The sequence below is a fragment of the Nelumbo nucifera genome, chromosome 6 (genome assembly GCF_055504915.1).
Source record: "Nelumbo nucifera cultivar China Antique chromosome 6, China Antique-T2T, whole genome shotgun sequence".
NCBI classification, from domain to species: Eukaryota; Viridiplantae; Streptophyta; class Magnoliopsida; order Proteales; family Nelumbonaceae; genus Nelumbo; species Nelumbo nucifera.
In genome coordinates, this window is record NC_142654.1 from 61,126,779 (window position 1) to 61,270,957 (window position 144,179).

Genomic DNA, 144,179 nt, shown 5'->3' on the forward strand with positions numbered 1-144,179 from the left:
TCACGAATTATTTTTGTTTTTGATAAATCATCACGAATTATTTTGAAATTTTTGAACACTGCCAAAAGCGAGAACAAAAAACAAAGTTTGGATAATGGAAAGCCCCACGGCTACAAGAAACTACCGTACTGGTCACGTAGAAGATCTGGTTAAGGCTGCAATGGGCCATACCAACCTCATATTACCCTAACTGATCTAATCTTATTATATTGCACTCGGATCTGCTGTTGGCCCAGCTACGTTACCAATCACCATGGTTTTTAAAACTGGATGGTTCACGGTTGGATCGGAAAAACCAGGAATCGGTTAGGTGATCGGTTCTATTTTCTCAAAAACTGAATTTTTCCTTAAAACCGTTAGTTTTAGTCAGTAAACCACTGAACCGGGCAGTTAATTATTCGAATCGTTTGAACGATTTTGATCATTTTTTATTTTTTTGAATTTTTTTATTTTCTTGTCAGAATGAGCCGAGCATTTAATTCGAACAGTTAGACCATTCGACCCGATAACCGGCCCCCTGACAGATTCGTTTTAAAAACCATGCCAATCACGATTGAACACACTGTGTTTCCATTTGGGTCTGGGTCTGTATTCGTATCGTCTCTTATCAGTCGAAGGAATCCAATTAAAAATAGGATTGCTTCTAAGCTTTTCTTGACTCGGCGGGCAGGTCCCTACCTCGCTTGGCACTTTACTTTGTAGCCTCCGAAATAACAATCAATTCGACACATAGATGGCACCAAGAAAAAATGGGTGTGATCAAAACAAAACTAATGCACTAGATTTCATCAGAATTCTAAAGTTAAATGTATTTAAACGAAAAAAATAATAGGATAGATGATCTCTTGGAAAGTCTTCGTATTGTACCCAACTTTTAATGTGGGGCCAAGGTACTCCCGCTTTGTATAAATCCTCTTTTTTATATATAAAAAAAGGAGTTGTTTATTCATTTCAGACCAAGGTGTGAACTGGGCCTGAGTGTTGTCTTAAAAGGTGCTTGGGTCAGCTGGGCTTATATTTAAAACTTTAAGCTTTTTTATCTTTCAGGCTGGATATACACATTCGTATATTATATATGAATATATACATAAATTGTATCTCACATCAACTTCGGCAAAGGAGGTGACCTTGGCTTAAATAGGAGAATGGTCACGAGTCACTAGCTAGCGAAGGCTCCAGATGAGGGGGGTGATCTCTATTTTACGGTGGATGGTTTATGTGTGTCTATGTGACTGGTGCATGTGTATGCATGAAAATATGATATTTATCTATGTTTGTATGTTGGATATGCATATGTGGCAGTGTGCATGTGATGTATCTGTATGTATACAGACATCTTTATTTATGTCCATATGTATGTTCCAGATGTGAGATTGCATGTGCATATATATGTGTCTGTGTGCATGTATTCCACTGAGGGTGTGGGAAGTGCCTAAGTGGTGTTGTTTGTTAATAGCGGATAAGGACTCGTGGGAAGAGGGCAGTGGCAAATGAAGATTGTGACTCCAGGCCTCTAGTAACTGTAGTTGCTTCCTAATAATATGATGCACAAGATCTTGAGGTGTTAGGTACTAGTTTGATTTTCTGATGGGGTAGAAAACAAAATGGATGTTTAGTTTTAATTAGCGGTGGAAATGAATCGAGCCTTTTATGAGTTATTCGAGTTTGATTTGATTTAAATCGAGTTTTGAGTTGACTTTAATTCTAATATATAGACTCATTTTTTAATTGATGTGAACTTGAGCCTAATATAACTCAGTTCGTAAGATGGTAAGACTTACGAGTTTAATTAAGCCTATATATTAAATATAAAAAATAATATATAAATAAAAAATAAAAAATATTATATATATAATATTTATAGTTTTTATATCTATAATAATAGCTAGTTTTTATAATTCTTAATTTTTTATATATAAAATAAAAATATTATATATATATATATATTTAATTTTATAGGAAGTTTGGCTCACAATTGAGCTTAAGCCAAGTCGGTCTCAAGCTTACAAGCTTTTGAGTCGAGCTGAATTCGAGTTCAACTCTCTAGCTTGAACCGAAATCGAGCCTCTTTTTTTGTTTGGAATTATTGTTGCCAAGTAGGATGTTATTTGGAACAACAACTTTTTCTGTTTGGTACCAATGTTTTAGGAAACATTTTCAGCACTGGTACCCATTATTCAGTGCCACTTCACATCCCTATTAGCTGCAACGAGCTGCAGTTCCAGAAAATGCCAAATTCGGCGTTGCTCCAAGCCATGCCTTCCCGATTTCTAAAACATGACTTGAAACACCATTTTTTATGGAAAAACAATTCCAAACGAACACCCATTTCTTGAAACACCATTTTTTTTGATGTGGCACTGTTTTCTAGAACAAACAGACGCCTGATAAAACCAAATACCATCAAAATCATTGGTGAACACACCTGATTCCCTGAAGCCACCTTATTTATTCTGACTTGACTAATCTTTCCATTTGTTCATTTGTTCTGAATTCTGATTGTTTAATTAGTTTATTATAAGGGCGCTATGTAACTGCAAGATATTGTTCATTTGTTCTGATATTGTTCATTTGCATTATGTAACTGCAAGATATTGGATTTATATAAGGGCGTTAACCCGTTTGGCCCAACACGAACCTGAGTCAGACTAGACCAATTCATATTGATGAGTCATTTAATTTGCATCAATTTAAGTATTAAAACTTTCTAGAATAATAACTCAAAGGCAAGATATACAAATGTTGAAATATGGGAACACTCCAGAATATGAAGGTCCAAACACTATAAATAGGACTCCAGAATATGGAGATCCAATTAACAATCCACCCATTAAACCTATTATGAGAGGAGAAACCTACATTTTCTCCCCCCTCCTCCATGAGATCGACTTCAGTCAATGCAAGGTCCGTTTGAACACCGTTCAAACAGTTTTTACAGCCTTGCATTGGAAATATCTCCATGCCTATGTACTTTAATTTCATGGGAGATATTCCCAATGCAAGGCCATAAAGGATGTTCGAACGGGCCTTGCACTTGCTGAAGCCGAGTTCCTCCATTCCTCTCTCTCTCTCTTTGAGTCCCTTAAAGCCACTAACATTAGAACTATCGACCTCTGCACCACCGTTCTCTTTCAGATTTTCAAAGTTAGACCACCACCATCGCCTTATCAGATATAGTTGGCTAACAGTAACCAAGGTTCAAAATATCGATGTGTATTGGCCAATATATTGTATCAGGAGCTTCCCGAAATGTTCCTACACAGGGTGTGTCGGGGTTTTGACCAGTTCAGAGGGTGGATGGACCTTAAACCGGCCCCTCTAAATCGGATTTGAAAAAACTAAAAAAACTTAAAAAAAAACCACCGATACTACCCGATATGCCTCTACCGACGTATTGGGCGTATCGATATTTTGAACCTTTACAGTAACAATTAGAGTTGGCAATTGGGTTGGGTGGGTCGGTTTTGGGTTGGGTCAAGGTACTTCGGGTTGATTTGGGTCAAGTTGAATTTCTGGTTGGGTTGTGAAGTGCTAGACCCTAACCCTAAATGTTCGGGTTAGGGTTGACCCATGGGTCAATTCGAGTCATCCCAAAAAATAATTGAAATTTAAAAAAATAAAGAAAAATTATATGAAAAACGTCAAAATTAAAATAATTAACCTTAAAATTTCAAATATAAAATGAAAAATTTAAACATTTAACAATTTAAAGAGTGAATAATAAAAAGTAAAGACTAAATAGAAAAAATTAAAGAGTGGAAACTTCTAACAATGCATAAATAATCCCAATTAGACTTGACAATCGGGTCAGTGGGTTGACCCATGACCCAACCCAACCCAACCCAGTTTTTTAGAGTTGGGTCATTTTCGCACTTGGGTAGCTAAATACGAGACCCTAACCCCATTTTTTCGGGTTGGGTTGGGTTGAGTTCGCGGATTGAGTCAACTTTTTGCCAAGTCTAATAACAATAATGGATAAGTGATTTTCACATTTTCTTGCTCAAATGTTTGTCTCTTCATCTATTCTATATACATAAAATATGGTTGTCTATACAGCTTATTATCTTCTCCTCATATTACTTCCCAGCCGGCCCATCCCCTTTAGAATTTTGTGGTTTTATTGAATTCTTGATAGAAAAGAACAAAAAACCAAACATACGCCTATTTAGTTCAGTTCCTTTTTATTAGGAAACTGAATGTAATCAGTTCCCTTTAGAAAGTCTAGAATATTAGCATCTTTTTGACACCACCCTATAAGGTTGTTGACATGTCGGGTTGGGTTGGTTTATTGATGTTTTTTCAATCGATCTGATCTGGTTGGTTTACCTAGAAATGAAACCAAAACCGACCCAGTACTAAGTAAAACCGACTTGGTCAATTTAGGTCGGTTTTGTGAATGATTCTCTCGGTGTGAACGGTAAAGGATTCAAGTCTAAGAAGCGAAGGCTGAATGCCTGGAAATTAAAAATGATTTGATGGATTAAAGCTGAAATTTTATATATAATATGTATATTTTGGAAATAAAGCTGAAATATATATCTGAAATATATTTTATATATCCAAGTCGGTTCGGTTTCGGTTTTCACTTATTTTTTTTGTAACCCAAAACCGATTGATGCTGAAGAAAAACCGGCCAACTTGGTTTGGATAAGACCAGTTTGGTCGGTTTGGGTCTTGTTATGAATAACCCTACCAGCCTGTGCATTACATGGGTCTCTTCAAATATTTCATATTTAATTTGAGGGAAAATTACTTAAACCTCATTTATATTTTTTGATAAATATTTATACCTCCACTAAAATTTGAACCTTGTGCAAAAGCTTCCTCTTATGTTTTAAACATATATGCAAATGCACTCTTTTCAATGGTGGCACTAAAATTATGTCTACAAGGTCAAAATTTTGAACCTTGTATGGCTATGCCCCTATGTGAATCATGATGAATGTACATATTAAAGAGTTTATTTGTTTGTTTGATTTTTTTTTGGGTAAAAGATGAATTTATTCCTTGAAAATCACACCATAAAAACTTATGGGGCTCAAAGTAGGGCTGGCAATCTTGACACCAATCCATTTGACCCACCCACCTTGAAACCCACCCATACCCACCCAATCTATTCGTGGGTCAATATGGGTCAAGCAACCCATTAGGTTCAGTAGAAAAAAGATAGGGCGGGTTGGGTCGAGGGTACCCATTAGGGTTAAGATGGGTTGGGTCGGGTCAAGATGGATTGGGTCACTCTATTTATACTCGCCAAATCTCAAAAAATGAAAGTTGTAGAGATTCGAACCCAGGCCTTATAGATTGGTAACATCTTATAACACTTCAAAAACACTATGCTACATTTCATTTTGAAAATAAAAGTGAAATAAAATAAATTTATGTAACTTTCGTGTTCACATGCAATATTATACAAAAGCAATTCTATAAAGTAATTTTATGAAAGTGACTTATGAAAGCACTTTTACATAAATACTTTTACATGAAAGTACTTTTATAAAAGTACTTTTACAAAAGCACTTGATGAAAGTACTTTTATGAAAGCATAAAAGCACTTTTATAAAAAATACTTTTATGTAAGCACTTTTATAAAAGTACTTTCATGAAAGCACTTTTATGAATGCATAGAGCATAGCACTTTTATAGAAGTACTTTTGTAGAAGTACTTTCATAAAAGTACTTTTGCAAAAGAGATTTTATAGAAGTTATGCATTATTTTGCATTTTCTGTAATTTTTCTGTTATTTTCTGCATTTTTTGTATATTTTTTTCATTTTTGGTATTTTTCTACATTTTCTAAAATTTTCTGGTATTTTTCTGCATTTTCTACAATTTTTTGGTGTTTTTCCCATATTTTTTGCATTTTTGATGTTTTTCATGCATTTCCTACAATTTTCTGTTTTTTTTTGCACATTTTCTGATTTTTTCTGCAAAAGTTCTGAATTTTCTAAATTTGTTTAGTAATTTTCATAATTTTTGTATTTTTCTACAATTTTTTGGTTTTTTTTGCATTTTCTGTAATTTTTCTTCAATTTTTTGCATTTATCTAAATTTTTGCATTTTTGGGTATATGGGTTGATTTGACTCGTTTTTATCACATGATAGTCTTGAGAGAGATTATTCTCTCAAATTTTATTATTTTGCATATATGGGCCATCCTGACCCATTTTTGTATCTATAAGTGAGAATAGGTGGGTTAATATGGGTGAGGGTGGTTAAAAGTCAATATGGATAGGTCAAGTGGATGGGTTAGGGTTAGAGTTAGGGTGGGTTATGACCCTTTTTAGTATGATTGATGATGGGTCATGGTGGGTTAATATGGGTGGATTGATCTTCAACCCTTACCCAACCCAACCCAACCCACCTGATGAAGGGAAATTTGGCCCGACCTCGCAATCGCCCGACACGTGGCAAAGGCAAGCAACTCGGGACAGTAGAGCGCCCGAAGCGAACATCGGAAGCAAGTCCAAGCTCACTACCGAGCCCGAACTCCAGACCGCTCTACTGAGTCCGAGCTCCCTACTGAGAGTCCGAGCTTCCTGTTAGACGGAACCCTCCCCGCGGACCGCATCGCAGCCAAGAGGGTGCAGCGCCAGGCAGCCAAATACGTCATGATAGACGAATGGTTGTACCGACGATCCTACACGCTCCCCTATCTGCGATGCTTGCGCCTAGCCGAAGCCGAGTTGGTACTCCGCGACATCCATGAAGGCTTGTGCGGCGGACACCTGGGGGGTAGAGCCCTCGCCCAAAAGGCACTTCGACAAGGATACTACTGGCCAACGATGAAGACAGAGGCAATCGAGCTCGTCAGAAAATGCGACAAGTGTCAGAAGCATACTAGCATCCACCATCAGCCCGCTGCCGATCTCAAATACCTCACCTGCCCATGGCCCTTCGCCCAATGGGGGATCGACCTCCTGGGGCCATTCCCACCAGTGACAGGCGGGAGAAAATTCCTAGTGGTGGCAGTAGATTATTTCACAAAGTGGATAGAAGCCGAACCCCTAGCAATAGTTACAGCCTGAAACATACAAAACTTCTTTTGGAAGAACATTGTATGTCGCTTCGGGCTACCTCGGGTACTGATCTCCGACAACGGCAAACAGTTCGAAGATATTAAGTTCCAAGAATGGTGCCGAAGTATGGGAATTAGTCAGAACTTCACATCGGTCGCACACCCACAGGCAAATGGCCAAACAGAAGTAATGAACAGAGCCATCCTCCGCGGACTGAAAGCGCGATTGGACCGAGCCAAAGGTTTGTGGGCAGACGAACTACCAAGTGTTCTATGGGCACACCGAACCACGGAAAAAACCGCCACAGGTGAGACCCCCTTTAACCTCACCTACGACACCGAAGCAGTGATCCCGGCGGAAATCGAAGTGCCTACATTGCGACTAGAAGCGTACGACGAACAAACAAACGAGGGCGAGTTACGCACCAACCTCGACCTACTGGACGAAGTGAGAGACCTCGCGCACATCCGAACTGCGGCCTACCAACAAAAGGTAGCTAGGTATTATAACGCGCGAGTAAAAAAGAGGAACTTCTGCGTCGGTGACCTGGTTCTCCGTAAGGTCATGATGCCTGAACCCGGCATAGGGAAACTTGGACCAAACTGGGAAGAACCCTACAGAGTAAAGAAAGCACTCGGTGGGGGAGCATACGAGCTCGGAACCCTAGAAGGAAAACAAGTACCCCGAGCATGGAACGTTGTCAACTTAAGAAGGTACTACCTATAGACCACCAAGGCCAATACCCCGAAGCCATTTCATGTCAGAAAACGAACTGAAGGACCGAAATGGTCAGTTCGGCAAAAAACGTAGCTCGAAGACAGGACAACCAGTACATGAACAAAAAGCCATTTCATTTCAGAATAGATGTGTACATTCGAAAAAAAAAAAAACAAAAAGTCATTTTATTTCACAAGCCAGGGGCCACTTCATCATTATCAGAAGCCACTTCGACAACACCCGAAGGACCTGCCTCCCCCTCAGAGTCCGGTTCAGCATCCACAGCATTAGCCATCTCTTGAGTAATGCGCGAAGTGGATATGGCGCTGGTATCGAGGTCGGGGTACGTATTCCGGATCATCCACCGGCTTAGCTTGAAACCCCTCCTGTAGGAGTCCACCATCAGATCATCGAAATCCGGCGAAGCAATATAATCACTGACAGCTTTCTTCTTCGCGTCTTCGATGCCTTGAGAGAAGATCTGAGTCCTCTCCCTGATATCCTCCTGAAGATACTCGACATGGTGCTCCAGGTCCAGCTTTAATTCCGCCATGTGTTTCACCACCACTCCCATGGCCTCGGCATCTCTCTGAGACCTCGCCTGCCTAGACCGCGCGAGGCGAGCAGCAGCCTCAGCAGCACGAGCATTCTCCTCGGCAGTTCGAGCAGCCTCCTCGGCAGCTCACGCCTGCCTCGAGCATCTCTCCACCTGGTTCGCCAAGGCGTGAATGGAAGAGTTCACCTATCAAAGGAAAACGGGATCAAAGGAACGAATAGAAGAATGAAAGCCGAACTCTAAAGACGGGAGCACTTACCACCATGGCATGAGTAACAGCACGGCAGGCCACTTGGTGCAGAGGGAGCTCGGTCCACGCCGCAACTTCCTCGGGAAACATCGCCTCCTTACTCCGTTGGAGAGCATGAATAGGCGACAGCACGCTCCTGAAGTCCCCCGGGGCCTCCGAGCCCGACGGTCCAGCTCGCGTATGGGCAGACTCGGAGTAAGCGGGAGCCCCCGTGTGTGTGGTTTCGGCATAAGGAGCCCCCGCCGGCTCCTGCATAGGAGGAACCATCTCGGGCTCCTTTGCCGGATAATCCAGCACCTCGGGCTCCGCACCCTGGGATGGCTCGGCGCGAGCTCGCTTAGCCACCCGTTTTCTCCTCTTCATGCCCTGGAACAAGTGCCCACCTCGGGTCCCTCGAGAGTCCATCGTACCTGCGAAAAGGAGTTCGGCATCAGTAAGACGTAAAAGAAGAGCAAGACAGGATTACTAGGGAAAGAACCTACCCGAACTCAGGTCCGCAGCAATAAGCTTGGCCTCCGTCAGATACCGTTGACAAGTGTGACGTTGGAATCGGGAGCGGCCATCCCCCAGCCGGTCTGAAACGGCCACCCCAGCGCACTACGCACCCCGAAATAGTCCTGCTTCCACGCCGGGACCTTATTAGGGAGTCCGTGTAAGAGATTGAAGCCCGGGCGAGGGGACAGGTAGTACGCCCGCCTACGCCTAGGAAGGGGACCCGCTTGTTTTTTCAGCATTAAAATAGAGGAGAAAATCTCTAGATCCAAAGGAAAGTTCTCGTCACAAAATAAGGAGATCGTCCCCACTAAATTTCTAATAGAGTTCGGCTGAAGCTGGCCGACTGTCACACCGAAGTGGTTTAGAACCTCGACGAGAAGAGGATGAAAGGGCAGTCGCAGCCCCGCAGCAAGCTGTTCCCGGAAAATCACGATCTCATTAGGACCGTGTTCCCAAGGGAAGCTGCCCGTAGGGATGAAGTAACCGTGCTCCCCGGGCAAGTCGTAGTAGTCTATGAGGGATTGAAGTTCCTCAGGCGTCATAGTCGAAGGGCCGAACTGATCTACAACCCGGCCACGACGGGAGGTGGACGCCGACCTACCCGAAGCACCTCGGGCTGCAGGCCCGACCCCTTCCTCAGGACCTACATCGGGCTCACTTGAACTACCGGGGGACGCAAACTGGTTCGTAGAACCTACATCAGACCCGCTTGAACAGTCTGAACCCTCCGAACTAGACATCGGGAAACGGAACGGGATTCCAAAAGCACTCACCCGGGAAGAAGACTGAAGCAGACCACGAAAACTCGAACAAGCAAGGAACCTAGGACGCGAGCTGAAAAGCCTGGACGCGAACTGAAACTTAGGCGCGAGCTCAAGATGTACAACAGTAGCAAGGACGGGGGCCCCCCTCCCCCCCGCGTGCTATTTATATCCATAGCGGCCGGAAAGCGACGGCCCAGATCGAAGCCAATCCAACGGCCCACAGCCGCGCTAAACCGCACGTCTCCCGAGACCAATCAGCGCACGTCTTTTCGAAACTGACGGAGCGTCGCGCACGTCTTGTCAGAGGACGGATGTCAGCACGCACCTTCTCGAAACTGACGGGGTGTCAGCGCACGTCTCCTCGCAATAAAAGCGTCTGCAGCCCAACTCTCGAACGACTGCCGTCACGTCTCCCAAACGCGCGCTCTTTTTTGAAAGTCAAATTAAATCGAGCGCCCTCAGCACGGACCAAAACCCTCCTGCTACCTTACGAACTCCCCGCGCCAAGACAGGACCCTTGTCGCAGGGAGTGGGGGGCAATTGATGAAGGGAAATTTGGCCCGACCTCGCAATCGCCCGACACGTGGCAAAGGCAAGCAACTCGGGACAGTAGAGCGCCCGAAGCGAACATCGGAAGTAAGTCCAAGCTCACTACCGAGCCCGAACTCCAGACCGCTCTACTGAGTCCGAGCTCCCTACTGAGAGTCCGAGCTCCCTGTTAAGGGTCCGAGCTCCCTAAATAAGAACCCGAGCTCCCTATTGGGAACCCGAGTTCCCTACTGAGTCCGAGCTCCCTATTAAGAGCAAGCTCCCTACTGGGAGTCCGAGCTCCCTGTTAAGAGCGAGCTCCCTACTGAGAACCCGAGCTCCCTGCAAGGAGCACGAACTATTCTAGGCCCCAAGCCTCACAAAGCTGACCCGAGCTGGCCCATGGCAGCTCGGGACACTCCAAACCGAACTCAAGACACCTCGCTCGCCACTCCAACACTTCGCTTCCGAAACACCAGGCTGGCCAAATGTACCCGACACCAAGGACGTCCCTATCCAAGGGTGACGCACCCGACTGATTTGGGATCTGACACCTGACAGCCGCACTTCAAACGGCTTCCTGCTACCGCCACCTGCAACCGTCGTCACTAGCCGCAGAGACGGCTCCGACAAAGGGAGCAGTGGCGGTTCTGTCCGGCTAGAGGAAATGACATCCGAACTGGCAGGGGTTCAGAAGTAATCATGCCCGATCTGACGGAAGCTTGGAAGTGAGTGCGCGAGGTGGTTATAAAAGGCTCCTACCCCCCAGGAATGAGGTATGCTAACTTTGCGCTATCTGGTTCTCCCCGGAGCTTCTCTTCTCCTTCCGTTTTAGGCCCCTGTTACTCAGTTCAGAGGCAAGATCGTTGACAGCTAAGACCGGCCAGATTATGCATCATCACCACCCATTTGCCACCCCTAGCTCAAAGGTGTTACATGAATAGACTAAAATCAAGAAGTATTTGTTCTCTCCTCATATTACTTGGATATGGTGTTTTAATTGATTAAACATGGATGGGGCCAACGGGTGGGGGACCATTAGACCTACTCACAGGTTGGGCTTTGGGCTCAATTTTAAACTGTTTCGGGATTGGGCTTTGTAGTGGACCCATTCAAAATTGGGCAAAATCTAAGCATGAACTCGGCCCATAAATAGGTTTAACAACCATTAGGGGAGGAGGAGGAGCAAATAAATGGTCCCCCCTAGCTCCACCCCTGCTCATAAAACCAGTTATTGGGTCTGATTTGATTAGATCAGATTATAATTGGCATCTACTGATCTACACTTACCCTATGATAATAGCAAATTGGAACTTCTGTTTTGATAGTATCACGGTATCACCTTAATAAGAATACCCAGTAAATATTAAACTCTTTATATAGTGATAAATATGTTTTTTCAACAGAAAGTTGTGTATGGGCAAATTATTGATTCTCCTACTTTTCAAATTTGTCACTCTTACAAACATTGATAGAAGGGGGATTCTAACAGACTAACACAATTCAAGGGAGTAGGTGGGTGGTGATCACTGATCAGTAGGGGCTTTACAAAATAAAATATAAAAAAAAAATTATGAGGGGTGGATTATATTCTTCACTAAAATTTATCCTTTTAGACATAGAATATAACAAATATTACAAGAAACGAGAATTTTATATATCATTAACTATAATCATTTGGGTCTTTATTCATTTGTAATAGCAAGATACAGTCCCAAACGAATTAATCAGAACACAAACCATTGAACTAGAATTGACATAATCCATTTGGTCAATACGATTCTATTGGGTAGTCCTGATCCATTGACGATTTTATTCTGATTAAGGGTTCAATTGGGAGGATTGAACTGAAAATTAAATTTCAGCTAAGTTGATTCAGCAAAAAAGTTGAACTGAACGAATTGGGGTCTGTTCCTCATAGGGCATGTCTTATACCGACCTCATAGTTACATCTCACCCTGAATTAGAAACATTCCTAATAACTGATAAATACAAGTATAGAAGATGTTCCTGATGGTTAGAACATGCTATAAGGTCGGTGTGAGGTACAAATACAGACTCGAACTGAACAGTTCTTCAAAGCTGAAACATTGGTTTAGCTGCTTTTACTGCGTTGCTTTGGAGAAGTCTCTAAAAGAAGCTTCAGCAAAAAACTATATTTCTGGCTTTTAGATTGTCACTGTTGGCTTTTAATTTGAGGCTTTCACCAAACATGGTTTATGGGCCACCTCGCAAAGCCAGGAGCCGCTGTGTAAAATGCCTCCCAGTCGGGCACCCATTGTATGTGGTTATGGGTGTGGTTTGTAATTTCAGCCTTCAGGGACCGAATGTGACAGTGATACCATTACCAGAAAAGAAACCTGTGGGGCGGAGATGTGAACTCGTGCAAATTAATGAATATAAAAAGAATCCGACCTGCCGGATTCGAACCAGCGACCTAAGGATATCTGTTGAACCAACTACAGTCCTCCGCTCTACCAACTGAGCTAAGGTCGGATTTTGATGGTAGGTCGTTATATAATTATATTTTAACTATATATCCCCATCTTGTATTGTTTTGCAACATATCGTGAGTGCGTAGACACCACTGACCAGTTGGGGCCTTAGGGATGCAACTTGGGTTGGATCGAGCCAATATTTTACATTGTTTCAGTCCAGATTCTTTGGTCCGGATCCATTCAAAAATTGACAAAAGCCAACATAAATCTAGATTAAATTTATTACCTTTACAAACAAATTTTCCATAGTGTCAATTCTCATCTCTCTCACAAACCAAACACAGCATAAGAGAAAATTGAAAGAAGCTAATGTCCACCTAATCAAACCATGCTACATCAAAGTCAAAAGTAGAGAGCTCTTAAGAATGCATATACAAATACAACAACCCCCCAAAAGAAAAAAAAAAAATCATCTAATGCATATACAAATGCAGACAATGTGACATAAATTAACTTCTTAGCCACCTAATAAAAAAGAATTAATGGGTGTGTGAACCGGTCCAAGTTGAACATAATTAGGCCTGTAAACGGATCGAAATAGAATCAGGCTAGATTCAAATTCGATTTGATATCCATCTTTGGGTTCGAATTCGATTTCGATTATCAAATTGAACATCCGATTCGATTCCAATTCGACTGAAAAATCTGAAATTTTTAGCATAGCAACCATTCTCTAATACTATAATCAAATTACCTTGGGAAAAGAAGCAGGGGATGGCAATAGGCATGGGCTCCTAGTGGTAGTCGTGGGTTGTAGCACAAGAAGGTGATGCTGACGATTCACACTGAGACTGGGAAGATGATCAGTCCCGACAACAATCGTGGGTTGCAAAACGATGACAGAGAAAAGAAGATGATGATTCTCGGTCTCATTGTCAGAGAGAGAGAGAGAGAGAGAGGTGGCGAGATGAGCGATAATGGTGATGAAGGGCGATGACCGGTGGGTAAGAAGGTTCAGGTTCGAATGAAATGAAAGAGTTCGATGAGATTTTCGAACTCATTAGTCATTATTCGTTATTTTTTATTTTCTTTTTTTAATCTTTATATTATATAATATATATATATATATAATCGGTTCGAATATTTATCAGATCAGATCAATGCATATCTGTGCCGAATCTCGAATTCGAATTCGGATTTTCGAATACCGTTTACAGCCCTAAACATAATTGAATCCAATTACGAATTACCACCAAAACTCAATTAAACCCACAATAGAATTCCAAGTGCCGCAGCGAGGAATGCCCACGCCCTCGCCTTTGCCGGAGTATGAACTCCGTTGGCCGTGGGCGGTGGGGGGGTAGAAACAGAAGCCTTTGTGGCGTTTCCTTCCCTCACAACAATACCAAACTTCATCCCTCCCAGGCAATGCCCAGAAATGTTGCAAATAAACCAGTAATTCCCTGCTTGGGTGAGTTTCACTTGATCCATCCCGCTGTTATACGTGGCCAACACTCCACTGCTTGCATCGCAGGATCTGTACGTCTCTTCCACCACCTCCACCACATTATGTTGCCCCTTTACGTAATTAAAAGCTGTAAGAAATTAACAGAGAATATTAATATCAGTGATCATCTATCTCTAACATGGAATTAATGGTTGAAACTTGAAAGGAATATTAAGTAGTAGGCTAACCAAGAACATCTCCGACGCTGAAGTTGTATTTCTGTGACCAAGAAAGATAATTTACCCCCGTATTCCACTCTTCTTCATCACCAACTGTGTATGTCGTCGATACAACTTTTTCCGCAGAGAAGAGATTGACTAAAAGGATCATCCAAAAGCTGTAACATGTGAGCAGATGGATTCCTGTCATGGCTGCTCGGAATGATTGATGAGAAGAAGAGAAGATTTGTTGATGAAGCTCCTCAGTCTGTATTCTGTCTAAAAATAAAAGACCATCTATGACTTGCTTTTGTACCAGCAGGGCTGGTTGGTAGGTATTATTTTATTGTTTGTTTGAATGAGCCAAGGATAAGTTTCTCGGTTTCTCCTCACTCAAGTTTCCAACTACTCCAATGTCTGACCCGTTGAATATTATGATATTTTTACTCATTTAGACCTTTTCAAAGATGAGTTGTACTTGTGATGAACACAAATTCCTCGAACTGGGGAAGGTAAATCCTATCAGACCACATAGGCCTAGTCCATAAGTGTAGAAATGGGGTTACTTCACATTATTCGATCAGTGTAATTGATAGGTCGAGATGGTTTGAAAAGCTCTCCTCGGCAAGCTATGGAGACTGCAAAAGTTAATTAAAAAGAAATAAATATAAATCCGTCCAACCAATTTGAGCTGGAGCAAGGTATAATGGTTCCTGTAGTCTTCAGAGGATAAGATTGGTAAGGCATGAATTAATGGTACTGATGCATCATTCTATCACTTTTTCTCCCAGCCTTTTGAGGGAAGCCAAGTCAAAAGAAAGAAATAATAAAATTTGGGGAAATCAATTTAATTAAGGTTTTGTTTGGAAAGAGTATAAATACAAATATGTACATTACCAATATATATAAAATATAAGGTTTTGCATTCTACAAATTTGTATTTATACCCTTTTCAAATTGAGCCTAAGGAATGTGGAGAGGTTAAAGAATTTGTCAAAAAATATAGGAGAGGTTTAAGCAATGATTCAAAAATCAACCTGGAATTGGAATTGCTTTGGCCACCGATTTTTGGGTCAACGATTTGGTCATCCCGTTTGAATGAATGACCCATTCCAATTTAAAAAATAAAATAAAAAAAACATCTAAAATTATTATTTGAATTGAACGAATCAATGGTTCGACCGCCTAAGTCAGCGGGTCATTGATCAAGTCAATAATGTTTTACCAAAAAATAGGTAAAGGGTGAAACGGAACCAATCGCCTAAATGGTTCCAGGCCAAACAATCTGGCCATCCGGGTAAACAAGGTAATCTGAAGAATACCTTGTAAATTATCAAAGAAAAACAGTTCTAGCCTTAGGGAATAGGGATACTGATGTACTCCAGTCTCCAGACAAATATGATTGGAGACAGGATTGGCCCATATATTTAACGGCCCAAAAGTTTGGCCTTGGGTTGTGCAGTGGCCCAATGAAAGCCTTTTTCTATACTCTTGTTCACATTTCGCCAACCTTTCTCTAATCTCCATCAATGAAAGTCTTGGCTCTTTGGGTTTCATCATTGACACAGTTAAAGATGTCGACTTTTGTATCCGGCCAAGACCCAAAACATTGCAGCAAAGCACGCCCTAGGTTCCAGCCTAGAACTCTTGGGGCCCGTCTGCTTTGAAATGATGATGTATTCAATTTTTTTCCTCACATCCACATCACAGCCTTTGCAGCTGCACATCAGGAACACCTCTGTATCTATATGATTTTATTCATAGGAGATGGGAGATGTTTCCAATGCACAACTGTAAGGGCTGTGAGGACCAATTTTGCTAGGAGGAAAATGATTTCCAGATTAATTATTGAGAGAAGTTGAAGGGTAGCCTTTCAAATAGGGCTGGTAAATTTGACCCCAATCCATTTGACCCACCCACCTGATAACCCACTCATACCCATCCAATTCAACAGTGGGTCAAGATGGGTCAAATGACCCATGAGGTTAAGGGTGACCCTTAACCCTCTCTTTAGGAAAATTAGGTTATTCTCCTCCTGAAACTTTCTCTCTCTCTCTCGCTTCACTTAGATCTACCGTAGGTAGATGCCATACTGCCCCTTTCTCCCTCTCTCGCTTCATTTTCAGATCTTTGGTAGGTGGATGTTGTACCACTCCTTTGTCGTGCTCGGATCTACCGTAGGTGGATGTCGCACCGCCCCTTTCTCGCTCAGATCACCGTAGTACCACCACTCTCCCTCTCTCTTGCTTCATTTTCAGATCTTTGGTAGGTGGATGCTGCACCACTCCTCTGTCGCGCTCAGATCTTGAAGCTCGCCGCCACACCACCACCCTCTCTCTCTCTGTCACTTAAATAGATTAACTTTTTAAAAATATTATCAAATAAGGATAAAAATACTATTCATCCCCTACCTCCTTCGAACGAACAACCAGCGGCGGCGCACCCTTACCTCCGGCCCAATTTTCTCTCTCTTCCACTCTCTCTTCTTCCTTTTATCTCTCATTCTTCTTCTTCTTCTTTGAAATCTTCCTCTATTTTCGGTCACCGTTGCAACTCTTGGCAGTGGTGATCTCACCATCCCTCTCCTTTTCTTCGTCGTCCTTTGGTCCACTTTTGTCCGCTCTCTCTCTCTCTCTCTCTCTCTTTTATTCCCTTTCTACTCCTTTCTTTCCGTTTTAGACAGCGCTGCTTTGCAGCGGCGGATCTGAAACCAGAAGCGGCGGCGTTTCCCTCCTTTCACCGATAACTGAGAAACCTTATCTTTCTCTTTATGGTTTTCCTCCTATTCTCTCCCACCTACAACTCTTCTTACCTGTCTCCATCGTCTCTCTGTCTTACCTTAGGCCCAAGTTGAACGTCATTCTTCGCCCTCCATTTGTGACCGAACAGAGCGACGACGACGGCGGAAGCCGGATTCTAGCGCATTGTTTACTTTTCTTTCTCATCTTAGCACCGAACAGAGACGGTGGATGAACTACCACCAGAGCAGCGGCAGATTTGAACCTTGTTCCTTCAACGCTGCTTTCCTGTTCATCTCTGAGCGAATCATCGTAGTTAATTCGTCTTGCTTCCAGTTGACCTCTGTCAGCATTCGTAGAACCCATTACTGTTGGAAGGTAAGTAACTCGTGACTAAAACTGTTTGAAACCCACTCTGTCCTGTCGATCATATTCAGTCAGGCCTACATCAAAATCCAGATAACTTGTTCTAATTCTTTTTTATTGTTCTTAGATTTTCTCATTTTTGTTCGATGATTTTTTGATTAATAAACTATAAGAAGAAGATGATGAATAGTAACTTTGCCCCTTTGTTATATTATTTTAAAAAAGTCTACTTATTTTTTAAATTTTATTAAATTTATTATTTTTATTGATATTAGGATCCAAAAGTTGCCCTTATATGCTATAATCAGTTTGAAATATTTATAATGTCTTGTAAATTCTTGCAACTTGAAATGTAAATCCCATTAAGGGTGCTACAAATTTATGCAAAAATATTTTTGTAAATTTGTATCTCTGAAATATTTTTTTTTTAAATTTGCTTCATTATTCAGTGGATGCATTGTCCAGTTTTGCTTGATTTTTTTTGAAAAATTTTATCATTTTATTAGTTTGTCTGCAATTTTTTACTTTTTTGCTATAATATATAATTTTTGAATTTTATCATTTTATGTATTTTTGCAATTTCTGCTTTTATCCCATCTTTATATTTATCTGATTTTTTTGTTTTTTTTCAATTTTCTTGTATTTTTTCTTTTTAGTGTTTTGCTATAATTCCCATTATTTTTTATAATTCGTTTTTTTTTTCATTTTCTATTTTCTACAATCTATATATTTTCTGTATTTTTTGTTATTTATTTGCAATTTCTTTGTTTCTCTATAATTTTTGGTGTTTTCTACAAATTTTATTTTCTGATTTTTTTATTTTATGCAATTTCTTTAGTTTATATAACTTAGATTTTCTTTTTGTTTTTGAAATTTTTATTATGTTTGCAATTCTATAATTTTTTATTTTTTTGCAATTTCTTTGTATTTATGTATTTTATATATGAAAATATTTTTTGAACTTGTTTTCCTTTTTATGTTTTTTAGTTAAAACATATATGTGTATATTTTACATTTATATATAATTCTATTCACATTTTTACATTTTTTGAATTTTCTTACAACTTTCCTATATTTTCTGCAATTTTCAATGTTTTTTACATGAAATATTTTTTACATTTTTTGTATTGTTACAAATTTTTATTGTTTATTTATTTGAAAAAATTGAAACTTTTTATTTTTCAATTGAAATATATAGCTCTATATGTTTATGCAATTAAAACAGAGAAAAATTAAAAGGTTAAGGTTTTGTTTTGAATTAGTGGGTCAAATGGATGGGTTAGGGTGGGTAAGGGTTAGAGTGGGTTGTGACCCACTTTGACCCACTAATATGGGTGGGAGATGGATTAATGGGTCAATATGTGTGGGTTAGTACTCAACCCTCACCCAACCTAACCCAACCCACCCATTTGCCACCTCTACTTTCAAACGACTGGCTGACTATTGATTTGCACTCTCTGGATTTTCCACCAAAGGTAATAGTGTGTCTGCATGTGTAGGGCCTACTGGGAAATCCAAAGCTATTGCATTTCAGCCCACCAAAGAAGGACTTAAAGTCAAACAACTATTGTGCTGGTGGATGCCCCAAGACAAAGTTGTGGAATTAATAGGATGCAAAAGAAATTTCTATGGACAAAAGGGAAAAAAACCAGTAGTCCTCCTAGTAAAGTGGAAAGTTAAGAGGGTGTTTGGTTTCGTTTACGTTTATGGGTGGTTGTTTATTTGTGCTTTTTCACTTTAAACGTTTATTTATACTTTTTCACTTTAAACGATTTTTACTTTAAACATTTCTTGTTTTTGTTGTTTCGTTGGGTTTCACTTTAAACGTTTTTTATTCTCCACCTCAAATTAATACCCATTAAAGTGTGGCAATCAACATTTGGTTTCAAGAAACGCTAGGGTGTTGGGGAAACAAGAATTTGGCATTCCCCAAATGCCCCATGCACAAAAATCAAAATATTTCAGCTTTTTACCATTTATCTGATAAACGGTGAAACCAAACAGTTGTTTCATTTTGCTTCATATGCAATAAATGCCAATGGAATCAAACACATACTAAGTTGGATGGTCATAACAGAAGCCACAAATTACTATATGTAATGAGGAATGAGAATTTGTGGGAATTTTTTATGAAAGAAAGAGCATCTTGAGCATGGAGACTTGTTAAAAGAAGAATTGTGTAGAGAGTGGGAAACAGGAAAATGATAAGCTTATGGAAGGCTGTGGGTGGATGACAAATCCCTAGAAAATGAAGGTGTCGTTTGACAAGTCTCTTTTGAAAGATCTTCTAGAAGTTTTGGCAGCCATAAGACATAGTGGGCTTTTACATAAAGATCTTGGCATCCCATAGACCGTTTGGTTGGAGGCGTGTCTTCCCACGCGAAGACAAGATGAAAAAAAGCCAAAAAGCTTCAATTGGAGCTTCTTGAATTCAGCCCAAGATAGGTTTCTTGCATCTTTTTGGGATGCAATCTTTTGGCGGCTAAAACTTTTCCCAACCAAATGGGAGAAGACCAAAATGTGGGGTCAAGCTTCTAAATAGCCAAAAATCCCGCATGGAAAGATGCACCAAATGGGGCCAAGTGAATGTGGAATTAGCCTAGTGCATAGACCTGAAAGTCGAAGATGCTATTGACCAAAGAATAAAAGAGTAGGATCTAAAAGGGCAACCTAGTGCACGAGGGTCCTGTCAATACGAGGTCTGGGGAGAGATAAACATATGTAACATTAGCCCTGCACATACAAGAAGGATGTTTCCAAATAAAAGGCTGGGATATATACAAATAACATTTAAAACTTAATACCAAATCATATTTGGAACAAAATTAAAGTTGTAGCTTATACCATCAAAAGACAAGGATGATAACTTTGGTGTGGTGGGTGGATTCAAAAAGAAAATTTTCATTAAAATAAGCCTATAATTTGATGGCAACCATGGAGGGTGACAAGCGTGGAGAATTGGATGATGGTGAGAAATTCCCTAAGAAAATTGTTTGTAAGGAATAAAAGCATAAATATGGACATAGAATGCCCTTTTGCAGTGAGATGGCAACTCAAATATGTACAGTATCCTGAACCTAACCACTCATGAGGATAAAAGTATATATAGAAGAGTCGCGGGTTAGGGATTTAGGGGAATTCAGATATGCTTCTCACAAGATGCCTCTCACCAACCTCACAACACTTGCAGGCCACACATCAAGAACATCTCTATACTTGTAAGTTGTCATTCGTTGGGAAATATTCCCAGTGCATGACTATAGTGTGTTGTGAGGTTTATGTGAGGTGTGCTCTATGAAGAGCAAATCCAATTTCGACTTATGGTTGGTGAGTCAAGTGAAATAACATGCATCCAGCATCTCATGGATTGTGGCTATCTTAGATAATTAAGGTTGTGTTTGGTACCTTTGTCACTTCTACTTGCAATGTTTTAGGTATGCCAATACAACGTAAGATGAATTGGAGCCATGGTAGTGCAGACATGGGACTTAACCCAATTTCCACTCAAAGATGATAGGATTCCATCATCGGGATGATAAGATGGAGAGTGCATACCTGGGGATGTGGAGTTATTGCCCATACTACTGCTAGGTGAAGGCGGCATTTTAGATTATGGAATTGTTGGAACTGAGACAATTTCCATGGGGTCTGACTCGATTGACTTACCTCCTTAATGGACTTTATTTCACTAAGTTCCAATGCAAGGGTGGGTACTTATTTCAACCCAAGATCCTCCTCGGACTTGTTTTAGGGGTTCATGAATGCTCTCTTCTAACCTCTATCATTTTGTTTTAGCCATAAATTTTGCCTCCCAATCATTTGATGACTCATCCTCCTCAATGTCTATGAAAAATCTCTAAAAGCACCAATAGGAATCTTCATCCAACTTGTAAGGGTTTTAAGTTACAAAAATGGGTAGTGCCCCTTCAACATTCAGATTAATATGATGAGTCATGCAGAAAACCCAGTTCTTTTCTTCATTAACATATAAGCATCCTTGTCAAAAGAGGTTTGTCATCTGCATTGGATCAACTCCAATCCATTCTTCATCATCTAGTGTTGGGTCATACATTAGTGATTGCTAGAAGTTTGGGCTAACCCAACCACTTGAAAGGAAAGGAGTGATATATGCTTCCTCATTTCCCTAACCTTTTGGACTCGATACCTCTATGGAAATGGCTCAATTTAAAGGCCAGGCAATGTATTCATTTGATGTCCAACTTTGACTAGTTAAAAAAGTTTGTGGTCCTTAGTCGTCAACAATCAAGCTACATCAAGCGGTGTTTCATCATTTAGTTTATGGAATAGATTGGTTAGACCGAGGAGGTTAGAATCATCAAGTTGAAAGCAATCATGGACTATTTCAGTTAACTCCAGGAATAGGCTTAGGAAGTCCCCGTATGCAAACTCAACCAATTGGATTTCACACTTATAATGGTCAAATGTTTTTTCCTATAGTCTCTCATCTTCCCACCCTGTGGCTATGCTCATTGGGTCTACCTTAGGGGACAGGAAGGTTAACTAGTTTTTCCTTTGCCTTAATTAAGTAGTCATTTAGGTCTAAGGTGTAGGGTGTCATTGACATGGATCCCTTAACCGAGCCACCTTCAACTCAATTTGCATTGGTTTGTGCCCTAGCCCAAATCTTCTATTAGGTTGTGGTATTGAGATCAGTTCAATAATGTCTTGTTGTCCTTTGCCTAGTCCTGGCCTTGTTACATACCCCATATATCTCAATATTCGTACTACTATGATGTTAGAGGACCCCTAGTAAAAGGGTAATGTTCTCATCCTTAAGATTTTTGAATTGTACTCTCTCAACAGTGGCAGATCGCTTTGTCGTGGCATGGATTCCGAAGTATAATTCTAGACCTCCAAGGATGCTAATAATGTCGTCACCATGGTGGAACTTAACCCTTTGATGGAGGGATGATGATACTACCCCAACCGAATGCAACCCTTTGCAAGTGCATCGATAACCACAAATGTGACCTAGAAATGAATCGACCCTATGGTAAGGTTGATGGTAACCCTCCCTTATACTTTTGTTTCATGACTATCAAAGGTTTTGACTATAACCCCAGAAGGATGAAGACCATATTCTAGACTTAAGTATTGAGCAGTCCAAAGTGGGCAAACATTTAATCTTGCCTCATTGTCTAACAAGCATAGGGGACCCTTTGGTTCATGCAGTCAACAATTATGTTGAGAGCTTTTGTATGGTTAACTCCTTCCTTGGCAAGTCTTGGTCTTTGAGGGTGATGGCATAGGTTTGACCTAAACTTGCAATGGTATGAGCCAAGTCTTGAGGGCTTATGTCATTTATGACATATGCTTGGCTAAGCAGGTCCATCACTGTCTTTCTATGGCCAAGAAAGGTTGTCAATAATCCCCAAATTGAAATTCTAGCTGGGGTTCTCTTTAGCTGCTTAACCACATCTTCGTTTAGCCTACCTGATTTGGCCTTGACTTTTGTTCTGCTCATGATCTTGTTAACCATTTCTTATGTTGGTGTTGATGGTTTTGACTGTAATGCTGCTGAGGGTACTGATGGTGCTGATGATTCTACTGGTTATACTACTGGTGGCACTATTGGAGGTATCATGGATGTTGAGGCTTCACTTGCACTTTATCTATCCATGTGTTGTGATTCTAAATGAGGGGGTTTAAAATTCCTACCACCTCTAGTCATATGTGTCACCTCAGCTAGTCCTTTTTTTTGATAATTATCACCTCAGCTAGTCCTTCTTATGGGTCCTAAGTTGATTGGCTCTTTTGTCCCTTTTTGGAGGATGTATTCTAATGGCATAGAATAGATAATTCTTGGGCCCCTATTTTGTTGTCCTACCTTGATTATGTCCTTTAATGATACTAGACGACTACCTTTTTGTTAACATTTCTGACTTTGTTGATTCACTCGGACTACTCCTTCGAGATTCATAGGATGGGATAGGTGTTTCATTGATTCCTCTAGAGAATTCTTGTAGTCATAAGGGACTGTATAATACTCTGGTGGTCTAAATAAATCTTGCATGCACTCATCAATCCTAGCCTATTTGTTAGGCTTAGGCTCTATAGGAAATATGGGTCCAAGTCCAACTTCTTTATCTTTTGTATCTCCAACCAGCTTGTCAAACGTGGTTGGTCCCAGAACACAGAAGAGGGTTTCATTGACTACTAGGAGGACCATATTCACATTCTCTTCTAGTTGGATCTTGTTGATGAATTTTTTACAGTCAAAGGTTGGTCCAACTTATTGATGAAATGTAGCCACGTTTCTTGATTCCATTGGTTTCTTTCCCTTCTTCTTGATTGGTCCAATTAATGATGTGGTATCTAACTCCTCTGATGATGTTAAGACCATTGGTATGAAATTTATTGGTTGGATTGGTATGATAAAACTTTGTTGGATCAATGGTTGGACCATATCTTGGCTTGCAAAGTGCCAGCCTAATGCCTAGGTAATGAATTCGTAGTGATATTCGGATGTTGTTGATTGCTTGAACTTGGGATAGTGATCTGTGTCTTGTCTATGAAGTCTTATATGGAATTATTTAGTGCATGACAATTATTAGTCTAGTGACCTGGTCCTTGGTAAAATTCACAAATAGCATTTTTATTAAACCAAGATGGTAAAGGGTCCAAAGGTGGCCTGGTTGCTAAGGGAGTCAAAAAGCCCATTTTAAGTAGGCCTAGGAGTAGTTGGCTCATGGGTCTACCCAAATCAGTATATTCTTTGTCTAGTCTCCGAGGGTACTAACTCTTGTACTACCCTGGTTGATTGTTCTAGGCATGTTGAGTCTATTCTAGTTTACTCTCATAAACTTATGCTTTTCTTAAATTATTCATTGTTGGTTAAGGCTTGTAGCCGGTTGACCTCTGGCTTGGAAGATCCAGCCCCCCGTGTGGGTTTCTTACTACTGGTGGGTGCATTATCGATCTTGTTTGTAGAGGAAATAAGTGGGATTATTGTACCGATTGCTAATGAGCCTTCGATTTTATAACTAACAAAGACTAATGCATGGTACATAGGAAGATGGGTTAGCGTGAATCTACTTGAATATTTTGTATTGAGACTTTTCAAAACCATAGCAATCTGGTCTTCTTCACTTGGCCTTTTTAGCACTTGAGTTGCCTGGGCCCTTCACCTAGAAATAAATTTGGTAAATGATTCATTAAGTAGATTTGTCCAAGTGCTAATTGTGCTCGGATCTATATCCATTAGCCAGGTAAGAGCTAGTCTAGTTAGGCTTTGAAAGCATTTGGACTAGTGGCTCATTAGTCAAGCCCATTGGTCTTAGAGTTTGTACATACATCTTCACATGGGCTTAGGGACAACCTGTCCCATCATAATAGTCAATTTCAGGCCACTTGAATCCTGGGGTAAGTCTATGGCCTGTGATAAAGTCTAAGTCAGCCAAATCCAAGTGATTACCTTACAACTTGCTAAGGCTCTGTTCTAAGTAGGCCAACCTTTGGTTCATCATACTTTGGGATGGAGATATTGCCCCTTATGGCCTTATCCATAGGTTTGTGCTTGGTTCCAAGGGGTAGAGGCTTGCTAAATGAGCCCCTAAGAGCAATCCAACTAGCCCATTTATTTTGAGTTGATGGTATAGGGATGGATGTAGATGGTGTCCATGAGGTGTGAGCTTGTCGTTGGGTCTGGACTATAAGAGCTAGGGTTGTAGGGACCCAAGGATCCCTTATTTGAGAACTTGCCTCTTGCGTTAGCCGCTAATGGGAGAATTGTTGGTTGGGTTTGTTCTTGGGTCAAGGTAGAATAAGAGGGGGCTCAAGATGGTTGGGCTTGGGATGTAGTGGGTCTCATTAGGATGGTAGACATTGGGCCATCTTGCGTTTGTTGACCATGGTGAACATGCACCTGGTTCGATGGATTAGGACCTAGTGATTAGGCTATAGGAGCTAGGGATAGTGTAGGTGGGCCATCGGGTTCAAGTGTTTGCCTATTGGATAATTGGGTTTGGTTTTTTGCCCAAAATTAACTCATTTTAGAATAGAGTTGTTCCATTTGGGTTTGGAATTGTTCTATTTGTTTATGGTGGAGTTACTCCATAACCCTTACCAATTGGGTGAAATCCATCTCTTGACTTTGGGTGGTAGGTAGGGGTAAAAGTCGGACCGGTTGAGTCGGGTTTATGGTCAACCCAGGCCCGACCCTAAAATTTGGGCTTAAGGCCGGAGCCCGAGGTCAAGCCTGATTTTTCCAACCCGAGCCCAACCCACCTTGTAATTTGATGCACTCGGGTTAGGCTCGGGCCCGGGCTGGGCTTGGGTTGGTCAATGAACCCACTCTAAAATTATACATATAAATGTATTTATGCAAATATATATACATATATTTATGTATGTATACATATGTAAATATGTATGCAACATTTTCATATATACATATATATGTATATATATATATATATATATATATATATATATATATAATTGTGTATAATTGGGCTGGGTTCGGGCTACCTAAGGGCTAGGCTCGGGCCCGGTCCGAAAAATAAAAAAGCTTGACTTCTTGGACCCAAGCCTAGCCTGTTTAAAATTCCGGATTGGGCAGTTTCAAGCTCAGGCTAGGCCCGCCCAAGTTGCACCCCTAGTGGTAGGAGTGGTTCCTTCAGTTCCTGAGTTGTAAGCCATAGGTTCTGGCTCAACCACCGTTTACTCTCAGGGATACTAGGGGACGTTGGTGCCACCTCTGTATTAGTTATAAGACTCAAGGTCTCCAGTTCTACTACCTTGGCTAACCTCCTACCAATTCTTTTCCAATGAGTCATGGTGCGACTCTTAAGATGCATATTTAACTAAGAAGGAGAGGAGTACCTGTGTAGGCCCACTATAATCTGGTTCAGTTGCTTTAGCTAGGACAAAACAAAGAAAGAGGAGGCAAATGACAAGTAAATGAAGAAGAAATTCTACGACTTAGGCATGTAGAAGAATGCAATGAAATGCCTTAGTGGCCACCTAGGGGAGATTTCTAGGGCTTTATATGCAATGACTTCAATTTTTTTCTACATACTCCTAATGTGTATAGGGAACCTCAGTTGGGTCAACCTACCCATATACCTCAAGACTTGGCTTGGACACGTTGTTGAGGCCTCACCTCATCAATCCAAAGCCCCTAACCTTATTCAAACGATGCTTGGATATACCTAAGGTAAGAGAGAAGAGTCCTCTTCTTTCTATGACGGTTATCCCTAAGCAATCACACCAAGGACCACCTATAATCGAGTTAGAAGGACAAAATGCACTGCAATATGTGTGGCATGTGTGCAGCACAAGTGAAGCCCAAAAGTTAGAAAATAATCCATAGAACTCAATGTTTCAAGTTTAGTCCTCTTAGGAAGTCCCTGGTGGAGTTGCCATCTATGGCTACTCGACCCGATGGGAAATGGAATGGAGTATAGAGTCACAACCTAAATTTTTGGAAAATGCAAATTTAGGAAAATTCTATATGATTTGTTTTCTTGGTGACTGGTTCCCAAATGGGAATTAGAGATTCTTTGGATTTGGGGACCAAGGTACGGTGTGAAAAGGTATTAGGCACCTCACACGCACCCGGTTAAACTGGCCTCTACTTCACCAATGTCCCAAGAATGATTTTAATAATTTTGGGTTTGAATTATTTTACCGAAATTAACACACTCACTAATTTAACAAGAGAATAATTAAATGCTAAAATTTTAACTATTTAATTCAACAACAAAGCAAAAGATCATTAACTACACAAGGAAAAGTTAACACTAAATAAAGTCATTAACAAAATTAAATGAAGCATGAATTTCTAACAAATTAAATCATTTACACCTAGACATGAAAATAGGAACCGAAGAATCCTATATTTTTAACTATATATGTAAATGAGAGTCATTGAATTCAAAAACTATAAGAAAGACCATTTTATTACTTAAAAAAATACTTGTTGACACTTGTCCTATAAAAAGAGAAACTTCTTTGATTTGATTATGCAAAACATGGAACCGACTAATGTGGAATCAATGAAGTTAGACATACACACAAATTCAAAATGGCTTAGGTGTTCTAGGGAAATGCTAAACTAGCTACGGGGCCTACACCTATCAAACAATGCTACCTTGGGTGCTCAAGTTTTAATGACATCTATTAAATACATCTTACTTGGATGAAATCTGACCACATTAAGGAAAAAGGTGAACAAAAAATATGCAACCAAATGACCAATGCAATAACCAATAACCAATAACCAATAACCAAAACTATTTGGTTTGTGGGATGGGGATGGGAAAAAGGGAGTATTCTAAAAATATTCCCTTTTTTCATATTTCTCGATTTGTGCGTGTCATCTTTGCGCATGGGCCATGTTAGTCTTCTCTGTATCGTTCCAATTTTATTGGATGTCTCCGAAGAGAGATTCCCTTTTCTCATATTTGTTTGGGAAAGAGGGGGATGGGATGAGAAAAAGGTGGGATGTAAGATTCCAAAATCATGGATTTGGGGTCGCACTGTTTTGGTGCGACCTCGGTGGGAAAACTCGAGAAAACTCGAGTTACGATCTCCCTCCTCCCGTAAGGTGGCAGCAACGTCAGAGCACAATCATGCCGGTGTGACCATTCGAAAGTTTAGGTAGTAACATTGCCAATCGTGACCATTCGACATCGACGTCAACATCGCCTCGAGGCCATACAAGTTACAGTGGCAATTGGGAATAAACAAAGAGGTTGAAACGAGAAGAAGAAGAAGAAGAAGAAGAAGAGAGGAGGAAGAGAGTGGGAGAGGTGGGAGATGAAGGGGGTAGTCATCGCTTGACTCGCCTCTGTTCGTCTCGAACGAAGGAGGAAGGTGAACAGTGCCACTAACTCGCCTTTATTTGTCTCGAACGAAGGAGGAAGGTGAACAATACCATTTCGGTTCCCTTTTACACTTTCCCATCCCATCCCATCCCATCCCATCCCAATAAAACCAAACAATGGAAAGTTAAATTTTTACACTTTCCCATCCCATTCCATCCCACCCAAATCTTCCCACAAACCAAACAGAGCCTACAAGAAAAATGGTCTAAGGCAGTGGTCATATTTCCATTAAATCAAAAAGAGATTACATATTTAGTCCCTTGGGAAGGCGTGAAATGCCACCTCACCAAATATGAACCACACAAATAATTGAAACGCAAAAACTAAAGCAAAAGGTGCATGATTACAAATACAGAATTACAGTTGTGCCCAAAATAAAGTTTTCTGAATTGTGCCCTATTTTGCCAAGCTATGAGTAAAAGCATTAGCTGATCTCCTCACCCACTGTACAGTAACTGACATATTCCTTGTCAACCATCTATATTTCTTTAACTCATTCTTATAACCCCTCATGATGTTCTCCAGATTATTTAACCACTCCACCACTACCCTAAAGTCCCATTCTATCAGCAATTTCTCCACACCCAATTCTTTTACAAGGAGGACCCCTTGTATGGTAGCTAGCCTTAAGAGAATTCCCAACACCCAATGAGACAGAATAGAGGAGGATAACCTCTCTAGTCCCATTTCTCAAAACACTTCCCGATTTAGAGGGCCTTGGGTTGCCCTAGATACTCTCATCAGAATTCAACTTCCAAAAACTTCAAGAAGGGGGTGCAAAGTTTATAGAAACCTTTCCTTTGAGGGTGAACAGGTTGCTACTACTAACCAGTTCCTCCATGAATCATTAAAAGAAAATTGGTGAAACAACTTCAGGAGGAGGAGAAGAATAAAAGGTGTCCTTTCTCTTGGTTTAATCTCTTTTGCTGGACCAAATTTATTTTTCCCTTTTCACACTGAAAACCACTCGATTTAGCAATATTATTCTGCCATATCTCTTCTCATTTTCCTACATGAAACTAGTTTTAGGGTTATGGGATTATCTTCTTTTGTGGTCTCCTGATATCATAAGCAAGACTTTAGTTTTATGTAATAAAATAAAACTAGAATGCTACCTAATGAAAGCATATATACCAAAATTAGAATAGAAAAGCACAAACATAAAAGTCTAGGTGAACTCCCCAACCTCTCGAAAGAGCTTTTGGTTTCAAGAATAAGTTATTTAAGCAAACCGAATTATTTCTCATTCCTACTCAAGATAAATTCTTATAATGACTTAATGTTAGATTTCAAATCATGGACTACTCAAATGTTTTACCAAGAAAGATAGTTTTGTTTCATATAGTTTCAAATGCCCTCAACAGTTTAAAAATGAAATTGTCCACAATAATAAAAAGTTGGGTGCTGTAAACTATATTTAATAATATTACACGTGTACTTGCTACAATTTGTTTTTTTTGGCACTGTACATTGTATTTATCCACAAATAGATATTTCAATTTTCCTAATGGAGCACATTGAAGACATGACGAGACAAAACAATGGGCTGCTACTCCTATAAGAAAAAACTGGGTTTCTATATTGGCACTTAAACATGTGCATTTGTCCCAAGAAAAATAACAGAAATGGTCATTGATGTTTGTCAGGAAAACAATTCTATTCTAGACCAGAATACCCATAAAAGATAAGAGAGGTTTAATTTGTAGATTGAAGAAAAGAGTGTTGATGAATTCTTCATCCAGAGTAGGGGCGGAGCTAGAGTTTTTTCTTGACGGGGGCCAAAAGTTAGGAAACATTGATAGGGGGGGGGGGCAAAAGCTAGGAAACATAAGTAAGGGGTCAAATTATCACTGGGAAAATGAGTACTTGGTGTTTCTCTATGTTGCAATATCATCAGGTAGATAGTTTTAAAGAAAATAACTTCCACCCATCATCATGAGAACACCTAGAGCTAAAGGTTTCAAGAATTGGAAGGGGTTTGCACCCATCACAATAACAGTCAAGGGGTACAGCTTCCCATTAAATGGGAATATGGGAATATCAATGATGACAAAGATAATTCAAATGATTGGCCATTTATTTGTTCTATATTTATTTATTTATTTTCATTCTAATTTAATCCTTTTATTTTAATTATTCTTTTTATTGTTTTTTCATTTAATGACTTAGGGCCTGTTTTGCAAGTCTTTTTGAGAAGATCTTCTGGTAGTTCTGACAGTCAAAAGACGCATTGAGCTTTTGACATAAGTCCTGAGAAGCCCGTAGACTGTTTGGTAAGTGTGATTATTCATCGATCCGTTGGAAGACAATATCAACCCAAAAGACCGTTTGGAATTGCTCGAGTATGCACATTACTGATCTGGGATACTTAGTGCATGTTTGACACTTCACCCATCATGGTTGGGTCATAGTGGTCCAAATGATAGTGGATCCGGGTCTTGTGGGTCCCACCTACAATAACAATGTATGGGCCCCACATATACTAAGTACTATCTTGCATTGATTATAAACACCATATGGTTCCTATATGGCTTTAGCATGGGTGGGGTTCACATGTTCTTTATGTGGAATCCACAAAACATTTGTGGGGCCCACTTGAATTAATTTTAATTGGTCCAACTAACAATATGATATTGTATCTCTATGCGGGTGTACCTTACATACACATGTTCATATGGTTCCCGTGCTCAAGTGAAAACTGATAAGGTATTTATCATGATGCAATGTTTGTGAATTGTGATGCTATAATGATATGCTGTTAATGTTTGTGAGTTGTGACTAGAATGTCATAATACTGAAATTTTGTTGATGGCCATAACCAAAACAAATATTTGTGTTCTTTAATTGTCTGTTTATGATCAGGTGACCATAGATGTTGCCAGTCCAGAAGTTGGAGTCATCCTAAAGGTAAATATCATTGGTCATGAATGGTGTCTTGGATGAAAGCTTAGCAATATTCTCTTCGGCTTTTTAATATAAGTCAGGTAATGTAGTGAATGTATTTGATTAATTTCTTTGTTCATTATTAGCAGGTAGTTCTTTACCAAGAACTAGTGATTCTTCAGCAAGAATCAAATGGGATAGTGAGCACAATTTCTAAGTTGTTTTTTCTGGCAAGAAACAATATCAAAATCAAATCTTGATCCAATCCAAGAACTGGAGATCGAATAGGATAGGGTGGCAAGAGCAGGAAGAAAAAGAGCAGAAGACAAGAGTAGTCTAACTGTGTTGTATTCTCTCTGTATTCAGTGAGTGTGATTTGAAGGTTCACCCTGCTCTCTTATTTATAGCCTTAAAGAGAATTTTCTAATCTCATTAGGAGTTTCCTGATCCAAATATTTTATTTGGATCTGGACTCTTTAAGTGATAAAGATAATCCCTTATCTTATTTGCATATAAAGATCAACCTTCCTAATCAAATTAGGAGTTCCTTTGATCCAAAGCTTTATTTGGATCTAGACTCTTTAAGTGGATAAGGATAACCCCTTATCTTATTTGTTGATCCAAATCCCAGATCCGCCCCTATTTAATTAATCTAATTAACCTAGTTTGAAATGGGCTTTTAGGCCCATTAAGCTTTTAGGCTCACTTCCACTTTAATGCTGGCTAGCTTGGCTCTCTTTGTATGGCGTGAGACCCTATCATTGATCTACACATCAGCCACATGGATTCAGTCTAGCATCTGTTATAAGGCCTAGCCGAATTCACTCCTGAATACAGCGAATCCCTAAATCCATCACTTTGGGCTCTTAATGGGCCCAACATTTACACTAAATGGTCATTGGGTCCAACCATCTTATGAAGGCCAAAGGACTATGGACATATGCTAGATTAGCCCATTATGTATGATCCTTAATGGTCTTACACTTAACCTCTCGGTTCATAATGATCAAACACTACTCGACAAGAGAGGACCTCTCCCTCGGCTTTTCGGTATTCCATATTTTGGTGGCTAGATCTTCCGCAAACCAAATGGGAATAGACTGAAAATTAGTTTTTCGGGCTTCTAAACAGACGAAAGACCGTGTGGAAAGATGTGCCAAACGGGCCCTTGTTCTACTCATTTATCACCTATGGGTGTAGAACAATATTGAATTTTTCATCGTCCATTTCATCAAACTTTGGACTTCGTAATCTCTCCTGTTCCTCACTTTGATTTAATGCACGACTAGAATCAGCTCTTTAATTCATTCTTCAAGAGATCTAGAATCATTTAAGTGTGATAGAATGTGGCCCAAGTGGTGGCGAACATGCTGGATTATTGGAACTTTTCTATTATACTTTCATTATTTCAAGAATGCTTCATGTTTCACTTCGTGGACATAAGAACAACCTAGGGGTTCTTTGACTGTAATACCAGTATGGGGGACTCTAGAGACGTGTGGGAAAGACCTTGGACGTGGCTAATGGCTGTGTAAATGTTCATACATGGGTTTCCCCCTATGTTACAATGTATCTAAGTTAGAATATGCCCTTGTGTGTGAGAAAGGAGGGGGTATTTATAGATTTTTAAGGAGGATTCTAGAAGAGAATGGAGGAAAGAGATTTGAGAATAGGGAGATCAATGGATGAGGTTTAAAGGATTTTTGGGGAGAGATTGATTGAGGGAAGGGACTGCCATGACATCTCTAGGAGAGATCCTCCCAATCAATCAAGACAATAAGAAAGATCTAGTCATGTGGGTCCCAAGGTTCAAAGTTATAGAGAAGAAAATTGCAAATGGAGGGTAGGGTTTGAATCGAGTCTACTTTGGATCTCAAGAGGGAAAGGTGAACAATATCAAAATTGGACAATCTTGGTATCATTAGACTTGTAATTTCGAGTTCTATGCATCTACTGGGTTGGATTTTTGATTTCCTATGAGATATTATGGTTCATGAACAAAAATAATCCCAATTAGATGATTGGAATCAGTTCCGAATTTGGGTATTTAGATGAAGGGGTAAATAGTGTTAGATTTGGAATTATGGGCTCTACGTGCCTATGTTGCTTGATTTATAATTTGATGTGAAATAAGGTTCAAGATCAAAATGATCTTGATCATACGATCGAAATCGATTCTAACTTTGAGTCTTAAGATGAAGGGGCAAACGGTGTCAGATTTCAGTGATCTAGGTGTCATCGGATTTGGATTTTTGGGCTCTATGTATCTATGGTGTTGGATTTATGATTTGATGTGAGATAAGGTTCTATATCAAAATGATCCCGATCGGATGATTGGAATCAATTCCAGCTTTTGGTCTTAAGATGAAGGAGTAAATGACATCAAATTTCAATGATTTAGGTGTTTCCAGATTTGGTTTTTTCAGATCTACGTACCTATTGTATTGGATATATGATTTGATGTGAGACAAAGTTCAAAATCGAAACAACTCTAATCAAATGATCGGAATCGGTTTCGATTTCGGGTCTTAAGATAACGGTTAAATAGTAACAGATTTTGGTGATCTAGGTGTTGACGAATTTGGATTTTTTGGGATCTACATACCTATGATGTAGGATTTCTAATTTAACGTGAGTTAAGGTTTGGGATCAAAATGATCCCAATTGGATGATCATAATCGGTTTTGGCTTTGGGTCTTAAGATTAAGGGGTAAACGGTATCAAATTTCAATGATTTGGGTGTCATCGGATTTACCCCTTAATCTTAAAACACATCTTAAGGCTCAATTTCTTTGTCATTACTCTATCTCTTCATAAGTTAAAACCCATTTCTTCCTTTTATGGTGATGGGGATTAGTGGGATTTGAGTATATGGAAAGGACTTAGTAAAGTCAAAATGGGGGCTGTTAGTAAACTCATTTCTCTTTTGAGAATTGTCTTCTTCAACTAGTCTTGCTGAGATAAAAGGATTTGGGTAAACTCTCCTTATGGCTCTTTTTCTTGTGCATCTTTTTTCATTGTCCTCGACTACCTTAATCCTTTCTTGCTAAAGAAGCATGGTGTATTCTAGCATCTTCAAAGGTTAAAGCTTTTTGTTGAGAAGTAGTTATTAATATAATAAATACTTGTGATGTGCTTTAGAAAAAATGTCAAATCGGTGCCGTTCCCAATGATAGCACACTTACTTTTATCTTGTATTTAGGATTTTCCTCTTTCTTTGGATACTAGTGGCTAATCCCTTTTTCTGTATTGACTCAAGAGATTTGGTGTTTAACCTTATGGCCTTACCCAAGAGGGGGTGAATTGGCTATACCATAAAACTTCCTCTCGTAACTCAAAGCCTTCTCAAAAGATTGAAACTAAATATAGTAGAATGAAGGTTAGGGTGTCCACGATTCAATTAACCGAACCATGGGCATTTTTTGCAAACCGAACCGGTACCATTGGTTAACTGGTCTGCTGGTTTCGGTTTTTGACTAGTTCAGTTCTTCGATTTTTTAGTTTTTTATATTTATAATATATATTATATAAATATGTGTATAATATTATATTATAAATAATAAATGATATATAATATATTATAAATATTATAATATATTTATTAAATAGATTATTATAAATATAATATATGTATGCATTTATATATAATGAATATATATTTGTATATAATATATTCAATATGTGACATATTAAAAATATATATAAAATATATATATCGCTCGGTTCGGTTAACCACCAATTTTTTGTAGGTTAATCGAAAACCAAACTAGTCCTTCGATTTTTCAAAAATACCAAACCAAAACCGAACTGATTGGTTTGGTTAACCACATTGTCCGATTTGGTTTTCTCGGTTCGATTCAGTTTTTTGGTTTTTCAGTTTTTAATGGACACCCCTAATGAAGGTTATGTGTGTCCAAGTACTTGATAATGTAGTAATGTAAAATAAATGAACAAGAAACACAAATAATTGCAACAAGTGTAAGTAACAATATATTGCCATAATCAAATGTTAATGAACAATAAATTAAAGAAACTATTGCAAATAGATTTTTTTGTGTTAATGTAATGCACTTAGTGAAGAGTAAATTAGCAAGGTAAATAACTACAAAAACTTAAAAGCAAGAACAAAGTAAAGCATAACTGAAGAACAAGAGACAATGCATATAGATTTTTATAGACAAGCTCCTGAGAGTTTCCACTAAACAGTTGGACTTCTTGAGTGCCAACAAGCCTTTAAAACTAGTAGGACTTCTCAAGTGCCTTGGATAGAGTTTTGAGTGCTACCTAACTTGACAGAACTTACCAAATGTCTCTATCAAACTCTAATTGGTCTTCTAGGTCTCAACCAAACCTCAAATAGTGTTTTAAACCTTACACACCACTTGTTACAATAGATATTGAAATAAGGCACAAATACAAATTAAACACCTCTGAAATAGGTAGATAAAACAAAAAACAAATCAAATTATTCAAGTGCAAGAGATTCAAAATAGTTCAATGAGAAACGTATATGATTGAAGGCTAATCGGTTTTTCTCACTTCTATAACTAATAAAGCTCAAAAATCTCTTTAACAATGAAAGATCTCTTGCAAAACGTGTTCTCATTAAGCTATATACTATATACAACGAAGGTTTTCATTAATTACAAAGAAAAAACATTTTTTTATAGTGGTTAAGAGTAAATGACCATTTTCTGTTTATTAGGAATGCTTATTCTATACTAGGAACAAGATAGAAGGCATGCCAAAGATGGAAATGGCCTTTATGCCTTCTAACAATCTATTTTTTGACAAAGTAGTTAACTAGTACTACTTAGTAGCCAATTATAACACTAAGAGAGGAATCTTTTTCTACTTTGGTCGATTATTTTCTCCAAGTAATAGGCTAGTTCATTTCCAGTGTCTTGACTAAGAAAGGTAGTCAACTATAGCAAAATGGGTAGTTGACTATTGAACAGTGTCTAGGTATTTACATGCTTTAGCTGGCAAGAGTAGTCGACTATAGCCTTTTGGGTAGTCAACTACAGGTTGACACTACCCTTAGCTATAAAGGGCAGTCAAACATTGATAGCTCCAACACTTAGGGGTGAGCATTCGGTTTATTCGATTAAAAATCAAACCGAATAAACCAAAATTTTAAAAACCGAACTAAAAAAATAAAAACCAAATCGAAACCAAAATTTAGAAAAACCGAAATAACCGAAACTGAAATTTTTTGTTCGATTTTCGGTTAAAACCGAATTTTAATAATATATACTTTATTATATATATTATGTATTATATACTATAAAATATATATTATGAAATCGAATTTTAGTATATTATATATTAATATATAAATATATAATATATTATATATTATATATTACATATTATATATTATATATAATAATAAAAAGTTCGGTTAATTCGGTTAACCGAAATTCTAATTCAAAAAACCGAAACCAAAATAACCAAAAACCGAAATAGCCGAACCGATTTAATCGAAATTTTCAGTTCAGTTATTCGGTTTTAACCGAATTATGCTCACCCCTACCAACACTTAGAAACCTAAGAATTTTCAATCTAATGATTTGAAAAACCTTCCTTTGGCTTTCAAATGATATTTTTATTGGAAGGGTTATGATCCATCATATGGATAGACAAACCATGCTAGATGGCTGGGTGAAATTTCAAAAATTTTTTAATCGTTTTGGTAATCGAATTCCTTATGTTTTGAAAAATTGCATTTTTTAGGGTTGGTCTTGCACTGAATCGGGCCAAATTTGAAACCAAACTAAGAGGGATATGTATACTTGATATGGATGCCACAGGCACATATCCCAAGGTGGAAGTTCATGCCCCAATCAGTCCTAAAACCAGCCTCCACTGAAGATGGCACACTGTATTCTTGAAGCCGATTTAGCAACATAGTTTTCTGCAAAACTGATATCCAACTGCTTGAATCGAACTGAGGATGATGAACCTAATATCCCCTGAATTTTTCTTGCAAAAATTAGAGGAAAAACTAATTTATATCAGTCCTAAATAGCTGATGTCGAACTAGGAAAAATTGGGAGACAAAAGGTTGTAGAGAGAACCAGAAATTGCAAAAATATGAAGTTGTCTTGGACTGGTCTGCCCCCTCATCTTTTATAATCTCTTATGGAGCTATCTCCTAATTTAATTACTTGATAATCCAGATTTAAATCAGATCTAGACTCTAATGAGAGATATACCTTATCTTCTTATAAGATTAGGTGCTCCATACCCAGATCCAAACCCAGATTCGCCCCATGTCACATGACTAACAACCTAACTAATCATATTAATTATGGGCCTTAGGCCCATCAGTTATAAGGCTCATGATTCCAGAGTGTTTATTGGCCCACTTAATCCTGATTTGTATGGCGTGGGACCCCACAATGACTTCACATAAGTCCACATGGGTTCGGCCTAAACTCTGTGAAAAGGTTTGGCCAAATTCACTACTAAACGCAGTGAATCCTTGAGCACATCACTATGGGATCAATATGAGCCCAACATTTACGCTTAAATGATCATTGAATTTAGCTATCCTATGAAGATCCAAGGATAATGGACTTAAGTAAGATAAAACCCATCAGGTAATCAACTCTTAATGGTCTCTTACACTTAATCTCTTAGCCCATAATGATTAAACACTACCCGACAGGGAAGAACCTCTCCCTTGGTTGCAAGGTGCAATGTCACACTCTTTACTCGGATGGATCCTGGGAATTAAAACCTTTTGTAAACATTTTTTCATAAAACATTAATATATATATATATATATAATATTATATCAAATAAATATATTTTGCAAAACTAAATCTCAAACACAATTGAAATCCACTGCTATCAGTTCAGATTTCTGTAAGAAAGAGTATAAGCTCTATCATTCACTTTTCCGACAAAGGGGTCGATCTTATTACTATGATCATCCACTCAGACTGTCCTAACATACCCAGGTTCTGACCCTTGATAGATATCACTGATTGACATATTAAAAACAACTCAATCCAACACCTAGTGCAATACCATAATCAAGTCTATGAGTTATGTGTAACTTTCCAGTTTTATCCATCAATATCTAAGGTCCAAGGCATAACCGGAAAATGGTCCGAATTCAATGTTTCATCCAAACACATACTACATGTGCTTCGGGTCTAACGCTAGCAGTTGAGACAAGATGCCACAACTTCTTTGACGGCACATCTGTGTCAACCTTGACAAGATAAACTCTCCAAGTCTATCCAACGGCTAATAACATTTTAAACTAACACAAGTCTCATATGTGTCCAATTTAAGGGGTAATTACACAGAAACATATCAATATCAAAATGAAACAATAATGCACTTTTATTTATTTACAATAAATGCATATCTGTACATCAATCTGATTGGAGATAAGGGCATACACTGTCTAACAATTTTGACATTTTAATTTCAATTTAAAATCTAGGAGAGCATAGGAACCAAAGATAAGAAACATAGACTCATGGGGCTTGATGCTTGTTCTTCTTGAATTGATTTAGCATGTCTTCTTTGGTTACCTTTTTACTAATTTACATCTTGGTTCTTTTCTTTTCTTGGAGATTCTTTCTTCCTTGGAGAGAGAGATAATGATAATGTTCAACTACTCACAAGCAATTCTTCAATTTTCTTCTTGGATCTGTTTCAGATCACCAAACAGGATGGCCAACAATTCCAGACAAATAGGTGAGATCTCTTTTGGGCTACTTTGTAATTGATTTTAGCACACTATTACATATTAATTGAAACATACAATTTTCAATAACAAATTTTTTTGCACTGTCTCTCGTATTTCAGTTTTTGTTCTTTGCTTATTTTAAGAGTTTAAAAAATAATTTAAATAATTTTATTAAATTATGAATCGTCTTCTAGGTCGAATGGTTCTGCCATTGGACCATCTGGGTCAAATGGTTTGACCACCCAAGTAAACGATATTTAGAGAACATTGTTTGTGATTTGTGAAGGCACCCAAACTGTTGTAGCCTAAACTAAAGAAGGGATCGATGACTTTAAATGCCATATGAAGAGAAAGCAAGAAATTCTCATGGTCAATCCTCCCAAGCAATGCAAAGATCAATGGATGAGAAGGCACATGTCTACCATATGGAACAAATGTCAACCAATAGTAATCTAATAATTTTAATATTTTATATATAATTTTCTTAAAGGTAAAAGACTTAAAATAAGATTCAAAGTATCAATATGTAACGGCCCGTATCGATTGATATGTATCATGCCAATGATTAATTGGTACGCCCATCAATAGGTTGTATCGTGTTTGACACTGGTTCAGAGGGTAGCCGGGCCTTAAACTGACCCCTCTGAATCGGTTTCGAAAAAACTAAATAAAACTTAAAAAAAATACCGATACACTAGTAAAGCGTATGGGCCTGTATTGATACTTTGAACCTTAACTTAAACATACCCTGAATTTTCATAAATTGACTTAAAGATACCTTAAATTTTTCAAATTCACTTAAATATAACCCCACTCCCACTGGACTTAAATATATCCTTCCTAATTAAAACGTTAAAAGAAAATCAACATGTGGCATTAGGTGAGTCATAAATTTTTAAAATTCTCGATTTTTCCTTCACTCTGCCAAAGTGCATAATTTTTGCAAATTAAACCTGAATTAGAAGAAAATAGCTGACCCCCAATGTTAGAATGTCACAAGTCCGGCTAGAAAATAGCTGACCCCCAGTATATCTTTTTCGGTACTTTGTAAAAAGTTCGTTGTTTAAACTTTTAAAGAGGGCATAGAACGGCAAGCCCCATGAACGTCAGTGGCTGAAAGTAGAAGATAACCTCTTTCACATCTTAACGAAGTGTAGAAGCGTCTTTCACTCTTTCTGTTTGAACTCTTTAATATAACGGTGGAGGTATGTTAAAATCCAGGGTATGTTTAAGTCAAATTATGAAAACTCAGGGTATGTTTAAGGCTTTTATCCTTTTCTTAAATATTCTATCACAACCATTCAAATTGAAATTCTTTTCATCAAAGGGCTGGAGGACACGATCCACATGGTACATAGTTTGAGCAATCAATCCATAACCCCCGGAAACAACTTTGTTCTCATAGTTTGTCACCTCAAACAATAAACTGCACGAGTATTCATTCGGAAATGATAGCTTGAGGGTTATCCTCCGATTTAACTATAAATGCAATAAACTAAGGTTTTAAAAACTGACCCGGAAACTTCAGGTCAGCGGTTCGACCATCCAGGTCGAACAGTTCATATTAGGAAAGGACAAATAGTATACGAGTCATGAAAAACAGAGAAAGGAGGAATGGAGTGGAGAAGAGTATATTGTCAGCTGAGAAAGAAGAGAAGGAAAGAAAGAAAGGAGAAAGGAAAAAAAAAAAATAGAAAAGAATAGAAAGAAAGAGTGAAGGAGGGAAGAAGAAGGAAGATGAGGAGAATGATTTCGACGCTCACTGGCAACGGCGACGGTGACGGCAATAACATAGCACAGATGACAGATCTCATACGAGTTCTCAGATCTCAGATCTGAGATAGATTTTTCATTTTTTCTCAGATATAGATTTGAGATCTTCTTCTTCTCCTTCTGAGATCTAGATCTGAGATCTGCAACTTTTTCTTCTTCTTCCTGGATATCAGATCTGAGTTCGTGTCTCAGATCTGCAATTTCTCAAACTGCGAACTGCTGTCCGGGTCAAACGAATCGATGGTTTGACTGTCCGGATCAGCGGTTTTCTGACGAAGTCAACAGTTTTTGATCCAAGAGCAGGTCAGGGGTGAAACGGAACCGATTGCTTGAACGGTTTTCGGGCTGAACGGACTGCCTTCCGTGTCAACGGCTGTTCAAAAACATTATTGAGAAGAAAATGATGTTAAACTTTTTTTTAACCCCAAAATTTACTTCAGATCGAGGGACGACCACCTTAAATTTTAATAACCATTATCAAAAACTAAATAAAAGATAACAGGGAAAGACATAGCCCGCCTTGCCCCAAACCAAGAGAAGTACAATTCATCCAATCCCAACACATACAATCAGAAATCCAAACGCAATATAGGAACATTAATATAATCCTGTCGACAAAGAGTAATGAGAGCTTGAAGAAGGTGAGAGACGGCATCTAATATGACCAACCTGTTATCCTCAATACATTTATTGGCAAGATCCCTAACTTCTGACACTTTTCTAGCAGTGCTAACACTTTTGGATGGCATGTTTGTCTTCATTATATATATTATATATACTTCAATTAATCTGGTGTTCAAAATGGTTAAAATAATCCAACAATACTTGAGTCATGTCCAGAAGATAAGCGATCAAGAGCTGAAATAAAAGGTTTACGAGGTAGGTGTACCAAGATCTCTTATGAGAAAATGAAGGTGTTGTCTCAAGTTCAGTACCTGCCATGGCAACATATGGCGCCAAGATATTAACAATACAAGAAGAATCTTCTCTAAAATAGAACTTTGAAGCAATAAATTGATAGATGATAAGTGTTACATATATCAAAAATTACCACTGTTGGTTTGATCAAATTTAAAGTACCCACCAATACCAAAGTTGCTTGGATTTCTCATACTGCATTCGCAAAAGTTCAACAATTTGATGTGATCTATGGGAGGGGGCAATCTAGTCAATTAGTCTACTAACCCTAATTGTTGAATGAAGACAAGGGTACAAGGAAGAATCCATTGACAAAGAAATCATATTTTCATAATTTTTAGTGATTCTAATTTTGGTCAGATTGAGTTTTCTATATCAATTTATTAGTTTCTAGTAAATAGGATTAATTGCCTCAAAAAAGTCGAACTATTAGAAAGATTTTAGAATTTTGAAAAGTTGAAGATGTTTATTACAGTGGCCCTCCACCGGGAGTTAATTTTGGGGTTAAGAAAAAGAAAAGTTGAAAAGTTGAAATGCAATCGTGTCACCTTTCTTTTAACCTATATTGGAGTATTTTTGTATTTTTCTTATCTTTTTATTTGTACTCTGTCACTCTAAGTATAAATACTAACTTAGGTGCCGCCAGCCATTGTACATTTGGAAATAAAACTCTTTTCTTCTCTTTTCTGCTTTCTTTCCCCCTTCTTTCTTTTCTTCCTTTCTTCTTCCTTCTCGATGGACTACATGGTATCAGAGCATTGATCCGGGCTTAGGCTTCTCAGATCGAGTTTTTTCATCTGAAACCTTTACTTTTGACTGGAAGAAGAATCAAAGTCTCATCGTACTGAACTAAGCTCGTATTTCTGTTTCTTTCCTTTTTCTCTCTTGGTCGTTGTAACAAGAGGAGGTTTTGTGGTGCTTTTGGTGGTAGCCGAATGAGATGACCCGCATTCTTTGGTGTTTTCCCTCTCTCTTATGGACTGTGGGTTAGGAGTTTAGTGATGTACACCAGGTAATGCACTGTTAATTCATGTTTCGGTGCGCTATAGCAGTGAATGTTATAGTTTGGAGTTGTAGGGACTAGTACTCTTTGTTGCTATAAGCTGATAGTAATTCGGCTAGGGTTTTTTGACCTCAGTTCTACAGAGTTGGTTTATTAAAGCCTCTCTTTATTTGAAGGTAGCTGAAGTTCTGTTGTTCTCTTTGTTTGAGTGTTGTCCTCTGTCTGGTTGGATTGTTGGACTATTTTTTTAATAATAACAGTGTTGTAGAGGTACAGTGTTTGATGAGTTAGAATCTAGAATATGGATGGCCAAATTTCAAAAATTTTCTAACCTGACTCGGGAACCGATTTCCCGGATATTGAATTTTGAAAATTCTGGATTGATCTTGCACTAAACTAGACCAGATTTGAAACTGGAATTAAAACTAATTATACCTGATACGGAGTCCACAAATCGCAATTCGTAGTAGTAGTTCACACCCAAAATCAGTCCCAAAAACCGGCCTCTAACTGAAGATGGCGGAGTGAAATGAGAAGCCGATTCAGCAACATTGTTTTTTAGCAAAACTACTATCCAACTACCTTGGATCGACTGCAATTTGTGAGCCTAATTTCGCCAACGGTTGCTTGCAAAAACACAGAGGGAAAACTGATAAAAATTAGTTCTTACAATGACTAGGTCATGATACGATTTCTAGGAGAGAAGAGAGAAGAGGAAAGAGCAAGAGAGGAGGAATACAAGTTATGTTCGCCCTCTTCCTCTTAACCCCCTTATGTGGAGCGCTCTCCTAATCTAATTAGAGGATTATCCAAATTTGATTTGGATCTAAACTCTTTTAATAGATAAGCATTATCCACTTAAGAGGATATGTGCTTCATACCCAAAACCATGCCCAGTTTCGACCCTAAGTTGTCATGTGACATCTTAACCAATCTCATTAGTAATGGGCCAAAGGCCCATTTTCTTTAATGGCTCACGTCCCTATGTGTTGCATGGCCACTTTGGGCCTAATATTGTATGGTGTGGGACCCCACAAAGGTCTCACACAAGTCCATGAGGGTTCGGTTCCACCTCTGAAAGAGGTTAGGCCGAATTTAATGCTCAGGGCAATGAACTCCTAAGCCAATCAGCATGGACTAAGTTTAGGTCCAACATTTATACCTAAATGATCATTGGATTCAGCCACCCTATGAAGACCCAATGATAATAGACTTATGTGAGATAAAGCCTATAAGGTAATCAGCCATGTAATGACCTCTTGCACTTAATCTCTCGGCCCATAATCATTAAAGCACTGCCTAAAAGGAAGAACCTCTCCCTTGAATGCAAGATACATTGTTACACTCTCTGCTCGAATTTATCCCGAGATTAAAATCTTTTGCAAACCTTTTTTCAAAAAATAGTAGTTCAATAGTATATAAATATATTTTGCAAAATTAGATTTCAAACACAGACGAAATCCACTACCGACAATTTAGGTTTTCATCCGAGAGAGTGCAAAGCCTGATATTCACTTTGTCTAACAAAGGGGTTGATCCTATCATTATGATTACCCACTCAAGTAATTTCCCAAATTGCCCCAACATACCCAAATATTTTGTTCACCTATCTCCAAGGTCCAGGGCATAACTAGAAATTGGTCCGAGTTCAGTTTTTCTTCCAAACACACACTACCTGTGCTTGGGGTCTAACGCTAGCAGTTGAGAAATCTACCCCAACTATTTGGCAACACACTAGTGTCAGCTTTGTCAGGATAAACTCCCCAAGTCTATCAAATGACTGAGAACATTCTAAACTAACATGAGTCTCATAAGTGTCCAGTTTAAGAGGTAATTCACAAAAAAAATACCATCATTAACATGAAACAATAATGTACTTTATTCATTCGGAAATTTGATTTGAGCTAAGGGCATACACTGTCTAACATACAAAACGCCAATTTTCCAGTCCTGTTTAGGAAATTAGCATCAATACAGTGAGTGTCCATTGAAGATTTAGCATATTCTGACATTACTTCTCCTCAAGGAACTCTGAATGGAGGGATGAACAACATAAATTTCTCGATATGTCCATCACTCGCTTTGATGGACTGAATTACTTAGAACGCCAAAGGTATTAAACTATACGTGAAAGCTAGGGGAAAGGCTGGTTATATATGATAGATGGGATCAAGAGAATAGTATGGTTATCTCATTTGTCTTGGGTTCTATGCTGGCTCATGTAAAGAAAAACTTCATATGGGCTGATACAGCTTGTAAGATTTGGGAATAGGCCAAGGAAACCTTCCCAAAATAGAGCCATTATGCCAATATATACCAACTTCAAGCAGAATTATCTACTTATAAGCAGGTAGACCATAGCTTATCTACCTACTATTCAGCTCTTACCTCTATGTGGAAGCAGATGGACCATTACCAGACCAATGAATGGAAGAATGATGAGGATGCTAAAGATTATAAGAAACTTATCTATCAACAACATGTGTTTGCCTTCTTGTTGGGGCTGAACCCAGTTTATGAACCACTTTGAGTGCAAATTTTGGGAAGTAGTGAGTTTCCCTCTGTACAATAGGTATATGCCTTGGTTCAATCTAATGAGAGTAGAAGAAATTTAATGAATGCTTCTAATAGGGAGCAATTAGTTGCCTGACCTACAAGAGGGGGCAACACTGAAATAAAAAGAGGCACTTAAGAAAAAATGATGACTAGGATAAACTATGGTGTACACACTACCAAAAGTCCAGACACACACAGGAGACTATGGTGTACACACCACTATTACTAGTCAAAGATCAATATCTCCACCACTGATAGATTATGAATCAGTCTACTAAGAGTCAAGTGTGGTTGTGGCATATACGCCTTGGTCATTTGTCTTTTGAGTCCTTGAAAGTTAGGTTTCCTGATCCATTTAAGTTAGTGTTTACATCTGGATTGCAATGTAGAACAAGTTTTTCTTCGAGCAATAAAAGATCCATTTTGCCTTTCCATATTGTGCATTCTAATGTTTGGGGCCCAGTGAACATACCCATTGAGAGCGGATATAAGTACTTTATTAGCTTCATTGATGATTATTCCTAGATATACCCTATACATTCCCAAGAATTGTGAAAACCCTATGCATTCCCAAGAATTGTGAAGGAATTTCATCACATGGTTTTCATTTAGTTTCATGTTGGGATACAAACTTTCTAATCAGATAATGTGAGAGAATATTTTCATTATGATCTAATTGACTTCTTTACATCTCAATGACTTGTTCATCGAAGCTCTTGTGCCAAAATACCACAACAAAATGGTGTTGTAGAAAGAAAGAACCGACATTTTCTTGAAGTTGCCCGTAGTATGATGCTTCATAATGTTCCCAAGCAGTTCTGAGTTTATGTTGTCATGGCTGCGGCTTATGTCATTAATCACATGCCCTCTTGTCTCTTACAATACAAATCTCCACATTAATTCTTGTTTTCTCAATCTCCTTGGTTTTCTATTCTTGTGCATGTGTTTGGTTGTGAATGCTTTGTTCATGATTTGTTACCCAATCAGGGTAAGTTGGAGCCCAAGTCTATCCCGTATATTTTTTTGGGTTACTCGTCCTCAAAAGGGCTACAAATGTTTTAATCTTGTCTATCACAAGTATTTTGTAACAATGGATGTATCCTTTTTTTATTCTAATCCTTTCTTCCCAGCCTCTCCCTAAGGGGAGAATAGGGTGTAGGATGAGAGGCAAGTTCCTCAAGTTCTACTCCCTTTCAATCCTGACTCCACTCTATTTCATGTTTTTCTGAGGCACCGTAAGGGATAACTGAGTTCAAAGGGTGTGGAGCAGCGAGAAATTGTGCATCCAACATCATCTAAATCCTTGGAGGCGGATCTAAGTACCCTTGATGTTACTATTAATAATACTACCGATGACCTTAATGTTCCCACTGCTCATAGAAAGTGTGTTAGATCATGTACTAATAAACATCCTATTGCCCCTTTTTTGTTTTATGAAAACATCTCACCCTCATTCCATACTTTTCTAACTATCATTAATTGTATCTTATTTCCAAAAGTGTTGTAGAAGCATTGTCTATCCCTGAACAGACAAATACAATGGAGGAAATTTGTACTCTACACAAAAACAACACATAGGAGTTGGTGGATCTTCCTAAAGGTGAAGAGCTAGTGGGGAGTAAGTGGGTATTCACAGTGAAACACAAGGCTGATGGGATGGTTGAGAGGTATAAATACAGGTTGGTTGCAAAAGGGTACAAATAGGTAAATGGGGTCAACTATGTAGAAACCTTTGCACCAGTTGCTAAAATGAACTCTATTCGGATCATATTATTCTTGGTTGTTAACTTTGATTGGGATCTTCATCAACTAGACATTAAGAATGCTTTCCTGGATAGGGATCTAGAATAAGTGTATATGATGATTCAGCCCCCTAGGTTTATAGCACAAGGGCATGAAGTTAAAGTTCACAAACTTTCATTTGGTCCTAATCGGGTTTAGCAAATTTCATTTGGCTCTTCAACAAATCGGGTTCAAGAAGTGTCAATTGTGTACGGAACAAGAGAAGATTGTGGTCCTAATTGTGTACGTAGATGACATAGTAATTACAGGGAATTGGGACTCTAAGATTTAGAAAGTGAAAAAGTCACTTGCTATGCAATTTGAAGTTAAGGACCTATGACAACTATGTTATTTCCTTGGAATTTGAAGTTAAGGACCTAGTAAAATGGCATTTTATTTCTCAAAGGAAATATATCCTAGATCTCTTACAAGATACAAGGAAGTTGGGGGCAAAAACTACAAATTCCCCTATTGATGAGAGTCACAAACTTGGTAATTGTGGGAGAACCTATGGCAGATGTCAAGAAATCTCGAAGGTTAGTAGGAAGACTCCCTTACTTGTCAATGACTCAACTAGATATAGCATATGTTATCGGTGTCCTCAGCCAGTTTATGCATGCTCCAAAGACTACCAATTTGGAGGCAACAGAGAGAGCCCTAAAGTATCTAAATAAGTATCTAGGGACTGGTATTTTGTTCAAGAAACATGGTCATATGAAAGTGGAAGTTTACACAGATGCAAATTGGATTGGTGCAATTGATGACAGAAAGTCCACTACACAGTTTCCAAGGCACCAAGGCAAACCTAGGCAACAAGGAAGCGCTAAGTCGCTTGGTTTCCTAGGCTCCTGCCTAGGCGTCACTTAATGTCAAAAAAATTTATAGAACATAAGGGGGATGAACCCCTATGTTCATGATTGGTATAAAAGCAACATAAGGGCAGAGCCCCTATTCTTGTCTTAGAAGAAAGAAAACATAAAATAAAAGCCTCACAAATCATGGAAAAGAAGGGGTGGAACCCCTATTTTAGTTCAAAAAATGATGAAGATGAACCTTTTTTCCAGAAAAAGAAAACGAACGGGTAGACCCTTGTTTTTTGTTCTAGGAGTGTTTTTGTTTCAAAAAAATGAAAAAAGTGTTCTAGTCTGCTGATTTTTTTTTTGTTCCACGAAGAAGTGGAAGAGAAAGGAGGGGCAGAGCCCTTGTTTTTTGCTCTAGAAGAAGAAGAAGACAAAAAGCATATCTTCTTCTATGATCAATTTCCCTTTTTTGTTCAAAGACGTACAACTTGGAACCCTCGAAATCGACTTCAAATATCATACCTCTCGAACTCATCTTCAAATATTATTTATCAGAACCTTTACAAGGTAAGAAATTATTAAAAAAACATATTATCTTATGAAATAAATAAAAATAATGATTCAATGCATCATGTCTATGTTTATATTATAGAGTTAGAATATAAAAAATATTAAATATACAAAAATTACAATATGTTATAGAATAAAAGGACTTATTAAAAAGGTGTGAAAAGGTGTTAGAAATCAGCATAAAAGAGAAAGGAAGGGTTAAACATAATTTACAATATTTACATAATTTAGAGAGAAAACAGTTGAATGAATCTTCTCTTTTCCTAATCCCTTTTCATTAAACATAATTTACAATATTTATTGAGAGGCCCTTAATTGGGCGATTAACTTAAGTAGGCATAACATAAAAAGGCTCATTAGTTAGAGGTCCATTAACAACATAAAAACATAAACAAGTAAACAAATAAAAGCAGCCTATGGGCCATTCGGCCCATTTTCTCTACACTCCCCCTTAAGCTGAGCATAGATGTCAATCATGCCAAGCTTGCCAGTGTCATGTTGAAGTTTGTCCTTGGCGATTCCCTTGGTAAGAATGTCAACTTCAATATATTTAGTCCAATCATGTTGCACCAGATTGTGAGCAATGTTGATGGTAGCCTGATTATCACAATATAGCATTAATGGCTTATCATACTTAACACCGGTTCCTCCATCAAGGATCGAAGCCAAAGTAACTCAGAAACTCCACGAGCCATGGCTCTATACTCGGCCTTAGTAGAAGATCTGGCAAGAACTGATTAATTCTTGCTTCTCCAAGAAACAATATTACCTACCACAATGCTACAATATCTAGAAGTAGACCTCCTATCATCAATGTTTCCTGCCTAGTCAGCGTCTGTGTAAGCCTCCAGTTTCATATGACCATGATTAGAAAATAGAATTCCCTTCCCTAGAGTACTCTTTAAATATCATAAAATCCATTCTGTTGCTGCCATATGAGTGTCCTTGGGAGCATGCATGAATTGACTAATGCAGTTGACAACACATGCAATATTAGGCCAAGTTATGCAAAGATATAGCAGTTTCCCAAGTAACCTTTGAAAGACTCCCTTATCCTTCTACAATTCTCCATTTGAGGCAGAAAGTTTGTGACTCATATCAATAGGAGTAGCCATTGGTCTTGCACCCACCTTGCTTGTTTCAATGAGCAAGTCAAGCACATACTTTCGTTGAGAGATAAAAATTCCATCATTGGACCGAGCCACTTCTATGCCAAGGAAATACCTCAATTCTCCCAGATATTTGATCTCAAACTCTGTATGAAGGAAAGATTTAAGATCATCAATCACTATCACATCAGTACTAGTCACTACTATATCATCAATATAGACTATAAGATATACCACCAAAGAACCTCTCCTCTTCACAAAGAGGGTATGATCGGACTATGTCTGTATATAACCAAAGTTAAGAAGGGCAGCCCTAAACCTTTCAAACCATGCCCTAGGTGATTGTTTAAGTCCATAAAGAGACTTTTTCAGTTTGCACACCTTTCCCTCCATATCTGTGCCATACATCCCTGGGTGGAAGAGACATATAGACCTCCTCATGTACTTCTCCATTCAAGAATGCATTTTTCACATCAAGATGATAGAGTGGCCAATCTGAATGAGCAACCAAAGAAAGTAGAACCTGCACAGGTGTCATTTTTGCAACAGGAGCAAAGGTCTCCAGATGGTCAATCCTATATGATTGTGTAGAGCCTTTTGCAACCAGCCTAGCTTTGTACCTCTCAATGGTGCCATCAGCATGGTATTTGATGGTGTAAATCCACTTATAGCCCACTGGCTCCTTCCCTTTAGGCAAATCAACCACTTCCCATGTGTCATTTTTATGCAGAGCATCCATTTTAGTTCTCATAGCATCCCTCCATTCTAGAACAGTAAGAGCTTTTGATACTGACTTGGGTATAGGGTTAGAAGCAACAAAAGAAAGATAGGCATAATATAAAGGAGAAAGCAGACCATAGGAAAGATGTTTGGAAATGCAATGTGCAATACACTTCCGTTTACCTTTCCTGATAGCAATTGGAACATCAAGATTTGAGAAGGGTGGCTCCAAAGGGACTGTATCAGTACCTGTTGTCTCTTCAGTAATTGGAAGTGGAGGAGGCTCATGTGATGTAGAGGAAACAATCTGCTCGCTTCTAGTTCTTTGTTGCTGGTACCACCTAGGATTAAAGAGAGGACGAGGAGGTAATGGGGGAGGAATAGGAATATTGGAAGGAACATGAGATGATTGTTCCCCCCTTGACTCATTGAGAATAGAAGGCTCAAGAGGAGACTCAACACGGACAAGAAGGGGGAGAGCAAACAACTATGACAAATTCTCCCCCTTTGGACAATGCTTCCCCAGAGAAGAATCATAGAAAGGAGTGGACTCATCAAAGGTAACATCAATTGAAACATAACGAGTTTCAGAGTTTGGATCAAAACAACAATAACCTTTCTGTGTGGAGCAGTGATTTAAAAGGCGCGCCTGAGGTGCACCTAGGCGCACAAGCGAGGCGCATTTTGGGGTGTGTGCCTCGCCTAGGTCCTAGGCACACCTCTTTCAAAAGGCGCGCGCCTGGTGCACCTAGGCATGCACCTGATGCGCCTTATGTTGTTCATTCATTCATTGCAATAAAATATCTTTCTAAAAGGCAATGGAAGTTGTAAAATCATTATTTTCTATGTGAGAAATAAGAATTTCAAACCCTAACATAGACTTGTTCGGGCTTTCCTCGAGGGGTGTGCTTGAAATGCAATTAAGGAAAAAAGGAGATTGTGGATTTTACATGCTTGAAATGCTTTATATGTTTGTTTTTAATTTTAGATAATAGGTTTTTTAAATAATTTATTTTAAAATTTAAGTTTATATTTTTATTAACATTAAGTTTAATATTTTTTACTTTTTTGCAATTTTTTAAATTTTTTGGCATTTTTTTTGGAATTTTCTGACCTTTTTTTTTTTAGGTTTTTTTTTTGTAATTTTGCACATTTCTTAAAAAGGCACGCGCCTCGCCTTGCGCCTTACACCTTAGGTGCAAATTGGCCCTTGTGCTTTTTTTTTGCGCTTTGCGCTTTTAAAACACTGGTGTGGAGGCACAACTAAGGAATATGCACTTGTGGGCTTTTGGTTTAAATTTACGTCTCTGGGCACTTGGAATGTGTACATAACAAGTACAACCAAAACACTAAGGGGAATAGAAAAAAGGTCCTTACCTGGACGAAGGAGGCTAAGAGGAGACTTAAAATCCAACACTTTGGATGGCAAGAAGAACATCCCCCAAAATCTTGTAGGAACATGTGAGGCAAACATGATACTTCTTGCAACTTCAACAATGTGACAGTTTTTCCTCTCAACAGCTTCATTTTGTTTTGGAGGTCGAACACAAGAACTCTGGTGAATAACCCCCAAATCAGTGAGATAACAGGTTAGGTTTTTCTCAAAGTATTATTTTGCATTGTCGGATTTGAATATTTTGATTCTAATATCAAATTGGGTAAGAACAAATTCATGGAACTGCCTCACAAGTTTTGGAACTTCATCTCGGGATTTCATAAAAAATAACCAAGTATATCATAAAAAATCATCATTGAACAAGATAAAATATCTATAGCCTCCCATAGAGGGTAAGTGGTATGGCCCCTACACATCAAAGTGCACAATATGGAATGGAGAAGATGATCTTTTATTACTCAAAGGATAACTATTTTGACAATGTTTTAACAATTCATAGGACTCCGAATGAAGACTGGACAAGTTAATTTCCTTAAACAGTTTTGGGAATAGATGACTCAAAGCAAAAAGGAAAGATGACCCAAACGAAAATGACATAACATGACACAACTAACAGACTCTGAAGAGATAGTCCAAAAGCAGCTTTCCTAGGTTGTCCTTGGCTTTGTTCAAGAGTATCCAACAAGCAATTTCCATTCGCCTCATGGTCACTCCCAATCATTTTTTTAGACTTCAAGTCCTGAAAAACACAATAAGAAGGAAAAAATGTTACACTAGAGTTCAAAGATTTAGTTAGGCTACTCACAGATAGCAAATTAGTATTCAGTTTAGGGACATGAAGAGCAGATGGAAGTGAAAGAGAGTCTATAGCCTTGACGGTTCCCTTGCCAGAGATAGGAGCAAGAGAGCCATCGGCTAGGGTAATCTCATCATGACTAGGAAGAAAAACATAAGAAATAAATAAGATGGTAATCATATGATCAGGAGCACTAGAGTTAATAATCCAAGGGATCCTACAATACCTAAGATAGTTGCATGATTGGCGGTACCCCATATACCTGAATGTGCAAATGCAGAAGTAGTTGAATTTCCCTGAGGGTTGGAGGAAGAGGTTGCACCCTCTAGGTGACTAATCGTCCTCCCATACTTCTCATATTCTGCCTTCATAACTGCTAATTGTTCACTGGCAATCCTCTCATTAGTTAAGTACTTGTCATTATCTGAAACTGTGGCTATGTTGGCACTTCCTGTCTTCACATTATCAGCCTTCTTTTGGAAACAAGGAGGAAGGAACTCTGGATGCAGTTTCCAATACTTATCTTTTGTATGCTTTGGTTTCTTGCAGTACTCACACACAACTCTTTTTTCCTGAACCACCTGAACTTCTTGTAGTCCTCTTCGGTTTCAGCCCCATGTTGGCAAAATGGTCACTTGAACTAGCTCCTTGAACCTGAACCAGCCTCCTGCACTCTTCATAACTCACCATGGCATAGGCCTGAGACAGTGATACATTATCCTTGGCTAAGATATTGTCTGGTGATGTCAAACTCGGGATTCAACCCTGTCAAGAATTCAAAAACCTTGTTTCTCTCAACTAATTTCCTATAAGTTTCAGCATCATTAGTACTTTCCTAGACAACAATTTCCATTAGGTCTATCTCTTGCCAAAGAGATTTCAGCATTGTGAAGTAAACGGCTAAAGGTCTCTCCCCTTGCCTTAAATTATTCACATCACTCCTTAACTTATATGCCCTGGCCACATTAAGTTTTTGAGAATAAGTTTCAGCCACACTATCCCATATTTCCTTAGCTGAATTCATCCATAAATAATGTTGACTGATTTGTAGTTGCATTGAGTTCACTAACCATCCAATGAAGGTATAATTCTCTTGCATCCATTTTTCATAAGATGGATCATCTTCCGGAGGAGCTTTCTTGCTCCCAGAGATATACCCCCACTTGCCTCTACTATAGACATGAATTTTTACTGATTGTGACCATGCCAGATAGTTGGTTTCATCCAGCTTGACTGTGGTCACAGCCAATAGAGAGCCAACAGGAGCTCCCAGAACCTATTCCGATTCGGCCACACACTTGTTTTCAACTCCCAAGATATCCATTTCTTATAACCACTCCAAAAGAACTTCAAATAGCTTCAATTGACAAGCAAGGAAGATAGGAAAAAATAAACACTAAGTATCAACCTCTATGTAGTCGAATCTATCAATTGCATCTTACTTGGAACTCGAGAGAAAACAGAAAAAACCAGCCACTCCTTGTAGACTTTGCAGAACACCAAGAAGCTTGAGTCGATCTTCAAGAGGAAGAACAAGGACCCCTTTAATCACTAAGCGCCACGGTGAAGCTCCATGTGGGGCCCACAAACAGAATTATCTAGTTGATTAGGATTTTGGGCAAAAATACCAGGGACTGTTAGAATGATGACAAAGACAACCTTCTTTTCTCCAAAAAATACAAACAATTGGGCCAAAAAAAAATCTTCAATCACTCATTCGATTTTACTCTCCATACACACTATGTATGGGAAAAAAGAAGAGAAAAAAGAAGAAAGGAGAGCCTGCTTTGATACCAAGAAGAAAAACAATCCTCTGAAAATAAAGGACCGATTAAAAAGGTGTTAGAAATTAGTAGAAAAGAGAAAGGAAGAGGAGAGAAGAAGAAGATGGCGGCAAATAGGGTTTAGAGAGAAAACAGTCGAATGAATCCTCTCTTCCCCTAATCCCTTTTCATTAAACATAATTTACAATATTTACAGAGAGGCCCTTAATTAGGCGATAAACTTAAGTAGGCATAACATAAAAAAGGCCCATTAACAACATAAAAACATAAACAAGTAAACAAATAAAAGAAGCCTATGGCCATTCGACCCATTCTCTCTATAGTTATATATATGGCATTTCGGCGAGGTGAGACCCAAAAAGCGCCTACACGCCTGCCTAGGCATAGCTTTGACAACTATGGTCCACTAGTGGATATTGCACCTTTGTTGGTGGAAAGTTAGTAACTTGGATAAGCAAAAACAAAGTATGGTCCCCCTGAGAAGAACCCTTCTGGAAGAAAGGTGTTGACTCAAAAAAGGTGACATCCATAGTACCATATTGACTCCCAGAGACTGGATCATAGCAACAGTATCCTTTATGATTCTCTGCATAACCAAGGAAAATACACTTCTTTGCCTTCGGATTGAAGTTCGAGCGGTGAGGACTGAGAACATGAGCAAAGCAAACACAACCAAAAACCCTTAGGGGGATGTGGAACATCTCCCCCTCAGGAAAAAGGAGCCTGAATGGGGTGCTGAATCCAAGAACACGAGAAGGCACCTTGTTAATCAGAAAGACTGTTGTTAGAATTGCGTCACCCCAAAACCGAACTGCAACAGTAGATGTGATCATCATGCTCCTCGCAATCTCAACAATGTGTTTGTTCTTCCTTTCTGCTACACCATTTTTCTGCAGACTGTAAGAACAACTACTCTGATGAATTACTCCATACTCTAATAGATACGAAGCAAGGTTCTTCTCAAAATATTCCTTGGCATTGTCTGATCTGAACACTTTCGCTTGTACCCCAAACTGTGTTAGCACCATCTGATGAAACTGACGAACCAAGGACAGTACCTCATCACAGGCTCTCATCAAATAAATCCAAGAATACCGAGAAAAATCATCCACAAATAAAAGAAAATATCGGTAGCCACCCATAGAAGAAACATGGTATAGTCCCCACACATCAGTATGAATAACATCAAAAGCAGATGAACACCTTTTATTACAAGCTTTAAACGAATCTCTACAATGTTTTCCAAGCCGACAACTTTCACACTCTAAGCTAGACAAATTAACAAACTCAAATAGCTTCGGAAACAAGAAACACAAAGAAGAAAAAGACAAATGTCCCAAACGATTATGCCAAAGCATAATCTGACTCACAGACTTTGATTCAAAATCCCTGCTAACATGATGACTTTGATGATGAGGAAGCACATCTAGAAGGTAGATTCCACTCACCTCACGACCATTCCCAATCGTCCTCTTTGAAACCAGATCCTACAAACACAATGGCCAGGAGAAAAAAAAATCACTAAGCAATTCAAGTTCTTAGTTAAACTACTAACAGATAATAAGTTAGTACTCAATCTGGGTACATCGACTGTGGAGACTTTGTCTCTGCTAGAGCAGAGCTGGTAAGAAGAGAAAATAGTGGAACTATGGGTCATATGCTCTAAGGCTCTAGAATCTATAATCCAAGGAGGTCGCTCCTTACCTATAGTAGAAACATAGTTTGCAATGGCATGTGAACTACCTATATGAGCAAAGTAGAATGTCCACCACCAGAACCACTTGTACCTAGCTGTCCACTTGATAATGGATTAGGGCTGATTGTATCTTGTTGATTTAGTAACTGCCAATATCTCTCAAGTTCGGCCCTTACTGTAGTAGCTGCAACGGACTCCAAAGTAGTTGTAGTAGGAGGGCCAGGTAAGCCACCCTTGACTGCCATGTTAACATTTCCCTTCTTGTTTTTGAGTATATTCGGCACAAGGTGCGGGTGAAGTTTCCAACAAGAATCTCTTGTGTGTTTAGGCTTCTTACAGTAATCACAGATCAGGTCCTTATCTTCCTTCCTGATTTCATTGCCACCCTGGTCTCCACTCTGTTTAGATTTCACAGTACTGACCATAACTGACTATTCAAGACCCGAATTCTTCATCATTACATTCCTCCTACTCTCTTCCCCTGATACAAAGGCATATGCCCGAGAGAGTAACACTATTCCTGGAAAGGATATGTTGCCTTGCAATGTCATATTCGAGATTAAGACCAACAAGAAATTCAAAGACTCTATTCTTCTCTAAGAGCTTTTAGTAGGCATCTGCATCCTTAGTAGTTTCCCAAACCACTGTCTCCAGATGGTTTATCTCCTGTCACAGGGTTTTAAGGGCCAAAAAATAAACATCAATAGGTTTATCTCCCTGCCTGGTAGCAATAACCTGTTCTTCAATTGATAGGCCCTAGAAACATTTTCACTTTGTGAGTAGGTTTCTACAACCCCATCCAAAATTTCCTTAGTTGTATTCACCCACAAAAAGTTTTTACTTATATGGGGCAGCATAGAATTGCATAGCCAAGTCATTACCATATAATTTTCCTATACTGACTAGGAGTTGATAGTCTCGAGTTTCACTTGCTCACCAGTAAAATACCCCAACTTCCCACGAGCACCAATGGCCATCTTTGCATATTGTGACCATTCTAAATAGTTGTACCATCTAACATAACTGTAGTGATGGTCCCAGCCCTGAAAAGGTCTACGACACCTCCTCCTCCTTGATCTATTTCACTTCCCCGTTTGTTTTCAACTCCGTAACCATCCATTACTTCCAAAAACAAGTTAGAAAATCACTTTGAAATGAAGGAAAAAGAAATAATTCCCTTCAGGCACCACACACACCCTTCTAGAACCCTAGATGGTCCTCCCACAAAAGATTCCTTTTTTGCGGGAGCGGGAGAAGAGAGAGAAGTAGCCGCTCCCTCCAGAGGCCTGCAAAACAAATGGGACTTGAACTACCCCCTTCAGAAAACTCCAAGGAACCCTAAAAAATTAGGGCACCACTTCCTAGGTCAAAATTGAAGAGTCCTACAAAAACATGACTCTCCCTCTTTCTTTAGTTCTTCCTGAATTTGATAGAAAACCCTAGACCAGCTACAGGGCAAAACAAATCCACCAAAAATCCAAAAATTGGGCTTACCTGAGGTCTTCAATCAACCTCTCATATCACCATGCAGTCAGCCGATCTATGGCTGCATGATAGAGCAACACGAGAAACCTTCAGCCTGCTCTAATACCAAGTAGAAACTGCTGATAACTAATTCAGATGTATGCTTTGTGAAGAAACTGAAAGGTTTCAGCAAGAGAGAAAGAGAGCGAAGAAGAAAAGAGAGTGGGATGTCACCAAAATTTAAATAGTTTGGCACCCAACTCCTCTTGATTTATATACTTAAAATAAAAGAATGAAATATTACAAAAATACCCTTAGTAGGGCAGCTACTTTAAGTAGCTGAACAATCACAACTTAAAATAATATAAACTAATGGGCTTAAGGCCCAATAACTTCTTAACTTAATAACTTAGATAAAATAAAACAAAGCTGGGCCCAATAACTTAAAATCGACCCAAACTCAACAATGTCTAACTTTTCACCATTGGTAGTAACAATGTCTTTATGGTGAGTCTCAGTAGATGGATTTGGTTGATTGAGATAGGCTCCTGTCATATGATTGGTGGCACCTGAATCTATAATCCAAGCATGTGAAGGAGAAGAATAATATTCAAGGAACTTTTCGGATTGGATACCAATAGCTGAAAAAGCAAAGGAAATAGCAGAGGATACCACTTTCCAGATTGGACAATCTAGAATGATGTGACCATATTGCTTGCAATAGGTGCACACATTCTTCTTCTTACAATGAGAGGCAATATGTCCAAAGCCCTTACACTCATAACACTAAGTTTTGGAGAAGTCCTTGGAAGTTGACTTCTTACCTCCATGGGCAACAAAAGCTGTTTCAGCCCCAATTTCAGTCATCTTTCCATCAAATCCAGCTGTAGTGAGAAGCCTAGTCACTTCCCTTAGTAACTCCCCTAAAACAGAATCCAGATTTGAAAGTGTTCCCCTACTCAAAATATTGGACCTGATTATCTCATATTCAGGTCTAAGCCTCATCAAAAACCGAGTTACCTTCCTCTTCTCAAAATGTTTCTGTTGATATTTCATACATTCTACTGAGTCCGAGGGATCAATATGGACGAGTTTGTATTCAACCCACAAATCAAGAAAACCTGAATAGTATTCTTGTATCCTTCTATCTCCTTGACTGTAGGCAAATATCTCTGATTCTATTTGATATTGTCTAGATATATTGGACTGTCCGTTGGGCTACCCAGCCCATGAACAGGTCTAGTTAGAACCAACCAAACTTGTCCTCCTAGCTCGGTTTAACCAACCAGTGGACCAGTAAAGGCTAGACTCCATGCTGAACCCAGAATGAAACTCCTCATCAAGAAGGTCTACATCCACAAGCCACATCAGCTACATCAGCCTAACGGTTCTCCAAATTAGTTATGAGAATAAAGGTCGCTGCAACTTTGAAGGATAGAACCATTTTCCCTGAAATTATTCCCTCTCCCCCTTCTTTCTCAGGACAATTGAGTTGAAGGGAAGGGAAATCCATCATATGGATGGCCGAACCATGCAGGGTGGCTAGGCGAAATTTTGAAAATTTTCTTTCTCCCTTTCGGGAATCCTATTCCCGATTTTAGAAAAATTGCATTTTTCAATGTTTGTTCTTGAAACAAACCGGACCAGATCTGTAACCAAAAGTAAGGGAGAGGTATACCTGATATGGAATCCACAAACATAACTCCCAACGTAGGTGTTCACGCCCAAAGAGGTCACCAAATCCTGCCTCCACTGAAGATGGCGCAGCTTAAGGTGAAGTAGGATCAACAAAGTAGTCCTTCAGCAAGGATCATGCAGGAGATGTGAGCACAACTTCAGATTTGATTTTTCTAGCAAAATTCAGAATCAAGATCAAATCTTGATCAGTCCAAGACTCTAGAGATCGAACAGGGTAGGGCAGCAAGAACAGAGGAAAGAACTGGATTCAACAAAAGTGTTTAACAGAAGGAATTCACCCTCTATTTATAATTTTTCCAGATTAGCTTCCTAATACTATTAGGAAAGGTTTCTTCGATCCAAATCTTTATTTGGATCTAAACTCTTAAGTGGTTAAGACTTATCTTATCCTCTTGCTGATCTAGATCCAGATCTAAACCCAAATTCGCCCATATTTAATTAATCAAATTAACCCAGTTTGAAATGGGCTTTAGGCCCATTAAGTTATTAGGCTCACTTCCCTTTTAATTTGTTGTCTGACTTTGCTCTCTTTGTATGGCGTGGGACCCTAACGTTAATCTCCACAAAAGCCATATGGGTTCAACCTAGCCTCTGTTACAAGGCTTGGTCGAATTCACTGCTTAACACAATGAACCCCTGAGCCCATCAGTATGGGCTCTTAGCAAGCCTAACATTTATACTAAATGGTCCTTGGGTTTAGCCACCTTATGACAGCCCAAGGACTATGGACTTAAGTGAGATTAGCCCATCAGGTCTATAAGCCCTAAATAGTCTTACACTTAACCTCTCAACCCATAATGATTAAATACTACGCAACAAGAGAGGACCTCTCCCTTAGTTGCAAGGTATAGTGTCGCACTCTTTACTCAGGATGGATCTCGAGAATTAAAACATTTTGCAAACATTTTCATAAAACATTATATATATATATATATATATATATTTGCAAATCAAATCTCAAACATGCTTGAAATCCACTACCAGCAGTTTAGGTTTCCATTAGAGAGTGTTGTCCCCGATCATTCACTTTGTCCGACAAAGGGGATGATTCTGCCACTATGATCACCTTCTCAAGTGAATTCTTAGACTGCCCCCAACATACCCAGGTTTTGACCCCCGCTAAGGATCTCACTAATTGGCATATCAAAGACAGCCCAATCCAACACCTAGTGCAATACCATAATCGAGTCTAGGGGTTAGGTGTAACTTTCTAATTTTGCCCATCTATCTCCAAGGTCCAGGGCATAACTAGAAAATGGTTCAGTTCAGAGTTTCAAGCAAACTCACACTACATGTGCTTTGGGTCTCACCCTAGCAGCTGAGACAAGCCACCCCAACCGACTTGGTAGAATAAACTTCCCCAGGTTTATCCAACAACTATGAAGATTCTAAACTAACACGAGTTTCATAAGTGTCCAGTTTAAGGGTATTACACAGAAACACACCAAATATAACATGAATAAATTATGTACTATTATTCATTTACAATAAATGTCAAAAGTACATCAATCTGATTGGAGCTAAGGACATACACTGTCCAACATGAGCTTCCCTCGAAAAAAGCTCCTATATTGGGCAAAAACCCAACAATGCTCAAGGAATAAAATATCGATACAATACACCCTGTATTGGGCATATCGTATCTATATTGATGCACCCAAAAATGCATGGATACACCGACGCATAAATGCATTAAAATGTTTAAACCTTTGGGATGGTAAATTCATCCCTCTAATGCCTTTAAAATGAAAAAAAAGTAAAAAAGATAAAAAAGAAATAGATGAGAATTGGTCATATCGATATGCACCAATACCCAACTTTGGGTATTGGGTATATTGATATTTTAACCCTTGACTGTGATATCCAAATGCCCAAATTGTTTATTCAATAAAGAAGGACACCATTTCTGTTCTTTTCTTTTTATAATAACAGAAAAATTTTTGCATCTTCGTTTAACCAAACTACATTTTAATGTGATTTCACATGGAAATTCTGCTTTTACAAAGATCACAATCCTCCTCTATAACCTAAGACCACATTCATTTGAATAGCTTGTTCAAATGAATTCTAAGGTCAGTCAACTGATTGGTTGATATCTTGGTTGTGGGTGTCACAAGAGAGCAAAGCTTTTTGGGTTCTATTTCTGACTAGTTCTCTTGTATTCTTCTTTTTCAGTTTTCTTCCTCTATTTTTTCTATAGGGCAGGAACCCTCTTATAATTGTAGCACCTTTTCTTTGTAGTATGCTCTCTTCATGGTTGACCAAAGAAATAGTTAAAACACTATGCCACCGTATTCAACAAATAGAACCCAATAGAAAGAATCAGGGAACACAAAAAATGGGAAAAAAACAATGGTTAATTGAAAATTGAAAACTAGCAAGGTTAGCTACCATCTACCGATATATGTTGCAGATATGATCCACAAGCCAACTAATGGTAGTGGGACAAACCTATGTAGCTGATAGAAGAATGTTCTTGGAGATCTGAATCTGATGTCACTCTTTGCTTTACACAACCCCATATTAAGGTATATTTGTCTTTTTACATGGAATTCATAGAGGTGTTTTACTGATCGTTGGTGCCCATGCTTGGACACATTAAAGCAAATGATAAGATTAGCTTCTATTACTTCTACTTAGAGTAAGATTAGGATCTTTTTCTTATAAGTATTTTATTCCTAATGGTACAAATCCAAACACGAGACCAGGGGTGACATGGTATTATTCCCAGATAAGAACACCATATGGGAAGTAGGTCAACTCTCAATTTTCTAGAACTTTGGTGGAGTGTGGAAAGAAGGGGACAGCCATGTTTTTGAAGCCATGAAAAAGTTAGCATTTACTTCTTCCCTATAAACCTTTCCGTTGGACTGCTTACGCTTAAAATTTCCTTAAACTCTGGTCTTTCCAGATGCACTAGGAAATAACAAAGGAGGATGGATTCCAAGAAATCCTACTACTAAGAAAGAACCCTTTCACCAGCCAAGAGTGGATTAGAATCACTGTATCTACGAAAACTGTTACCAACATTTATCACTTTCATTTAGCTTTCTACAAAATTTACATTTTATGAACAATTATATTGATATGAGCCATATGTCCAGATTTGACCTAGATTATACATGCTCAAGAAATTCTTTGACATCTAATTACATGAGCTATTCCAATAACCCTATCCACAACAACAACAAAATTTCATTTTGCACAAGTAGAATCTCTGATTGATAATATTTAAACGATTTAGATAATTGAGAAATAAAGGAAAAGTAAATGCATCAAGGATAGAAGTATCAATCTAACCTCCTTTTGAAGTGTACAGGGAAGACTGCCAATTGATACAAGACTATTAATTTCCTTCAACAACTCTGCATCTTTAAGATTGGACCATGTACATGGAGGCAAAGCCAATAATAGAACAGTTAGAATATCACTGCTAGCCAAATAATATCCATCGCAACTAGTAGCATCATTAGAAGATGTGGTTTTTATCTGGTGTGAGTGTTTAGAAGACAACCATTTAGTAACATGTTTATATAGCTCAGTCTCATGAACTTGACCCAATACCTGGTCCTGAAATCCAAAATCTTGGAGTATTAAAACTTAAGCAAGAATTCTAAAATATGTATGTATGCAAATTATATGCTACAGAAACATGTTTTTCAATAGAAATATTATTAAAGCACTAAACTGCACATTTAATAATATGTATGTAATAATATTATTAAATATTATTACAAATATTGCACCCATGTAAGCAATTTTACAGCCTAAGTTTATAGTGGCGAAGAGATGCAACATTTACAGCTTAAGTGGTTTACACACTAAACTGCTTTTGTGGACCCAGAACCAAGAAACACGTCTATATGTGATACAAAGCATGATAAGAAGAATGCATGGAGACCTTGATAGCAAGTCTTCTCTTCTCTCTGCTCAAAACTGAAGTCCTCTCTTCTCGTCTTCTAAATTCCTCAACCCACTTGATAAACTCCCAAAAGTTGATTGGAAGTGACACAAACGTGACCGAGAGAATTTCCTGAACATCTTTGAAATCCTCCAATTTCAATAGAAAGGGAATATTATCTAATAAATATTTTGCAGTAGCAATCCAAGTTTCATGTATACAACCCTGCAAAGGCTCAAGAACAATCTAACTTTACTTATAATCAACATATCCCGATCCATTTTTCAAAACTTAAAGTTTAACTAATGGAAATAAGAAACAGTTATGTTCAGCTGCAAAAATGATAATATCCTATTAGCTTTAGGAGAAAATATTTACATCAGTGCATCCCAAGCATTTCTGAAAGGAGATTATAGCATTTTTACCGAAACCTAATAAGTTTGGAATGGGTGGTGCCAAGTGACATTATAGACCTATTTTAGGCATTGACAATGGAAATCAGTTGGTTTATTGTCCAAGAAAAGGTTACATTGGATACATAAATATGGACATGATCTGATTTCTACTTGTAGGAACACAGTACAGTAGTTGTTTCTATGTGGTCCAATCTTATATTCATGTTATTGTTCATGTTGTTTACTTTTTTATTTACTATTATTATCTCTTGTTAGGAGGCAAGGGAATATTTGTCTTTGTAACTCTTTATGAGAAAGACATAAATGCTAATGATGAGGTGGCAAGACAACAAAATACAAAGCCCCTCTTCTTCATTCTCTTCTCTCCTTCCTCTTCTCCTCTGCCCTCTTCTCTGATTTCTAATAAGAACACAAACGGACTGTCAACAACTTCATCCAAGTTGGTATCAGAGCAGGACTAGGATAGTTTAAGTTTCCCAAGTTGTCTTGGTCCATCTAACTGCATGAGAACTTCCTAGAGAGTAGAAATGGAAGCTAAATATATATCGCCCGACTCTTGGAGGTTATTGGAGAGTTTTTTGCTGTTGCTCAGGGTATTGTGTGACCTTAGTGATTGCCCAGTAACCAGGAAGACTGAGAGGAATCAAGTGCTAGGTTTGGGTATTAAACCTTGTTAGAGTTGACTAAAGAGGGGCATTTTGGTCTTTTCCCCTGTGTAAGGTGTTAGCTGTATGTCTCCTCATATGCAGGGGCATTTCAGTCTTTGTAACTTTATTTTTGTTATGTTTAAGCATATGGTCGACTGGGTTAGACGAATAGTCTTCTCAATTCGACACTATTCTTCCTCTTCTCCCTGTTCTCTTCTTTTTTTTTCTTTCTCTTTTCTCAGTTCGGCTGAACAGCACAAACATGGTATCAGAGCGCTATTGACAGCAGTCGATTACAGCTTCCTCAACTAACATTTCTCAGTTCTTCTTCCTTTTTTTTTCGTTATTTTTTTTCTGGTGTGAGAAATCTGGGGTAGAAGACTGCGGCACAACCCAGATTCCTGTGGCAACCTCTTTGGAATGAACTTAATGTCTATCATCCCTTGACTCCGGACATCAAAGTTCAGCAGCAACAAAGGGAACAACTAGATGTTACTCGGTTCTTGGTGGGACTGAAAGCAGAATATGAACCTGTCAGAGCACAAATATTGGGAGAGTCTGTTCTCCCTACTCTAGAAGAAGTGTTTGCCCGTCTCCGTAAAATGTCTCTCACCCCCACAGAATGTAACATACCTTCTGGCAGATCAGCACTTGTTGGCACTCAAGGTGGTCCTTATGGGCACAGAGGAGGTGGCCGTATAGTTAAGGGAGGTCGTGGTAGTGGAGGAGGTCATGATTCAGGGGGAGGCCGTGGCAGAGGAAGGGAGAGCACTATTAAAAAATGCACACATTGTGGAAGAGAATGACAGTTAACTTCTACTAAGATTTGCATGGCCCACCATCAACATGGGCTAATCATGCAGGTATTGGTGGTAGTGAAGTCATTCAACCAGTTGATCCAGCATCCTCTACAGTCACAACTACTTCTAGGAAGGAGATGATGAGTATTCCAAGAGTGGAGCATGAGAGATTTCTTCAGGCCACTTCACATCAGAATACTGCCACCATTGCTCATTCAAGTATAGCCTACCTAGCATCTAAACCTTCATTCGGATAATTGACTTTGGAACCTCTGATCACATGACCGGGATTCCATGTGTGTTTTCCTCCCTTTCTCCAACCTCTTCATCAAATAATGTTACCCTTGCCAATGGATCTACTTCCCCCCATCTATGGTGTTGGTAATGTTAACACGGCATCTCTTTCTTTGATTTCTATTTTATACGTTCCCAAGTTTCCTTTCAATCTTATGTCTGTTAAAAAACTAACCAAATTCCTCAATTGTTCTATCACATTTTACCCTTCCTCTTGTGTTTTTCAAGATCTAACGACAGGAAAGAAGATTGGTGGAGGGCATGAAGCTGGCGGATTGTATTATCTTGACGGTGGTGGATCTATTGTTGCACTTCAAACCTCTTTGACTCCTCTTCAGTGGCATTGTAGACTCGGCCATCCATCTCTTAAAGCTCTCAAGCTTCTTGTTCTGTCATTGAATCGTCTATCGTCTTTATAGTGTGCGTCGTGTCAGTATGGGAAACACCATCGGGCTTCCTTCAGTCTTAGAGTTGATAGTCATATGTTGAGTCCTTTTGATTTAGTCTATTCAGATGTTTGGTGTCCAATCAGAATTGAGTCCTACAATGGTTACAAATATTTTGTGATCTTTGTTGATGTCTGTTCAAGAATGACATGGCTTTATTTAATGAAAGACAAAGTGAATTATTTTTCATTTTCCAAAAGTTTCATGTTAAAGTCCGTACACAATTTGGTGTTTCACTTAAAATTCTTCGTTCCGACAATGGCAGAGAGTATTTTCTTTCTTCATTCTAGCAATACTTGGAACAACATGGTATTATTCATCAGACATCTTGTGCTCACACCCCTCAACAAAATGGGGTAGCTGAGAGGAAGAACCGACATCTACTTGAAACAACTCGATCTCTCCTTCATCATATGAATGTTCTTAAACGTTTTTGGAGTGATGCAGTCCTGACTGCTTGTTTTCTCATTAATCGCATGCCCTCATTTATTTTGGATGGTTGTTCTCCGTTCTCTATCTTATTTCCCACTTTGTCTCCATATCCTCTGACTCCCAGGATCTTCAGGTGTGTGTGTGTGTGCTTTGTTCAGAATCTTGGTCCTGGGCTAGACAAGTTGGATCCTCATTCCATTAAATGTATCTTCCTTGGCTACTTTAGGACCTAGAAAGGGTATAAATGCTACAACCCTATTACTCGAAAATCCTTTGTGTGTCCTGATGTTACATTTTTCGAATTGGTGTCATACTTCTCTTCTTCTGATATCCCTTCTCCTGGTTGATAATTCCATCCCGGTGGTTCTCATTATGCCTGAGTCTAGACCTTTCCCAATGTAGGAGAGTACTGAAAGACCACCGGTTCGTCAAGTGTATGCTCATTGACAGAGGCCAGTACCTCCACCGCCTTCTACTGCGGCGGTTGATCCAGCTCCTTCTACAACCAAATTGCCTTTTGATCTTGACCTTCCTATTGCATTGTAGAAAGGTAAACGTAGTTGCACGCTACACCCCATATCCAATTATGTTACTATATCTCACCTTTCTGCTTCCCATCACGAGTTTAATACCCTGTTGTCGTCTGGATCCACACTTAAGGATGTTTTGGAGGCTTTTACCTCGCAAGGGTGGCTAAAAGCTATGGAAGAGGAACTCTCTCCACTTCATCACAATCATACATGGGAACTCACCAATCTTCTCCCAGGTAAGCATGTTGTTGGATGTAAATGGGTGTATTCTGTTAAGTATCTACCAGATAGAAGAGTGGAACGCCTGAAAGCCCGTTTAGTTGCAAAAGGGTACTCTCAACTTTATGGTGTAGACTATGGAGAAACCTTTTCTCTAGTTACAAAGATTGGCTTAGTACGTGTGTTGATTTCCTTAGCTGTAATGCATGATTGGCCTCTCTTTCAGCTTTGATATAATTCAGGTCTGCCTTAGTGTTCGGCCTGACTGAGTTCAGTTATGTAGAAGAAGAAAGAGTGATAAAGAAAGAGAGAAAGAAAGAAAGAGAGAAGAGAGAATTCTGGTTCGAACTGAAAGAGTCAACTTGACTTCTGCCAATCGGCCAGTAAGTATTTATACTATTATTAAAACATAACTGAAAAGACCTATGTGCCCTTACTTAAGTTAAGAGCACATTTTCAACACAACATTACAGATCAGCAACATCAATCAAGGTATAAAGATAGAAATACCCCTACACTAACACTCCCCCTCAAGCTGGTGAGTATATATCATATACTCCCAGCTTGTTACATATGTAGTCCACTCTTCCCCGACTCAAGCCTTTTGTAAATAAGTCAGCCCACTGATTTCCTGTATTAACATGTGTAGTGTCTAGCTCTCCATTCAGCACCTTCTCCCTCACAAAGTGATAGTCAACCTCAATGTGCTTGGTTCTTTCATGAACTGCAGCCTGATTATCACAATAGAGCTTCATTGGAGTGTTAATGTTGTACCCTACTTCCTGTAGAAGGTTCCTTAGCCACACTAATTCAGAAGTGGTATGCGCCATAGCTCTATATTCTGCTTCTGCACTGCTTCTTGCCACAACCGTCGGCTTCTTACTTTTCCATGTCACCAGGTCACCTCCCAGAAACGTGCAATAGCCTGTAGTAGACCGCCTATCAGACATAGAACCGGCCCAATCAGCATCAGAATACCCCTTCTATTTCAAGTTTTCCCCCACTCTTGTATATCAGACCGCGACCCAGGGCCCCTTTTAGATACTTCACAATTCTCAGAACCACATTCCAATGAAGAATCAGAGGTTTTTGCATGAACTGGCTTACCACACTAACTGCAAATGAGATGTCTGGTCTAGTAATGGTTAGGTAGTTCAGTTTGCCCACAAGTCGTCGGTATCTGCCAGGGTCTTCAAACACTTCACCCATATCACTGCTTAGCTTGGTATTTGTGTCCATGGGTGTTTCAGCTGGTTTGGCACCCAACAAGCCTGTTTCTTCCAGCAAATCAAGCACATACTTCCTCTGGCACAAGTTAATCCCATACTTGGATCTCGCTACCTCTATCCCCAATAAGTATTTCAGTTTACCCAGATCCTTTGTCTGAAAGTGATCCTGCAGATAAGTCTTCAGCCTGTCAATACCAATGCTATCATTCCCAGTAATAACAATATCATCTACATACACCACCAACAGTATTTTTCCTCCCGGAGAGTCATGACTAAATACAGAATGGCCAACTTTGCACTGTTTCATGCCAAACTTCTTTACCACCTCACTGAACCTACCAAACCATGCTCGAGGAGACTGTTTAAGCCCATATATAGCCTTCCTTAGTCTGCACACCTTACCATCCTCCCCCTAAGCAACAAACCTTGGAGGTTGCTCCATGTAGACCTCCTCGAGTAAGTCACCATGCAAAAACGCATTCTTGATATCAAGCTGATATAGTGGCCACTCATACATGGCTGCAAGAGAGATCACAACACGAACTAACCCTATCTTAGCAACCGGTGAGAAGATCTCTGTGTAGTCAATGCCATATGTTTGCGAGTACCCTTTTGCAACTAATCGCGCTTTCAGGCGTTCAACACTACCATCAGGTAGATACTTAACCGTATAAACCCACTTACAACCAACAGCTTGCTTCCTAGGAGGAAGAGCAGTGAGGTCCCAAGTATGATTATGATGAAGGGCTGAGAGTTCTTCTTCCATGGCACAGCACCACCCTAGAGAGGCAAGGGCTTCCTGGACATCTTTAGGAACAATAACTGATGATAACAAGGTAACAAACTGGCGATGGGAAGCGGAAAGGTGAGTAAGAGAAACATAATTAGAAATGGGATGAAGGGTGCAAGTACGTTTACCTTTCCGCAAAGCAATGGGTAGATCGATCTCAGATGCTAAGTGGGGGTCTGGTGCCGGATCCGTCGACAGAGATGTAGCCAGAGTAGTAGCTGGTGCACGTGGGCGATGTGTATACACATGACGGATAGGTGGGCGTTCAACAGGTAGTGGCACTGGAGGCAAGGATTTGGTCACGACTGGAACAAAGGGAGGAGGATCGACAATGGGAAGTGGAAAAGGAGGAGGTGATGAGGAGGAAGAAGCATCACCAGACCCCAAAAAGAACAGAGTAGAATCAAAGAAACTGACATCAGCACACACAAAGGACCGTCGAGAACCAGGATGGTAACACCTATACCCTTTCTGGGTCCGAGAATAGCCAAGGAAGATGCACTTGAGAGAACGGGCATCAAACTTGTCGTTCCCGGGACCCAGGTTATGGACAAAACAAAAACACCCAAAAACTCTCGGCGTAAGAGGAAATGGAGACAAAGTGGGAAACAAGACCTGAAACGGAGACTGACCATCAAGGATGAACGTGGGCATTTGATTAATCAGAAAACAAGAGGTAAGCACTGCATCACTCCAAAAAGGTTTGGGAACATGCATGTGATGCATTAGGGATCTTGCTGTTTCAAGGAGATGGCGATTCTTTCTCTCAGCCACCCCGTTTTGTTGTCGGGTGTAGGTACACGAGGTTTGAAGTATAATGCCGTGTTGGTCCAGGTATTCCTGAAATGAGGAGGATAAATATTCGCGGCCATTATCAGAACGAAAAACTTTGATGTGGGTACCAAATTGGTTACGAATTTCAGCATAAAATTTTTGAAAAATGGTAAACAATTCACTTCTTTCTTTCATTAAATAGAGCCACGTCATCCTTGAAAAATCATCCACAAAAATGACAAAATATCTGTATCCATTATATGACATTACTTTATAAGGACCCCAAACATCTAAATGAACTAAAGAAAAAGGACTCGACACACGGTTATCAACCCTAGAACTAAAAGGAACACGATGGTGTTTCCCAAACTGACACGACTCACAATCCAAAACAGAAAGCTGACTCAAGGACGAAACTAAGGACTTCAAGACTTTGAGCGACGAATGACCAAATCGGCAGTGCCACTGGAGAGGAGAAAGAGATGACTGGACAGATGTTGAAGTTCTACCACCACCACCGTCAAGATAATACAGTCCACCTGCATCATGCCATCCACCAATCTTCATCCCCGTCTGGAGATCCTGAAAGACACACATTGAAGGATAAAAGGTAATGGAGCAGTTAAGTGATTTGGTCAACTTACTAACAGACATAAGGTTAAAAGGCAATTTAGGAACATACAGAACTGATGAGAGGGATACAGGATCTAGGTCAACATTACCAACACCACAAATTGAGGATGTGGAACCATTAGCAAGGGTAACAGATTGTGATGTTGAGCAATGAGATAGGAGGAAAACACACCTGGAGTTCCAGTCATGTGATCGGAGGCTCCAGAGTCAATGATCCAGGGATTGGGTGTAGATGCCAGACAAGCCATACCTAAGTGAGCAAAAGTCGCCGTGTTTTGCTATGATTGGATAAACCTCTCATATTCATCACAGGCAACACTCACCATCTCCTTCATAGGACCATCTGTGGATGTAGGAGGCAACTGGTCAGATGAATGATTCTCCTGTCTAAAGCTGGAACTTGAGTCATCGGTCGCGGCATGATTAGCCCAGGTTGAGGGAGGACCATGTAAATCATAACAATAGTTAATGGTATGTCCATCCATACCACAATGAGTGCACTTCCTCGGGCCTGAGCTACGTCCTCTACCACGGGCTCCCCCTGAATCTCTGCTCCTAGTACGACCACCACCATGATTATAAGTAGACCCACCATTGCCACTTCGGCCATATGCAAAACCACTACCAACACCACGGCCAGACTGAGCTCCCCGAGCTCCACCTCTACCACCACGGCCTCTCGATGCAGCAAAGGCAGATCTATCTGAGATATTAGAGTTCTCAGTAGATCCGATAGAAATCCTCCGAAGTCGAACAAATACCTCTTCTAGGGACGGAAGAGCTGATCCCCCTAATATCTGAGCCCGTACTGGTTCATATTCAGACTTTAGTCCCACCAAAAATCTAGTCACATCAAGCTGCTCTCTCTGTTGTTGTTGAATCTTGACATCAGAAGAGGATGATAGACATTCAACTCATTACGTATGTTCCTCATGTTGGCATAGTACTCCTCAAGACTCTGATTGCCCTGTTGCAGATTAAAGTACTCTTGATAAAGCTGATAAACTCTGGTTGTATTGTCCTGCCCCGAATACAATTTCTTCGCATGGTCCCACACATCTTTAGCAGTATCAAGGAACATGAAGTTCACACTAATCCTGGGTTCCATACTGTTCCACAACCATGTGATGATCTGAGCATCCTCTTGCTCCCAGTCTTAATACTCGTGAGAGTCAAAGGAGGGTTTCTCCTCTCTGATGTGTTTTACCTTCTTCTTTGCCTTCAGAAAGACTTCAACGGATTTAGCCCAAGGCACATAATTCTCTCCATTTAACTTAATGGAGGTCATCTGAACATTCAGGTAGTCTGTAGGCACCATCACACTAGGTTTATAATCATTATTGTCTCCCATTATGTTATCACCAATTCTGAATACTTGCTGAATTCTATTATCACTGAGATCTGCACACTCCACACCACTAGGTCACACCTGTCACACTGATTGCAGCACTAATTGTTGCTGGAATGTGTGCTCTTTACACCACAAACCCTAAATCACACCTGTCACACTGATTTCAGCACTTGTTGTTGCTGAAAAGTGTGCTCACACCACAAACCCTACTCCTACAACTACCTGAAATCTCACCACTATATGATCATATCTCTTCCTTCAAAATGCACAAAGAAACCAGCATAAACCCTAGCCCTAACTGGCCGAAACCCTAGCAAATGGTCTGAAACACACCTTCTATTTAATCAGTTGAAAAACAGCCCACTTGATGTGTGGAACTGTTTGAGATTAGATGCAAACCAGAAAAGAGAACAAACAAGAGAAGTAGAGAAGAAAGAGCTGGCGGCAATGAGTGTTAGAGAGTAAGAGGTTCGAACATAACCTCTCTCTAACACTCTAAACATCTTATTAATAAGTTAATCTTTGACAAATTACAGAGAGGCCCTTGAGAGAGCAGGAAAATACAAAAAACAGAATAATACAGAGTATGGGCCCAGAATAAGGCCCACAACAGAGAGAAACATAACATAACATAACATAACATGAACTAACTGTCTATGGGCCATTCGGCCCATCTTCTCTACACTCCCCCTCAAGCTGAGCGTAGATGTTAATCATGCCCAGCTTGCCAGTGTCATGTTGAAGCCTTGCCTTGGAAATGCCCTTGGTGAGAAAATCTGCCAGTTGTCCGTCAGAAGTAATGAATGGAAGACACACTTCACCGGAGGAGACTCTTTCACGAATAAAGTGTCTATCAACCTCAATATGTTTGGTTCTATCATGTTGTACCGGGTTGTGAGCAATGTTGATGGCAGCCTGATTATCACAGTACAACATCATGGGTTTGTCATGATCTACCCCAAGTTCTTCCATTAATGACCTTAACCACAACAATTCCGAGACTCCATGTGCCATGGCTCTATATTCTGCTTCGGCGGAGGATCGAGCCACAACTGTTTGTTTCTTACTCCTCCAAGAGACAACATTACCAGCCACCAGACTGCAATACCCTGAAGTAGATCTTCTATCATCAATATTTCCAGCCCAATCAGCATCCGTATAGGCTTCGAGTTTCAGATGACCATGTTTGGCAAATAGAATTCCTTTTCCTGGAGAGCCTTTCAGATAGCACAAAATCCGTTCTGCTGCTGCCATATGGGTATCTCTAGGAGCATGCATGAACTGGCTAATGCAACTGACAGCATACGCAATATCTGGCCGAGTCATGCACAGGTACAAAAGCTTCCCAAGAAGTCTCTGAAAGACCCCTTTGTCTTCCAACAAAGTTCCATCCGAAGCTGAAAGTTTGTGACTCATATCAAGAGGAGTTGCAGCTGGTCTTGCACCCAATTTTCCAGTTTCAGACAACAAATCAAGGACATATTTCCTCTGGGAAATAAGAATCCCATCCCTGGATCTGGCAACTTCTATGCCAAGGAAATATCTCAACTCCCCCAGATCCTTAATCTCAAATTCTGTACGGAGGAAAGACTTAAGGCCCAGAATGCCTGAGACATCATCACCAGTCACTATAATGTCATCAACATACACAATGAGATACACTGCTAGAGACCCACTTTTCTTCACAAAAAGAGTATGATCTGACTGTGTCTGAACATAGCCGAATTTAACAAGTGCAGCTCTAAATCTCTCAAACCAGGCTCTAGGAGATTGTTTGAGGCCATAAAGAGATTTCTTCAGTTTACATACCTTTCCTTGCATATCTTTCCCATACATTCCTAGAGGAAGACACATGTAGACCTCCTCATGTAAGTCACCATTCAGAAATGCATTCTTTACATCTAACTGATAGAGAGGCCAATCAAAGTGAGCTGCCAGAGATAAAAGAACCCTTACAGATGTCATCTTAGCAACAGGGGCAAAAGTCTCCAGATAGTCAATCCCATATGTCTGTGTGTAGCCCTTTGCAACAAGTCTGGCCTTGTACCTCTCAATAGTCCCATCTGCCCTGTATTTAATGGTAAAAACCCACTTGCATCCAACTAGATCCTTCCCTTCAGGCAAATCCACCATCTCCCAAGTACCATTTTCATGTAGAGCATCCATTTCAGCCTGCATGGCATCTCTCCATGCTGGAATCCCAAGAGCTTCTAAGACAGACCTAGGAATGTGGTTAGAAGCAACTGAAGAGAGGTAGGCACAATATGAAGGGGAAAGTAGGTCATAAGAAAGGTGTTTGGAAATGCAGTGTGCAGTACACTTCCGCTTTCCTTTCCTAACAGCAATGGGGACATCAAGATCTGGGAAGGGGGATTCCAAGGGAGCTGAAGCAGTACCTGGTATCTCATCTGTGATTGGGAGGGTATGAGCCTCATCTGTTGTAAGGGAAACCACTTGCTCATTCCTGGATCTCGGCCTCTGATACACTTTGGGATTATGGGTAGGACGAGGAGGTAAAGAAATAGGAGCACTAGGACAAGAGGAATGGAGTGGCTGATCCTCCTTCGATTCATTTTGTGAGGATACAGATTTGTCAGGAGACTGAACTGGGACAGGAAGGGGAAGAGCAAAAACTTGTGACAGACTCTCCCCCTGTTGACAATGTCCTTCCTGAGGGGAACCATAAAAAGGAGAAGGTTCATCAAAGGTAACATCCATAGAGACATGTCTGGTGCCAGTCTTTGGATCAAAACAACAATAACCCTTTTGTGTGGGGGAGTAACCGAGGAAGATGCATTTGTGGGCTTTTGGTTCAAACTTGTGTCTCTGCACACTTGGAATGTGAACATAACAGGTACAACCAAACACACGAAGAGGAATTGGGAAGAGATCCTTATCTAGATGAAGAAGACTGAAGGGGGATTTAAACCCTAAAACCCTGGATGGCATACGGTTTATGAGATAGGTAGCAGTAAGTACAGCATCACCCCAAAATCTTGTGGGAACATGTGAGGCAAATAAAAGGCTCCTTGCAACTTCAACAATATGTCTATTTTTTCTCTCAGCAACTCCATTTTGTTCAGGGGTTCTAACACAGGAGCTTTGGTGAATAACCCCCATGTCAGAGAGATACAAGGATAGGCTCTTCTCAAAATACTCTTTTGCATTGTCAGATCTGAAAACCTTAATTCTGGTACCAAATTGAGTCAAAATAAGCTCATGAAATTGCCTCACAAGTCTCGGGACTTCATCTCGGGATTTCATTAAGTATATCCAAGTGAATCTAGAAAAGTCATCAATAAACAGGATAAAGTATTTGTAGCCCCCCATAGAGGATAAGTGGTAAGGCCCCCACACATCAGAGTGTACAATATGAAAAAGAAAAGAGGATCTTTTATTGCTCACAGGGTAATTTTTTCTACAATGCTTTGACAACTGACATTACTCACAACTGAGACTGGACACACTGACTCCCTTAAACAGTTTAGGAAGCAAATGACTTAAAGCAGAAAAAGGTAAATGACCCAACCGACAATGACTCAACATAATTTGACTGACAGACTCTGAAGAAGTAGAACCGAAAGCAGCATTCTTGGGATGATCAAAGCATTGGCCAGGTGTGTCGAGCAAGTATATTCCATTCGCTTCATGGCCACTCCCAATCACCTTCCGAGACTTTAGGTCCTGAAACACACAGTGAGAAGGGAAAAAGGTTACACAACAATTCAATGACTTGGTCAAGCTACTTACAGATAACAAGTTGGTATTTAACTTTGGTACATGAAGAGTGGAAGATAAAAGTAAAGAGTCTGTAGGCTTGACAGTTCCCTTGCCAGAAATGGGGGCAAGAGAACCATCAGCTAAGGTGATTTTGTCACGATCAGGAAGCAAATCATATGACACAAACAGAGTGAAAAGGTTGGTCATGTGATCAGAAGCACCTGAGTCAATGATCCAAGGGGTCTTGGGATTACCTGAGGTAGATGCATGGTTAGCAGAAGCCCTTATACCTGAGTGAGCAAATGCAGTGGTGGCTGGACTTCCAGAAGGGTTGGATGATGAAGTTACACCTTCAAGCTGGCTGATCATCCTTCCAAACTTCTCATAATCAGCTTTCATGGCTGCCAATTGTGCACTTGCAGACTCAAACTCTGTATCTGTACTTGTGGCTGTATGTGCACTTCCTGTCTTTCTACTGTCATTCTTCTTCTGGAATCGGATAGGGACAAGACTGGGATGCAATTTCCAGCACTTGTCCTTAGTGTGTTTCGGCTTCTTGCAATATTCACACACTACCTCCTTCTTTCCTGTGCCACTGGGGGCTCCTGTAACCCCTTTGGGTTTGATTCCCATATTTGCAAAATGATCATTGATACTGACCCCTTGAACCTGCACTTGCCTCCTGCTTTCTTCACTGCTGACCAAGGCATATGCTTGAGACAATGAAACATCTTCCTTGGACAAGATGTTTTGCTTTGTAATGTCATATTCAGAATTCAGTCCTGTCAAGAACTCAAAGACCCTATTCCTTTCAACCAATTTCCTATATGTTTCAGCATCCTTAAGGGTATCCCATGTCACGGCCTCTATCAAATCAATCTCTTGCCATATAGATTTTAGGGCTGAGAAGTATGCTGCAAGTGACTTCTCCCCCTGTCTTAGATTCTTCACATCACTTCTTAGTTTGTAAGCTCTGGCAACATTCAACTTCTGGGAGTAAGTTTCTACAACACTATCCCAGATTTCTTTAGCCGAGTTCATCCACAGGTAATGTTGGCTAATCTGTGGCTGCATTGAGTTCACAAGCCACCCAATCACTGTGTAATTCTCCTGCACCCATTTCTCATAAGAGGGATCCTCCTCTGGGGGAGCTTTCTTGCTCCCAGAGATAAACCCCCACTTTCCTCTACTGCAAATATGAATTTTTACGGATTGTGACCAGGCCAAATAATTGGTTCCATCCAGTTTAACTGTAGTTACAGCCAACAAGGAATCAGTTGTAGTTCCCAAATTATGTCCATATTCAGCAGTGCTCTTGTTCTTAATTTCTGAGAAGTCCATTATGTAACAACTTCAATTAGGGTTTCGGCAGGCCCTTAAAAGTGATCTGATTTCAAGGAACTCAGATTGAGTTGAACAATAGCAAACACAACAACACACAAAACTCAGTTCAGAACTGACAGCCGTGAGAACCAAGTTCGGTGGCAGCACTTTCAAAGAGGAGAAACCTTGATTCAGCCTTCAAGAAAAAGTAGTAGGCCTCCAAACAATATGTATTCTTGGTTCCCAACAATAATTTCCCAAGGAGAACAAAGAAAAACAGTCCACAGTACCTAAGAGGACTTTTTACAAACACTATGTATGCAACAGTCAACACTTCACTGTTAACAAGCAGAAATCACTTCAAGAACACTTTGTCTAAGTCCAAGAAGCAGCTGAACTAAAGTAGAGGCTTGTACCACTTAATTTAGATCAGTTTTTAGCAGTTTGGAAGCCCAATAACAGCCGAACTACACTTCCAGAATAACCCAGAAATCAGTCCAGCACCAGTGGGCCGAATGGAGGTGTGCTTTGAATGCTTTAACAGTCCTCCCAAATAACAAAAATAACTCAGCAAAGAACTGAGAAAACAACTTACAGTATCTCTGGTTTGAACTTCAAACCAGGCCGAACACTTTCTCTGAGCTAGCTTCGAAATCTAGCTTCGGAATCCCTTTTCTCTGATTTCAAATCAGGCTGAAAAACTTGCTCTCTGATTCCTCCTGGTCACCGAACCCTTCTCCAAGTGTATAGAAACTTGGGCACCCTCCAATGACCTCCAAGAACCAGGCGGATGACTGTAAACTTCAGCCCTAGAACCTCCTCATGTAGTTGGCTGAACTAGAACCACATGAGGGACACGCCAAGCAATGGCCCGCTCTGATACCAAGTTGAAAAACAGCCCACTTGATGTGTGGAACTGTTTGAGATTAGATGCAAACCAGAAAAGAGAACAAACAAGAGAAGTAGAGAAGAAAGAGCTGGCGGCAATGAGTGTTAGAGAGTAAGAGGTTCGAACATAACCTCTCTCTAACACTCTAAACATCTTATTAATAAGTTAATCTTTGACAAATTACAGAGAGGCCCTTGAGAGAGCAGGAAAATACAAAAAACAGAATAATACAGAGTATGGGCCCAGAATAAGGCCCACAACAGAGAGAAACATAACATAACATAACATAACATGAACTAACTGTCTATGGGCCATTCGGCCCATCTTCTCTACATAATCCATAACAGATATCATGCACTGAAGTCTCTTACCTTATCGCTGAAGTAACACCCATGCGAGCAGGAGAGCAGTCCACACACAACAGCCACACACAGTTCGGCCCTCTATTCTTCCTCTACTAGGAGAGGGCGATCTCAGAAATCACAGCAACCGACCACATACGACCTGACTGGAGGCATAGAGACCCCCCAAGGGAAGAGGGCGATCACTCCTTTTCAGTCCTTTCCCTTATCTCCAAACGAACACAGAAAAAAAGAAAACCCTAGATAGGGTGCACAGAGAATGAACCCTAGGCAAGTAGAAATCTAGGCAGATTTAACCTAGCTCTGATACCATGATATAATTCAGGTCTGCCTTAGAGTTCGGCCTGACTGAGTTCAATTATGTAGAAGAAGAAAGAGTGATAAAGAAAGAGAGAAGAGAGAATTCTGGTTCGAACTGAAAGAGTCAACTTGACTTCTCCCAGTCGGCCAGTAAGTATTTATACTATTATTAAAACATAACTAAAAAGACCTATGTGCCCTTACTTAAGTTAAGAGCACATGTTTCAACACAACATTACAGATCAGCAACATCAATCAAGGTATAAAGACAGAAATACCCCTACGCTAACAAGCTTGATATTAAAAATGCCTTTCTCCATGGTGATTTTCTAGAGGAAGTGTACATGGAGCAACCACTAGGGTTTGTTACTAAGGGGGTGGATGTAAGGTCTATAAACTCAAGAAGGAAATCTATGGGCTCAAACAGTCTCCCCGTGCTTGGTTTGGCAAATTCAGTGAAGTGGTGAAAGAGTTTGGAATGAGACAATGTCAAGTTGACCATTCAGTATTTAGCTATGACTGTGGCCGGGAAGATCTTGCTAGTAGTGTATATGTGGATGACATAGTCATAACTGATAGTGATAGAGTTGGGATTGATAGATTGAAGACATTCCTACAAAATCACTTTTAGACAAAAGATCTTGGGAAGTTGAAGTATTTTCTGGGTATAGAAGTTACTAGATCAAAGGAAGGCATCAACCTTTGTCAGTGGAAATATGTTCTTGACCTGTTGGAAGAAACAAGGTTGCTAGATGCTAAACCAGCTGAAACTCCCATGGAAGTGAATGTGAAGTTGGGAAGTGACACAGGTGAATTATTTGATAATCCTGGAAAGTATAGAAGGCTAGTGGGAAAACTGAATTATCTAACTATCACTAGGCCTGACATCTCTTTTGCTGTCGGTGTAGTAAGCCAGTTTATGCAGAATTCACGGGTGCCTCATTGGGATGCAGTTCTTAGGATTGTGCAGTATTTGAAGGGGGACCCAGGTCGTGGGTTACTATACAAGTCAAAAGGTGATCTTGAAGTAGCTGGATACATCGACGCAGACTAGGCTGGCTCTGTATCGAACAGGAGATCCATTACAGGTTATTACACCTTTCTGGGAGGAAATCTAGTGATATGGAAGAGCAAGAAGCAGACTATTGTAGCAAGGAGTAATGCAGCAACAGAATACAAGGCCATGGCACATACTACATGTAAACTAGTATGGTTGAAGAATCTATTACAGGAAATCAGGATTTCAATAAGCAAACCCATGAAGCTATACTGTGACAACTAGGCTGCAATTTACATCTCATCCACCTAGGATGCATAAAGGAGTTGGGAGGTTTATTATTTATGTTTACAAGTCAAATTATGCTTTGGCATAATCAGTTAGATCATTTATCTTTTGGGTCCCTAAAGAGTTTGTTTCCTAAGTTGTTTGAGTCAATCAAAGTGTCAAGTTTGAGATGTGAGAGTTGTGAATTGGCAAAGCATTGTATATCAAATTATTCATCGAGTAATAAAAGTATTATTCCTTTTGAAATTGTGCATACCAATTTCCTGTTTTTTGTTCATGACTATTCCTGTTTCTCACGGGTTCATCTTATGCGTTCCCGAGATGAGGTCACTACTCTGACCATGCCTTTCATCAGATAGTTTTAACCCAGTTTGGAATAAGAATAAAAGCTTTCAGATCTGATAGCTCCAATGAATATGGAGTTATCCATCGGAGGACTTATCTGCATACCCCTCAACAAAATGCAGTAGGCACATCATAGAGGTCGCTAGAAGTATTATGCTGAACACCAATGTTTCCATATGATTCTAGGCGATGCCATACACACAATTATCTATCTCATCAACAAGGTTCCTTCACGAGTCTTAGACATGAAAATTCCTTTTAACCTATTGTATCCTGACAAAGATAATTCACCATTCCTCTTAAGTCTTTTGGGTGCACTTGCTTTGTTCAAATCCTTAGACCTAATCATTCTAAATTTGATCCTAAGAAAGCTAAGTGTATCTTTCGTGGGTACACGCATTCAAAAGAGGTATTATTGTTATGATCCAATCTCTAGGTCTCACTTTGTGTCTATTGATTTTACTTTCTTTGAGGATGTCCCTTAATACCCTAGGGTTTCAGTATAGATGACAATTTCACCCACCCCTATGGGGCCCTACATTACTTTAGTTAGGGCGGGTTTTTTTACCCTCGCCTCATCTCGTTGCCATTCCTATTTTTCAGCTCAGGAGAAGAGTGGTGAAGAGGGTATCTTTGCTCCAAAAATCCCATTGCATATTCCAGTCACTAAAGGGGAGTGTGCTAAAGGGAATTGTTAGAAGTGTAGAGAGATGAGGGTGTTTCACTGACAGTAGTGGAGGCAAGTTGGTTCCAATCACAAGCAGTTCAGGTCAGTTCAAGTCTCCTCTACAGCACTAGATTCAAGTATTACAGCCCCCTACCACTACCACTGTAAATGGCATACCTACTATCATCACTAAGCCTCAACCTCCCTTAAATGACCTTGACGTTCCTATTGCAATTTGCAAAGGGAAGCGTCATTGCACCTCACCTACTACTCATTGCATCATAGTTCTTTCTTATAACCATATTTCCTCATCATATATGTCCTTTTTAGCTTTTATTGCTACTATACCCAACCCCATAACAGTACAGGAAACCCTAGTAGTGCCTAAGTGAAAGGAAGCAATGAAGGTGGAGATGGATGCTCGCATTGAAAACAATACATGAGAGCTCAAAGATCTGCCAGAAGGAAAAAAAAAAACAATTGGATGTAGATGGGTGATTACAGCAAAGAACAATTGTCAACACAAATTTCTTGTCTAGAAATCCAAAGACAGAAAAATGATGACAAATATCAAATCTTCGATATTTAGTAAATTACGATACAGGTCTCTGAGATTTGATCCCTTTATGAGAAAACCTCTTATTCTTTTCTTTAAAGATTCAATCTGGGGTAGGTCTTGAAAAGCTTATTTTCCGATGAATTTAGAAGTGTGCATGATCCAAGAGTTGATGAAGCTTCCTCCTGAATCAGTGCTTGTAAATCTTGTAGTAGTTGACCTTAGAGGTCTCCTGTAGAGAATCCCTAAGGATTTCTTGAGGTCTTCTATAGAAGGATGTCTCTAGAGCTTTCTTCTTGTTCTCTCAAAGATCTCCTATGAATTGGAAAAAAGTCCTTGTAAATAAGAGCCTTTTTATAGAACTATGTTAAGAGAGTCTTAGTTAGTCCCAACCTTCTTTGGTGTAAGATTCTCTCTCAAAGTTTCAACCAATCACCTTCAACTTGTGGGGCCCATGTGGTTAGGAGATGGCATTATCTCCTTATTTGTAAAGTTAAGGTTGGAGTAGCCATTCTTACTCAATCTTATCTTTTTATCTAGACTTCTGTCTAGATAACTTTGGGAGTTTAAGGACTTTTTTAGTGAGTCCCACTTGGGTCCATTGAATCTAGACTTTGTTTTGTAGAGCTAGGCTCGACCAAGGCCCATTTGGTTTGGACGTGAGTTTCTTGTAAGTTTGGGCTTCCATCTTGGATTTCCAAATTTAGCCCTTTTAAGATTTTGACATGTGGCACAAAACTTTTATGTGCCTACAAATGCCCCCTCAATGTCGTGGTGACAGAGCTCCATATGTTGCCAATGTCCTCAATAAATGTCAATTTCTGCTTTGGATGATTGTTTCATTGAGCCATAGATCTTGCTCAGCTCTTGGGTCTTAATGAGATGTTCGAGAGTTGAAAATCACAAATCTTGTGCTGCATATTAATGCACTTGCCATAGGAAGTTGTGCATGTGGTATTCAAGTTTTGAATATTTTTTTAGTAACTTATCAATTGAACTGCTTCAAGTGTTGAGACTTATAGTGATCAAATGTCCCAGAAAAATGAATCAACCGCTCTCTAGGACTTCCTTTGGTAAGGCATTGTGTTGGTGTGCCTCGTAGTGGCCTAAGACTGCTACAATGTCCATTGTCCCATTCAAGCTGATGACCTGCAGTTGACAATTTATCCTCAATTTTTCCAATGGGTTAATGATTGTTTTGACAATTGTGTTTAGGTAGTTCGAACCAGTATAGAGAAAGGGAGAAAGAAGAAGAAGAAGAAGAAGGAAGAAGAAGAATAGTCGAATCTAATAGATAAACCCTATCAGTCAACCATAATGTGGATTAGCCTCTAATTAGTTGTACAAAGACTAAATTGCCCCCACTTAAGTATGGGACAGAAAGTCTCTATTAAAACTGCCACATAAGCACATAACTTAACAGAAATAAAATGACTAATCTACCCTTATTCGGCTAGCTCTAACACTCTCCATCAAGCTGGAGAATATATGTCATATAATCCTAGCTTGTTACATATATAGTTCACTCTCCCTAAGCTTAAGCCTTTTGTAAACAAATTTGCCCATTGATCAGCTGAGCCAACATGTTCTATGTTTATCTCTCAAGTAGGGACTTTCTCCCTCACAAAGTGGCAATCAATCTCTATGTGCTTTGTTTTCTCATGAAAAACAAGGTTAGATGAGATGTGGAGTGTAGCTGGATTGTCACAGTACAATTTCATAGGTCTGTCCATGGAGAACCCGATTTTGTGTAGGAGATTCCTCAGCCATACTAATTCACATGTAGTGTGTGCCATGGCTCTATATTCAGCTTCAACACTACTCCTTGCCACAACCGTCTGCTTCTTACTCTTCCATGTCACAAGATTTCCTCCAAGAAATGTGCAGTAACCTGTAGTAGATCTTCTATTAGGCATTGAGCCTGCCCAATCTGCATCTATATACCCAATTACCTTAATTCTTCCTCCTGGTTTGTACAATAACTCACAGCTTGGAGCTTCCTTCAGATACCTTAAAATTCTAAGAACTGCATCCTAGTGAGGTACCCGAGGGTTCTGCATAAATTGGCACACTACACTAACTACAAAGGAGATGTCTGGTCTCGTGATAGTCAAATAGTTCAACTTCCCCACTAACCGTCTATATCTTCCAGGATCATCAAATATTTCCCCTGTATCACTGGCTCAACTTAGCATTTGGCTCCATGGGAGTTTCAGCTGGTTTTGCACTTAGCAGTCCTGTTTCATCCAGTCGATCAAGAACATATTTTCTTTGGCACAGGTTTACACCTTGTCTTGATCCGGCAACTTCTATACCCTAGAAATACTTCAACGTCCCAAGGTCTTTTGTTTGAAAATGGTTTTGCATTTAGACCTTTAGTTTATCAATCCCCAATTTGTCACTGCCAGTTATGACAATATCATCCACATAGACCACTAATAAAATCTTTTCGGCTTCTGAATCATAGCTGAACACTGAGTGGTCAACCTAACATTGTTTCATTCCAAAATTCTTCACCACTTCACTAATCTTCCTAAACCAAGCACGAGGCGGTTGTTTCAACCCATAAATTGCCTTTTTCAATCTGCACACCTTACCATCCTCCACCTAAGCAACAAACCCAGGTAGTTGCTCCATATATACCTCCTCCATAAGGTCATCATGAAGGTAGGCATTTTTAATGTCAAGTTGAAACAAGGGCCAATCATACATAACTGCCAAGGAAATTAAGACACGAACAAAGCCAATCTTAGCCACTGGAGAGAAGGTCTCCATATAGTCCACCCCATACAACTGTGAATAACCTTTAGCAACAAGTCTGGCCTTCAGACGCTCAACACTACCATCAGGCAAGTATTTAACAGTATGCACCCATTTACAACCCACAACATGCTTACTAGGAGGAAGAATAGTGAGCTCCCATGTTTGAGTATGTTGAAGGACAGAGAGTTCCTCCTCCATTGCCTGTTGCCACCCAGGTGAGGTAAGAGCCTCCTAGACATTCTTAGGTATAGAAATAGATGACAACAGTGAAACAAACTGGCGATGTGAAGCGGAAAGGCGAGGGACTGAAACAAAGTTGGAAATGGGATGGAGGGTACAACTACGTTTACCTTCCGTAAAGCAATGGAAAGGTCAAGTCCTGAAGGTTCTGGGGCAGGAGCAACAACAGGATCTGCAGACAAGGTAGAAGTTGGAGGAGGAGCCATTGTCTGTCGATGAGTATACACATGCCGGATCGGTGATCGTTCAGTAGGGATCTGCACTAGAGGAGGTGAAGGGCCAGTCCCAACTGGAACACCCGGAACGAGATCACTGACTGGAAGAGGGAGAGGAAGCAAAGGTGAAGACATCGATGCTTCAGGTCCCGAGAAGGGGACAAACTCAAAAAAGGTGACATCAGGGCAAACATAGCACTTCCGAGTAATGGGATTGTAACACTTGTACCCTTTTTGATTCCGAGAGTAGCCAAAAAACTCACACTTAATAGAGCGTGCATCCAGCTTGTCTATCCCAGGACTCAGATTATGAACAAAGCACACACAGCCAAAGATGCGGGTGTTAATAGAAAGGGAGACAAGGTGGGGAACAAAATAGAGAAGGGAGACCGACCATGAAGAATGAAGGAGGGCATCCAATTAATAAGGAAACACACAGTAAGTACAGCATCACTCCAAAATCGTTTAGGAACACTCATATGATGAAGTGTGGAAAAATAATGAGAAAGAGAAGAAGAAATGAAGAGGGAGAGAAGAAGAAATACTTTTGTATTGATAATGTGTTAATAAAACATGTTGAGCATACAACTTAAATAAGAAAAGATAGGAGAGACAAACTCCTAGGATCTCTCTCAATTACTCCTAGAATCTCTCTCAATTAGAGATTGATTAAATGTTTTCCTTAATCCTAGGATATGACTTTCCTAATTTTATTCAAATCTAATCTTTCCTAAATTTATTCAAATCTGTCTAAATTTGCAACAAATCATATCTTTCTTAATTTTCCGCAAATCATATCTTGTCGACACTCCCCCTCAAGTTGGTGCAAAGATATCTATCATGCCCAACTTGCTAACTTGAAGTTCAAATGGCTATCTCAACAAGCCCTTAGTCAAAACATCTGCAACTTGTGTGGTTGGTACAAACGGAGTGCAAATTATTCATTCTTCAAGTTTCTCATTTATAAAGTGTCTGTCAATCTCAACATGTTTAGTCCTATCATGTAGAACCGGATTATGAGCAATGTTGATGCCTTGTTATCACAATACAGTTTCATAGGAAAACTCACTAGTCTCTTAAGATCTGCTAGCACCCTCTTTAGCGAAAAAACCTCACACACTCCTTGAGCCATTGATCTAAATTCAACCTCAGCACTACTTCTAGCAACTACACTTCACTTCTTGCTTCTCCGAGTAACTAAATTGCCCCAAAGAAATGTGCAGTACCCTGAAATTGACCTTCTATCAGTGATTGAGCCTGCCCAATCCGCATTTGTATACACTTCAACCCCTCTCTTCTCATTTTTCATGAAGAAGAGTCCTTTTCCTAGTGTGACTTTTAAATACTTAAGAATTCGATACACAGCTTCAAGATGTTCTTCGTACGGGGAGTGCATAAATTGACTCACCATGCTCATAGTGAAGGCAATGTCAAGACGTGTATGTGACAAGTAAATCAATCTTCCTACCAGCCTTTGGTATCTACCTGCATCTACTGGAACCCCATCTTTAACTTCTCTGAGTTTAGCCTTAACTTCTATCGGAGTGTCTAAAGGTTTGCATCCACTCATTCCAGTTTCTTTCAAGAGGTCTAGAATATATTTTCGTTGCGAAACCACAATGCCCTTCTTTGATCTAGCCACTTCCATTCCAAGAAAGTACCTTAGCTGGCCTAAGTCTTTAATCTCGAATTCCTTGGCTAAGCTCTGCTTTAGTCTGCTCATCTCTTCAATATCATCTCTAGTCAAGATTATGTCATCAACATAGACAATCAGAACCGATACCTTGTCTTCGGTGGATCTTTTTGTGAAAAGAGTATGATTAGATTGTCCTTGACTATATCCTTGACTTTTAACGAACCTTGTGAATCTTTCAAACAAGGCTCTGGGAGACTGCTTAAGTCCATATAGAGACTTTTTTAGCTTGCATACCTTAGTTCCAAACTTCTCAGTGAAACCAGGTGGAGGCTCCATATATACTTCTTCTTCCAAGTCTTCATTCAAAAAGACATTCTTCACATGCAGCCGATTCAGTGGCCAGTCAAGGTTAGCTGCAACAGATAAGAGTACTCAAACTGAATTTAGTTTCGCCACTGGAGAAAAGGTCTCAGAGTGGTCCACTCCAAACGTCTGAGTAAAGCCTTTAGCTACTAGGCGAGCCTTATATCTCTCCAAGGATCCATCTGAGTTGTACTTCAGATTGAACACCCATTTACAACCAACAACTGTCTTTCCATCCGGCAGATCCACTTTCTCCCAAGTAGCATTCTTTTCCAAAGCTCTCATCTCCTCAAAAACAGCTTATTTCCACTCATGAACATTTAGAGCCTCCTGGATACTGTTAGGAATGGAAACACTAGACACTTGTGAAATAAAGGCACAATATGAAGGTGAAATATTTTTGTAAGATATTTTTGGAGAATTAGAATTAGAATTATCATGAATTAGACTTAGAAGATCAAGTTGACTAGAAGAATTAGAATTACCTGGAGGAATATTTTCAAGTATTTTTGGAGAATTATCATGAATTTCATGATCCACCCTCAGATCAGATTCTTGTTGATGCTGCGGAATAGTGCCTCTCCTTTTCAGTGCTAGATGTTCCCTTAAATATACAAGGCCTTTATACTGTTTCGCACACATCTCTGTTGTTTCAACTTTTTTATTTTGAGATGACATCACCGAAGGTTGTTCGTTTTCAATATTTAATTAATTTGTTTCCACTGATTTTGTATTTTCTGCCTTACTTTCTTTCGGTGACTGGTTGTGAGGAACATCATTATGGACAAATTCAAACATTAAATCAGAACCAACTAAAAGACCATCTTCACTAGTATTGCTCTCCCCCTGAAGATGGGAGTGTCTATAGTAGGAGGTTCCTTCAAAGAATGTGACATCCATAGTCACAAACATCCTTTTCAAAAATGGATCAAAGCATTTGTAACCTCTCTGATTAGTGGGATAGCCTACAAAAATACATTTATGTGCTTTTGGATCAAGTTTTGAACGTTTAGGATCATGGTTATGAACAAAGGCCACACTTCCAAAAATTGTTAAGGGAATGTTTGTCACTAGCCGAGAGTTTGGAAAACAGTCAATGAAAACCTGTTTGGGTGTTTTAAAATCCAAAATTCGTGTAGGTAGTCTGTTAATCAAATAAGTGGTTGTTAAAACGGCTTCTCCCCAAAGTTACTTAGGAACCTTAGTTTGAAAACTTAGGGCTCTAGCAACTTCAAGGAGATGTTTGTTTTTCCTTTCAGCCACCCCATTTTGTTGAGGTGTATTATTACACAAACTTTGGTGTACAATTCCTTTCTCAGCAAAAAAATTCCCTAACACATTGTTAAAAAATTCCTTTCCATTATCACTTCGAAAAAGTTTAATCTTAGTCTGAAATTGTGTTTGAACCATGTTATAGAAAGTTTTAAACACAGTTTCAACATTTGATTTCTCTTTTAAAAGGAAAACCCAAGTGACCCTAGTATGATCATCAATAAAAGTAAGGAACCAACGCTTTCCAGAAAGAGTTGTTACTCTAGAAGGACCCCAAACATCACTGTGAATCATGGTAAATGGTTTTGATTTTTTATATGGTTGGGACAGAAAAACAACATGATGATATTTTGCTAATTCACAAGATTCACATTTAAAACACGAATGATTTTTATTCATGAATAACTTGGGAAATAAATGCTTTAAATATTGAAAGCTAGGATGTCCTAACCGATAATGCCATAACAAAACTTCACTGTCACTAGAAACCGAGATAGAGCTGAAACAAGTCTGTCGATCTTGCCTTCCAAAGGTTGATCCTTTATTAAAGAGGTAGAGCCCACCATCCAGTTTAGCACCCCCAATCATCTTCCCCGAGGTTAAATCCTGAAATTCACAACAAGAAGACCAAAAATTAACTCGACAATTATGATCAAGGGTTAGTTTGCTGACAGATAAGAGATTGTATGATAGGCTAGGGACATGTAGAACATCTTTAAGGTTTAGAGAAGAAGAAATAGAGACAGTTCCCTTCCCAGCAACAGTAACAAAGGAACCATCTGCAATTTTAACCTTTTGATTCCCTACACAGGGTGTATATGAAGAGAAGAATTGTGAAGTGTCGGTCATATGATCAGTGGCACCTGAATCTAATATCCAGGAGCCATTAGATTTGGTACAAGCAATGGTTGCAGTGAAAAAATTACCTGACTGGGCTAGAGACCAGGATGGGTTAGAGTTTCTTAACGATTGAGATTGAAACATTTTATATAAGTGCTCTATTTGTTCTTTTGTGAAAGGAAAAGACTCTAAGGATGATTGCTGCCCTGGATCTGAATTGCTTACTTGAAGCGCGCAGACATCTCCCCCTGACTTGTTGTCACTGTCTGATTTTTTCTTCCAACCTGCTGGTTTCCCGTGCAGCTTCCAGCAGGTTTCCCAAGTATGCCATGGCTTTTTACAATGACCACACCAAGGCCTTTGCTTTCCTCCTCGTTTATCTCCGTCTACGTCTGCACCTCGGGCCACAAGAGCGGACCCTTCATTCTCAGTTTTTGTTTCATTAACATTCTTCAACATCTCTTGCCGCCGTGCTTCTTCTCTACGCACTTCTGAAAAAGCTTCCCTTATAGTAGGCAAGGGCTTTCACCCTAAGATACGTCCCCGAACCTCATCAAGTTCTTTATTCAAACCAGCCAAGAAGACAAAGACCCGGCCTCTTTCTATCTTCTTTTTGTACCAAGCACTGTCACTCGAACTTTCCCATTCTTCTTCAAATAAATCCAGCTCCTGCCAAATAGCCATCATCTCATTATATTAAGCAGTTACTTCACGCTTACCTTGCTGCATCTTCCACATTCGGGTATTCAGTTCGAACAGTTGTGAATGATTGTCCAGATCTGAATAGGTTTCCCTAACAGCTTCCCACACATCACGAGCAGTCGGCAGAAACATGAATGGTTTTCCAACCATAGGATCCATAGAGTTGATCAGCCAGGCGATAACCATAGAATTTTCAGAACGCCACTATCTGTACTTTGGATCACCAGTGGCTGGCGGTTTTACTTCGTCATTCAAATAGATGAGTTTCCCTTTGTCGTCGATCACCAACCGCACAGACTGAAACCACTCAAGATAATTCTTTCCATTCAATTTGTGAATGGTAATCTGAAGAGAATTCTCAGAGAGAGAGATGACCGCTGACTGAATACCTCCCTCCAAAGATGTCACACCACTGGTAGCATCCGAAGAGGCTGAACCAGAGCCAACCATGGCGGCCTTAAAATTCATGATCGGACCCTAAAGCTCTGATACCATGTGGAAAAATAAAGAGAAAGAGAAGAAGAAATGAAGAGGAAGAAAAGAAGAAATATTTCTGTATTGATAAAACAGGTTGAGCATACAACTTAAATAAGAAAAGATAGGAGAGACAAAATCCTAGGATCTCTTTCAATTACTCCTAGAATCTCTCTCAATTAGGGATTGATTAAATCTTTCCCTTAATCCTAGGATATGACTTTCTTGACTTTATTCAAATCTAATCTTTCCTAAATTTATTCAAATCTGTAATCAATCAAATCAAATCTGTCTAAATTTGCAATAAATCATATCTTTCTTAATTTTCCGCAAATCATATCTTGTCGACATAAAGAATAGATCGAGCAATTTCAAGGAGATGATGGTTCTTACGTTCAGCCACCCCATTTTGCTGAGGAGTGGAAGCACATGAAGTTTGATGAATGATGCCATGCTATTCTAAATACTGTTGAAGGGAAGTAAGAAAGTATTCACGACCGTTATTTGAACAAAGAACTTTGATTTGAACACCAAATTGTGTACGTATTTTAGCATGGAATTTTTGAAAAATGGAAAATAATTCACTCATTTCTTTAATTAAATAAATCCATGTCATCCTTGAACAATCATCAATAGTGACAAAATACTTGTAACCATTATAAGACTATTTTAATCGGACCCCAAACATTTGAATGAACCAAAGCAAAAGGACTCAACATACAACTATCAATGCTAGGACTGAAGGGAACACGAAGATGTTTCCCATACTGACACAATTCACACTGTAAAGACGACAAATGACTCAAAGACAGAACCAGTATCTTGAGTGCCTTGAGAGATGGATGTCCCAGATTGTAGAGGAGTGAGTGAAGTCTAAAGTGAAACTGACGATCCACCACCATCAAGGTAATACAATCCCCCATCTTGAGATCCTGAAAAACACAAAAGGAAGGGAAAAATGTAATAAAGCAATTAAGAGTCTTAGTTAATTTACTGACAAACATAAGATTGAATGGAAATTAGGTACATATAGAACAAATGATAAAGAAAGAGAAGTCATGTCAACATTACCAACACTACAGATGGGAGAAGATGAACTGTTGGCAAGGGTAACAGTTTGAGATGTGGAAGTTTCAGAGAGGGAAGAGAACACACCTAGAGTCCCGATCATGTGATTAGAGGCTCCAGAGTCAATAATCCAATGAGAGGGTTTGGATGCCAGACAAGCTATACCTGAGTGTGCAAGGTTGGCTATAATATGCTGTGAAGTAGCCTGGAGAAACCTCTCATACTCATCGTGCGGTACACTCACCATCTCCTTTCTAGAAACAGATGTAGATGTGGAAGGTGTTAGATCTGCTTGTTGGTTATCACTAGCATCAACCCCACCAGCTACTGCATGATTAGCCCATGTAAAAGGTGGGAGATCATAACAGAAATTCACCAAATGTCCATCCCTGCCACAATGGGTACACTTCCTATTAGAGTTACTTTTTCCTTTACCATGGCCTCCCCCTGAGTCACAACCACCACCACGGCCAAATATGGAACCACCATGACCTCCTCAGAAGGCAAGTCCTCCCCCTTTAGTACTACGCCCACCTCCTTTAGCTATCACAAATGCTGATTTGTCAGACGATGTGGAATTCTCTATAGATCCCAAAGAAATCCTGCGAAGTCGTGCAAAAACTTCCTCAAGTGTTGGAAGAGTAGAGCCTCCCAATATTTGGGCCCTAACAGGTTTATACTCCGATTTCAACCCCACTAAGAACCTAATGACATCCAGTTGTTCCCTCTATTGTTACTGAACCTTAACATTTGGAGTGAGGGATGATAAACATTGAGTTCATTTCTAAGGTTCTTCATACTGGCATAGTACTCTTCTAGGGTTTTATTCCCTTGCTATAGATCAAAATACTCTTGATACAGCTGATATACCCTTGTAGTATTATCCTGCCCAAAATAAAGCTTCTTGGCATGTTCCCATATGTCCTTAGTTGTATCTAAGAACATAAAGTTGGCACTTATTTTGGGTTCCATACTATTCCATAACCATGTCATGATTTGGGCATCTTCCTGTTCTCAGTCATCAAACCCTGGAGAGTCGGCTGATGGTTTATCTTCCTTCATGTGATTCACTTTCCTCCTTGCCTTGAGGAAAACTTCCACTGACTTGGCCCATGGCACATAATTCTCACCATTAAGTTTAATGGAAGTCATCTGCACACCCAAATAGTCAGAGGAGATCATTACACTCGGTTTCTGATCACTAGAACCATCTCCCGTTGCTGCCATTATGTCCCCCCACTGCTATATCTCTAATGCTGAACTCTCAGTCACCAACCAAATACTACTGTCAAGGCAACACTACAGCACACTGATAACAATCTCACAACTAGTCACAATCAACACTTGATGTAGAGTAACATTCAGGTTAAGAACTGGATGTTTTAACCAAATTCGGCTACCATCCAGATTAGAACATTGATGAAGGCTACTAGGCTGAGGTATTCGGCCACTTCTTTCAGCACAAAAAGAAAAAAAAAAATCTGTTCACACCACTACTGACACCCCAGAACTATTAGGCATCATTACAACAACACAACATTCAAGCAACCACACAAAAAATTCTGTTCACACCACTACTAACTACCCAAAAAGTAGTCACCATGACAGCACTGTAACAACTCGAGCAACCACACACAAACCCTCTTGAAAATGTTCGGTAGAGGGTAATCACCACAAGCACCACCACACGACTAGGGCTGTCACACATGGTGACAGCAGTATTAGGGTGATATCCTAGGGCTTTCAGATTGTGTACGTACCTCAGATTCACAGCCCAAAGAAGAAGAAAAAGGAAAGAGAAAGAACATGAAGTCGCAGCCTTCTTCTCCTTCGTTTATGGCTCTGATACCATGTTTTGATAGCTGTGTTTAGGTAGTTCGAACCAGTAGAGAGTAAGGGAGAAAGAAGAAGAAGAAGAAGAAGGAAGAACAGTTGAATCTGATAGCTAAACCCTATCAGTTGACCATAATGTGGATTAGCCTCTAATTAGTTGTACAAAGACTAAACTGCCCCCACTTAAGTATGGGACAGGAAGTCTCTACTAAAACTGACACATAAGCACATAACTTAACAGAAATAAAATGACTAATCTACCCTTATTCGACTAGCTCTAACAATGACGATAATCAAACGAACAAATCAGCAACTTTTACTTCTTTTTCTTCAAAATCAGCAACTTTTACTTGAACTAGATCATATCCACCATCTGATTATTTGTTCTACTTGACAAGCTTTGAACCATGCACTTCTTCATATATGAAGCAAAAGCCCTCTAGTTTGCATTTTCTAGAATTTTCGTCCATTAATATGCTTTTGCATTGACTGCTGTCATCAAATTTTCCATGGGCAGCAAACGATCAGGACCTTGGACTACCTCATTTTGGTCTTAGACGTCGATAAGTCAGTTCTTCATAGGAGAGTGCCTTACATGGAGTAGAGAGGGTTGAAAAAAAAATAACTTGATTCAACTAGAAATGATCAATGGATTGGGTGATGAAACCCACTTTATTTCCATAGCCACCTTCCTCTTCCAACGTCATTGCGAACCCCCTTCCAGCACCAAGCAGCCTTCTTAAGAAACTTTTTAGTTTGACCACTCCTTTTGATTGAACTTCAAAGCCCGCTACCTGTCTTGATTAGAGTTTAGCAAAATTTTTTGGATGTGCAAGAGTTCAATTTGGCTTAGAAGAGATTCCTGCTCGCACTTGAATTCAAGTCTAGGTGAAAGCTGGCTTCCCTTGAAATTAATTTGAGAGTTGTTGTCACCTACCAAGGCATTCCATCAATTAGAACCCACTACAACATGAACATCATTGTTTCATCTTTCTTTTTAACATCTCCCTTAGGAGTCTCATAGAAGGAAGGCACTCCTAGTACAACATTAACATCTCTTTTTTATCCTTCTATAAATGTATAGCATACTACCATTGTAGGGCTTCACCTTGCTATGTTCGGAGATGTTAAATCTCTGTTGCAGGAAGACTTGCATTGATGTTTGGGGCCTTCATTGATAGTTTGAGAGTTGTTGTCACCTACCAAGGCATTCCATCAATTAGAACCCACTACAACATGAACATCGTTGTTTCATCTTTCTTTTTAACAGCTCCCTTAGGAGTCTCATAGAAGGAAGGCACTCCTAGTACAACATTAACATCTCTTTTCTATCCTTCTATAAATGTATAGCATACTACCATTGTAGGGCTTCACCTTGCTATGTTCGGAACTGTTAAATCTCTGCTGCAGGAAGACTTGCATTGATGTTTGAGGCCTTCATTGATAGTCACCAACCTGATAGTGGTTCCTCTTGCTTGCTGCTAAGGTCAAGTTTGGAGATCAAAGTGGATCTTTCTCATATTCTACAAAGGTTATGGCTCACCTCTTAAGATTGGAGATCAGCCTTCTATACCACTGAAGTAGCTGCATCATCTTTCCTTCTTACAATAGCAATCAAGGCTATAGTTGTGAAATACACTTGCAATAATTCAGAAAATATAATAAAGGAAGAGGAAAGGAAGAAGAAAGAGAGGTTTCAACAGTAGTTTGTGGAAGGAGAAGAAGAGAAGGGAAGAGTTTGATCCTTTCCCCTTAGCCCCCCAAGATGTCTTTTATTCTCTTAATTCTAAACCGAGTACAATTCCCTGGATGCCCTTAATGGGGCAGCCTGCAATAAAGAAATAATTAAAAGAAAATAAAGGAGGCCCATAACTTAAGGAAATAAATCACTAAGGCCCATTCGGCCCATTCTCACTTCACGCCCCCTCAAGCTGAGCATAGATGTCAATCATGCCCAGCTTGCTCACATAATGATGAAGTTTTGCTTTTGGAACTCCCTTAGTCAGAAAATCTGCTAGTTGTTCTTCTAATGCAATGAAAGGAAGGGACACCTCTCCTGAAGCCATTCTCTCCCTATAAAGTGTATGTCTTCCTCAATGTGCTTAGTTCTATCATGCTGAACCGGGTTGTGAGCAATGTTAATAGCAGTTTGGTTATCACAATACAACATCAGTGGCTTGTAACATGAAACACACATTTCACCACGGAGAGACCTAAGCCATAACAACTCAGAAACCCCAAGGGCCATAGACCTATACTCTGCTTCAGATGAAGATCTAGTAACCACTGGCTGCATCTTACTTCTCTAGGAAATAGTATTTCTAGCTACTATAGCACAATAGTCTGATGTGGATCTTCTATCATCTACATCACCTGCCCAATTAGCATTTGTGTATGCTTCTACCTTCATGTGGCTATGTTTAGCAAATAATATACCCTTCCTGGGGTCTCCCTTAGGATAGCATAGTGCCCTTTCTACAACAACCATATATACGTCTCTGGGAGCATGCATGAACTAGCAAATGACACTCACAGCGTATGAAATGTCAAGACAAGTCATACATAGATAAAGAAGTTTCCCAAGTAGTCTCTAAAACACTCCCCTGCAAACTGGAAGCTCTTTATCATTAGTTGAGAGTTTGTGATTCACATCAATAGGGGTGGAGGAAGGTTTAGCGCCAAGTTTTCCAGTATCAATAAGAAGATCCAGCACATACTTCCACGGAAAAATAAAGATACCTTCTTTACACCTAGCAACCTCAATGCCAAGAAAATACTGCAACTCCCCTAAGCCTTTAATCTCAAATTCAGAATTGAGCAACTTCTTGAGAGCATCAACTTCTTTTGTATCACTGCCAATAACCACAATATCAACCACATAAACAATAAGAAATGTAACTAGAGTATTTCTCCTCTTAACAAAGAATGTACGATCCGATTGAGTCTGAGTGTAGCCAAACTTAGCAAGAGCAGCACTGAACCTGTCAAACCAAGCACATGAAGAATGTTTCAAGCCATAAAGTGGCTTCTTCAATATACCTTACCTTGCATCTCCTTACCATATGTATACCAGGATGAAGGGACATATATACCTCTTCAACGAGATCACCATTTAGGAATGCATTCTTAACATCAAACTGGTAAAGAGGCCAATCACAGCTCACTACTAAGGATAAAAGAACTCTCATAAAAGTCATTTTAGCAATTGGAGAGAAAGTCTCAATGTAATCTATTCCATATACCTAGGCATATCACTTAGTAACAAGATGAACCTTATATCTCTTAATTGACCCATTGGCATGATACTTGAAAGTGGAAACCTACTTGCACCCAACAGGTTCCTTCCCAGTTGGCAAGTCAACAATGTCCCAAGTATTAATTTTTTTAAAGCGCTTCTATTTCAATCCTCGTAGCATTCCTCCACGTTGGTTTGGCTAACGCTTCTAACACTAACCTTGGGATGGATTAAGAGGAAATAGAGGCTAGAAAGGAATAGTAGGATGAGGACAACAAGCTATAGGAAAGATGTTTGGAAATGCAATGAGATGTACATTTCCTCTTACCTTTTCTTAAAGCAATGGGTAAGTCAAGGTCTGGAAACGAAGGTGCTAGTGGTAGAGATGTCGGATATGTCCTCTCTTTAGTAATTAGAAGTGCTTAGGACTCAACTGGAGGTGTGGAATCAACCTATTTCGCCTTAGCCTTTGCCGCTGGTACCACCTTTGGAAAATAGGATGAGGGGTAAAAATTGGAGGACTAGTAGTTGGGGGAGAAGTAGGAATGGAAGATCTAAAAGGAGAGGATCCCTTCACGGGAATGGGATAATGTGGAGGGCACACAAGACTCAACTGAAATTGGCAATGGAAGGGATGAAGAAAACAATTCAAGAGATCCCCCCCCCCCGAAAGACGACTATAAAAAGGGACTAACTCTGCAAAGGTGACATCCATGGAAACAAACCAGGTGCCACTAACGGGATCAAAACAACAATACCCTTTTTGTATGGAGGCACAACAAAGGAAGATAAAATTCTGAGTCTTAGGTTCAAATTTATGTCTCTTAGAATTGTGAATGTGGACATAGAAAGTGCAACCAAAGACCCACAGAGAAATGGAGAAAATCTCAACACCAAGAAAGAGGACTCTAAAAGGAGACCTTAACCCAAGACTCAAGAAGGCATACTATTAATAAGATGGGTAGTTGTTAAAACTGCATCACCCTAATACTTCACAAGAAGCTTTTCCTCTCTACTACTCCATTTTGTTGTAGAGTATAGGCATAAGAACTCTAATGGACAACCCCAAATTTCTCAATGTAAGAGGTAAGGTCTTAAAAATATTCCTTAGCACCAAACTGAGTGAGTATATATATTCATGGAACTATTGTACAAGTTTAGGCACTTCAGCACAAGAGTGCATAAGGTAAATCCAGGTATATTGCGAAAAGTCATCAATAAACAGGGTGAAATATCTATATTAAAAGGTATAGCCGATCTTTTATTACTTGAGAGATAAGTGTTTTTACAATGCATTGAGAACTCATAAAACTCACAATGCAAACTTGGCAGACTTATTCCTTTAAATAACTTTGGAAACAATTAACTCAATGAAAAAAAAGACAAATGACCCAAACGACTATGACATAACATAACACGACTAGTGGACTCTGAAACAAGCGTAGTTCTTTGAGATTGTTAAACACTAACTTATGGCCAGAGGCACCAAAGTCAATTATCCAAGGTACTTTATGATTACCTGAGGTAGAAACATGATTTGCAGTGACACGAATACCTAAGTGTGCATATGTAGAGGAAGAACGACCTCTGATGATGTTGTAGCAGTGGAGTCAAAGTGACTGATTATTCGGTCATACTACCCATACTCAGCCCTGGCGACTGCAAGCTGCTCACCCACTGACTTCTCACAACTCTGTAGAAGGTGGCTACATTTACATTTCCACCTTTTCCATTCTCAAACCCTTTTCCACTTTTTTTCTTTCTTGAGTCTGACAAGAATGAGCTCTGGATGCAACTTCCAACAAGTGTCTTTAGTGTGTTTACACTTCTTGCAGTATTCACAGATAACATCTTTCTTCTAGTGTTGACCTTCGACATCATCCCAGCATTGGCATAGTGATCAACCTATGGCTCTACAGACTAAACTTGTCTTCTTCTCACCATAGCATAATCCTGAGACAAAGTCACCTCATCTTTTGCCAAAACATTCTGCCTCACAATATCATACTCCGGGTTGAGTCCGGTGAGGAACTCAAAGGCCCAATTTCTCTCCACAAACTTCCTACGTGTTTTTGCATCCTTTGTACAACCCCAAACAACAATCTCCATTAGATCAATCTCCTACCCAAGAGATTTCAGCATGGAGAAATAGACGGCTAAGGGCTTCTTCCCCTATCTTAGATTATTCACATCATTCTTCAATTTGTAGGCCCTAGCAATGTTAAGTTTTTGGGAAAATGATGTGAATAATGTGTGGTTGTATAGAATTCACTAACCAACCCACTACTATGTAGTTTGACTACATCTACCTTTCATAGGTAGGGTCATCCTCCATCGGTTCCTTCTTGCTCCCAGTGATGTAACCCCATTTCCCATTACTACACACATGGATCTTAATGGACTGAGACCAGGCTAAATAATTGATCCCATCCAACTTCACAGTGGTCACTACCCAAAAAAGATTCTCCATTGACCACCCATGTCCAAACTGAAAATGTGTGGGATATTTGATTTCTCCTCCAATTTGCTCCATTAAGTGAACAAATGCAACCAAAAATCAAATTAGGGCTTTACTAGGCTATATTTGTTATTCCAAGTAAAGAACAACCCTTTGACCTTCCAAAAATAGGGTTTCATCAAGGTTTAAAATTTTGCTATAGGCTGATACATTGGTAGGGGCGTATTGGCTTGTATCAAAGCTCGCCCATCCTTTCTTTCTTTGAAACAGGTTTAGAGGGGTCGGTCTAAGACTAGTCTACCCCGTGAACTAGGCCACACCCCAATACAACCCCTGCAGGGTGTATTGTTAAGCCAACTATATGATACGATACACCTGATACAAGGCATATCGTTCAAAATTTTGAAGCTTGGGTCTCATACGACCCCATAGGATGGGAGGAGAGAAACTTCAAACTACCAAAGGTTCCAAAACTCGGTCCAACCTAGTAACAGGAAGAACAGGGTACCAGCTGTGTGGGTGCCTCCTTTAGAAGACTGAAGCTGAATTTTGATGGTAGCAGCCAAGGAAATCCAGGTCCATCAGGGATAGGTGGGGTGCTGAGAGATAAAGATAGTAATATATTAGCTTTTTTCTCAGGCTCCGTGGGTATAGGAGACTCTATTAGAGCTGAGCTTCTAGCGGCAGTTCAAGGTATTCAAATTGCAGACCAGTTAGGAGTTCAGAATTTGCTTATTGAAGGGGACACCAAAGTCGTTATGGGCTGGTTGAAAAATCCAGCTTCAGTTATTTGGTGCTACAGGGATCTTATGAAGAAAGCTAATTGGTTTTCAAGGAACATGACTGTTAATTATCAGTGGGTGGGTAGAACAGCTAATACCATAGCGGATGGGTTAGCTAAACAAGGGACAGCAAGGGAACATTTATTTTGGGCAGCGCTGTAAACTTTCTTTTCCTAGTTTGAGGTAGTACTTTGTTGTTGTTGTGGAGAGGTACCAGCTCGTGCCTCTCCTTTGGGGAGGCTGTATTGTAATATCATTCTGATTGTCATGAATAAATTCTTATTCCCAAGCACCAGCTTCATAATGTCACTATGACCTGTAACAAGGTTTCTCCAGTTATCTAAGGTTTTTAGGAAAAATCTCTAAGAACCTGCCTTCAGCTTCAACTAAGGATCAAAATCTTCATACAAACTCTCCAAAAACCCTCCTAACTGAGCTGCATAAGTTATTGATTGATCAACAGATCAGTTCTCCATACACACTATGTGGGGGCAAAGAAAGGAGAAAGAGGTTGAAGGTGAAAACCTGCTCTCATACCAAGCTGTGAAATACACCTACAATAATTCAGAAAATACAAAAAAGGTAGAGGAAAGGAAGAAGAAAGAGAGGTTTCAGCAGTACTTTGTGGAAGAAGAGAAGGGAAGGGGCCGATAATGTTATTATGTTTGCTATCCATTCAGCCCATTTTATTCCAAGTATGGGGACTTTTGGCTTGAACCAATGACAGTCCAGGCATTTGATGTTCTCAGAAACTTAGAAACATGTGGTTATTCTAGGGATTTTAATTATTATTACTTTTTTTTAAAGGATGGCGGTCGTCCTAAACTGCTTGATTTCCTAATACATAATAATCATAGTAGATCTGTTAACTCTTTTGAATGGCACTCTGTAGAAATTCATCTGCCCCATCTAGCTACAAATGTTGGTAGCATGATGATAGAATTAAGGAACTATTGATAATTCCAACTTACTTAGAGGAATTTGAAGTTAATGTTGTCAAATTAGGCTTTATGTTGATGTCCCATCATCTCTCCCAATGAGTTCTTGCTTTCTAAAAACTGATGGCTTAATTATATATCTATTGTATCATGTATTTTCACACCCTTTGATGCCAAGACAGGTTTAGACTCTGACTTAATGATTCTCGGGCTTTTGCTATGGTGTAGGTACATCACTCAATCTATTGTTGCTGCTAGTTGGGATCATTTAAAACTTGCTAGAATTGATCATCAAAGTCGAACCATCCAAGGGAGCTTATCATTCGCCACAAAAGGGACACCTTTTTTTTTCATTTGCTGACATACATAGAGCATTACAGAATTCTTGTTTTTAATATGGCTTAATCATGTCTTATCTCCCAGGAAGAGCATAGTTCAGTATTGCCAAGGTGCTCGTGTGGCTATGTCTCCTTCTGAAGAATACCCCTATTTCTCCAAAATTATTTTATCAGAGAAAAGGCAGAATCATGGCTGTGCATATCAGTTCGTGATACGAAGCATGAGGATGAAACCATGGGAACTCATTGCCACTACCATACAGCTTTGTTGGGGGTTGTGCCAAAGCTCGGATGGTTGAGGACTTAAACAAATACCATCTAAAGGACTGGACACCATCAAAGATGGAGATGATTTCTACTACCAATCAAGGTCATACTACCACACTGTCCAAGACCGTGCTCATGACAAAGTCATCCCATCATATCCTCTTTTCTGAGATGTATGTTCTTCATACCTTGGGCCTCCAGATCACAACTGGAAAGACAAATTGGGAAAATAGGTTTCACACATGCGGAGACTTTCGTCCAATTGTTGGCTACTTAGAATGGGCTGAACTTGTCATTGGTCGAAGTTAAGACATTCTAGAAAAGGCAGGCATCTACGACGTTGTCATTGCATCTCTGTTCATGCATGATCACTGCAAGCCTTTTGTGAAGCATGGTGTCCTTCAATGAACTCACTTTTTACTCTTCATGGGGAAATGTCAATATGTTCCAGTTCAAGGAGAATTTTATGACAAGGCGACACCAAGCTTGCAACAAATCCTCGGTCTTGATGCCAACTATAATCATGCCCTACGTTTCAGCTATCATTTCCTTTTGTATGCATACAATTGCATCAGAAATAATGACAATTATGCTACTGAGACACATCGACATCAGGTTAGCATTTCTTCTTGGACGAGTAGGTGATATCGTGGAGACCTAAAGTATGATAATCCTGCCTTAGATCTAGTGCATCTGCTTCAAGGATTTGAGTTTTGGATGGTTTGCCTTCCTATCGCCAATGGACAAAGCAGGAGAACCTTGTATTGATGATCTTGGCGTGGATGGTTATGTAGCAAGGATGATTTGCCTTCCTATCACCAACAAAACCCTTGACGTGTTGCTATGGGGGTCGCAACCAGCACAGGACTTATGATGCATCTACTAGCAAAGAAGTCTTTCAACCATGCAAGGGATCCTCTTGGACTCTGACAATGAAAAAAGTGAGCTCTTTGACAACCCTTCTTGATGACCTAGGCCATATCTTGGACTGTGATGATTTTGAGTACCTTGTTAGCCTTTGTTCATGCTACTTGACTTTAAGGAGAGAGAGCCATTACATAATGGAACCATATAGCCCTCATTGCTTTCCTAGACAGTTTGCATATTGTCAAAATTTGCCAAGGACCCCACGGAAGGAATTCAGGACAGAAACTTTGAAGTAACTAGAATTCTTATGGAAATGCTGACTTTATAGGGATCTCCATGTAAAGCAACAATCACTCAATGGCCTGCTTCAAGCAACAAAGTCCATAAACGCTATGCTACTTGGTGGGCTGGAATTGTTAAAGCACCATTTTGACCACAATCCAAAGGATCTTGCTAACAGCATGGAGTCCATATGTGAGACGATACTTGGTCTTAATCTCCCTATAAAGGCTGACGTGGACGAGGATGTCCCTGAGGACCCTTCTTCCCTTAAGGATTTTAGTGAGAAGGATGTTCCCTATCCAGGCTCTAGACATTTGCCACAAGAAGTTAATGCCCTGTCAATTGAAGCTACTAAAGAAGTTAATGCCCTCTTAAATGAGCCCCCTTTGACTCTCTTACTAAAAGGTTTGGATCATGTTCGAAGCCAACCCATCCTTAAATATGAAGTCTAGCTTGGATTCAACCTTAAGGGTCCTCTCACCACATAGCTCAAATAGACATCCTCCTCTTGTCAGCACCCAATTTTTGCTCAACCCCCTCACCCTACCTCTTCGTGCTTCCTCTATCAAGATTCCAAAACGTGAGGCACAACCCAATCCCTTAAAATGTGCCATATACCCCAAATCTTCTTTTTTTTTAAAACCCTTCACATGTCAAACAACACCAATAAACTTAGAACAACGAAAAACCTTAAGATACCTGATTCAACAAAAACAATTAAATACCTAAATCAGACACAGCCTCTGGATTCAAGGAACTAAGACCTGGTGGCATGTTAATATTCATGACCAAACTCTAAAGATCCATCATACATCGTACCAACTCTCCTTTTGACAGATCATTCAAAATATTATTAAATTCAACAACTAGTACATACAATTTATGTGCTTTCCAACAATATGTGGGTCAGGAAGGGTTAGGTTTAGCCTAATACTGCACCCTACCCATACCTGTACAGGTTGTAGAATCCCAAAACCCGTCCCTGCCCCAAAACTTGTCCTTCAAGAAAAAAAAAACGCCCCATCGGGGAGGGTAAGGCAGATACCCACCATGTAGGGTAGAAATTGTCATCCCTATTTCAAAGACACTAAGATACGATCAACCACCAAATCCCACCTCAAAAGTCCAAAAGATCAATAACAAAGGTTAACAAGATTCCATTTTGATGGCGTTGGATAAACAAAACTAGAACAATCAAGATCAGAAAATTCTCTCCCTGATCTGAACCTTCCACATGATTCATCATCCTAACTCGGCTCACACACCAAATTTCAGCTCAAAATTCTTTTGTTTCACAATCTAATTATCAAAGATTTCAATCTGACATGAACAGTTAAATCAATTAAAAAGTTGCAATCCATGCAACCAAACCCCTCTCTCATTAGGTCCAAAGCCCTCAAAATAAGCTACCTATCCAATATCAGCCATAAACATTTCCTTCTAAAAAAAACAAGATTCTGTTTCAAGCCCTCTTATTGTTTGATGAGCTATAAGCCAAAACCCCAACTTGAGCTAAATCTTCCGATCTATACCTCTAACCAGAAATCCGTCTCTTCAATTAGATTCAAAGCGTTAAAAAATGCCTACTCACCAAATTTCATCCCAAGACTTCGTCATTTAACCCACCATCAAACCAAGATTCCATTTCAATAAATCTCATTGATCAAGACATGTTAGTTGTAGATCACCATTATCTAAGCCTTATTTGACCAATGAAACCCCACCACTTTGTTCAAAACCCAAAAAAACACCAATATATCAAATTCCATGACCTAACTCCTACATTTGACCATTAAACTAAAAAGGTTCCATCTTAAAGCACCAAACTAAATTGATCTATCAACCTCAAATCTCAAACGGGTTAGGACTAATGTTAGCCCTCTACTTAACCCCCCAAAACACCTTCAATAATGAAATTGCACCCAGCAGATTTAAAAACCCACAAACCAAAGATACCCCTACTTAAAACTTAGAAAAGACCAAATGGCATTTATAGTGGATTCAAATTTACATTTTATGCCATTGGGAACCCTAAATTCGAGACCCCTACATTAGGACACTCTAAACTCCCATTGGACGCACAAAACCCATTGAAATTGGTCCCAAATCAAGGAAAAAATGTTGATTGCAAACCATCTTAAAATGAAAATATTTTACTTTTTTCATGAAAATACCCTTCCCCTCTATAAAAAAGACCTAAATCGAGCCCAAAAGAGAAAGAGATTGCCTAGAAGCATACCTAATGCCTGAGAAGTCCTTACTTTCATTTCTTCATAATATATCCTCAAACCTTGAACCCTTGAGCTTCAAATCCATCCGATAGCACTCCCCCATCCCATTGACGCTTTCTGATTTCAGTTGGCACCGAGGGAACAAAACTCCCTCTGCTATTTCACTTGAAACATCTAAGGATAACTGTTAGGAACCATCTGTCAAAGTCAAATTCATTTTTGTCTTTTGTTTCCTAAACGTGTTTCAGTTCATTCAGTGTCAAATTCTAACAGTGCCTGGTTTATTTCATCTCTTGGTTGCTTGAAATTTCAAGAATTTGGGGAATTTGTACTCCCAACTTGGGCTTTGCATTTATATCTGAGCCCAAATTGCTCATAGTTATAGTACAACCCTTTTTCTCTATGGGATTGCATTTCAGACCATGTGAGTCACTAAAAGGTATTGGAGATGGGCAGGTAACAATGGGAGGTCAGCCCAGAGTGCCTTTAATCTTATCCATTGTCCCCGGTTTCATTATAGGGCCTGTGGACCGGGATATATTTTTTAATCTATGACCAACCATATAAGACATAGGTAGGAGGGCTTTCACCTCAAGCTGGACCTCCACTTTGAGACCCCCACAAAACAACTAACTAATGCCTTCTGTGGCCATCCATGAATGCAAGTGGCCAGTCATTCACAAGCAATTTGATATTCCCAAATGGCACTAATTTGTACTAATTTGGACAAGTCTTCATCAGTCTTTGAAGCTTGAAAACCGAAATTGAATGCATAAAGCCCAAGTAAAATCCACCCATGCCACCTAAGATTCAGAATGTTGGTAGTTGGTAACATTGGTACCACATAATTGTAAATTGCTTGACCACCAAGATGAATAGAGGAAATTTCCACTCATTGGTGGCTAGGAATCTCATCGACATTCTTTTTTTTTATAAATAATAGTAGTATGTCAATAAAACAAACATGCACACTACTCACAAGAGGAGCAGCAAACCTTCAGACGAACATTGAAATTACATACAGAGATCCAAAGCAAACATCATCAACGAAAACTCACATGGACCAGGACATCCATACTCAAAATTTTCTCTCCCTACCCCTACTCTTGCTAAAGAGTCTGCCAGCATGTTTACACAGGAATCTCATTGATTTCAAAGTATCATTCTGCTTTAAAAGTCCAAGAAGAGAGTCCTCACCAGAATGCAACAGAAAATCCAACTTGGCCTGTCCATGTCGCTGATTCAGACTTCCGATTACTTCCCTGATTCAATCTATCAGAATAACTGTCCCATGCTCCAGTCTACATGAGTTACTCGCATCTGGTAGCTACCGCAGACAGATTCCTTGATTTCTCAAAGCTCTCCGATCATGTTGTGCAAACCAACTTCAATTTGATCAATCTCACATAGACTGAAGCAGCCCTAGTATTCATCATGGTTCTCAGTTGCAGCATCTCAATAGGAAATCTTTGATACCAATCTATTAGGTACCGCATAACACAGGACTTTGCATTTGCAAAGCAAAGGACTCCAGATTACTCCATGTGGTTAAATCGTGAAGGAGGCTAGGAAAACCATGCAGGTCAGTACTGGTCCTCTCCGAATATGTCTTCACACAAGAGGCACTAGAACCCTACAGACCTTTCCAACTTCCCTGTAAATTGGGGATCTTGTACCCTTGAGGGGGCCTTTTGGAGAAGACATTCCCATCTGAGTATATTCCTCTGCAAACCTTTCCAACAACATATCACCCTTGGCATCTAAACCCAACCTTTAGAACCCTACAGACCATTTCCACCCAATTGCCTTACGGTTCCATTGATTGTTGGTATGTAATTTTTGTTCTTCTAATAGATTCCTGTTTAGAGAAGTTTTGTTGCAATAGAAAATCATCCAACTGACATAGTCAAAACCCTCAAACCACTTTTAAACAACTAACTAGTGGATCAGAAATCCCATAGAAATGTTCTATTGGACTTACCACCAAGAAAATAAAATAATAGCAAAAAAACCCAAAAGGATGTTTCTTTGTATGTGTAATCAGTCCAACAGAGGAAGCACTCGTACCAAGTTATCTGTCCTAGATAAGAGGAGGAAGATGAGAGAACAAATAGATTGGCCAAAAAAAGCGTAGCAGTGCCCACACCTCTATTCTATTAAGAGTGTTTTCAACAAGTGCAATGACCAAATTGCCCCTGCATCCCAAAAATTAGGGATTTACAACCATATCCACTCAAATTTTTGAAATACTGCTCCAATATATAATGCATAGGATAAAAAGTTAGAACAATTTTTAAAGGCAAATGGTTTGTAGGATAATAATAGCATAGTAGAAAAAATCAGAATTTGAAGAACATTTGGGGGACAACTGAAAACGTGTCAGTCACTACATAGAACAAACTATAAAGAAAGGAGAAACAACAGTAGTAATTATATAAAACACAGTTGAACAAAGACATCAAACACTGCATATTAACTTCTAGCAATTAATTAATTTGATAACATTTCAAACTTAGCAGTTAAAATAGTATACTACATCTCAAAAATTAGTCCAAATTCCAAAAGCATAAAATAAATGGAAAGGAAAACAATAGTTCCATCTGGAAAAAAAATACAAATAAAGTTTGATCACAACAAGTTTCCAACCAGAACCAAACCAGGGAATAAAGTAGAGATGGTTCCTTATGGGGCCTTGAAACAAGCATGAACCTGAAAAATGGATTAAATTTTAGATGTATGGTTTGAAATGACAAACGATATACAACTAAGGTATGTGCAAAAGTTGAGTTTCATGGTATATATGTAAAACTCCTCAACTAGAACCTAACTTAAAAACTACCTTCATACATGAATGGATTCTTGAGACACAATTATTGCAAAGAACAACATGAAAAAAAAGTAAATAAATAAAAGATGATACTTTCCCTTCTACGAAAGGAAGGAAAAAGGCTAAAATTCATAGAAATTTGTAAAGTTTCTTTGTGAAAGTAGGCAGAAACAACTGATAGATCTGAAGAATGTTGCAATATATTAGGACACAACCTTTCTTTTTGAAAAGGTAGCTGAAATTTTAAGACATTATTCATGTACAAGAGACGCTACAACAAATGTTGGAAAACCCAATCACTTGCAGTTCTTTTATATTTTCTTCACATGGAAACGTGATATTTTAAGCAAATCTATTATTTGGGTTATTTGGAAAGTACATGCTTATCACTTTTGATTCTTTGGTTAATTGACCCATTATGATCCATTAGACTACAAACAATGGATTTCAAATATTTTATTTAATACCTTTACTTAATAGATGTTAAGAATTTCTTCACTAAAGGTATTAACATCTATTAAGTAATTCATTTGCAAGGAGACAACATTTCTCACCAAGTGATCAAGCAAAATATTGTATTTAAAATAGATGAAACATATTTATGTTCATACCCTCTACGATGCCCAGTTGTTTCAACAATGGTATCCATGGCTTCCCAAAGAAGAGAAAGAGGAACCCAATGAGGAAGATACTTGAAGCGAGCAACATCCATGATAAGTACCATATCACTTCCAGAATGATATCCACCAATTGGTGAAATATGTCCATATCCGGTCTACAGCAAAATAATGAAAATTTCCCAATCATCTGGAAGCTTCAAGATGATTGGGAAATTTGTAGCTTCAATCAGGGACTTATTTGTAGCTTCAATCTATTAGTATATAAGCCAATGAGACAGGCATTTGATCCTACTATTCAAGTTTGATTCACATCCTTTCTTCTTCTTGTTCTTTCTTTCCTTCCTACTTTAAAGCACACACACAGCACTAATACAACACTGATCTATCATCAAACATTAGACAGTGTTATACATCAAAGATCAGTGGAATTTTAAAACCATTACAAAAGCCCAGTCAAGAAGTAAAATATGATGTTAGAACTCCTATCAAACATTAATCAACAAAATAGAAAAAAATTATGAAGGCAATTATAACTTCCAATTTCTCTATCTATAGTATCTAACAGGTCACCATAGCCTGAACCACTATTCTATAAAACAAAATTGAACAAATCAGCAATGGGATTATACTCTTGGCATCTCTATCACACCACGAATATTTGTTGCTTTCAACATGAATGTGTTGGTCTTCCGGGCTAAAATATAGAAGTATGATCTATTGTACAAAATAAAAAATGAAAATGGACACCATCTATCATAAGGAGTTTGAACCAATTTCTTGTGCATGCAAGCAATACCTTGCAATAAGGACCTTATACAAATAAAAATAAAAGTAAAAACAGAGGAAACACACCTTGCAACCAAACCTCATACAAGATCAAAAAATAGGTGGATCCAATTACAGAAAGCAGTACCAACCACCATAGTAGAAACGAATCCAAAAGAGAAAAGAAAGAAAGAAATAGCAATCAAAACTGAAAGTTATGCAAGAAAAACCTCTAATGCCCAGATCTAAAGGCAAGAAGAGTCTTGTTTTTCTAGATCAAGAGTGAAACAGACTCGTTTAAAATATTTCTAGAATCAAAACAAAATAGATACTAGAAAGATTCAATCAAGGAAATAAGTAAAGAAAGATAGAGAAGTGGAAAGATTATCCGCGCTTGCACCCTTTCATTCATTCATTCACTCATATACACAAATATGAATGAATGAATGATATAAAACAACAAATAATAAAACAGAAAAGAAGAAACCAGGAGAATAGAAGGGGAACAATAGAAAGAATGAAAGAATGGGTGTTAGATCAATCTCTCCTTTCCAGCCCTTCTATTGGTATTTATAATTATTCTTAATAACAAGAGAAAAGACATAACTGCCCCTCATTAGGTGCCTGCAAAAAACAATTAAATCAAAAAAAGGAAGGTTTCAGGACTGTTGGTCCAAAGAAGGGATCAGAAACCCTTCAAAAAATAATCCAAAGTCGAACCCAAACAATAGATGTGATAGATAACCCTAGGGCGACACCAAATCTGAAAACCTAGGCTGATTGGATCAGCCAACTGAAGGATAACTATAAAAAATGAAGCTGGTAGTCATCTTTTCCAGGTAGAACAGCAGCTTCTTGGAATGATCGAAACAGCCTCCAGAGAGCTCTCACTCCAGCAACCGAGGATGGAATAAGAAGCCCTTGAAACACCCTTCTAAGACAAAGTGTTAGCGCTATTCAGTCAAAATGAGAAAAGAGAGAAAAGAGAGAAGAAGGGAGAGAAGAAGAAGAAGAAGAAGAAGAAGAAGAAGAATAGTGTCGAACTGAGAAGACAAAGAGTTTAACCCAGTCAACCATATATTTAAATTTGACAAATATGTAGGAGGCATATAACTAACACATTACTTAGATGGAAAAGACTAAAATACCCCTCTTAAGTCGACTCTAGCACTCCCCCTCAAGCTGGAGAGTATATATCATATAATCCTAGCTTGTTACATATATAGCTCACTCTTCTCGAACTCAACCCTTTTGTGAATAGATCTTCCCATTGATCACCTGTTCTCACATGCTCAGTGCTTATCTCACCATTGATGACCTTTTCCCTTACAAAATGGGAATCCCCCTCTATGTATTTAGTTCTCTCGTGAAAAACTTGGTTGGATGAGATGTGAATTGCAGTCTGGTTGTCACAGTATAGCTTCATGGATTTGCTTATCGAGAACTCGATTTCCTGCAATAGATTCTTCAGCCACACTAGTTCACATGTAGTGTGTGCCATGGCCCTATATTCTGCTTCTACACTGCTCCTTGCTACAAAAGTCTACTTCTTGCTCTTCCATGTCACTAGATTTCCTCCAAGAAAGGTGCAATAACCTGTAGTGGATCTTCTGTCTAATACAGAGCCAGCCCAGTTTGCGTCGATATATCCAACTATTTCAAGATCACCTCCCGGCTTGTACAGTATCCCACGACCTAGAGCCCCCTTCAAATACTGCACAATCCTAAGAACTGCATCCTAGTGAGGCACCCAAGGACTCTATATAAATTGACTTACCACACTAACAACAAATGAGACATCAGGCCTAGTAATAGTTAGATAATTCAATTTTCCCACTAGCCTTCTATACCTCCTAGGATTATCAAACAATTCACTAGTGTCACTTCCCAACTTCACATTCAGTTCCATGGGAGTTTCAGCTGGTTTAGCACCTAGTAACATTGTTTCTTCCAACAGGTCAAGAACATATTTCCATTGACAAAGGTTTATGCCTTGCTTTGATCTAGCAACTTTTATACCCAAGAAAAACTTCAACTTCCCAAGATCTTTTGTCTAAAAGTGATCTTGTAGGAATGTCTTCAATCTATCAATCCCAACACTATCACTGACAGTTATGACTATGTCATCCACATACACTACTAGCAAAATCTTCCCAGCCATGAAGTCATAACTAAATACTGAATGGTCAACTTGACATTGTCCCATTCCAAACCAGGTTTTAAAAGCGCAAGGCACAAAAAAGGCGCAAGCGCCATTTTGCGCCTGAGGCGCAAGGCGAGGCACGCGCCTTTTAAATCACTGTTCCAAACTCCTTCACCTCTTCACTAAATTTGCCAAACCAAGCACGAGGAGACTATTTGACCCCATAGATCGCCTTCTTGAGTTTACACACCTTACCATCCACCCCTTGAGCAACAAACCCTGGTAGTTTCTCCATGTACACTTCCTCTAGAAGATCACCATGGAGAAAGGCATTTTTAATATCAAGCTGAAATAAAGGCCAATCATGCATGACAGCTAAGGAAATCAACACACGTACTAACCCAATCTTTGCAACTGGAGAAAAGGTTTCTACATAGTCTACACCATAAAGTTAAGAGTACCCTTTTGCAACTAAACGGGCTTTCAGGCATTCCACTCTCCCATCTGGTAGATACTTAACAGTATACACCCATTTACAACCAACAACATGCTTACCTGGGAGAAGATTGGTGAGTTCCCATGTATGATTGTGATGAAGAGAAAATAGTTCCTCTTCCATAGCTTTTCACCACCCTTGTGAGGTAAGAGCCTCCTGAACATCCTTAGGTGTGGATACAGACGACAACAGGGTAATAAACTTGCGATGGGAAGCAGAAAGGTGAGATACAGTAATATAATTGGATATGGGGTGTAACGTGCAACTACGTTTACCTTTCCGCAATGCAATAGGAAAGTTAAGATTAGAAGGCAATTCGGTTGTGGAAGGAGTTGGATCAGCCACCGGAGTAGAAGGTGGTGGAGGTGCTGGCCTCTGTCGATGAGTATACACTTGACAAATAGGTGGTCTTTCAGTACTCTCCTGCATTGGGGAAGGTGGAGACTTAGGCATAATGGGAACCACTGGAATGGAATTATCAACCAGAAAAGGAAGAGGAACCTTTGTAGGAGAAGAAGAGATATCAAAATCGAAGAAAAATGGCACCGATTTGAAAAATGTAACATCAGGACAAACAATGGATTTCCGAGTAATAGGATTGTGGCATTTATACCCATTTTGTGTCCTAGAGTAGCCAAGGAAGATACATTTAATGGAGCGAGCATCCAACTTGTATAGCCCAAGACCAAGATTCTAAACAAAGCACACACACCCGAAGATCTTGGGAGTCAGGGATATGGGACAAAGTGGGAAATAAGATAGAGAACGGAGAACGTCCATCAAGAATGAACAAGGGCATGTGATTAATGAGAAAACAAGCAGTAAGAACCACATCACTCTAGAAACGTTTAGAAACATTCATATGATGAAGAAGAAACCGAGCCATTTCAAGTAGATGTCGGTTCTTCCTCTCAGCCACCCCATTTTTCCAAGGGGTGTGGGCACAAGATGTCTGATGAATAATACCATGTTATTCCAAGTATTGCTAAAATGAAGAAAGAAAATACTCCCTACCATTGTCAGAACGAAGAATTTTCAGTGAAACACCAACAGTTGCATGATTAGCCCATGTGGATGGTGGGCCATACAAATCATAACAGAAGTTACCTGTGTGTCCTTCTCTCCCACAATGTGTGCATTTCTTAGTAGTGCTCCCCCTTCCTCTACCACGGCCTCCCCTTGAATCATGAAATATCCTACAAAGATGGGCAAACACTTCTTCTAGAGTAGGGAGAGTAGATCCTCCCAATATTTGTGCTCTGGCAGGTTCATACTTTGCTTTCAGTCCCACCAAGAACCGTGTAACATCTAATTGTTCCCTTTGTTGCTGCTGAATTTTGACGTCCGGAGTTAAGGGATGATAGACATTAAGTTCATTCCGAAGATTTTTCATACTGGCATAATATTTTTCAAAACTCTGATTTCCCTGCTGCAAACTGAAGTATTCCTGATAAAGCTAATAAACCCTTGTAGTGTTTGTCTTGTCCATAATAGAGTTTCTTGGCATGTTCCCATATATCCCTTGTTGTATCTAAAAACATGAAGTTAACATTGATTCTAGGCTCCATACTATTCCACAACCACGTCATAATTTGAACATCCTCTTTCTCTCAATCACTAAAACCCGGGGATTCAGCACTAGGTTTCTCCTCCTGTACATGTTTTACTTTCTTCTTAGCCTTCAGAAACACTTCCACCAACTTGGCCCACGGAACATAGTTTTCAACATTGAGTTTGATGGATGTAATCTGCACACTTAAGAAATCAGAGGAGATCATCACACTCGATTTCTGGTCACCACTCACATCACCCATTGATGCCATTTCGACGAAGTCGGTTCTGCCCATCACACACAAAAAAAAAATCAGTTCCAACCACTACACTACTGTTCTTCAACTACCACACCAGCACACTTGTAATTACCATGAACTTACACTAGCAAACATTCGGCCACTTTAAACACCACTGTACTACGAACAGGCAGATTTAAAACCACAGAGAATCCCTCTTGAAGCTACTCATTAGAGGGTTCAGACCACCACGACTGCACCTATTCAACCACTGCAGCTGTCACGCATGGTGACGGCAGTCCACCACGACTGCACCTACTCATTTGCCGCAGTCTTCTACCCCAGATTTCTCACACCAGAAAAAAAAAAACGAAAATAAAAATAAGAAGAAACGAAAGAGAGGAGATCGATAGAAAGTTGTAATTGACTTCTATCAGTGGCGCTCTGATACCATGTTAGCATTATTCAATCGAATTGAGATAAGAGAAAGAAAAGAGAGAAGAAGAGAGAGTGTCGAGACAAAGAGTCTAACCCAGTCGACCATATATTTAAATTTGACAAATAAGTATACAAAGACAGAAATGCCGCTGCATATGTAGGAGGCATATAACTAACACATTAATGGAAAAGACTAAAATACCCCTCTTTAATCGACTCTAACATAAAGAATCAAACTTCTTTCTCTATTGATTGAATCACATGCTCTGGTACCATGTCAACTTGGCGATTCAAACAAGAGAGAAATCAAACATTTCAGGTGTGCCAAGAGAATGACCCCCATCACCAAAGAGCTGAAGAGAAAGAAAACAAAGAAATAAAGAGTATATAAAAAAAACAACAGGAACTATGATAGTACAGTACATCATCAGGACTCTTCACACATCATGCCAACTTGCATAATAACTCAAAAAAACAGACCCTAGACGATCCTTCTGTAAATACATCAGCTAGTTGTCTCCTAAAGGATAAGACAAACAAAGATCACCAAAAAGTCTTTTCATAACAAAGTGTCAATCTATCTCAATATGTTTGTTTCTATTATGCTTTTTCTATGTTGATAGCATTGTGATTGTCACAGTACAACCTCAGAAGACTTGTAACCTCCATTCCTAACTCCTTGAGTAAAATACCAAGCAACAATAGCTCAACCACTCCATGAACCGTGGCACTGTGCTCTACCTCAACTCTTGATCTAGCCAGTATTGTCTATTTCTTACTTCTAGTGACTAGATTCCTATCAACAAAGGTACAATAGCCAATCATAGATCTCCTATATCCTATAGAACTTGCCCAGTCTACATCTGAGTATGCCTTAATCTCAAGCTTCTAAAGTTTCTTGGATAATTTTCTTCAACACATCTTCAAGTATCAAAGGATCACGCATATCTACAGGGAGCCAAATCAAGTTGTCAATGCTCTATTTAGGTTAGGATGTATAACCCAAATATGATAGTTTTTAATTGTCTTGAAGAACTCCCAAGTTGTACTAGAAAAGATTGGGAGACAACAGTATAGGTATTCCTTTTATCTGTTTTCCTTGATGTTAGTTCACACACTTCAAACATTATTCATTTTGCATATACTATGAGCTGAAGCCCTGATGTTTAGATTTTAAGAGGGATAAGGTTTTTATGCCCCACTTAAAGATACTTTTAGAATTAACAATCATGGGCCCGTGCCCTTGAATATTTTCCACTCAGTTTAGGTGATCATGTTATTGTTTTCAGATGCAAAACAAACAGTTCTTATTGAAAGCTTGATTAAGTAAATAGGTTGCAGACTATAGGGGGTGTTTCAGTAAGATGAAAACTATAGGGTAGGTTTAAGTAAATCTGTGAAACTATAGGGATTGTTCTAGTAAATGACCAAAAAAATAGTACAAGGCAACAGGTGATGACATATCATCCAAGAAAAAAGAATCAAAATAGTCACGATCAGAATCCAGCCCCCACTTCCATTTTGAACAAAAAACCAACACCCCTCTCCAGCAAACTTTTTTAGAACCCTCCAAATTCTGAAAGAATCAAAATCACAAGTACAAAATCAACCCTCAAACCAGTCCCATAGACAATTGTGATATAATCATCAATCCCACCCTCATGACCCAAAGCTAATGATCAAAATCAAAAGCAAAAAGTCCACAAAGATCTTCCTCAAAACAACAAAATTCAATGCCCCTCCCAAATCCCTAATTGCACCAACCAAAGCCTTTATCTCTTCTAGACAACCTTCTAAACTCCATCCAACAAGCCCCCTAAAAATTACGCTTTTAATGGTATTCTTTCTCGCAACACCACCTTGACCTCAAACTTCATCATCACAAAATTCATCACCCTTTCTTTTTCTCTAATTCCAAGAATATTTTTTTTGGAAATCAATTTCATTAATATTAGAGAAACAGTACAACCAGAAGTTGTGAAGTAAACAAAGAGGACACAGGTGCCCAAACCCCCCAACAATTACACAAAAGCCCAGAACATTGAGTGTCTTTGTACCCCTTGTTTAGCCAAACTGTTGGCCGATCTTCTAACCCAATTAATTAGAAGCAGCATATCCCTGGAGAGCCTTTTGAATTTCCTAAGGCCATTCTTTAGGTGCCAAGAGACTCCTTCCCCTTTTCTTAACCAGTCCACAACTGTTCTGGAATCACCTTTAATAATTAGCCTTCCCAGGCCCAGTTCCTTGGCCTTCTCAAGCCCAAAAACAGCATCTAAGAATTCTGCAGAAGCCAGAAGCCACATCAGAATGCCCAGCTGGACCTGAGAATAAGGCACAAATATTGCCTTCCTCATCCCTTATAGTTCCTCCAATGCCTGCAGGGCCTGGATTACTCACACTACTCCCGTCAAAGTTCAATTCAAACCAGCCATGGGACGGAGGAGACCAGACCACTGATACCACTTGTCTTCTATAAGAAGCAACTATAATCCCCCATGACCAAAAGAAGTCATCAACCTGAAATTCTGAGAACAAGCTCAAGGTCTTAACCCAATGAGCCACTCAAAGGGTTATTGGCCTCAACCAAAGCTTCCTTAGTTCTTTCCTTTTCCCCGAAAATTCTAGAGTTTCTCTCTTCCCAGACTCCAAACAATTGTTGTCCTTGTACATTTCCACATCAGTCTACCTCTTTTAGTAGCGCACCTGCAAACAGAAGGAGAAAACAGCCCTTCCAAGCTAACAGGAGAGAGCCACCTGCAGCCAAAAAGTGAGGCAAACTGTTCCCAGATAAAGCCAACAAAAGGACATGAGATTAAAAGATGAAGAGAAGTCTCACCATTAACCTTGCACAAGCTGCACCAGTTGGGGGACAAACACCAGTTTGGCCTTTTTCTTTGAAGCTTATCACAAGTACTAATGCAACCATGAAACACTACCCAACAAAAAGCACTCACTCTAGGAGGAATGGGAGGACACCAAATTTTCTTCAGGGAGAAAAATGGGGAAGGGGGGGAGAGGAAGCAACAAGGGAAGTGAAAAAGGATTTACAAGTGAAAGCCCCAATTGAGTTAAGGTTCCAGACCCTATCATCCACACCCCCATCCCCAAGAACCACAGAATTCAACAAGGAGAGCAGATCAGACACAAGGGGAACTTCAGACTCTCTTAAATTTCTAATAAAATCCAAATTCCAGTTAAGATCAGAAGAAGATGGGGATGAACAAAGGAAACCGGCCTGCCTTTAAAAGAGGAAATATCAAAAAAGAGAAGGGAAGACCTCCAATAAAGGGGTTTCCCCGACCCAAATATCCTCCCAAAACCTGATCTTTTGACCTGAGACCAAATCATACCTGATGTGATTGAGGAAGGCAGGAAGACAGTCATGGATGGCTTTCCAAGGAAACACCAAGGAAGTTCTATGAAGACAACCAGCATCCCATCCATTGTTTGACAGCCCATGAATGTGATGAGTTACCGCTCACCTCAGAAGCCCTTTCGAGGGTGGCTTAACCTCCTGAAACAGAAGATGGGGGGGGGGGGGGGGGGGGGGAAGAGAGGGGAAAGGTAGGAAGAAAATGACTGAGAGAGAGATGAAAGGGATATTCATTCACGCCACTTATTACATGAACAGGGCCTTATATAGCTGGCCTACATGTATGCAATCATGGAGAGAATATTTTCTGGTGGCAGTGTAACTAACTCTGGGAGGCCTGCCGCGTGTCATGCTAGCCTCTCTGTCTTCTAGTGAAATGCTGTTTGGTGGTGGCCTGCTCCACTCCTATAGTTGGGTTCGGAGGGTGTGTTTGGGTCCCAACAGAATGCTTGCTACCACTTTGTGCCAAAGTCTATCATTCTCCTTCGGAAGCTCCAAAGCCATTTACTCAATAAAGCCTGATTTTTCAATCTAATGTTCCCAATCCCCAACCCTCCTTCTGCCTTTGACTTTGACACCTTTTCCCACCTGATCATGTGATCTTTCTTTCCTTCCCCAGGTTCCCACAAAATACCTCTCAGGAATTTTTCCAACTTTCTCACAATAACGTGAGGCATCCTAAAAACTGACATAAAATAGATAGGAAGGTTCGCTAAAGTAGACATGATCAGAGTTATCCTCCCTCCTAAAGAAATATAATTTCTCTTCCATCCTACAAGCCTCTTCTCAAACCTTTCCACCACTAGGTTCCAAAAGTTTAATGATCTGGGGTTATCACCAAGTGGGAGCCCTAAGGACTTGATCAGCTAATTGCCTTTCTCACAGCCTAAAAAAGTTGCCATCTCCCCCAACAAATCTTCATGCACATTGGCTCCAACTAAAATACTTTTATTCCAGTTAATCCTCAGATTGGAGGCCCTCTCAAATAGATTCACTACCAGCTTCAAATTCACTCCAATCTGACCATCCCTTCACAGAAAACTAGAATATCATCTGCAAATTGTAAGTGAGTTACTTGAAATCTATTCCCACCAACTGACGAACCCTTGAACAGCTGCATGTTATTAGCTCTAGTGACCAACTTGCTAAGCACCTTGGCTACCAGGGTAAAAAAGAAAGGAGACAATGGATCACCTTGTCTAAGGCCCCTCTAATTCCTTCAAAGAAATCCACCACCAACCCATCGACAAGAATTGAATAATGAGTAGACTGCAAACAACCTCTTATCCATTTGCACCAAAGCTCTCCAAACCCACAGCTACTCAAGATATTGATTAAAAAAACTCCTGGTCCACGAGATCATAAGATTTTCCTTGCGAAATCTTCCTTAACCAGAAAAAGAAGACACAAAATTTTACTTACTTGAACTTCCTCATCAATGACTTCATCCTAAGAGTACAACTCAGGCTGGCCCAACTTATCATTTTACATTACTTCAGGATCGGACATTCAGAAAGGGCCCATTCAAATTTTGACAAGATCCCAACCAGAGCCCGCCCAAGTTGCAAACCTATTTCTTCCAAATCAATTATCTTCTTCTTGATCTCACTTGATCAAGGATTTAATCATCACCACTTTCTTGCTTCTCTGAACCTTGTTCCTCTTGTTCAAATTCTTATCCTACAGGTTCTGAATCTGAAACCTTGACTGTAATGTGTTCGAGAAGTAATGTGGAATCCCATCCCCCATCTTCAACAATTCATTATCCTGCTTAGAGGCGAATTCTCCATCAACCCCCATGTTGTTACTGACTTTTATGGTTTTACCTTCACCCTCTTCCTTTAATTCATCCTCCTTAATTTATTACACGGACCTACTACAAAGAGACCATGAACAAGCTGACCATTATTTGATCCTTTTGATTTTCAGGATTTGAAGGAGTTTTTATTTCAACTCTCATTAACCTCTTCTACCAATACCTTCTTGTTAGTTTAAATTGTTTTTTCAATATAATCAAATTTATAAATGATGAAGAATTAAATTAAAACCAGCCAGGGGGTCTGTTAGAATTTAGAAACCCTATTCTAACATGTACATTTAGTAAGAGAAAAATAAATTAGATAATTTTTAGTTAAAATAAGTATTATGGGAAATTTTTTAGTTTAAATTGTTTTGTTTTATTTATAGATTAAACAATCAATTTTCTTAAATTTTAATAAGTATTATAATTAATTTATAATATTTTTCCTTTTTTTCAGTTTTAATACTTTTTATATGAGGCTTACCCCTCACCAATTTGAGGCACAAAGCAATGAGGTGCATGACTCTCAAAAATAGAAGTAGTAGCCTCTTAGCAGAGGGGTAAGGCACCTGAAGCTAGGTGTTTTAGCTCTGCCTTGCCTTGTGGGTTGTGTGCCTTAACGACACACCTAAACGTCTTTTAAAACCATGACAGAATCATATAAATCTATTAATACTAATACTCCATACGCCAAAAAAGTACTAAATAAAGGTTGACCAAGAACAATGAATAAGAAATGAAGAAAAGATTAATTTTCACACAAGGAATTTAACTAACAAATTTAAAGTTGATTTATAGATCTGATCCCTATCAATACCTTTATCATTGTTAGATTCTTCTTCTTCTTCAAGTATCACCTTGTCATGAATAATAAGAGATAAGAGAGAAGAGAAGATAGAAGAAAAGAGATGAGAATAGAGATCATTGGTTTAGCAATACTACATACCAATTCTGTCTCTTCTAATTAGAGACTTTATATAATATTAAAACATCTATAATTATAAGAACCCCTCATTGTAGCTGATATTACATTCAAGTCCCTGAATACAATTTTTCTTCCCAAAATAATCACATTCCCCATATGCCTTAAACATTGAATACTCCAAGAAGTCGTTTTGACATTGTCATACATTTAATTAGTATATAAATGAGAACTACACAAGTCACCTAAAAAGCCTAGATAGTGGCTTGAAAAGTCATGCCCTATCCATAGTTGTCCATCTGGATACTTAAAAAAAAAGAAAATTGCCTTTCTACATACCCAGAGATTATCCCCACGTAAAAAGATAATGTTAAGAACTAAACAGAATTTATAAAGCAATTGATTTTCCAAATTAGAAAAGGTTATTACCTGCTTGAGATGTGGTCTATAAAATGTAGTAATCACAAGACAATCTTCAGAAGAAGTACATGTCATGACATATTTAAGGAAATCAGTTATAGTGCTTTGGTTAGTCCTGAAAGCTTCAACTTTTGCTCCATTAAAATGAGCCAAACATGCAAGTTTTCCAAGACAAATGCCCTCAGATTTAATCTTTTCCAAAGATTCACAGCAATCTAGCATACATTCATCAAACCATCTCCAAGGACCTGGAAGGAAATACCAAGAGAAAAATGATGCATCCCACAAATGATTAAAAAGTGAAGCATTATTAGGAATGTGATGCCAAAAGTCAATTATGTTGTTTCACAAATTACTTTAACATTGAGAAACAGGGGCCTTAAATTATCTTTTTCTATAAGTGAAAATGAGCTTTATTAATCATTTAAAATCGACAATACAAGTAACCCTTGGGGAGGCATGAGATGCTACCTCCCCCAATATTACAAAAAAGTTCCCAGTTACAATTGAAAACCTTGCAGTGCCACAACCACTGCAGCTCTAAAAAAATCACCAATTCCTACTAGACCTGAGAACAAAGCAATGACATGAACATCTCTCAACACCTGTCCTATTCTAGAGGGGCCTAGGTTGTCTTCACTACTTCCATGAAAATTTAACTTCAGGTAACCTTTAGGAGCCTTAAAGTATCATTCTTATCATTTATCATATGAAAGAGACAAATTCCGTCTAGTGTGGCCTACATGAAACTTGTCTTAGATGTCCAAATTATTATATAATTAGTGGGGACCCATGCGATGCACAGGCTTTGTTAAAAGAATTTGAGGCAAAAGGAGATGGGGGTGCAACTTGGATGGGCCTAACCCAAGCCTGATCCGGCTTAATCGAAGCTTTTGCATAGGTTGGGCTTGACTCTTGAGTTTTCAAACTTCAAGCTAGGCTGGGGCCAAAAAACTCAGGCCTAACCTAAACTTAGGTTGGGGTTGGATTGAGGTATCGAGTAGCCCAAGCCCGACCCTACTCAATTTGAGCCCGTCCAACATTTTATGATACAAATATCTACATATGACCAATCTATTCTACCTGAAAATTGGGCTACAAAAGCTAAACACGTCCAAGCCCAAGCCCAGCTCGAGATGTTGGGTTAAGTTTAGGTTAGGGTTGGGTTGGTAAACTCGGGCATAACCTTGAGTTGGGCCAAACCTGAACTCGAGGTTTGAGACTTAGGTTGGGCTTGGGTTGACCATTAACCTTACCCAACTCACACAACTTGCACCCCAAGAAGGAGAATTGTGACATTCCTAATGGATTAGGGGATTATAAATTAATAATAACTAAGTTTAAAACTAATAATTTTGTTAATTTTTAATTTTATCAACAAATTTGTAGTATCATCTTATTTGTTAAATGAAATTTAAATGGATATCACATTATAAGATTTAATTTTGAAACTAAGATTTTACTTCTTTTTGTTATTTTATTAATAATCATGTTAGTTTCAAGTTAGGTAAAGTAACTAAAAAGTTGATTTTTTATAATTGGTTTAGACCTGTATTAGTATAAGGTCAAATTGGGTTTAAGTTGAGCTAAAGCTACCTAGAGGCTAGTGCCAAGCCCAACACCATAAGTAGAAAAGCTAGGGTTTTTGGCTCAAGCCCAACCCAAGGACTGAAAATAGAAGCTCAATCTATGCAAAAATGCAGATTGGGTCAGTTCAAGGTCAGGTTGGGCTTGCCCAAGTTGCACCCCCTAGTCCCTTGCAATGTAACTACACAGTATTGTACATGTTACATATACAGACTTCATCTCATGCTATAACTGAAATTGACCCAACCTGATTGGCTTTAGAAATTGTTGAACCAAAGCCGAGCGGAAATACTAGAAAACTATCCAACTTGGGTCGAGTTGGGTCAGGTTGGTTGATTTGGTCGGTTTCATCGGTTTGATGAACGACTCCAGCTGAAATTAACTATTATTATTATTACTATTATTATTATTATTATTATTATTATTATTATTATTATTATTATTGTATTGCAAAAAATATTAAATGTAGTATATAAATATAAATAATTGTAATTATTTAAAAAGTTAAAATATAAAACAATTGTCCACTCTTATGTGTTTCTTGTTGAGAGTGTCAGGGTAGTTATGTCCTTTCACGTTCTTTTGTATTTAGGCACCTATTCAAGGGCCCCCTTTGTAATTTTCTTCAATATGTTAAGTGAAAGGATTACAGGGTGTGACCACTAACACACCACAGACTCTCGACAAAACCACTTCTTCCTCTTCTTTTCTTTTTCTTATTTCTGAATACTTTAACTTGGTATCAGAGCATCGTAAGATCAAGGAGAGCATCAGCCGTTGGTCGTCACTCACAGGCAAACCTGTTGACATCAACATGCTACTAGTTGATGTCAGAAGCTCATACAGTCAGCAGCGCCCATGTGTTCCTGATGCCCGTTCATGCACCTCGTTTTTAGGGAATTTTGATATAGCTTTCATGGAGGATTGAAGCTGCTTTATTTTTTTCTTGGATTTTTTTTATCAATAACAGAATTTCATTATATTAATATATAAAAACAATAGTACAACAATCAGAGAGAATTAAAAAGGCTTAACACTCCCAAGAAAGCAACAACAAGCTCACAATACAGCCCAGTACAAATGAACCCTTCCCACACCCTGCTTTTCCAAAGCATCTGCAAAGGCATTTGCTGTTCTTTTCACCCACTGAAGTTGTATTTCCATCCCCTAGTTAGCCATTTGATTTCCTTTCTTTCATTAGTGAACTTCCAAAGGCCACTTCCCCTCTGCATCCAGCTCAACACCAACTTTGAGTCCCCTTCAATAATTAATTTTTGTATATTCAGTTCCTTGCTCTTTCTAATACCTTCCAATACAGCATAGATCTCAGCTCTCAGAGAATCCCCAACCCCAATGGAGACTTAATACAATGCCAATACTTTCCCCTCCTCATCTCTGAAGACACCTCCTACACCTGAAGGGCCTAGGTTACCTTCACTACTTCCATCAAAATTTAGCTTTATATAGCCATTGTTAGGTGCTAACCACACAGGAGAAACCATAGGCCAAGCCCAAGCAGAATTAGCCACTTCCACCCAGCTATTCAACAACATATCAGTATACACATCATCAAAAAGTTTAACAGATTTTAGCCAATCACCCTAACTGTTATGGCTTCAATAATTCCTTCTTTGCTTCTTTCCTTTTCGGAGAAAATTCTGGAAGTCCTTTCCTCCCATGAAAGTCCATCATGTAGCAGCCCTCACACATCTCCACATAATCCTTCCCCTTCTTTTAGGCCATCTAAAGAATGAGGAGCTAAAAAGATTTTGGATGTTTGATGGGGGGTCCACCTACAACCAAAAAGAGAAAGAAACCATTCCCAAATAGAAGTAAAAGGGCAAGAAATTAACGAGTGGTAGGAGCATTCACCATTGGCCTTACATAGAATGCATCAACTCGAAGACAAGCACCAATAAGGCCTTTTCCTTTGGAGTAAGTCACATGTGTTACATCTTCCCAAGATAGCTTCCCAACAGAAAGCTCCAATCCTTGGAGGAATCAGCGCTCACCCCAAACTTCCTTAACCGAAAAGGGCTCACCCCACCTTATTTAAGGTTTGAATCAAATTCAGCACACTTTCAGTTTCTGAATCCCTTAAGCCTTTCCTAAGCCCCAAATCTCAATCAAATCCAAAATTGGACTGAGAAGGAACCAGAAACCTAGATACAACCATGCCTTTATACCAAGAAAGTGAAAAAAGGGAAGGAAATTGTTCTTTCAATGATAACTCACCCACCCAAATCTCTTCCCAAAATTTGACCCTATTCCCAGAGCAAAGGTCATACCTGATGTGTTGCAAAAAAGAGGGTAGAACTGCATATATGGATTTCCAAGGAGAGGCAACAATTGATCTTGCCGAAGTCCCTGCATCCCAGCCATCCTCTACCTAACCAAGAATACTCAAGATTACTTTAGTCCACAACTTTTCCCTTTCACCTTCCAACCTCCACAGCCATTTTCCCAACAAAGTTTCATTTTTCTTTCAAATATTACCTAAACCCAACCCTCCATCAGCCCTACTTTTAGAGAGCAATTCCTAATTTACCCTATGATCCTTCTTTTCCTCCCCTAGTTCCCACAAAAAATCTCTCATCAACTTTTCCAAAATTCTACATATCTTCACCGAGATTCTAAAGATTGATAAATAATACACAGGCAAACTTGCCGAAGTCCCTGCATCCCAGCCATCCTCTCTCTAATTCTTCTGGACAGGACCTTAGCAATTATCTTATATAGACTATTCACCAAGCTGATGGGCCTAAACTCACTCGATTGACTTGCACCCACTTTCTTTGGAACCAAAGCAATAAAGGTTGAGTTCAGTCCCAGATTTATTACCCCCTTCTAGAAAAAATCTTTGAAAACTTTAATAATAACCTATTTTAGAATCTCCCAACAGTACTGGTAAAAAGCCATGGTGAATCCATTAGGTCCCGGTGCTTTACATCTATCCATCGAAAATGTTGCTTCCCTAATTTCCTCCAATTCAAATTTCCTTTATAGCCTTCTTCTCCTCGGACAATTTCGGCCAATCCAACCCTTCTACCCAAATTCTCTAATTTAAGGGCCTTCTATAAATCGACTTGAAGTGCTCCGCAAAAGCCCTAGCAATCTCATCCGGCTGAGTAACAAACACCCCATCAACCACCAGTTTATGAATCAAACTTTTCCTCCTTCTGCTATTAGCCATTGCATGAAATAAATTAGTATTCCTATCACCTTCTTTCACCCACTTATGCCTAGATTTCTGCCTCCAACTAACTTCCTCTTTGTACAAGATGCCTTCTAGTTGTTTCTTGAGGTTCCGTCTTTCTTGCTTTTCCCTTTCTCCAAAATTACTCCCCTTTTCTTTGGCATCTAACTCTTCAATTTGATTGATCATTGCCCGTTTCCTCTCTTCAATCCTTCTAAACTGTAATGTGTTCCAGTCCTTGATCCTCCTTTTTAGCTACTTCAACTTCCAATGAAATTTCATACCCTCCCAATTAGCCCTTGTACTGTATTCACTCCACCAACTTTCAATAAACTCAAGTTACTCAACAAACCCTGGGTGAGACAACCACATGTTCTCAAATCTGAAAGGTGTAGGCCCTCTAGTACCAAGATCCTCCTTCACTAAAATAATGGGCCAATGATCTGAAGTAAACCTAGGCAGTTCTCTGTTAGAATGTTAGAGTGATGTTCGGCTGATAAGAGTTCTTATTAGCCCATTCTTATGTTTAACTTATCTTGTAATTGGGCCTGTGTTAATGGGCCTAATCCTGTTTAATGATTTAAGTCATTTGGATGTCCCATCACTAATCAAGGGCATCCAAGTAATTTCTTGTACCTTGTACTATATTCATATATAAATAATAGCATGGTCGACTGGCAAGTACAGTTCGACATTCACTGCATTTCAGAGGTTCTCTTCTCTTCTTTGCTACTTCGAGTACAGCTCCTAAGATTACATTCTCTAGAAATGACAACCTGCCAATGCTCCTCCCAATCTATTTTCAACAAATACCTATCCAATTTAGAGTATATAGGGTCCTCCTGAAGATTAGACCAAGTGAACACACCATGCATCAAAGGCACCTCTTTTAACTCAAAACTGTTAATGAGGCTATTAAAATTTCTCATGTTGGTCGTACTACCTCTCCTAGCACTATTGGTCTCTTCCAAGAATTTGATGACATTAAAATCTCCTCCTAAACACCATGGGCCTTCCTAGAGTCCTCTAATATCTCCCAACTCCTCCTACAATTCACTTCTTTGTCTATAACCCGTTAGGCCATATACAATGGTTAGTACTCACTCAAAATTATCCACCCTGTGTCTGAATTTCAAGGAGATAGTGTACTTTCCAATCAACTCCTGCACTCCCTCCATAACCTCTTCTTTCCACAATGTCACCAATCCTCCTAACCTTCCCCAAGAAGGGCAAACAAACCATTTAATGCTCCTTGGCTTCCATATAGATCTAGCCCATCTATTATCAAACTCCATCAATTTAGACTCTTAAATCAACACATCCTTTATTAATGGCCTTTTCCTAACTCCCCCCAATCCCCCTAATCCCCTCACATTTGACAATGAAACACAGTTTGAAAAAGAAGATTAAAATTATCATATTTGACAATGCCAAGGAATATTTTGAGAAGCACTTACAAACATTCCTTGAAGAGAAAGGAGCAATTCGCCAGAGTTCCTGTCCTCATACCCCCCCCCCAACAAAATGGGGTATTAGAGAGGAAAAACAAACATATGGTTGAAGTTGCCAGGGGATTGTTATTCCAGATGGATGTCCCAACTCGGTTTTAGGGTATTAACAAGCTTCCCTCATAGACCTTTCATCTCCGGTCTCCTCATTAGCTTCTTTCTTTGGGTGTGTCTACTTCGTCCATGACACAAGTCCTTCTAGGTTGAAATTTGATCCAAAATCTATCAAGTATGTCTTTTTTTAAGGATCAAAGAAAATTCATTAAAATAAAAAGAGAATATAGAGAGAAAGGTGACAAGAAATCACCCAAGAGAAAAAACAAACACTAAAAGACAAAAACACCCAAAGACAATGACATACCAAAAATATTCAAAACAAAGAAAAAAAGGCTCCAAGATGACCACCTACACCCTGCTCCTAATCGAATGGCCCTGAAGCAAAGCCCAAACGCCAAGGCTTCCTAATCCTCTTCCTCAAAACTTTCCTCTTGCCCATCATCTTCTTCATCCCACTTGCCTCCTCTTTCTCTAGCTTCCAATTTCTTCAGCCTCTCTTTTGTCCTCTTTCTCTCAAACTCCTCAAAGGCCCTCTTGGCAAATTCCTCGCCCCCCCCCACCCAAAGCATAGAACAGAACTTTTACCTATTTCGACTTCTCTCTCCACAACTTCCTCGATGGGGAGTTAGGGACTCTTTTGAACCTCTCCTCCTTTTCTAGGCTTCAAACGTGATCACTTACTTCAGCATTGTCAGCAGAATCAATTTCTTTTTCGTGATGGACTATTCCAGCCTGAGAGATCGAAATTATAAGAAACCTCGTGTTCGTATTACCATCCTCTTCCGGGCATGGAGCTACCAATGCCTTCCTTCTCTTTCGTAGTACTTTTTGTAATTTTTTGTAGGTCCTACCCCCAACAAACCCAACTTCAAATGAGAGAAGACCTTGGTTACATGAACAATGTGTGAATTCCTAGCCCCACGTGGTTTCTTGTGACTCTCTTCAACTGAGTTAATTGTCGCATTCTCTGTCACCCTTATTCGTCCTAGATCCTCACCTAATCTTCCAACCTTCACTTCCTCATATAGCCATCTATCAGAGTTGTTTTGTTCAGCCTGGAGTAGTGAACCACTAATAACTCCTCCATCGTTACTCCATAAACTCCCTCCTGGTCAAGGCTTTCTTCGTCTGATCAAAGTCCAACAACATAGAGGCATCATCTTCCTTCTGTATCGAAGCTTCATCTCCCTCCACAGATTGATCGCAACCTACCAAAGTGTTCTCTTTTACGTTGGAGATCCAGGCAGCATTGGTTTCTGTGCTTCTCATCGATATTTTCACCAAAGTGTCTACTTACCCTTTCCCGTATTTGAAGTTCACCAACTCCCATCGATCTCCAGTTCTTCTTTTGAATTTGTTTGAGGAGATTTTGTTCAGACTCCTCCACATGGAACCTTCTGACCATTTAAAAGGGAAAAAGCTCCTTCTATTGCATTTTAAACCCAATAATCCAGGTTGATTTTTGGGCTTTCGAAAATGGGCCCTAGAGGAAACGATGGGCCACTCCTCAATCAACATCGAGTATACCTGATTAATGATTACTACCTTTGTTAGACCCTAACTCTTTTTGCTCTTGGACTACTACCAGGTGTCCTATTTCAGCCCTGCCCCCTTCAACATTAAAGGCTGAATCAAAAGGGCCTCCCTTGTTTACTTCTCTCAACCTCAAGTGGGCCCCACCACTCAAGACTCAAGACCTCTTTCAAAAACTCCCCTGATTCGCCTCTCTTCACCTTCCCAAGATCTCGAAAGTTGATCAGCCCCAACTCATCGAACCCACTTTTATCAATTAGTTTGGTTTATTCCCGAAGTGCCCTCTCCATCAACCTCTGGCTCGACCTCAGCTTGGAGCCCGTTCGACTTTTGTAACTTTGAGCCAGTCGAAAGAGGAGCGCTCCACTCCTCCCTCCACCAATCCAAATTGGCTAACCAACTCCCAGGGTAGGACCCTTCCACCACCACTCTAACATCATACAGTTCTCCGAAATGGAGCAACAAAGAGGTTGGAACAAGATGGATTTTCTCCACCTCAACAAGGATAGGAGCATAGGCGACGTTCCTTCTAGTCGATGGTCCTTAAATGATCGAACCTAAAACTTCCACAAGCGTCTCCAACTACCTTGAATGTTTGAAAACTCCAGGCATGTAGTGGAATGCCATATACATTTATCAAAATGAAACTTGACAGCCCCTGATTTCTCAAAGCCCCAACAAGAGGGTTCCATCTCCCCAACCTTAAATCTAGGTAATAACGCTTTTATTCGTCATGATTAAGAACGTCAAGAGCTTTAACTTCATAGCTAAAGGAAAAAAGGAAGAAACCCACATCAAGTCTTCTCACTTGGAAGTGACTTCTCGGTTTCCATTCAATGGCTGCCCAAGTCCAAACGTCTTCCACATCTGGTTCAGCATTAACGAAATGACCGACCAAACTTCTATTAAGAACCTCCAACCACCTCTCTCATATTGAACTCACAAATTGCTAGTTCCTTTGCGACTAGGCATACTTGCTATCAAGTGTCTTCTTGGGATATTCTTCAATCCAAAAAAGATGCCACTGTTATGCCCTTGCTCTGGAAAAATGTATGTGTCCAAAGATCCACATTCTTTGAATCTACCCCCTTCCATAGTTTTCAAGACGCCTAGGTTCAGGGGAGCGTTTAGTCACCTTGTCGCCTAGGTGTCACTTAATGTCTAAAAGAAAAATAAAATAAAAAGAGGATGAACCCCTATTTTTGCAATTGAAATAAAAATAACAAAAGGGCAAAACCCCTATCTTTCTTCGAGAAAAAGAAACAGACCTTTGTTTTTTGTTCTAGAAAGAAGAGGAGGAGGAGGAGGAAAGAAGCAGGGGCGGAGCCCCTACTTTAGAAGAAGAAGCTCCCAATGATCTTTTCTATGGAACAAAAGAACAGAAAATAATAGAAACCCATTGGAGAGGATCCAAAAACTTCTAAGCAACTGAAGGAAATGGATCCAAATTGAATATGTCAGTTGAAAGTGAATGAGTAAAAAATTGATGATCACCTAAGAAATGTATGGAGAATTAAAGCTACAATTTCTAGGAGAATTAGTTAGAAAGTAGTAATTAAGTTTTAATGCTAGTTTCCCTCACTAACAAGAAGGCTTGCCTATATAAAGGAATGTACTAATCTATTTTCAGAAATGAATCAATTCAGCACTTTGTAACTTGGTGGTGAGATCATTTATCAAAAAAAACAAAAAAAGAGAAAAATTTGGTGGTGAGACTCCATTATTTTCTTAGAGATGTGACTCCAATCTGGAATTAAAGTTGTGTGGCTCATCCCTCTACTCTCCCAAAATCCTAGTTACATATCCAACCATGCTCAAGTTACATACTTGGGTTTTCACTGTGCTGCATCACAAAGTCAAAATTGATCCTAAATCTAGTGTGTCTTTCTTGAATATTCATCTACTCAAAGGGGATATAAATGTTATAATTCCCCTTCTGGTTGGCTGTTATTCTCAGGAACCTTAAACCTTGCTTGTTGCATTGAGAGACACTTAAAACAATCAACATTAATACAATTTAATAGGTTTAAAAACTAAACTTACCTTTCCATTTTCTTCCAGGATCAATTCCGAGGGCATTCAAGACCATGGACAAGCTGGCAAGTCCACAATATGCAGGTTCAGATTGTGTTTGATAGAAAGGGCTCAACTTGAAGTATCCTTCCATGTGTCCTTCTTGAAAAGCTTCAGCAAAGAGTTGCTGCAATATCCGAAGTCAAATGTGGTTGACTATGAGTAAAAGAAGGTACCTTATGAGGTTATTATGTTTGAATGCTGATGAGGGCAGATTTGGCCCTCCAGTGAAGTTGCGATACGTGGCACCTCGTGACAACTAGGCAAGCCCCCAGGCAACAACTTACCAAGTTGGTCCCCCTGGGCACCGGTCTGGCTGGCCTGGCGCGACCTGGCGCGGCTTGCGCGCGACCTGGCACGGCCTGCGCGCGAACTGCACGCGACCTGCCCGCGCGAACTGCGCGCGACCTGCGCCACCTGGCCGGATGAGCCTGCCACATGCGCCGACCTGGCAATCTGGCCCGGACACAGGCGCCGACCTGACAACAAGACCCGGACACAGGCGCCGACTTGATGACCTGACCCGGGCACAGGCGCCGACCTGGCAACCTGGCCCGGACACCGACCCACCGACTGACACAGGCGCCGACCTGGCGATCTGGCCCGGACACAGGCACCGACCTGACAACATGACCCGGACACAGGCGCCGACCTGATGACCTGACCCTGACACAGGCGCCGACCTGGCAACCTGGCCTGGACACCGACCCGCCAACTGACACAGGCGCCGACCTGGTAACCTGGCCCGGACACCGACCCGCCGACAGACACAGGCGCCGGCCTGGCAACCTGGCCCGGACACCGACCCGTCGACTGACAGGCGCCGACCTGACAACCTCGAGGAGTTCATCACCGTACCCCGGTTCTGACGGGATATGACGTCTTACCATTTGAAGGCTTTTTACCCACCTAACCCGCGAGGGCACCACTATATAAGGACTCCGACCCCCAAAGCCAACGGAGGAGAAAAAAGAGTATGGTAACCCCTGCTCTCTAGCTCTCTCATTTCTCTCCAAGCCCTCTGTAATCAGAATGCTAACTTAGGCATCGGAGAGTCCGGGAAAATACCCCTGGGTCCTCTGATTCAGTTCCCGCAGGTCCCTCAGCTCCCGCCGTCTACAAAGGAGAGAAAATCACCTCATGCAGGGCGTAGTCGGGTAGCGCTGCACCAGGGAGCTCCACCATCCTCTGAGTTGCAGACCGCCTAGGAGCAAGTCAAGTGACGAGTTCGCCACCAGGCAGTTCACCACCAGGTAGCACTACCGGGCAGTTCGCCACCAGGCAGTTCGCCATCAGGCAGTTCGTCACCAGGCAGTTCGCCATCAAGCAGTTCGTCACCAGGCAGTTCGCCATCAGGCAGTTCGCCACCAGGGAGCACTGCCGGGCAGTTCGCCACCAGGCAGTTCGCCATCAGGCAGTTCGTCACCAGGCAGTTCGCCATCAGGCAGTTCGCCACCAGGCAGTTCGCCACCAGGCAGTTCGCCACCAGGCAGTTCGCCATCAGGCAGTTCGCCACCAGGCAGTTCGCCATCAGGCAGTTCGCCACCAGGGAGCACTGCCGGGCAATTCGCCACCAGGCAGTTCGCCATCAGGCAGTTCGTCACCAGGCAGTTCGCCATCAGGCAGTTCGCCACTAGGCAGTTCGCCATCAGGCAGTTCGCCACCGGGCAGTTCGCCACCAGGCAGTTCGCCACCGGATAGTTCACCACTAGGCAGTTCGCCACCAGGAAGCATCACCAGGCAGTTCTCCCCCGGGAAGTTCGCCACCAAGTAGCTCATCACCAAGGCACGTCACCACCAGGTCAAACACGAGGTACTTAGCCAAAAAATTTTACACATCCCAAAAAATAGTACGTGACCAAAAACGGTTACACCAAATGCTATGGTCAATTCATATTTTATAATTCTAACATTATATACCAACAAAAAATGCTGCCTTTGTTACTAAGTGATGTTTGATAAAAAGGATGGATTCATCTTGTAGATTAATTGTTCGTCAAAAAAGCTAGGAGATAAAAAAGAAATGTTATGTAAAAGTGCCTTCAAGAATTTGTAGTTTGTCAGACTCGGACATGAGGCCAACACAAAACATCATCCACTTAGGAGAGCCCATGCAACACTGCTAAATCTCTACCGAAAAAACAAAACCTGAGTTCCCAATACATGATCACAAACCAACGAATCAATGTTTGAACACACAAATCCCCAAAAAGTTAAACCTACATCAAACTTATCAGAAAAAAGTTAAACCTACATCAATAAACATCTGATTCCTTTTTACTCCTTTTTGAAAAGCAACACAATTCGATTAGTAGTAGAAGGAAAATTACATCACAAGTATATAATCACATTAAAGCCTTTTCAATACATAATTATTTTATCATTATTCTTTGCATGTCATACTTTTTTCATCTCTTAAAGAAAATAGTGTCATAAACCAGGACAAATCTGACAAGGAAAAAACAAAGAAGTGCAAGAGATCAATGTATTCACCTTCCCTTGAATTGAATCAAACTCAATTGCAGGGGGAGATGGAAGAACTCTCCTGTAAAACCCTGAAAATAACAAGAACAATGCATATAGAGGGTATAGGCCATGACTAGTTACAAGAAAAATACAGGAAATTTCAAATATCACTAAGAATGAATGTGAACTTCACACCCTCGTTTGAAGAAGGTGACCTAGTCCGCATTTGAGTGCATTTCACCGTTTGAAGGACTGCAGCTGTCCTGTATACCACAAAAACTTTATTTCTAAAAAATAATTTTATCATAAATATTTTCAATCTTCAATAAAAAATGGAATGAGAGATGAATTAATCATCATACTTAACTAACCGTACTTTAGCCGACCCCATATAGTTGGGATAAGGCTTGGATGATGATGACATTATTAACCGTATTTGCTTGGAAACTGGACTACCTATTAAACCACCTGCAATCATCATATGAAGTTAATAAAGATCCAAGAAGATGAAAACAACCACGTCCACATAGTCAGAAGTAACACAGACAATAAAACATATACATGATGATTACCCGTAAAAATATGGTTGCCGAAGCTCCATAAATGTTTTGATATCCTTTCAATAAGTAATATCTCTGTATGGATGACAGTAAAAGAAAAGGAGAAAGAAAAATGAGATACAGCAAAGCAACACTTATATCACACCAATACAAAGTATCAAACTTAACAGAAGAATATGCATGCATTAACTAACCTCGGATTCGAACTTGAAATGCGTTGTACAAATCGCCGACGACATTCTTTGGACCCTCGACATTAACGTTGCAAGAAGATCAAAGAAATAAATTCCTACAGCAATATGATCTTCTATATGTTTCTTTTGTTACAGGAATTGTTTTATACGTAATAGCGGAGGAGTCTCACACTCCGACGACAATTTAAAAGCCCCCTACTTTCCGTAATTCTGACACTCCGATGACAATCGTAAAAGACCCTCCTTTCCCTAATAGCGGAGGAGTCTGACACTCCGATGACTATCGTAAAAGATCCTCCTTTCCGTAATATTCGAAATCGAATTGCAAATTTGCAACAACTTATCCTTTAGTTACTACTTAGAACGGACCCGTGGACCCGTGCGAGCAAAATCTATATTTATATTTATATCTATATTATTATTTATAAAAGAACGAATGAATGAATGAAGGCAGAGTGGCTTACTCCTAATTTCAAACTTTCAACGGCAATGACATAAAGGGTAAAGATGTCTTTTTCCAATATCTTTTTCAATGCATTATTAAGAAGAAAGAAGACAGGCTTCATGCCTTCATACATGAGCTATTTTGCATTATTGTAAAACCGATTTTTTTTTCATTGGATTAAGAATACCCCTATTTTAAATTTTGAATGCCAAATATATCTTTTTCAATATCTTCTTCAATGAATTCTTACGAATTAAGACAGGTTCTTGCATTCTTGCAAAACTGAAATTGTTTTACTGCATTAAAATCAAATCCTTAGGCTCAGTTTGGAAGCAGTACAAAATGCAAATATGTACAGCGTAAATGTATACAAAATATATGGTTTTGCATTCTACATATTTGCATTTGTATTCCTTCTAAACTCAGCCTTATAATCATTTTGTTGTAATCGAAGTGGAAGATTTTGCAGATTTGCAGGCATTGAAAGAAAGAATAATTCTATTCTTACAACCATTGAATTGAAGAGAAGATTTGGCACATTTGCAATCTCTCGAAAAAGATATTCTAAAAGGCAATGTGTCAAGCTGGCACGTCTCTCCTTATAGGAAAGACCATTATAATTTTATGTTTTTTTTTTTTTTTTTATTTCGTTTTTCTAAATCCACGTAATAACATCCAAACCAATCAAATGAGTTTGCAATAAAAGTTTTTGCATGAGACATTTGCCATTCCGATGCATCTCCCACTATCAAGAATATGTATTTTGAATGTCTTTCCAGCTTCTTCGGTAGTTTGTGAATGAGTTTGCAATGCCTTCGTTGTTCAATAATCTGAAAACATTGGAGATAAGTTTTGGATAGGTTTACGGATCGGTAATCTGAGAACGTTGGAGATAAGTTTCAGGGTTAGTTTTTTTTTTTTCTGCATCGGTTTTCCATTTATCAGAACGTTGGTATTTTTTTCCATTTATGAGATAAGTTTTAAATTTTTTTGTGTTGGTTTTTCATTTTTAGCTTTGACTTCTTCCTTAGATTTTCAACTACGCATTCGGTAATAGAGAAGAAACACTTTGTTCAAGTCAGTTCAACTGCGCCTTCTTCCTTGGATTTTTAACGCGTATAAACAGGTACGGTTATACTTCGATCAAGTCGGTTCTGTCATTTCCTATTGCAGATGAACCCAAACCAACTCACTAGATGCCAAAAATATGGGAGAAAACGAAAAAAGCGAAAAAAATGGTAAAGAACAGAACCGGGTTATCGTAGGACCCGTTTTACCGTGCGGGTGAAGAAGACGATCTAATTAGGTCGTCCTCGACCCGCTTTCGAAAATCCTGTTCGAATAATAGTGCGGGTTTTTGTAAAGCAATCCGTGTATTACACGGGCAATGCAATTCGTGGGCGTAGGATCCACAACCCGTGTAGTACAGGGTAGAGCAATCCGTGTAGTTCACGGGTTGCATAATAATAATAATAATAAATACAACATTTTATTAATTAACCATATTGTCAATAAATATAGTATTTTAATTAACTAACAATAACTATAATTTAAGCTATAAATAACAAAAAATTACATTTAATTTAACAGTAATTATAATTTATTTCATTTAACAGTAACTACATTTAGTTTAAATAATTAAATTCATCATTCTACTAACTAACCGTATTTTAAATAATTGCAGTATTTTTAAATAATAATGTATTTACTAAAAATATCAATTAATTAATAGTAATTATTTTTAAACAGTAATTAATAGTAATTATAATTTAAGTTATAAATAGCAGAAAATTACATTTAATTTCCAGAAATTATTGTATTTATTAATTAACAGTATTTAAGAGTAATTATCAATTAAATACAGTAGCTTAATAATTACAGTATTTATTGAAAAACAGTATTAATGATTATGTTATTTTTAAAAAAAATTACATTTAACAGTAATTATAATTTAAGGTATAAATAGCAGAAAACTACATTTAATTTCTAGAAATGACAGTATTTATTAATTAACGGTATTTTAACAGTAATTATAACTTAATTACTTTATTTCCATATAATTACATTTAAATAATTACTTTACTTTAAATAAATACAGTAGTTTAATAATTACCTTATTTCAAATAATTAATTTATTTCCAGAAATTACTTTATTTTAAATAAATACAGTATTTGAATAATTAAAGTATTTATTGAAAAACAATATTAATAATTACACTATTTTAAAAAAAAATTACATTTAGTTACCATAAATAAATTTAACAATAATTAATGAACAGTAACATAATTAACAATAATGAACAGTAATTATAAATTAAGCTATAAATAGCAAAAAAATACATTTAATTTTTAGAAATTGAGGTATTTATTAATTAATAGTATTTAGGCTATGTTTGGTGATTAAGCTCCTATTTGATTTCACTTCTAAAAAGTACTTATTTTAATAAGTACTTCTTTTAAGAGGTAGGACCACACATTAAGTGGTTATTAAGTGCTTTTATGTGTTTGATAAAAAAGTGGTGAAGAAGTACTTCTTAAAAAAAATGACTTTTTAAAGTTGGTTTTTTTTTTCAACACTTCTTGGAGAAGTACTTCTTCCAATAGAATGGGACGAATTAGTCCCTGGTATTTTTTAATTCCCAAAATACCCCCCATGTGAAGCTTTTACCTCCCTCTCCTCTCATTCGAACATAACAAACTAGGTAGCGGCACACCCAGTTATAAGTCCATCGGCGACAATTGGATGAGGAAAAATGGCTGAAGGGCTGTCGTTTTTCAATTTTCTAACATTTTGTGAAGTTTTTCTTCATATTAAGCCATTTTTCTTGGATTCTTTTAAATTTGAAATCCCCTGTTTGATGTGCTTATAGATCTGCAATTTAGAAGAGTTTAATGATGACAATATCACCGTCTAGGGCGACAAGGAGGTTAGTTCTCCCAAATTCTCCCCTCCATGTTTGGTGTTTTTTTTTGGTTTTTTTTTTGTATGATTATTTGTCTGATTCGAAACTATTTTGATTTCATATGAGAAATCCAATGTTTTTTTTGTTAAAAATCATGCAAAAAAATTGCTAAAATTGGATGAATATTTGGTTGCATTTTGATATTTGAATATTTCTAATGTTTTATTTTTTTAACTTCTCATTAATTTTTCGTTAAATCTGAAATATTTACTTGTTTTTTTTTTGGCTAAATTTCTTAAACTACCCTTATGGTTTAACTAATTGACTAAGTGTACCCTTACAGTTTGAAAATTGACTAATGCTATCCTTGCTGTTTTTGACAATTGACTAATACTTCCCTTATTGTTAATATTCCGTCAAAAACCATTCAAATGTGTATTACATGACTGCTAAACTTTCAAAAATACCCAACTTGCCCTTATTATAACTTTCAACATCGGCTCCAATGGAGTATCTCATTGTCCCCTCTGGCACCAGCGCTGGCATCTTCGAAATAGCGTCTCTGGCACTAGTACCTAGACTTGTTCATGGGCCAGGCCGGGTCGGGCTCGGGTCAGGCTTTCACTTGTCATTAAGGGAAATATGCTAGGTCCGAGCCCGAGCCCGGCCCGACCAACGGGCCTATAATTTGGGCCCAAGTTCGGCCCTGATAAAAAGCCCGAAGCTCGAGCCCGAGCCCAAGCCCGAAACCCGACCTAATAAAAAAAAACAATTTTTCCTATTCAAATTAGAATTAAAAATTCAGATAGTTTTTTTTTCCTATTTAAATGAACAATGGGCATATAAGATGGTTTTTTTCCCCTTTCTTTTATATTTTAAAACAAAGTTTTACATTCTTAAATCAAAAAAATTATTCAAATGGACATAATCACATTACTCACTTTAAGTCTAATATTAGGTCAGGCCGGGCTATTTTGACAAAACCCGAGCCTGACTCGAATTTATTGCAGGCCGGGCTTTTTGGCCCGAATTTAAACCCGCCGGCTCATAACCACGTTCAAGCCCGTCTGGGGCCGGGCCGGCCCGTCGGACCACCCGGCCCATGAACAGGTCTACCGGTACCATGCCGGAGACGCTCTCTCTTTTCCTAGAAAAATAAAGCCTCTGAACCCTCTTCTTCTTTCTTATCTTCTCTCTCTCTTCTTCTTCTTCATCTTCGTCTCCTTCTCCTCATCATCGGTGATTTCTTGCCATTTTCTTGGAGGTGTTCCTCCATCGCCACTGTATCACGAGTTCTCAAAACCCATCGCTTAGTCCCAGCAAAACCCATTGCCCAGTCCTAATCATTTTCTCAAACCGAGCCCAGGCGACGAAGCAGCTATTAGCTAAGGAGTGGGTGCCAGTACCGAAACCAGCACTCACAGCTTTTGGACCCTTCTAACCATCTGATTTCGCTGCTCCATCTCTCTCCAGGCGACGAAGCAGCTATCGACTAAGGAGCAGGTGCCACTACTGAAACTAGCAATAACAAGGTCTTTTGAGCTCCTACAAATTCCGATGAGGTAGTGTTCCTATTTCCGGCGAAGTGGTGTTCCATGAGTTCTGATGCAACTATTTTTACATTCCATCCCTCTGCTCGCCACCTAATCAATGAACCTCAGTCGTTCAATTGCAAGGCCGGCAACTACGGGGGACTAAATTCTCCGTCTTTAAATCTCCATCGTTGCAGAGAGAGACCGTCTTTAAATCTCCATCGGCGAAGTGGTGTTCCATGAGTTCCCTGTTGCTTCTTTTTCACCAACGGCGCAGATGGAATTGCCGCAAACATTGCTGCTTGCTACCGTCTGTTTCAAGGCCAACGTTGGTGAAACAAATCTCCTCGAAACAGTGTCGATCTCACCTATCCTTCAACCATCTATGCCGGTCTGTTTCAAAGTCTGTAACTTCCGATCTCCCCTGTTTCATCGCCCCCTCCACCTCTGTCTCTCTCCGGTCTCTCTCTTTCTCTCTCCATTCTCAGACCTCCCCCTCCGCCTCTGGTCTCTCTCTCTCTCTTCTTTCTCCGTTCTCAGACCTCTCCCTCTACCTCTATCTCTCTCTGGTCACTCTCTCTCAACCTCTACTCTACGGTCTCTCTTAACCTCCGTTCTTAGACTTCCCTCCCCACTCTCCGATCTTTCAGTAAATCATTCTGGAATTTCAATTTTGATTGGGCTCCATTGAAATGGATTCCTGTTGCATGTTTAAGTTGTTTTATTTTGAAATTTCTCTCTCTCTCTTCTCCATTCTCAAACCTCTCCCTCTACCTCTATCTCTGGTCTTTTTCTCTCAACCTCTGCTCTACAGTGTCTCTTAACCTCCGTTCTCAGACCTCCCTCTCCACTCTCCGGTCTTTCAATAAATTATTCTGGAATTTCAATTTTGATTGGGCTCCATTGAAAGGGATTCTTGTTGCATGTTTAAGTTGTTTTATTTTAAAAAATTGAGAAGAATAAAGGGTAAAATAGTCTTTTTCGTCTTTCTGCTGACGGGCGCTGGTGGCAAGGGAAGTATTAGTCAATTGTCAGAAACAGTAGGGGTAGTGTTAGTCAATTTTCAAATAGTAAGGGTACACTTAGTCTATTAGCTAAACCATAAGGGTAATTTAAGAAATTTATCCTTTTTTTGTATTGTCTATGTGATAGATTCCTATACATGAATAGATTTTTTTTTTTTGTAAAAAATGATGCAAACATATGCTGACATATGTGGGTTACAATTTTTTTCTTGATTTTTGTATATTTTTTGACATTGTTTGAATTATTTTTTATGCAAACAATAATGTTGAAAATGATGCAAACATTATTTTTTATGCAAACATATGCTGAAAATGATGCAAATAATAATGCAAACATTGTTTGAATTATCTTTTGGCAACTTGTGAATATTTGTTATGATATGTTTTGTATATGTTTTTGTGATTTTTTTTGAATAATCCGAATTTTAATTTGTTGCATTATCCTATTTTATTTTTTTTAGATAGGATATCGGTGGTGTTTTTTATATTTCCTTGAATAATAAAAATTTCATTTTTTTATTTATTATTAACATGTATACTTAATATTATCCTATTTTATTTATCTTTAAATTCTCATTGGTATTGGTGATCTTTTTATGTTTTTTCGAATAATCCAAATTTTAATTTGTTGCATTATCCTATTTTATTTTTTTAAAAAGGATATTGGTGGTGTTTTTTATATTTTATTGAATAAACAAAATTTCATATTTTGATTTTTTATTAACATGTATACTTCATATTATCCTATTTTATTTTTCTTTAAATTCTTATTGGTATTGGTGATCTTTTTGTATTTTTTTTGAATAATCCGAATTTTAATTTGTTGCACTATTCTATTTTACTTTTTTAAAATGATATTGTTGGTGTTTTTTATATATTCTTGAATGATCAAAATTTCATTTTTTATTTATTATTAACATATATACATAATATTGTACTATTTTATTTTTCTTTAAATTCTCATTGGTATTGGTGATCTTTTTTGTGATTTTTTTGAATAATCCGAATTTTAGTTTGCTGCATTATCTTATTTTATTTTTTAAAAAGGATATTGGTGGTGTTCCTTATATTTTCTTGAATTATCAAAATTTCATTATTTATTTATTTATTATTAACATGTATACTTAACATTATCCTATTTTATTTTTCTTTAAATTCTCATTGGTATTGTTGATCTTTTTTGTACTTTCTGGAAGTATGTTGTGAAAATTGCACCTTAAAAGCATTGGAAGTATTTTGTGAAAATTGCGCTTTGAAAATGCTTTTTGAAAGTATTATGTGAAAATTGCACCTTAAAAGTACTTTATAGAAGTATTTTGTGAAAATTGTGCCTTTAAAGTGCTTTCTGAAAATACTATTCAATATTTGTTAAATTATTATTAAGGTAAATCTCTCAAACTACCCCTACTATTCACGAAATTGACATATTGTACCCTTACTGTTTATCTATTGTCTTAAGCTACCTTAAGTTTTCTGACAATTGTCTAAAACCTCCCTTGTTGTTAATTTCCGTCACACTCTATTCACTTGTGACATCACGTGAGTGATAATTATTTTAAAATTCCTAAAATACCCTTATTGTTCACCGCCGCCGTTGGAAATTATAGCGGTGGCGGTGATTTTGATATCGTCATTGCAGACGACGGCAGCCATTACAACTTCCGAACAACAAAAGTTTGGTGAAAAGAAGGTGAAGAAGGTCGAAGGAACATCTAGTCCCGGTATCGGCCACTGGTTTCTTGGGTAAGAAAACATTCGCACATTGCCCTGGGGTATAGTTACCGAAGCAATTGGTTGCACTGACGTTCGTGATCCGATGGAATATAGTATCGACGACCCTTATTCTTTTAGGGATAAGGATATTCATGCTCCTAAGGATGTCGGAGGAAGAGCTGATGATTGGAGACGATGTGGTTCATGGGGCGTTTTATTGTGTTCTCCTCCAAAGGCAGCAGCTGATGTATTGGCATCTTATCTCTACCAGCACCCCCACCAATCTGGAATAATTGATGTTGTTGTGCTTGTTGTTGCTGTTGGGGGCTTAAAGACAGTAGACTGAATACTTGTAGCAAAGCCAGATTAGAACCACTGAACTCCCCGACGACATTCATGGGCTGATTCAACGATTGAAGTGTTGTTAACTAAGACAGAAACCTCCACCTGAATAGTAAATAGAAGGTGGGTTGGGTGCTACTGGAGGGATGGGAGAAGGTGGGATCATCAAATCTACTTCTTTGGTCCTCAGAGTAGGATTACCACCACCACTAGTGGTTATGACTGTAGAGATGGAGGTTGTGGATGATGCTATGATAGCTGGGGAACTGATGGCAGCTGGTTCTGTAGATTATCAGCGTTATAGGATTTTTTTGATCGCTTTTCCTTCCTACAACCACCGCCCACGGGGACGTTCCGTAGGGTTCCCCCTTGAGTCCAGTTGCTGGTATGTAAATTTTGGACCCAAGAAGTAAAATAAATAGGGCCCAATATGAGATTGAATGAAAAAGACCTATTGGGCCCACTAAGAGGAGAGAACGGCCAGGATTGAATGGGTTGGCGCCTCAGCCCAACAGCTAGTGAAATCAAATGAGGGCATGTTGGGCCCACTAAAGATGAAAGGCTTCTTGGTAAGACCCAAAGTATTAGCCCAATTAGCCCAAGAAAACATTGGCGGGTCTAATAGAAAATTTCATTGATGCAAAGAAAAGGAGTTTCCTTTTGAATTCAAATCTGTCATCGGTTGATAGATGGGCTGAATCTTAAATTAGGATATATGGAATCCCATTTAAAAGGCAACTGAGGCATAATTGGTCAACCAATTAAGGAAGTCTTGGTTGGCCAATGCACTAAATGATGCATGGGCCCAATCCCTTTGCCAAGTGGTGCTTGACCCCAAGTGTTAGGAGAAATCCAATATGGAAACCCGAGATCTATCACGAATTGTGAATTTAGTGGGGCCCATTTGAATAATAATCAACTTAAGGGCATCACAATTAAAAAGAGAAGAAAAAGGAAATGTTGGTTGGTTATTTAGACCGACCACATGTGGGCTAGTTTCTTGCCAAATGGCTTTCAATCATAACTGATCATGATCCAATCAATCTAATGGGCCTCATTGGGATGATAATTGTCACTTGCAATAAAAAAGAAATTCATAATTGCTGTTGGGTTTTTTCCATTAATGAAAGAATTTTGGATGTGAGGTTGGGCGGGCTCTTCAAGTAAGGCCATCCATTATAAAAAGGAGAGGAGAGCAGTAAGATGAGCTCTCTCTAAAAAGGTGATCGGGACAAGCTTATCTGATAGAAAAAAAAAATAAAAAAAAAGGAGAAGGAATTTCAACGCTTACATGTTGCCACTTTCAAGCATTTCGTTAGAAATGAAGTTTTAAGATCAGTAGTGCTAGCCGCATGCATGTTGGGAAGCGTGCCCAACTAAAGAGATTTTTCTCCCCTTTGGCTCCCCTTTCGGCTACCCAATTCTTCTCCTTTACTTTCATTGCTTTTGACAAAGAAGAAGAGACGAGCTGCATTCCGCTCAATAATCTTCGAACCAGCTCACGAGTAGGGGTGTCAATGAACCGATTTTGGGTTGGACTTCATCCAAATTAAAATTCATTTGTACGGATTAGACAGACCAATAAGACATTAAATTTGGGTGAACTGGATGGACCAATATGACATATTGAATTGTGCCAATATCTGATCTATTAATAAAAGATAAAAACATAAGTGTCAATGGACCAGATTTGAGTTGAACTCTATCTAAATTAATAGGAATTTGAACAGATTGAACAGTCTCTGAACCGGTCCAAAATGATCCAAAATATTCATTAGACTGGATAGGATCAGGTCCATTTGTAATGAACTCACATTGGACTGGACCGGATTGGACCAAATCCAGTCCAACTGACACCCCTACTCACGAGTTAGCTCCGCTCTCTTACAGCCCTACTTCTAGTTAATCATCTTTGACAAAGCATAAATAAAAATTTATGATTGCAACATTAAACAGTGATACCAACTCCAAATTCGGTACATAAATCATAGACAAAGCAAACCAATCCCGTCCGGATGAAGCCAAAAATCTGATTCCCCCTTTGTTTCAGGTGGGACACAAGCAACTCTAGTCATTCAAAACATCTGACAAGTGTTCGATGGATTGCGTCAACAATGGAGACAAGTTACGGAACCCTTTCGGACTTTGGGTATGATTAAATGGAGATTGAGTGAAAGCTAAGGTGACCATGTTTGGACTATTAGCACTAATTATGATTAATGAGTCTTTTAACTCTTTATAAATTACAAATACAAATCGCAAATCAATCTCCATTGTCCACACAATGAATTGTGAATGCCAAAGGAAGCTAGCTAGGATGACGTTCGGTGATCATGACTCGAGCCCATAAAATGGGTGAACGATATGACACTGAGAGGTTGATACATATATATATTGAGCTGCTCTGACGCGTTTCAAACACCAATACCCCAACAGACAAACTTCTTTTTCTTCTTAAATCCTCTGTCTCCAAGCGAAATCGTTGTTCTTAACAAGACAGAAACACAACACATTTGCTGCATGAACTGGAGGAGCCTTTTTGTTTTCTTTCTTACAGTATGACTCATATCAGAAAGATTATGCGGTCCAAGTTGAGATCATCTCTTACGACCGCAGTAGGTGAGAGCCTGTTAATTAAAACCTTCTTGTTTCCGTGTTTTGATGATTAATTGTCTTCTTTATTTCATCTTCTTGTTTTTCTTCTTCCAATCAAATTACTATCTCTCAGGGTTTATTAGATTTGATACTGCTTTTATTTAGGTTATGTTTGGTTTGAAAGAAAAGGTAGGGAAATCAATACAAGGTTTGTAAAGGTTTTTCTACCTTTTCATTCCTTTCCCTACTTTTTTCCTTCAAACCAAACACTGCTTTAGGGATAAAGAGGGATGGAATTGAGAATTTATTTATAGAAATTGGAATATATCCTTATTTTCAACTTTAGGGTATATTTGGCTCATAATTGAAATTAGAATCAGAACCAGAATCAAATTCTATTGGAATCGGAATTGGAATGGTCGATTCCCATAATTTATTTGGTTCAGAGAAGAATTAGAATAGGAGTTGAAATTGGTTTCGGATGGGATTTCATTCCCAAGGGATGGGGGGAGGGAATATCCATTCCTTCAAATGAGAGAATACCATTCCATCAGAAATGGGAATGGGATTTCAATTCCATCCAATATACCAAACAGTTGGGTCATTTTGACTGTAATTCCAGACCCCGACTCCCATAATCCAAACAGATTCTTAGTTCAAGTGAGATTAGGAATAGGAATTAGGATCAGAATGAGATCTCATGTCCAAGGGAGGAGGAGGAAATGGCCTTTTCCTCAAATGGAAAAATGCCATTCCACCAAAAATACTAGTGAGATTCCAATCCCACTCAACCAAACAGTACATTGGACCATTTAGATTCCAATTCCAAGACTCTTATTCTCACGAACCAAACAGACCCTTTAATGAAATAGAAGAGAAATTCTAATGACTTAGGGTGTCGCATGTCTGCTCCTTTTTCTTTCAGGCGGTGGATCTCCAAAGCAGCAGGAGATGAGTAACGTGGGAAGCAAGTTAAACGTGAACGAAGAATACATGGAAGCCTTCAGAACAAAGTCTTACGTAGAAATATGGAGTAAAGCTCAAGGCCAGATGAGAAGAAAAGACGAAGACAGGTCCTCCTCCTCCTCTTTGCCGTCC

At 39.2% G+C, this 144,179-nt stretch overlaps 2 protein-coding genes, 1 long non-coding RNA gene, 1 other non-coding gene and 2 pseudogenes across 4 annotated transcripts in view; 2 read left to right on the forward strand and 4 right to left on the reverse strand.

Moving 5' to 3' along the window:
- Positions 1-12,737: 12,737 nt before the first annotated feature.
- Positions 12,738-12,824, reverse strand: TRNAY-GUA (transfer RNA tyrosine (anticodon GUA)). The gene is given in 2 exon segments: positions 12,738-12,773; positions 12,788-12,824. It is a non-coding gene; the product is annotated as a tRNA-Tyr (tRNA).
- A 210-nt stretch (positions 12,825-13,034) lies between these two features.
- On the reverse strand, positions 13,035-14,825 carry LOC104604276 (mavicyanin-like). The gene is made up of 2 exons (XM_010268553.2): positions 14,462-14,825; positions 13,035-14,361 (listed from the first exon to the last, which is right to left on the reverse strand). Exons 1-2 carry the CDS (start codon positions 14,640-14,642, stop codon positions 14,030-14,032), a joined length of 513 nt encoding a protein of 170 aa, XP_010266855.1. The 5' UTR covers positions 14,643-14,825; the 3' UTR covers positions 13,035-14,029.
- A 13,009-nt stretch (positions 14,826-27,834) lies between these two features.
- LOC148791103 (U6 spliceosomal RNA) lies at positions 27,835-27,947 on the reverse strand (annotated as a pseudogene).
- A 14,376-nt stretch (positions 27,948-42,323) lies between these two features.
- Positions 42,324-101,715, forward strand: LOC148791104 (uncharacterized). Its single transcript, XR_016077505.1, has 2 exons — positions 42,324-42,682; positions 100,001-101,715. It is a non-coding gene; the product is annotated as an uncharacterized LOC148791104 (long non-coding RNA).
- A 38,377-nt stretch (positions 101,716-140,092) lies between these two features.
- On the reverse strand, positions 140,093-141,797 carry LOC148791105 (uncharacterized; annotated as a pseudogene).
- A 1,112-nt stretch (positions 141,798-142,909) lies between these two features.
- The window catches only part of LOC104604384 (UPF0496 protein At1g20180-like), a 2,344-nt gene continuing 1,074 nt past the window's right edge, over positions 142,910-144,179 (forward strand). Inside the window, exons 1-2 of the mRNA XM_010268683.3 lie at positions 142,910-143,105; positions 144,007-144,179. The exon at positions 144,007-144,179 is cut by the window's right edge and continues 1,074 nt beyond it. Of these exons, the coding sequence (XP_010266985.1) occupies positions 143,045-143,105; positions 144,007-144,179 (234 nt within the window). The 5' untranslated portion in view covers positions 142,910-143,044. The remainder of the gene's footprint in view (positions 143,106-144,006) is intronic.

What these genes read in the sequence shown, in the direction of transcription:
- LOC104604276 (XM_010268553.2), bottom strand. Translation starts at nt 14,642, where the DNA reads ATGACAGGAATCCATCTGCTCACATGTTACAGCTTTTGGATGATCCTT. An exon ending in CAGCGTCGGAGATGTTCTTG is followed by an intron (nt 14,362 to 14,461) that starts GTTAGCCTACTA and finishes AATTTCTTACAG; the next exon opens with CTTTTAATTACGTAAAGGGG.